The sequence below is a fragment of the Amphiura filiformis genome, chromosome 10 (genome assembly GCF_039555335.1).
Source record: "Amphiura filiformis chromosome 10, Afil_fr2py, whole genome shotgun sequence".
NCBI lineage: Eukaryota > Metazoa > Echinodermata > Ophiuroidea > Amphilepidida > Amphiuridae > Amphiura > Amphiura filiformis.
The window spans coordinates 39,649,189-39,793,367 of NC_092637.1; the positions used below are offsets into that span (position 1 = coordinate 39,649,189).

General features: G+C 37.6%; 3 protein-coding genes across 4 annotated transcripts in view; 2 read left to right on the forward strand and 1 right to left on the reverse strand.

Moving 5' to 3' along the window:
* Positions 1-6,282: 6,282 nt before the first annotated feature.
* Positions 6,283-107,484, forward strand: LOC140162837 (hyalin-like). 2 transcript variants are annotated; one of them, XM_072186149.1, is made up of 31 exons: positions 6,283-6,326; positions 17,116-17,222; positions 21,969-22,101; positions 24,225-24,424; positions 29,885-30,037; positions 31,093-31,290; positions 31,828-31,949; positions 32,581-32,788; positions 33,749-33,937; positions 34,776-34,913; positions 35,831-35,952; positions 36,821-37,019; positions 37,894-38,130; positions 38,381-38,626; positions 40,010-40,261; positions 40,923-41,171; positions 41,506-41,787; positions 42,716-42,967; positions 43,734-43,997; positions 44,343-44,591; positions 45,477-45,725; positions 46,243-46,494; positions 47,215-47,466; positions 48,300-48,542; positions 50,052-50,297; positions 51,565-51,816; positions 103,611-103,862; positions 104,211-104,462; positions 105,278-105,520; positions 105,694-105,814; positions 106,874-107,484. In XM_072186149.1, the coding sequence occupies exons 2-31, from the start codon at positions 17,147-17,149 to the stop codon at positions 106,989-106,991; spliced, it is 6,249 nt and encodes a 2,082-aa protein (XP_072042250.1). In that variant the 5' UTR covers positions 6,283-6,326; positions 17,116-17,146; the 3' UTR covers positions 106,992-107,484. The 2 variants fall into 2 exon arrangements, with proteins under 2 accessions (XP_072042250.1, XP_072042249.1); XM_072186148.1 differs by lacking the exon at positions 24,225-24,424 and adding an exon at positions 24,471-24,670.
* LOC140161848 (uncharacterized) lies at positions 8,378-14,923 on the reverse strand. The gene is made up of 4 exons (XM_072185143.1): positions 14,869-14,923; positions 9,574-10,224; positions 9,155-9,364; positions 8,378-8,901 (listed from the first exon to the last, which is right to left on the reverse strand). Exons 1-4 carry the CDS (start codon positions 14,921-14,923, stop codon positions 8,378-8,380), a joined length of 1,440 nt encoding a protein of 479 aa, XP_072041244.1.
* Positions 107,485-115,975: 8,491 nt separating the features above from the next.
* The window catches only part of LOC140161849 (scavenger receptor cysteine-rich domain superfamily protein-like), a 42,646-nt gene continuing 14,442 nt past the window's right edge, over positions 115,976-144,179 (forward strand). The window contains exons 1-17 of the mRNA XM_072185144.1: positions 115,976-116,131; positions 117,489-117,606; positions 118,308-118,391; positions 118,503-118,586; positions 119,277-119,360; positions 119,638-119,718; positions 120,460-120,543; positions 120,663-120,746; positions 122,350-122,433; positions 122,862-122,924; positions 123,587-123,649; positions 126,420-126,584; positions 131,146-131,259; positions 132,841-132,973; positions 140,707-140,903; positions 142,623-142,766; positions 144,015-144,179. The exon at positions 144,015-144,179 is cut by the window's right edge and continues 33 nt beyond it. Of these exons, the coding sequence (XP_072041245.1) occupies positions 117,522-117,606; positions 118,308-118,391; positions 118,503-118,586; positions 119,277-119,360; positions 119,638-119,718; positions 120,460-120,543; positions 120,663-120,746; positions 122,350-122,433; positions 122,862-122,924; positions 123,587-123,649; positions 126,420-126,584; positions 131,146-131,259; positions 132,841-132,973; positions 140,707-140,903; positions 142,623-142,766; positions 144,015-144,179 (1,714 nt within the window). The 5' untranslated portion in view covers positions 115,976-116,131; positions 117,489-117,521. The remainder of the gene's footprint in view (positions 116,132-117,488; positions 117,607-118,307; positions 118,392-118,502; positions 118,587-119,276; positions 119,361-119,637; positions 119,719-120,459; positions 120,544-120,662; positions 120,747-122,349; positions 122,434-122,861; positions 122,925-123,586; positions 123,650-126,419; positions 126,585-131,145; positions 131,260-132,840; positions 132,974-140,706; positions 140,904-142,622; positions 142,767-144,014) is intronic.

Sequence of the window (144,179 nt, forward strand, 5' to 3'; positions counted from 1 at the left end):
GGCTGACAAGTAAGTTTTAAAATAATTAAGTGAATCATGGAATAAGGGACAAAGGAAAACACCCCTTTTTCTAGCATAGCAAATCAAGCTATTTTAGACTATAAGCATGTATCCACGCGGATCAGCGTTTTGCTTTTCAAAGCCACCCATATGCCTAATCCGCGCTTTTATTCACGTGGATGACTATTATAATTGGTCTAGGTATTTTTTGAGTGGCCGCTGGGTTCTGTGACGTGAACATACCCAGAGTACACGGTGTAAGTGTACATTGCTGTGTAAATTGTAAAAATGTTTCTGTGAGGACACCCATATTACAGTAAGTGTACTTTGCTATGCAAATTGCAAACGTGTTTCTGTGAGGACACCCAGATTACGGTAAGTGTACATTGCTGTGTAAATTGCAAACGTGTTTCTGTGAGGACACCCATATTACGGTAAGTGTACATTGCTGTGTAAATTGTAAAAATGTTTCTGTGAGGACACCCATATTACAGTAAGTGTACTTTGCTATGCAAATTGCAAACGTGTTTCTGTGAGGACACCCAGATTACGGTAAGTGTACATTGCTGTGTAAATTGCAAACGTGTTTCTGTGAGGACACCCATATTACGGTAAGTGTACATTGCTGTGTAAATTGTAAAAATGTTTTTGTGAGGACACCCATATTACAGTAAGTGTACATTGCTGTGTAAATTGCAAACGTGTTTCTGTGAGGACACCCATATTACGGTAAGTGTACATTGCTGTGTAAATTGCAAACGTGTTTCTGTGAGGACACCCCTATTACGGTAAGTGTACATTGCTGTGTAAATTGCAAACGTGTTTCTGTGAGGACACCCATATTACGGTAAGTGTACATTGCTGTGTAAATTGCAAACGTGTTTATGTGGGGACACCCATATTGCTGTAAGTGTACATTGCTGTGTAAATTGCAAATGTGTTTATGTGAGGACACCCATATTACAGTAAGTGTACATTGCTGTAAATTGCAAATGTGTTTCTGCAAGGACACCCATATTATTACAGCAAGTGTAGGCCTACATTGCTGTGTAAATAGCAAATGTGTTTATGCGAGGACACCCATATTAAGGTAAGTGTACATTGCTATGTAAATTGCAAAAATGTTTTTGTGAGGACACACAGATTACGGTAAATGTAAATTGGTGTGTAATTGTAAAAATGCAGTGGCATTAAAATTTAGGGGGAAGGGATATATTTGGTTCCAGTTTTACTGGGACATTTGCGTATGGAGCGCGGGAAAAAATTGGTCAATTGCAGATTATTTTCCGGACTATTTTAGCTCAATTGATGGTGAGTGTTGCTATTTTTGGGCCAGTGTGCGCAGTTTTGCCCTATTTTGGCCCCAAACACGGTGTTTTTTTCGAACTAAAAAGGAAGATGCACAGGCCAATTATTGCTTTATTTTTCTTCTATTAAGAGTTTTAGGGGGAGCTGGGAAACTTCCCCCATGGAAAATATTAGGTGGGGGGAGGACGTGTCCCCTGGCCCCTCCGACCGCTTCCGCCGCCTATATATGCAAAAATGATTTTGTGAGGATACTCAGATAACCGTAAGTGTAGATTTACATTGCTGTGTAAATTACAAACATGTTTTTGTGAAGACACCTATTTATTATGGTAAGGGTACATTGCTGTGTAAATTGCAAACATGTTTCTGTGATGACGCCATGCAAATTATACGGTCAGTGCACATTGCTATGTAAGGATACCCAGATTACATGTATGTGAGGACCCAGATTACAGTAAGGATACACAGATTACACTAAGGATACCCAGATTACATGTATGTGAGGACATCCAGATTACGGGGTACATTGCATTGCTGTGTAAATTGCAAAGGTGTTTCTGTGAGGACATCCAAATTACGGTAAGTGCACATTGCTATGTAAATTTTAAACATGCATATTTAAGGTTACCCATATCAAAGTCATGACACCCGGATTACAGTATGGGTACCCAGATTACAGTAAGGACCCAGCTTACTGTAAGGGTATCCAGATTGCAGTAAGGGTGCCCCCAGATTACAGCAAGGGTACTTAGATTACAGTAAGGGTACCCAGATTACAATAAGGGTAGCCGATTACAGTAAGTGTAGGCCTATCCAGCTTACTGATAAGGGTACAAATTATTACAGTAATGGTATCCATATAGTAAGGGTACTCAGATTACAGTAAGGGTAGCCGATTACAGTACATGTAAGTGTATCCAGCTTACTGATAAGGGTATACACAGATTACAGTAAGGGAACACAGATTACAGTAAGGGAACCCAGATTACAGTAAGGAAACACAGATTACAGTAAGGGTACCCAGATTACAGTAAGGGTACCCAGATTACAGTAAGGGTATCCAGATTACAGTAAGGGTACCCAGATTACAGTAAGGGTACCCAGATTACAGTAAGGCTACCCAGATTACAGTGAGGGTAGCCGATTACAGTAAGGGTGCCCAGATTACAATAATGGTACCCAGATTACAGTAAGGGTACCCAGATTACAGTAAGGGAACCCAGATTACAGTAAGGGTACCCAGATTACAGTAAGGGAACACAGATTACAGTAAGGGAACACAGATTACAGTAAGGGAACCCAGATTACAGTAAGGGAACCCATATTACAGTAAGGGAACCCAGATTACAGTAAGGGAATCCATATTACAGTAAGGGAACCCAGATTACATAAGGGAACACAGATTACAGTAAGGGAACCCAGATTACAGTAAGGGAACACAGATTACAGTAAGGGAATCCATATTACAGTAAGGGAACCCAGATTACAGTAAGGGAACCCAGATTACAGTAAGGGAACCCAGATTACAGTAAGGGAACACAGATTACAGTAAGGGAACCCAGATTACAGTAAGGGAACTCAGATTACAGTAAGGGAACCCAGATTACAGTAAGGGAACCCAGATTACAGTAAGGGAACACAGATTACAGTAAGGGAACCCAGATTACAGTAAGGGAACTCAGATTACAGTAAGGGAACCCAGATTACAGTAAGGGTACCCAGATTACAGTAAGGGTACCCAGAATACAGTAAGGGAACCCAGATTACAGTAAGGGTACCCAGAATACTGAGTATTACAATACTGCTAAAAATAGAAATTCAAACAAAAATTGTGGACGTCCTTGTGAGTAAATCAAATATTGCTTTGATTGGAATCAGTCAAACGTGTTGTATTGCAGGGCAGCAGTGAAATTTTGTGCATCCAATAGAACTCCACATAACAGTTAAAGGAGTATTTCGTGATCCTAGCATCCTCTTTTTATGACATTTTTCCGTACATATCCACGAAAAAAGCATATTCCCAAAATTTCAGTTGATTCCGATATTGCGTTTACAGTAAGGGAACCCAGATTACAGTAAGGGAACACAGATTACAGTAAGGGAACCCAGATTACAGTAAGGGAACCCATATTACAGTAAGGGTACCCAGATTACAATAATGGTACCCAGATTACAGTAAGGGTACCCATATTACAGTAAGGGAACCCAGATTACAGTAAGGGTACCCAGATTACAGTAAGGGAACACAGATTACAGTAAGGGAACCCAGATTACAGTAAGGGAACCCATAATACAGTAAGGGAACCCATATTACAGTAAGGGAACCCAGATTACAGTAAGGGAATCCATATTACAGTAAGGGAATCCATATTACAGTAAGGGAACCCAGATTACAGTAAGGGAACCCAGATTACAGTAAGGGAACCCAGATTACAGTAAGGGTACCCATCAGATTACAGTAAGGGAAACCAGATTACAGTATGGGTACTCAAATTACAGTAAGGGAACCCAGATTACAGTAAGGGAACCCAGATTACAGTAAGGGTACCCATCAGATTACAGTAAGGGAAACCAGATTACAGTATGGGTACTCAAATTACAGTAAGGGTACCCAGAATACTGAGTATTACAATACTGCAAAAAATAGAAATTCAAACAAAAATTGAGGACGTTCTTGTGAGTAAACCACATTGCTTTGATTGGAATTAGTCAAATTTATTTGCAGGGCAGCAGATACATTTTGTGCATCCCCAATAGCACTCCACAGTTAATTGGTCACGATAGTAAGTAAAATAGACAAATAGCGCCAACTAAGTATTGAGCGATTCTTTATTCCTTATTAAAAGTGGTGCTATATCTGACAGCTTAATCAGTTCGCTATAATTATTGACAGTAATAAAATTAGTATTCCTGAATTGGGGAATTGACCCCGGGAATTGACAGACCGACATACTAGTACTTACTAGGAATATGAACGCATGCATGCATAATGCTTACAACAATGGTGTATTTTTACCAAGTTTAGCGTGAACTTCACGTAGACTTGGCACTTGCTAGCACCCAAACAAACTGACACAAAAGCTATTGAGCTTGAGAAGTCGAGCGCGAAGAAACAGAATAACGAATTTATGACTTGCCATTTTCGTTTGTTTTGGGGCAAACAAAACTTCCTTAAAGACTTAAAGTCGTATCTACTTTAGTTGCCTTAATCATTTCTTGTACATGCTCCAAGAAGCCATATTAATGATACTGCCGTTGCCTCCCCTCCAATCCATGCCATGAATGAGTATCATCATAATAGTTCATTATCTGTATTTTGTTTAAAATGTATTAACTAACTGCATGGAATTTTCGATTAAAAATATATAATAAAAACGTCGATTTTATACTGCTATATGGGCAATATTGAAAGGCCCAAAATTATCAACACTTTCCGAACTATTAAATACTAATAGTCCTATGTATACTGCGCCAATTTTGGTGTTTTCAGCATAGGCCTACTATGTACGATTTTAGCCCTATCTTAAACTAAACTCTAATATTGGACTACCATTTTAAATGCATCATGTATGGGGAGAGAGTCAGACGTTTTAGCAAATCGCCGGGTAATTAAGCCCGATATCTTTTGCGCAAGCTATATAGACAGATAGAGGCGAATACCTTTATCCACTGCGCATAATCCTGAACTTCTTGCTAAACTCAACATAGCTCAACATCAAGATATCAAGATATCTGAATCATATTATTCAACCCTAACCATAACCATGATAACTATATGAATAATCGCTCAGTGGCGCATGCCATGAAACCATGTTGACAAGTATCGTTGAATTATATAACTCAAACGTAACATAGGGCAGCCACCGATAGGCATAATGCTCATTTCCTATGGAGGTAAAAGCCAATAGCTGCTTCGTGTTAAAGTTTGCTTACATAATTTTTAAACACAGTCATGAATATCTGTAATATCTGTAGTTTTTGCATAATGTATTAGTAAGTTTAGTTCTCTGTTCAGCGCATTGAGGCCTGGCATAATGCGCTTTATAAATTACTTTATTTATTTATTTATTTAATGAAATGGCTACATTAAATAAAGTATATTACTATTAAACTCTGCCAATTCAACTAAACATCTCAAAAAAAGTAAATAACCCCCTTAAATAATGACCATTATTCAAAAACGGGTGATTGTATTACAAATCTGTAAATTGTGTTGGAAACATTATTTATTTCTGCACATTTTGACACGTCATTTGCAGCAATTGACTAAATATTGACGTCACAGCGTACATTTAAATCAATGTAACCCAAGATTTGAAAGTTGCAGTAAATTTTGTATTCAGTGTAATGGAAGGAAATCTGTGTAATGATATCCGAGTGTTTTTGTATTGTAAAAATTTGTATGTAAGTGCAACTTTCAAATCTGGACCTCACTTCATTAAATTGACCGGTGTTTTATTGTTTTCTGGGCTATCGTATCAAATGAGGTGTCAAAATGCGCAGAAATAAATTCTGCTTCCAACTCATTTTACAGATTTGTAATACAATAGCCCCTTTTGAATAATGACCATTATTTAAGGGGGGTTAGTTACTTTTTTGAGATGTTTATGACGGTTTTCAAAGGATTGTTAACTTGTAAGCTAACAACCTTTAAAGAGCATCGAGCAGCTATTCAATAAAAATAGTTTTGGAAACAAAGTTTATATGGTTACCGATAGGTTCATATCATTTGTGTGTGCTAAGAAGGCATGTCTGGGAATCAATGGTTAAGGAATATTTGTGTTCGTTTGTTGTGAAATCACACCATCGGTACTTAATTGTGACGTTGTTTCTATTTTCGTACAAGCCAAGGGAAATTTTATGGTACCAGTAAAATAATTTTAAGGAGATTGTGCAGTGAAAATAGGCCTTTGCAGGTCTCAAAACTGTTTTCTTGGCACACTATTCTAGCAGTAGAAATTCCCTACGGCAGAACTAGTGCAACTGGTCACACATACCTGGACAGGAGGTAGTAGAAGGTAAGAGAATACCTGAAAACCGTACCCGGGATTCGAGCAATAATGGTCGATTCCTGCATATCGTAGTCATTCAGTTTCCTTATAGCACATGCGAGCACAGCAGCCGTTCCTTACCCACACTGTTTGCCGCCACTAGACTCCATTTGAGGAAGTGGGCTCAAAATTTGGATAATGTCTCATTTAAGACGAATTTGGCATCGTGGTCATAGATAATGAAGCATTTATGGTTAGGGCCTATTTTGAATTGGGTGACATGTGACACAATTATTTTGACATAGGCTTGCGATTGGCCTGAATTACAAGAAGCTACAAGATATGGAGACTTCTTTCAAAACAATTGATTGCGAACAATACGTAGCCTACAAATGGGGGATGTCCCCGGCACTATAGCCTATACTATTTGTTTAATGAGGTCTATAATACGGAGGCTGCCTCGCATATTTATTATGGCTAACAATTTCGGTTCTCTGTTGTGTCAATGTTCCGTTACTTTATGCTATATTCTGCAGCTACAACTACGGTCGCATTACACACACTACACAAACGTATTGTAACATTGCTGAAAAAAGAAGAATTCTGCAAACTGTAGTTGAACGTTGATCCAATATCCTGTCGATTTTACATGACGTACTTGATGGAAATGTTCTTTGCATAAAATAAGTAAGATTAGGCTAATAGATTAGATGGAAGGTGTCACTGTCTTGTGGTGACATCATGAGACTATTTTGGTGCTTCCAGTGGCTGAAAACGGGAGTTCGTTTGAACGCACAGACAAAGAAACTTAAGTAGTCCACAAAATGTCCAGATGCCTTTAGAATGGTCGCCAAATGGTTTAATCGGTTTCTGTAAGGTATCAGGAAAATGGTTACGGAGGAAAGTTCCACGGAAGTTGTGATTGGACGAAAATAACAGTCAAAGATGGCTGACGTCTTGTAAGGGTTGGAGGTCACGTGGTTACTCCATAAAGATAGATAGATAGATAGATAGATAAATGGTTTATTAATATGCACTCGCAGTAAAAACTGAATTGCCACATATTTACAAAATATAATAAACATATTAACACATTATTCATTAAAATTGACATAAAAGATAGCATTTTATCAACACTCATGTACTCACGCTTCGAACAGTAAACTCACCACACTACTACGACTCAGACTCAGACTCATTCACAGCGCCTGTCTTTACACACACCCAACACACCCCCTTTACAAACACTCACACACCTCACACACCATCGCCAACACCCCGATCCACACCCGCGACACTAAACGCACAACCACCAAACTCACCCCATCACACACCCACTCACACACTCCCACTTAAACCATTTACTCCATAAATTCAAGGTGAAAAACATCAAGATACATATTTGAAACGAGTACCACAAATTGATGAGAACACATTTGCATTAAAATTGTTCATAATATTGCACATGATAATAATGATAAAAGATCACATTAGTTGGTCATTATACAGTTTGGTGAGATAGGGTATTGGACTTTCTTGGTAGCGTTTAGTTCTGCAACGCACAGTGGTCAGATGATCTGAATTACGAAGTAGCCGACTTGTGCTACTGCCGCACAGGAGAGGTAGCCATTCGCGGAATTGATGAGAACTCATCATTGCATTGACGAATGTTACACAGATATGTTTCCTTCTCTCAGTCAATACAGTAAGGTTGCATGTGGTCAAAGCCTCATCATAGGTGGAGTATTTGTTGCCCAGGATGATCTTGCAAGCCCGCTTTTGCACACGTTCAATGGCGGATTGTTGTTTGGTGGTGATGCTTGAATGCCAAACCGGAGCAACGTATTCTGTAAGTGGTCTGACGTAGCCAACGTATATTGTCACAAGATCTTCAATCGGCAAGTCAAACCTTTTCAGCAGCTTAAGCATGTGAAGCCTACCGTTGGCTTTCTTCAGCATTTGATCAATGTGAGTTAACCATGTCAAGTCAGTTGAGATTTGGACGCCAAGGATTTTGGTGACATCCACCTGATTAAGATCAGTGTTACAGAGTTTCAGCACGTGATTTAGCGGTCGCTTTAAGAACGAGATTGACATAATAATGCGCACTTCTCAGGATTGAGCTTCATGTTGTTCTCATTTGACCAGTCTGCGAAAGTGTTCAACTGATCTTGGATGGTGGTAGGCTGCGTTGCCTTAGCTGATTCTATGATGGTCATGTCGTCAACATATTTGAGAACACAGATAGACGATGGTGTGTCGACAAGCGCAGAATTAATCATGACAAGAAATCCATTGAGACCGAATAAGGTGCCTTGGGGTAAACTTCCCTTCAGCGTTATCCACGATGAAATGGCGCCTTTGTACCGAACACATTGTGCTCTTTGCGTAAGGAAGCTGCAAAGCCACGCAACCACAGGGTGGCGGACTCCAAGATTGATTAATTTGCGAATGAGTACATTGTGGTTTATGCGGTCAAACGCTTTGCTGAAGTCAGTGACCACCAGCGTACTGTGGCTTCCTGGTTTGTCTGCATTTTGTGTAGCGTATGCAACAGTTTGACAAGGTAGTGCGTAGTCGCCACTCCTTTCCGGTTTCCAAACTGGTTGGGATCAATATGTTCTTGAATATCGTCCATGAGCCACTGATTCATGAATGATTCGGCTACCTTAGCAAAATGGTCCGTTAAAGATATTGGGCGGAGACTGTTATATGTTGCAGGCTTACTCTTGGGGATAGGGACCACCGTGGCCTTTCTCCACTGGGGGGGGGCACAACACCCTCTGCGTAAGATCTGTTAAGGATGTTGGAGAGTGGTAAGCTCAGTTCATACGAGAATTCGCGGATAATCCTACTTGGTATTCCGTCAGGACCTCCAGCTTTACCGCTCTTTATTTTATTCAGTTTTCTGTACACCTCATGCTGCTGCACCACAAATGCTGAATTGTCAGACGATTCAAAAGATGGAAGATCATCCACATTAAGAGGTGGCTGGTCATTAGCAACTGATGCGAAATGTTCATTGATACTATTTGCCACAGCGACAAAGTCACTTGGGTTGACCCCTGGGGTGGAGCAATGTTTGATTCAGTTTTTGTCATATTAGCCATAACACGAATCTGCTGATACCACTTTGCCGGATTCGCTGATTTTAGTCGCTGTACCCGGTCACGGTAGAAGTCACGCTTTGCTTTGGATATTTCGCGCTGGACTTTGTTGCGCATGATTCTCCAATTGTGAGTGCTACCTTCATGGAAGGATTTCTGTCTCTTACAAATAAGCGATTTAATAGCTGGAGTGATCCAAGGTTTGTCATGTACATGAAGTTTCACTTTGCGACAAGGGAAGTGATGTTGTATTGCCGAGTTCAGAGTTTTGTAGAAGGCACTGGTCTTATCACCTGTATTTGCCGCTTCAGTGACCTCAGTCCATGTATGACTAGTAATCCATCTGCCAAACTCGCGAAGATTAGAGTCTTTCAGGGGTCGTACTTTGCGGATGTGAACGCTGTTGGATCTGATTTCATGATCCTTAGGAGTCCATAATACAGTACGATGATCACTAGTCCCAATTGGGGCGCTGACAATTGGTGTATTGTAAAACGTGGATAAGTTGGTCACTATCTTATCCAAAATGCTGTCACCTCTAGTTGGCTTGTCCCCCGGCTTGTCCACCACTTGGGCAAACTTGTGACTAGCAGCGAGGATCTGGGTGATATCAAGTTGGTTAACGTCACCTATCAGGGAAATACCAGCATCTGGGTGTTTGCTGCTAATTTTGTCAATACTATCAAGCAAATGTTCAATGAGCTCTTGTTCGTGGGGATCGCCCGGGGTATGTATATTACAGCATAGTACAATACAGAGATGGCCCGAGGAAGGCGTTGGGGGCGTGCTTTGAACCACAGTACCTCTACCCTGTACCTCTAGGACATAATACAGGTTATGAACACATAATGACAGTAGTTTTGGTGCGATTCAAGGTCATTCGGCACCTTATGGGTTAGCCGCGTGACCTTTGTATCTTTTAAGTCCTCCTGACCTTGAAAGGACATTGGTCTTCTAAGGCGGGTAATATCTACCACCCGAGACATCCATGTACGGTACCAAAATTTTGATGATTTTTACGATCGTCCGGATGAGCAAATCACTGAATGGGCCTTTAATATTAATAATAGATAAGCTGCCTTTAAAAATATTATTGACAATGTTGAGAGTAGGAATTACCTTGAAAAATGTCTCAAAAATACAAGATGCCAGTTTTATTCCGGTCTGAAACGATCAGACAATATTTTAAACATTAATAACATCATAAACCCAAATCGTGAAAAAATCACCCCGGGTAGATTTTTGGCTATTTCTCCATTTACGATCCTGCCCAAAAGTGTCTGCTTTCGATATACCACGTCACAAATACTACACTGCACTGACTGCAGGTTTTAGTTAAAAGGGCATTTCGTGATCCACAGCATCATCCCCAACTTTTCTCAAAAAAGTTGAAACCTCTGGCTACATAATGTTTATGTACAAAATATTTCTTGCAGATTAATTCGTTTAGCAAAGGAATCGTGAAATTTGAATTTCGTTCTGGTATACCAGAACGAAATTACAACACATTGTCTACACATAATCATGCATAACTCGTAAAGGCAAAATCGGAATCAACTGAAATGTTTTAGAATAAGCTTTTTTGTGGATATCTACTGAAAAATGTCATAAAAAGAGGATGCTAGGATCACGAAATACTACTTTAATTCGCCATATAACATAATATAAACTCACCCGAAATTACAACACATTGTCTACACATAATCATGCATAACTCGTAAAGGCAAAATCGGAATCAACTGAAATTTTTTAGAATAAGCTTTTTTTGTGGATATCTACTAAAAAATGTCATAAAAAGAGGATGCTAGGATCACGAAATACTCCTTTAATTCGCCATATAACATAATATAAACTCACCTTACATGTACATTTTATTTTAAAATAATTTGATATTAATTCGCAATAAAATGGGGTAACTTCGGTCAGCGGGGTAACTTTAGTCGGTCAAATATATTTTTTAAATGGTCATATTTTCGTACAGCAATATTGTTTTTAGTCATATTTGGTATCAATTTGTTAAGAAATATGTTCCTTGAAATTTACGAAAAAAGCGGGATTTTTGACCAAAAATCAGCATTTTTTTACATTTTTTTTTGTAAAAATAAAATCGATATTTGTGAGCAAGGATGTGTGTTTGATTAATTTTGCAAGGTGTCAAATGTCACAAAAACAACAACTTGCCCATATTCAGTGAAGATCAATTTTTTTGATTTTTTTACCTTCATGGAATGTATACTGTGACCAAAGTTGCCCCAAAGGCGGGGTAACTTTGGTCAGGTCATTTTGAACCCCTAGGGCACCCTTACAAAATTATTAAAAAAACTTTTTCAACTTCAAGGTGTAGAAGGAACCCTAATGTCACAAAAAGATTTAATTAGAAATATAATTGGTTTTGTTTGGAAGCAGTGGTTTAAAAACTCTGAAAAGTACCCAAAGTTACCCCATTTTACGGTATAGTTTACTATATGATAGATGGTGGCAAGCACATTTATAAAGGACTGATTACTCACTGCAAAACTGATGTTTATGATAGCAACTATTTCATCAATAGCATTTTGAGTCATTTTTATCCAAAAAACGACACAGGATACGATAGATAATTACTTTGACATCAATATGGTCCATATGATGAAGATTTTGATTCTTAGATCTGTTATCAACATGATATCACGCTGTTCAGTGGTCAAGGACCCCGGATCATAGGCGATTTTCTTCTGCTGACCATATGATGCTGTATATTAACTATTATTGTTACATTTTAGGCCTATACCTAAAACTTTTAAAGTCATATTAATTCAAACATAACTTTGGTAATACTCACTCGTTTTCATTCGTTGAAACGGCAAAACATACTTACTTTTCCTGACAAATCGAATTACAATAATTTTTAAAAATTCCACCGCAAAAAATTAAAAAAGATAAGTCATTCCAATACCAATAAAAGTTAATCTCTTGAGCAAACAGACCCGATCCCAGAAATATATACCAGCCCGCGAATGGGCTGGCGAAAAGAACGCAAGCAGCAGGCCGCGAGAACCCGGAGACACTAGAAAAACACACCAAGTGGTTGAAGCAAAAAATTAAACAATAGAGAGCTTGCGAAATGGCGTTACTTTAACTTTAACGTCTAGAGGATTATAGAGGATTATGTATTCAAAACCACTTTAACGTCTAGAGGATTATAGAGGATTATGTATTCAAAACCACCTTGGTTTTGAATACATAATCCTCTATAATCCTCTAGACGTTAAAGTTAAAGTTAAAGTAACGCCATTTCGCAAGCTCTCTATTAATTCAGGTAACCCGAATTCAGACTCCTTGTGTGGATTTGAAATGAGATCATGCCTTCCATAGGGGTGTATGGATTTCAACTGGAATAGCTCATTGTAGTTCGCAGTGAACTCTAGATTTTCACACAACGAGGAGGAATGTATCTATACAATTGGGTGAAAGTGTCATTAATTTAATGACTATGTGGGAATTATGACTCTAAATGGCCGGTCTAAATGATTTTTATGATATTTATTAAGAGTAGAACAGATTGATCAGACTACTTTGTTCTCAATTCCAAAATGACAGTCGTATGGGGGAAAAGAGAAAAAGGAAAGAGAGGAAAAGGAGAAAATCAAGGAGACTGAAATACAAGACATTAGCAAAATACCGGTTTATACGATGAAGGAAGGTACTCTCGATTAATAAACAATGATATATTCGCTGTACTTTTATGACAAATCTTATTTTTACAAAAAACTGTATTGCTAACGTGAAAATGATATGAATGTAAATCAACAAAACCATGTTCATTAGAAAACATATCAGATATAAATATGACATTAGAAAATATCAGATAAATAAATATGGCAAGACTATTGTCATATATTATTATAGAACAAATGTCAATACCTACCTGCATTCGGCAGATGTGGGGAGCTAAACGTCAAACGTCGGCATTTTGCCGACCAAAGTGCGCGTTCTTTGAAATTAACGATATTATTATTAACCAAACATTATTGATCCAATTATTCTTGGTTTCTTGTTATACAGCCTGTCTCAAAAAAAATTGTGCAAGTGAAAAGCGCCCTCTTTGGCAATTAGAAAATACCGTTGTGACATAATGCTTACATCAACGTCAAGGGCACAGTCTTAGCTCTCAAATACCGTTTGTTCTGTTCAATTTGCTCTTTTAAATCTCGAGATATGTTTAGTTAACAACGAAAGGGTAAAATTACAATTGTGCCACTTTTACTAGGGAATAGGGCTGGTACATGTAAATCAATGATAGCTGATGTCGATGCGTCTAATACCCTCCCTTCGGGATTAGACGCATCAACACCAGCGCGCGTGCATTATTTTGTCTAATTTCATTAATTTGTCTAATTTCATGAACTTGTCAAAGTTCATTAACCTATAAGTGTGCAATATTTGTTTGTCTTTTAACATGTCTTGAATGACAAATGAGAACAGTATACCATGGTAAAATCATTGACATGCAGATGTATTTAATTTTACAGCAGAATGTGAAATATTTATTTATTGTTTAATTTCTCGTAAGTGGAAAAAGAAAACCATTATACCTTTATCATGATAAAACATTAAAAACAATTATGTATTGTTGTGTAATTGATGCATTCTTTTGATTTCACGAAGGAACTCTTGATAAACTTGATGCTATCATTGATTTACATGTACAGCCCTCTTCCCTAGTAAAAGTGGCACAATTGTGATTTTACCCTTTCGTTGTTAAGTAAGCATATCTCAAGATTAAAACAGGCAAATTGAACAGACTAAACGGCATTTGAGAGCTAAGACTATGCCCTTGACGTTGATGTAAGCATTATGTCACAACGGTATTTTCTAATTGTCACAGAGGGCGTTTTTCACTTGCACAATTTTTTTTGAGACAGGCTGTATATTACCGCGCAATCTTATATCCCTATCAGAGTCACGTAATTGCCATAAAGTGCATAATTATTACACAGCAAAAACCATTGATACACATTTCTTTAGCAACGGAAAGTCTTACTGTTAATCAATGTCACGTAATAAATCAACTTACACTCATTAAACCATGAACAGTTACTAGTTTACGTGTTTATTTCAAGCTCCTGTAATCTTAAAAGAAATCATGAATTCTATTGTGGTTTATAGTCAAAATAACAAATTCAGCAAACACAGGTGCAAGTTATTTATATTTTAGGTTAAGAATAATCAGTGACTGATCATGTTAGTAGTAAAACGTAGAAGCAAACTAAAATAATCAGATTTTGGTACTTGGATGCTCTACATACAGGTGCGGATCCAGAGGGGGCGGAGGGGGCGCGCGCCCCCCGTAAAAATAGCAAAAGTAGGACAGATGGGGCGCACGCCCCCCGTAAAAACGGAAAAAGGGGAAAGGAGAGAAAGAGAAAAGGAGAAAAAGAGAAGAGAAAAGCGAGAAAAAGAGAAGAGAAAGGTTAAATTACGCATAATTGAGTAGCCTAATGTTTCAGCAAAGAACACTTCTATCCAGTACGTCATGTGAAATCGACAGATATTGGATCAATGGTAAACTACAGTTTTTTCAGCAATGTTGCAATACTTTTGTGTATAATTATCTAGACAATTTAGTGTGTAGAAATTGAGTTCTCAAAGATTTGGCACATGCAATCGAGGGGGCAAGGATTGTTTGGTACTGCCAAGAGAGGGAGGGGCGGCAACATGTTTGGCATACCGAGAGTGAGAGGAAGGTTTTTACGCGCGCATGTCGAGAGGGGGGAGGCGTGAAGCATCTTTTGGCAGGTCATTTGAAATTCGCCCACCCCGGTGGGAACGATAATTATTGCACAACCTCTGATATCATTGACAATGACGTGTAAACAGATCCAATAATATTAACATAATAAAAAATAAAAAATAATAATGATACATATTATATTCCGACCCCAAATAATTTGGAAACGTTTTGCTTGCATATTATAAATGCTTGGATACTCTGCAAATTTTACGAGCGGGCTTTCCAGATTTTGGGTCCAATTGTAAATGTTGATTGGCAGAATTAGAATAAAATTAGTAAATTATAATAATAAATTATATCCTTACCACAAACATACATAATTATATAAACTGGGATATAAATAAGACAATCGGAGAAACAGTTGTGCAAGTAAATTTAATATCTGGGCACTGGGTAACCATAATAAGATGCTATTGCTAACTCGACAGATCTAATTAATACAACATAATTATTCAATTAGAATATGTTTAGGAGCAGGAGATCATCCTCTCTGATTGGCCCACTTCATGTCTATTATTATGACACTAGACAGCAAACATGGCCTGCGAACATGTGATGTCAATGATGCTCAGATAACACATTGTGTTTTGACACTTCTGAGAAATCATCATCTCTTGGAATCAAACAATAGCGCTATTCGGTCGATTCACAATACGATGCGCCTCCGATGGGAAAATGTCGACATCCAAAGCCCGCGTAATATGAATGTAATTGTAACACAGGAACATAATGTCATTGTGTGTTTAAATGTCAATATTATTATCACACTCGCGTTAGCAAATTTTATGAGCGGTCTTTCAACATTATTATCACACTCGCGGGACAATCCAATGGTGGCTAGAACGGCGATGTCGACCCTGAAGGTCCAAAATTGGACTAGCAAGAGCAACCGCTGGCGGCGCACCGTATTATGAGTCGCCAGAATTGTACAGCAATATTCAGTTAACCTACTCTTAAATCAAGGACAGCATTGATAAAATCTTGAATAATTATTCTATAATAAACCATTGCCGTCATCAGGGTAGAGTCTTACACTATACTATTAAATTATACGTGATATAATTATATAGTGTCTTGTTTTTGTCGAAGTCCACGTACACAGTTATTTTCCGAGCTCCTCCACGGGACTCATCATGCAGTTATTGTTAACTACATGTATTCACACAACACAGGGGCACTCACAATAGGCAATTGAACCCTACTGGTAGCGCTGTGTTGTAGCTATACGGGATGAACTAGTTAGCATCTAATATCAAAAAGTATAAAAGCTATGATTTTAGTACTTGCTCTATGTTTCAATTACTTATTCTTTTCCAAATATCTGAATCTTCAACCCGGTACAAGCTTTAATAACGGGGGAACATACATTTTTATTAAAAAGAAATCCTACCATCTATCCAAACTCGCCGTGTTATTCCAATGCACATTTTGCTTCACCGGGCAGCCCTGGCTTGGTCATATTTGGAAGATTGGTGTCATAAAACCAGCATAGGTACAAATTTAGTACTTTCTGTCAATCAAGTATGGCTTATTCTCTACATGTCAATCTTTAAATAATTGGCATAGTCCTTATAATAACGGTGGTCCGCCTTGATGAGTAAATGACAGCAAACAGCTGCCTTTCAGTGAAAAATAACCCTAAACTCGGTCAGTGGAGTCCGCTCGTACATGTCAATAGCATCATTATCGATTGGATTAGTCGTCCGTAGCGGACAATTCGGTAGCTCATTGGATTAATATTATCAGGTGGTAATAAATTTGCATTGGACAATAGATTACTATATAATGGTTTAGTACTGCATATATCGGTTTAATCTTTAATAAGCGGGTTTATGGCTGGAAAGGTCACGGTGATTTTGCCGTGGACGAAACTGCACTATGTTTGCCGTCCGGATGATATACCCATATTATTTTTATTCGTAAATTTTGTCTTTAGGTACATGTAACTACGTGTTGTGAGTATCAGCATGATGGCAGGCTCGTTTGGAGCTGTAACCGTGTTGATATTGTCGTTATTGTACATCGTGGAAATTAACTGTCAAGGTAGGCATACTCATGGAGCTATTATAAGATGGAGAGGAAATAGATTACGTAACGCATTGAAACCTTGTGCCGATTTGAAATCTGACAAGCTATTCATCGAAAAGTACCTTTTGTTTGGGACAAAGGGCTTCCACCATTAAATCGGTAAGCTGACCCGACAGTGTATTAACGCTTTACCTGGCAGGCTACTGTCATTAAGTGATCAAATGCAAGTCGCGTGAAAGCGCTTAATGGAATGAAAAGTACCTATTGTTATACATAAACCCAAGGGTGTGATTGAGTAGCCGTAAGCACAAAAGGCACACATTAGCCGCTAATGCATAGTTCGTTGTCACCCCACTGACATTAGGTGCTTCATTTAAATAAATTGAATGCGCCTGCTGAATCATTACACATCATGGCTGCCATGTCTATAATGGTATTAAATAGCTACGTCCCGGGAGCTACGTATACATGTAACATATAATAAGTATAATACCGGTATAGGCCTATATAAAAGTTGTTTTACAAATTGAGATTTTATTTTATTTTATTTAAGAAGGAGAATGTCATCAGTGGCGTACTGAAGGGGGGGCAGCTCTTCTGTGAGAGGTCTTGGGAGGGGATGAGGGAGGAGGAGGGATATGAAGAATGAGAGGGGTCTGGAGGAAGAGAGAAAGAGGAAGAAATAAAGAGAAATAAATAAATAGACGTAAATAAATAGAAAGGTAAGGAAAATGATAGGAATGAGAGGGGACAAAACGTAAGAGGGGATGGAGAAGGGAAGGGAGATAAGAAGAGGGAGTGATACTTTAGCAAGTACAGAGAAAGGAAAAGAAATGAATGACAAATAAATGTAGGCCTTATAATAATTATTATAGAAACAAAACACAGCCCCCCCCCCCCCCCCCACACACACACACACACACATAGGCCTAACACTAACAGCACTATAGGCAGCCATTCGATGATGCCAATGCCTTTATGCGTTACGTATTTAAAACGCCCAGTCAGATGTATTTTACACCTGCCAAGCACAAGTCATCCAATTTCGAAAATTGGACGTTGAATGTACACTCTCATGAATATTGATTGGCATCATTTTCCAATATGTCCATATAGGGTATAATCTTCTTCCACGGTAAACCAAACAGCTTCCGTGGTAAACCTTATAGCGCCATCACTTGATGAAAGTACGTTATTAGTAGGCGTGAGTTAAAAGCTATCTGGGCTAGAACTATTGCGACTGTAGGGGTGAGCTTGCCTACAGGTAAAAAAATACTCGTGGCGGTTATATTACACGTCTAGTTTAGGGCAACGGGGGTGGAAAGGAGGGTATGCCTACTACGGGGATGTGCGACAGATTCGGGTGCATTTTGGTTTATTTCATGAAAATTTGGTTTAAGAAAGATTTTTTTTATTTTATTTTTTTAAAATTAATTTGTTTCCCAAATTTTATATCGGAAAGTGTGCCATTTTTTTTTATTGTTACCATGGCGTGCGATAATAAATAGGCCTATTAATATAATTTTTAAATGCTATTTTATTATTTTGTTATTTTTTAATTGAAAATCTAAAATAGTATAAAATCGTATATGATGCCTTAAATTAAAGTTTAAAACGTTCTTCCAATATTAATAACTATTATTAAATAATTCCTAACATCTCGGACAACACGCCCCCCTCCCCCAATACACACACCCCACATCCCACACCCCTACACCAACAACCACATGCCAAGTCTTGGCGAAAGTCTACCTTGCACATCGTGCACGCGGCGTGCACCATCCAGCATTGTCCCGCTAAAATACACTACCCTATTACGAGCAATGGAATAGCCCGTCAATCATGCACAGTGGTTGCTCCTGGAAGGAAGATTATACCCGATGTGACGCGGTTGCTCATGGAAGACAAGAAGGATTATACCCCTTTTCAATATGTCAGCGCTCAAATCGGACACAATAGAACAATAGACCATTCAGTGCGTTGGGCATACTATTGTGTACAGTGCATATCAAAATGAAGTAAACAGTTTGAAAAATGCCACTAGATTAAAAAGTATGATGTAATTGGTCAAAATGCTTTATTTAATAGCTGAATCAATAACTTGTCCTCCCACAACTGTAAAAACAACTGACGTGTGAACAATGAGGACTCAGTGGCTATTTTTGTGACGTGTGTAAAAATGCAGTTGCGCAAAGTCAATTAAAATAACAGTAATTGACAGAACGCCTTGCAGAATTGTTAATGTTTGGCAATCGTGTGATTGCTTTGAAGCACCAAGAGGAATGTCCCCTGAGCTATTCTGATCTTACACCTCTGGATTTCTTCGTGTGGGACTATCTGAAATAAAAGACTTTCACAAGTCCTCCTGCTCACCTTGATCCTCAGGCAGGACAGACCTCTCATAAGGCGTGGTGTGAATGCCATATTGAGGAGAGCATACACAGGGAAAATGGTGGAAGACTACGTACTGTAAAGTGTCAATTACTGTAAAGAAAGTGGTCAAACATGTGACTTTTATGTTCTTTGCGCAACCATGGCAACTGCATTTGTTGCTCGGCTCACAAAAAAAGCTACTGAGTCCTTATTAATTGTCACACGCCACTAATTTTACAGTTGTTGGGGGATAAGATGTTGATTCAGCTATCAATATCAGTTTGACCAAATACCTTGTACTTTTTAAATTAGTGGCATGGCATTCTTTAAACTGTTTACTTTACTTTGGTACACCCTGTATAGGCCTAATTCACGTTGAAAATGCAATGGAAGTGACTGTTTTTTGTTTTTTTTTTCTGTTTTTTTTTTCTTTTTTGCTTTGGGTGTTTGGGGATTTTTATTTTAACACGGGTCCAGAACCCAAATGACTATGGCGTTTTAGTTTCGTCTATAACACTGTGCGTGTTTCTACTGGGGAACGGTTGGCGGGTAATGTGGTTTAGTTTAGAGTGTTACCGGTTAATGTGCTCAGTGGAAACAGATCGGTTCAAAGTGATGCGGCGTGGACACCCGGCAATCGTGATCCACCTCATCTGAGGTAGACCATGTGGTGTGACACCCAGTATTTCTGTCAGTGGAAACACAACGGTTAACGTTCGCTGGGTGTTGAACTTCTTTTATATACATTTTATGTATCACATCGCAGCTTGGGGTCAGGAAAATATTTTCAGTACTTCCGGTACACACCACAACCCTTATTTTAAGCATCAGTAGAAACGTGCTGGTTGTTGCCTGAACAGTCCTGTACAATGATTTTATATACTTATAGTCGATAATATATTATCGAGTAGAGCTCATGGAGGCAGCCATTAGCAGACCACCCATTGTCAGATGGCTGGATGATTTGCAGCTGCACACAAAAATGAATAGGAGAATTTTAAAAATGAATCATGACTTTTTGATAAATCGCTTACGGCAAAAATTCTGAGCACTGGGTGATTCTAAATTTCACATACAATGCACAATACAATATTTGTAAAATCTTTGTCGAGAGATTTAAAAAGTTATGGAGAGAATTTTCTGTAATATTGATTTAAATTAGCACAAAATACAATTTTCTAAGCAGAAAAATGGCCACAGTTCCTATCTTGCCATTGAAAGCTACAGGAAGACCACCCGCAGAGCTTCAAGCCACATGCCAGACGACCTGGCACCAACTGCAAATGGCTGCGCCCGTGTGATGTAAGTCGATAATATATTATCGACTTTATAAAATCATTGTACAGGACTGCTGAATCGGATTGTGGGTTAACAGGTAATACCGGGTAAAAATACAGAGTGCTCAGTGTAAACACGCAGATTGTGAACACATAATAACTGAAGGGTTTGAGCGATATCAGGCTAAAGTTTGCATATGTGTTGAATAAAAATTCCTTGCAATTTTGATTATCAACAACGTTAATTTAAACTCCGACTTTATACAACGGCCGATATACATGCTATTTTCCATAGCGATAGTAAAATGTGCTTCTGTTTCATTCGCAATATCACATCGTCATGCGATTTTCTGCGATTTTCTAGAAAACATTTCGCAACCTAAATCTGAAATTTGGAAGGGCACAATTGAACAAAAGGCGAATTTTGAGCGTTGTCTTAGCCACTGTGTTTGTGCCGAATGGAACACGGTTTTGTATAAGACCCAGAAATGATTTTCACTGATTTCACTTTCAACAAGATGTGTGTATTTTGGAAAAATCATTCAAAGAAATCTCTAATAACTCACAAAGTATCAGAAAGAAAACAATTCCACACATTCAGTTCTGTTTCGTTCCCAACACTGAACGTCATCGAATTTTCTGTAAATTTCTAGAAAATATGTCTTAACCTAAATCTGACATCTAGAGGTGTAGAATTAAAGACAAAGTGATTTTTGAGCGTTGTTTTCTGTGCCGAATTGAACAAGTTTGTGTACAAAACGTATTCAAATGCATCTCGCCGTTGTTTGGCCTACAGTGTAGTGTGGTCCAATTTCACTAGGCGAGATTTTCAGAAGCGATAATAAAAATAAGGGGGGGGGGGGGGTTTTGTTCACAAACACTGATGGTCATCCAATTTTCTGTGAATTTCTAGAAAACATGTCTCAACCCATTTCTGAAATCTGGAGGTGTTAAATTAAAGACAGATTATTCTAGATGCTCTAGATAACGGTTGGGGCGGCGATCTTTGAACAAAAGAAAGGATAATCTGTGAATAGAAAATGGCTAGAGGTATATTTAAATACATTAAAGAGATCAATAAAACAATCATATTTATTTCCCATCATTTCAGCACATGAAGGTGATTTACGTCTTTTTGATAGTACCAACTATTACAGTGGTCGAGTAGAAATATATCATGATAGGCAATGGGGCACGATTTGTGACGATGGATGGAGCAGCTATGACGCTCGTGTAGCATGCAGGTATAGTTTTCTGACTCTCGTATAATCATGATAATTAAGAAGTTAAGGTATAGGTCGGAGGGAGTCCCGACACAGGGATATTTTGGCTCATTTTGTGAAACATTGTGGGCAAACTATCGTGATAAATTATATCACGTTGTAGCTTAGAAAATGCTCTTCCTTATTCAACAGGGTATGATCATCCAAATACTAGCTTATTCGGAGAGGGCATTCATGAAAGAATGTCAAAGTTCGACGTGTTTAACGGACGCTTCCAAAGCTTCCAAATTGTATTTTCCGAGATCTGCTTTGATCTAACTTGTGCACAATGAGAGATATATAAATGCAGCAATTAACTATTGGCTATGAACTTTCCTCCGATTTATCCTACAGAGTTACCGCGAGAGATCCGAGTTTGCTGTCATTATGGTGCAAAGCCAGTAGACTACCAGAAGGGGCACGCCAATAAATAACCGTCCCATTTCAATATACGCTAAAAATCTTTCTTTTTTTTTTTCAAGAAAGATTAGAATAAATATAGGGTTTCTTCCCCCTTTACCCTGTTATTTCGGTTTAAAATGGACAGATTTGACGGAAATCGTACATTATGGCTTTAACATATTTGCTTTAATGCCTTTGCTAGCCTAAAGGCCTCAGTCAGTACATCTATAGGTCATGAGCTATCTGAACACCGTAGCGGGCCGCCCGCACAGCGACAACGCCAGGTAAATAATTATATTGTACAGGCGGGGAAACAAAACCAATACACGTATATGCTATCACGCCGCCGATATTCGCTTCGCTCCTTATCAATGATAACCACCCTATTGTTATTGACGACCAAGCAGAATAAAAATCCTACATTGTTGAGGGACAATAAAGTAAACAGTGTCTCGTTCCCGTTATTTTTTATTTCTATGGAAGCCAATTGTAAGGGTTGCACTTGAATTATATGTGTTGAAAGAACATGATAATCGTAAGTGTGCGTATTGACAACCAACCGTGCGTTTTGAAATCAAAAGCTGACAAAAACTCGGATTTTATATGTGCAGAACAAAACAAAAATGACTCCTGCCCTCATTCGTCGACCCTGCAGGGTTACGGAACATAACACGGTACTAGGGCAGTGTAGCCCACTGCGTGGAAGTAGTCTAAAGGAGATGACGTACCAGGCTCACTTACATCTACAGAGGTCAGTGACCAGGCTATTGTCAATACTTAGTCGGAGGTCCGTCGGCCCATAGTCTCAACACTATTAAACAGTTCGGAAGAAAATGGCCATGTGGGACTGTTGAAGAACTAGTGGATTCGACCTACCGTTATGGGGATTTCTGCCATGAAGATATCGGGGCGATGACACTGTGGCCCGCAGCTCGGCACAGATAGATCAGCTTGAAAATGAAGCAAGACAGGGATGGGGAAATTCAAAAAGGGGAAAATCGCACTTATTTTGCAGGAGTTCCACTAATACTGCTAGCAGAGTTTAGCACATTTTTCTGCGATCACTACAATCTAGCAATTAAACGTAGTTATCAGAATTCAGTCATGTACCGGGGAGGGGGTACTCAAATAATAGATGTTATTTGCTTGAAGCGCAAATGTGAAGATTGGGCTATTTGGAGAACAATTGGCCAAATGGGGGCTCTAAAATGAGTAAAAATGGGAAAAGAGTTCTAAAAAAATGGTCTGCGACTCATTCCCATGGTGCAAGGTATAATGCGGAGAACCTCCTTCCCCAGCAATTCAGCACGATTTGTCGTGATTTTGTATAATTTAGATACACTTTTCGTCCGATTCTCCACATCAACTTTTCAGCATTATATAGTCCAACATAATTATACCGAGGTTTAATGTGCATCACCAGGACTCTACACCAAACCTACATTCACGATGTTAACAAACACTTAGGCCATATTCAAAGTCAAAGGTCAACACAGTGTTCAAATTTCAAAGTTGCTCAGAAAAAGTATAGTTTGACCTACCTGTGACATGCCGTTCTTGAGTTATAAGAAAAGGTGAAATCTTGGCGATCTCCCATTTTCCCTCAATGACATAGGGCTTGCCTGTCATCGCACATTGCAGGAAGCAAAATGAAATTATAAATACAAAGCAGACTGCATTTATGTCATTTCTATTCGTTTCAGGCAACTGGGGTTTACGGGCACAAGCACCGCCCGGTGTTGTGCTGCATACGGGCAGGGCAGTACGTCATCGTCAATATGGCTGACATACTTGGCCTGTGATAGCACTGAAGATCTGTTAATCGACTGCTCGGCCAGCCGTGGATGGGGTCCTCATTATTCGTGTAGTCATTACGAAGATGCGGGGTTGCAATGCTCAGGAGGTAAATTTAAATTTGAGCCAAAGTATCATTTATAAATTTGTTTCAGGCAACTGGGGTTTACAGGCACAAGCAGCGCCCGGTGTTGTGCCACATACGGGCAGGGCAGTCCGTCATCGCCAATATGGCTGAATTACCTGAGCTGTGATGGCACTCAAGATCTGATACTCGACTGCGGCAGAAGGGATGAATGGGGTCCTCATTATGGATGTGGTCATTACGAGGATGCTGGCCTGCAGTGCTCAGGAGGTAAATTTCACTTTTCATTTCAAATGGCTCCCATAGCTCCCATTCAATACTTCATGATTCGCATGGTTAGTACAAATTTTGTTCAAACTATTATTCAAAGATAATTGTACAAATGTGACCACCTCCAACAAATCCCGGAACAAGTCGCAGGCATGATTTTGAGTTATAGGCCTTTATAGATGACATTCCCATAAAAAAATGGAATTCTTAATTTCATCGTATTTGACCTTGGGACTAAGTGGAATTTCAAATCCTTTAAGGTGGTACTACACCCCTTGATAAAATTTGTGTCTATTTTTGTATTTTTCTCAAAAACTAATAAAACAATGGTAATAAAAGTTATATATATTATAGGGGCAAGGAACCCAATTACTACACTGGAATTTCAGTGACCCAAGACAAGCAGTTTGTTATTTATAATAAGAAATAAGGTACAGCTAGGATGTACCTCGTTTCCTATCATATATACTGAACTGCTTGTCTTGAATCACTGAAATTTCTGTGTAGTATTTGGATTCCTTGCCCCAATAATATACATAACTTTTGTTACCTGTGTAATATTATTTTTTGAGAAAAATGCAAAAATAGTCACAAATTTACCACAGGGGTTTAGTACCCCCTTAAAGTACTTATTAAAAGGGGGTTTATTTAATCAATAATTGACAGTTGAACTATAATAATTCCTATTCAATCGTGTGTATGGCAGGAAACAAATTAACACAATAATCAGACTAGCAATTTTGCAAAAATATCAAGGTATCATTTACAAAAATTATCCATATTTTGAAAAGTATTGACGATATAATTTTGGTATCATTTTGAAGCTTATTGTCCCGTGCTTACATTTGTATTCAAATCATAAAATGTCAAAATGCGACTTGTTCCTGGTTTTGTTGGAACGGGTCACAAAATGTGACATAATGGGACTAAAGAATTCTGTCTTAAAAGAGGAGCATGTTTACGATCTTTCACATTTTCTGGCGTATTATTCTGTTTTATGGTTTTGATAATTCAACCCTTTAAACGTGTCGCCTAGCTGTAGGCCAGAGGATTCATCACAAGCTCGTGGGTTCGATTCCTGGCGCTGCCGTGCGTGCTGTATTTTAAGCACAACATTTAACTTCGATTGCTCCCTCCACCCAAGTGTATAAATCGGTACCGGCCTATGATGGCAAGGCAAACATATACACACCATCAATAGCATTAAGGTTGGTCCAAATGTTTATTATGAGAAGGGTGAAGTGGGGTGTCATGGACAAAACAGGACAATACAGTCAACCGTCATCCATGGGTCATTTATTTGTTTGAAAAATATCATGAAATGGCTCTGATTGGGCAAATACTTTAAACTGGGGGTAAATTTGGGAGGTGTTGGAGATATGTTAAAACTAGAGAGGTTCATAATTTGCGAATATTTTTATGTACAAAACCTCAATGACGTTTCGTACTACACCGTAGTACTGTTTCGTACTACACCGTATAGTACTGTTTCGTACTACACCGTAGTACTATTTCGTACTACACCGTAGTACTTTCTCAAATTAACTAATCAACTCTCACACTCCTCGACTGTTTCCTGTTGGAACTTGACGTTGGTGGCGTTTTGGAGTGGAGTAATTGGTCATAGATGTGGGATAGGAAGTGGTTGCCCTCGTCACGGTTGAAAGTGTTGGCCCCCTTTTGCCGGATCCTACCCCACATTTATGACAAATTACTCCACTCCAAAACGTCATTGAGGTATATTTAATATCTTTATACCGAAATACTTTTGGATTTGTACACAAGAACATTTGCAAGTTATGAATATGAACAATCATGATGAATTTATTTACCAACCAGGGGTTCTCCAAGGTCAAAGGTTATCTAAAGATCAAATAGTAAATTGTTCCGATTTCACTGAAACTTGGTGAAAATAACCATATGAGGTGAACATCATCTTTTTTGCTCCGAATCGGTCTCATCGGTATAAAATTCTTTACATTTCCAGGAATATTAGTAGTTATGAGTGGCTTGAAATTATGGGGTTTGCAATCGCTTGTTCAAAGCAAATAATGCATTCCTGAGAATACTCAATTCAGGGCTTTTTTTTTAGGCGAGGCTAATTAACAATGCTCTTGTCATTTAATTCAACTGGTACCGGTACATCCACAAAACAAGGATACAACGCAGTAAACCTAGTGTCAAATTTATTTGTTTTCAGACCTTGCAGTGTGTGGACATAATTCAGAAAACGCTAAAAAATCATCCTTTTTTTCCCTAAGATATCCCTCAAGTTTTCAAAAACGTCATCCATAATATTTGATTTCTGTCCAATTGTGTAATTATTTCACAAAAATGATAAAATGATATTTAAAAAAAACCGCAGTAATTTATAGTGCGCTACGCACAGGCACAACGCCTAGACGTTGATCCACAAGCCTCAGCACACTTTACAGGTTGTCGCTGACCACTACGGCTCACATCATTCCATAAACCATTTAACAACAATTCAGGGACTTTGCTGGTTCAAGAGCGTACACCCTAGACATTCAACAAATAACCTTCGCAACCAGGATCAGCTCCCTGAGTTTTGTATGGTTTACAACAAGACAAATTAGCAGTGACTTCCTTGTCCAGGGGAATTTCAAGCTCGAACGCCTTATCGATTGATATTAATAATAACTGTGAGGAATTGAGCTGTAGCTCAATTATCAAGCACTGAGTCACAGAGCATACCTTGAGAGGACACTTGGCTCATTTGCATGGCAGTCGGACTCTCCATTGTATTTGTTCATTTGTGTATGGAGAGCAATGGCGTCCCTTCATTGTATTTGTTCATTTGTGTATGGAGAGCCATTTTTGGAGCCCATGGGACTTAGGCTAGGTCCTCAGCTAGAGTCAGACGCTGTATGTACTAGAAACGCCTATTCTTAATTCCGCGTTTAGCCTAAATTTGTATTGCCCGGCGGCCCGCGCAATGGAAAAACCTGAATTTGTTACATAAAAAGAAATGAAAATTTAAAAAAGCCGGGTTCCAAATGAGTACATATTAAATGGGTGTAGAAATAGTTCTCAAAATATTAATTAATTTAGACAAACATACGGGATATAATGAACCTTTGACATGACGCCATGATGACATGATTTTATTAGTCGTTTTATATATCACCTATACCGTGTGTCATAATACCAATATTTTGTAATTTTATATAAGAACTAATATTTTGCATCATAAATGCGCAGTCCATATGCACAAACGAATACTAATCTTCAAGATATTAAGCTTTAGAAGACTTCAAAATAACATGTCACTAAGCAGGTCATAGGTGCTGGCCTTGTCCTATTGTACTTGCTCATTTGTGTATGGAGAGCTCACTGACCTGTATAGAGGTCAATGGGCCAGCTTCTTTGTGGGGCACAACTCCATCGGTTTCAGGGCGTAGTTCATTGAACTCAACGGGCTGTTATTTGAAGTGCTTTAATGTTATTGCAAAACGGATCGTGGCGAAAGCTAATAAATAATTCATACCAGGGTTTAATTGATCCAGGGATGCGGACATTTCATTATTCGCAAACCACCGGGATTCAATATAGGTTTGCGTTGTAAATGAACATGTGAATAAGAGTGTCATCTCCCTGACTGAGTATTCAGTATAGGCCTGAGGGGTTCAATGTACATTATTAAAAACCAGTACTTACATTTTATGGAGCTATGAGTGTTTCTAGCAGTGCTCTGGATAATGTAGTCACGCCGATAACCCTATGACCACAATACAGTAAGCCAAAAAATTAAGGTACCAGTTATGTTCACTCCTTGTATATCCTAAACAAAGACCGATATGCCATAATTGGAACCAGCAGCCAATAGCTGCATCTTTTAGCTCGAATTTAAGACCTCATTTGTTGCAATTATTAAAGAAATAAAGATATGACGATCCAAAAACCAAAGGAAGATGCCAAATTAAAAGTTGCAGTTTGCTTCATTGCGTGCCCTATTAATTTGCACACAATGCGTTAACGAATAAGACAACCAGCGCTGTGCTTCCATTGAATAGCACGTTAAAACTAACGTCTTGCTTTCATTGATTAGAACACAAAAGTGCAACTTTTGATTTTGTTTCTTTATTAGGTTTTAGACCACCGTTTCTTTAATTCTCAACCAATTTTAACAAATGAGGTCTTAAATGAGAGCTAAAGAATACAGGTATTAGCTGCTTGTTTTAATTTTGACAGATTTTTCTTTATTTAGGATACACAGGGGTAAACACAGCTTGTACCTTAATTTTTTGGCTTACTGTAGTCCCCCTGTGCATCAGAAAATGTTGCAAATAATGCGGACAAATCGTCACTGTATTCTGAACAGGTTTTTCTATTTTCTTTTTTCCCGTTTTTTACTTTTTTTTTCCTGGCTAGAGAACGCCCCCTCTGGATCCGTCTCTGGTCGCACTTACTGTGTGGAGAAGATTTGCATTTGTCCAGCGCTCATTATGAATATACTTTCAAAAATGCTTTCGATCTTCGAACGCATGGTTTAATCAATCAAATTGATTCACTTAAGGGATCTGGAATGAGCGTTTCGACAGTATTTTTTATGAGACATGAGAGCACCTCAGACGTATCGAATTGCATTCTGAATACGAAGCATGTCTTTCTGATATCAAATAATTTTCATTTTTGAAAATCACGATATAATAAAATTTTATGACAAATTATAAAAATTGGATATTTTTCAAATTTTTGATATATAACAGTCCTCGAAGTAAATTTAATAAATCTAATGATATATTCTTAACATGTATGTAGCTGAGAGGAAAACCCGACGATCAATTGAAAATTTTTACCTTTCATATTGAAGATATGGATTTTTTTCCCAAAAAGACCTAATTTTTTGGTGTTTTGGGAACAAAAATCCATATCTGCAATACGAAAGGTCAAAATTTTCAATTGATCGTCGGCTTTTCATCCCACCTACACACACTTTAAGTATAAATCATCAGATTTATAAATTTTACTTCAAGTACTGTTAAATATCAAAAATATCAATTTTTAATGATTTGCCATAAAATGTGTATTACATTGCGAATTTCAAAAAATCACAATTATTTGATATCAGAAGGACATTCTTCGTATTCAGAATGCAATTCGATATGTCTAACGTGCTCTAATGTCCCACAATAAATACTGTCCAAACGTTCATACCCCACCCTTAACCAATGCAACTATGTTTTTTCGTAGCTACAAATCCAGTCAGATTGTGGCCAAACGCCACTCAAGACGACTACGAAGGAGTGGTTGAAGTCTTTGTCAATGGTAGATGGGGCTCCGTGTGTGCCGATGACTGGGACAGCATTGATGCTAATGTTCTCTGTCGTCAAATGAAATATACCGGTAAGTATATCAAACTGAACTGCTAAAACTCATTCTTCCCTATCCTTAGCCATAACCCATACCTCAGCCGTTCTAACTGTGCATGTAGTATGGAGGACAATATTAATCAAAACATAACGATTTGCGAAATAAAATCGGCAGTGAGTGTCATCGAATGCGTCAGTGAGCATGGTGAGAAAAGGCCTCTTTTCAGCCACAATTGGTCTGTAGAAATTGGGGGGGTACTTGGATTCTGGCGGGGTACCCATGCTCGATCCGAAAAATGGTGAGACTCGGCGCTAGTCTTAGGACTCCCACTAGGGCATCACATCCAAAAATGACTCTTGCTAGGAATATCATATATCAGTCTCTTCTAGTCCAGCTAGGGATATCAAATCTGTAATCACAGTGCCCTGGCTACTAGACGGCTCAATATTTATACAATATTCCATGTTAAAAAAAAAAAACAACATATTTAGGGTGATTTGAGGGCGCTGAATTCAAATACATGGTTCATCATCGTTGTTGACCCTAAAATGAAATTCAAAATGGCCGATTATATCGGTTCTATGGTAAAAGATTCAACCTGCTTCGATTTCACTCAAAATCAAATCAAATTATTCCTCTGCTCATAATAAGGAATGCATTAACATTTGACCTATATTTTAGGACTTATGGGGTCAAAGGTTGCTCCGATCTTCATACAATTTGCATCAAATTGTTCCTCTGCCTTCAGAGATTAATCTTTACTTAAAAACATAGTCCCGGTAGTGGTTACATTCAGGAACCCTGGATTAGCATGGGTACCCAGAAACACCGGACTTGTGCTTAATGCTGATAGACCTGTGACTGGACATAAACGTTTATGATCATAGTGTAGCAAACACGTGTACTATTATACATTATAGTCTACGCTATTTTAATCGGATACGGTCGATATTTTATTCATTTGTAGCAGGAACAAGGAACTAGTTCAGTAATCGTTTTGCTCGAGAACATTAATGGCTGCGCCCTTTTAATGTCAGACGAATCGCACATTTCGCATTTTTTCATTCTATCCAACTGTCTGTTTACAGATGCCGAATTGGTTTACAACACCTCGATCTCAAATTCTAGATCAGGAGAGACACCAGTGATGGGCAATGTTGCGTGTTCTGGCAACGAGGAATCTTTGACGGAGTGCAGTCACGCCGGATGGGGGTACTTCTGGGATCATCCAACAGAGTCTTCTGGAACATGTAATAATGGCATTGCCGCAGTAAAATGCAGATTAAGTAGGTGAAAGTATAATAGGACCAAAGATAAAATAATCCATGTTTCTTCTATTCTATCGGTAACGTGGTTCCTGTACGCGGCCACAATCGCCCTAAATAATTTTGATAAGATAATTTACCAAATGTTTCCCAAATGTCAAACAACGTTGAAATGGGTTTATAATTATTTAGTTCGAAAGCAGGATAAAAAGTGACCATAGAAATTTTATCTGCTCTTTTAACACGTGTGTAATTTTTCTTACTCACACCAGGATTTTAACTCTGCATAAGGGTTAAACTTTTAACTTTCTCTTTATACACTCTCATGATTCACTTCATGCATACTATTCACTATCTCACATATCCCGTAAGCATCATGTTTAATATAAATATTAAGAGGAGGAAATGCTCGGTTGGGCGCGTTGCCGACGGAAGGTGCTTCTGGTAAGAATCGAAGCATACATTCTCTAGACGCCGCCGCACGCCATGTTTTAGGGAATGATGAATCGTACTGAAGGTCTACTATATATTATATATGTTTTGTTGTTGTGAATTTAGTTTTCGGAGCCGCACAGATTCGTCTCATCGGCGGAGGTTCCAACGAAGGAACAGTAGAAGTTTATTTTGACGGTGAATGGGGAGGCATTTGCCACGACCATTGGGATATAGCGGAAGGCAAGGTAAGGATGGTATTCATTGCAGGCCACTTTTGAAAATAATTCACGGGCAGATTGGCTTTTACCTTCTTCCAGACCGGTTCTAGGGTTGGGAATCACGGTTGTTTGATGGTATGTAAAACTGAGTCATTTAAAAAAAAAGTTGAACAATGATCTAAAATTTTGTTTGCATCTTTACAAGGGGTAGACACTTGTAAAATGATATTAGAATATCAGTAAATAGACTAACAAATGACAAGGGAATTTAAAAAAAAAAATATCATGAAATGTAAGGTATAACTCATATTATTTAGCTAATTTAAATTTAAAATATATGTAAATAGCGCCCTCAATTTGCACACAAATGTAAAGTTTATAGAATTGAAATTACCACAAAAAAATAGAGAAAGATGACTAATTTGATATAGAAACAAAATATATGTGTATATACCGTTTATTAGTGTGACAGCTTTTGGTATTATTCAAGTCTAGAACTGAACATTATAATGTTTTGTTAAAAAACTAATAAATGGTCACATCAAACAATAGGGTTAGGATTAGTTTAAGGGGGTTTAACTTGTAGCTAAATTATGAATGATCTGATGGTATGTAAAGTCTTCAGCTAACATCTTCCTTGATATTCTACATTTTCCAGGTTGCCTGTCGGCAAAAGGGATTCCCAGGGGCTCTTAACGTAACAAAAGATTCTAGCTATGGTCAAGGTAGTCGAACTGGAAGAATATGGTTGGACGATATGGACTGTAGAGGCAATGAAAAAACTCTTGCAGAATGCGATCACGACGGATGGGGTGTCGTTGGCACTTGTAAGCAGTCTGAGCTTGCTGGTGTTATTTGTCTTCTAAGTAAGTTTACGTACTGAAAGGTATGCTTCTAGTTTCTCTTAATGTTTGGAAGAACGATGCTTGCGATAATTTAAGTAGACCTGTGTACCGTTAAAGACACCATTAGGCACCCCGTCATATAGCTCTATCGGTGCCCAGTGAAGTACCGATGGTTCCTTCCATCATAACCTGGTGATGTAATATTGCAACAAGCGTTATAATTGATATTGGCAGAGTGTTATAGTTCAAATGAAAACGCTATGCAAATGTTCAGGGTACGAAAGAAAGAGCCATCGGGGCACCGATAGCACTATAGGACTAAATAAGACGTTATGCCTTATAAAGAAAATAATGTAGGTTCTTCTGTTAATGATATCTGCGATATTATAATAATTATTATGTGCTTTCAAATCATCATTTTGATTGGGGAAAAGTACGTAGGGATTGTGTCTCGTTACACATGTTACGGGGAGTCCCCGGCAATCATAACATTATGCCTTTTATGTTATAAAAATAATAATCAAGCACGAATCACATGGTTTTATTTCAAACAAACTCATATTGTGACCATAAAAAGGAATAAAAACTGTCGGCTCTCAACACGCAATATTCAAAATTCCCGCGCTGAAATTGTCTAAATGCAATGACGTATTAGTTATTTGTGCTCAATTTTCGTCAGCCTTCATTGTATTAATGGGACGTCGTTCCACTGGACAATTTAGCGCGCGAAAATGTTGAATATCGCGTGTTGAGAGCCGACTGTTTTATTCATTTTTTTGTCACTATGAGTTTGTTTTAAATAAAACCACGTGATTCGTGCTTGATACTTATCTTTCTAAGGCATACTGATGTGATTGCCGAAGACTTCCTTTAAGGGTGATATTTGTTCATACATTAAAACATATTTACTAAAACTCGACGAGCAAAGAAGACACATGCAAAATCACGTGCGTTGAATTTACCTATTTTTCCTCCAAATAGCACATGATGGTGATATTCGTCTTGTGGGTGGAACCAGTGACACACATTCTGATGGTCGCCTAGAAATATTTCACAATGGCCAATGGGGTAGCGTGTGTAGCGATGGATGGAGTGACGTAGACACATTAATTGCCTGTAGACATCTTGGATATAATTCTGTTGGACTCGAATCTGGAGCACCGGCGCCAGGTTGGTAGTAATATTATGCATCCACCCACCCCACGCACAACCCCCATCACAGATACGATTTACCCCCGTACACACCCTACCCATGTCACCCATATATCTCCTCCCATAATCCCCCACCCCACGCACAACCCCATCACAGATACAATTTACCCCCGTACACACCCCTACCCATGTCACACCCATATATCTCCCCCATAATCCCCCACCCCACGCACAACCCCACCACAGATACAATTTACCCCCGTACACACCCTACCCATGTCACACCCATATATCTCCTCCCATAATCCCCCACCCCACGCACAACCCCATCACAGATACGATTTACCCCCCGTACACACCCTACCCATGTCACACCCATATATCTCCCCATAATCCCCACCCCACGCACAACCCCATCACAGATACAATTTACCCCTGCACACACCCTACCCATGTCACACCCATATATCTCCCCTCATAAGCCCCCACCCCACGCACAACCCCATCACAGATACCCCCGTACACACACCCTACGAGACCCTACCGATCTCACACCCATCCCCCCCCCGCATACTAAATTCCAATATCAGAGAGAGTATACACGTGTCATTAGGCTGGCATTCACCCAAAAAATATTTAGTAAAACCTTTTGACTTAGCTTTTCTGCCGGTCTCCTAATTAGCAAAAAAAATAGGACTCGCGTACTACATGTGAGTATATCACTTATATAGATTTAATAGAATGTTAAGGAAAAGAAAGTAGGCGGAATTGGAAGCAATTTACCACAAAAGGGAACATTTTTTTTCCAAATAGTTTAAATGGTAGTATACAATGTTTATCATATCTGTAACTATAGACGGTGCGTCTGGAGCATGGTTTAGCAGTCCTAGCTGTACCGGTAATGAAATTAATCTTGGAGAATGTAATGTGAACTACTGGGCTCAGACTAGACAGTGTAACAATGGCAATTACGTGGCTCTTGGTTGTTTAGAAGGTAAGAAAATTAGACTGAGGTTATTTAGACGTTGAAGATATTGACTATAATTACTTTTTCTGTATTGTGTGCATATTGATCACCTGTCTTTTGTTAGGGATTGAAAAAGTGGTCTTGCAACCACAACTTTAAAACATCCCTCGTGTCGTGGAGCTTAATTTGTTTACTGAAAAAAAAGGAAAGAATGTCATATGTGATTCGATCAAGCAAAATCAGCCAAACAAAGGCAATATTTTCTTATGTTTCCTATTGTTTTGGAAACTCTTTAATTGCTCATATATTTGGAACTGGTTGTTCAATTTCAATGTGCTTTTCTGCCAAATACAGCTTTATTAATGCTCTTTACTATCTCATATTAAACTGAGTTTCTTTTTTTCCGAGTTCTGACTGATTTTGCTTTATCGCATCACATACATAGCTTTTTTGCTAAATGTTCGAGAGACAAACCTTTGAATTGTCATGGGCTTACTTTGGTGAAAGTTTCATATTGATGAAGACTAATTACGTCTGAATAACAGCAATTACGGACTTAAAACAAGTGTTGATATATTGTATCAAATAAACAAATACTTCACGTCAAATAACCGTTTAAAAATGTCTGCATGTGAGAACACCAAAAATGGACGCTAGATCACATCGTAGAAAACGATGTCTACTTTGTATGCACAATGATTTACTTAAATAATATTCAAATGGTCGGAGACATTACCTGAAATATTGCGATATCATACAGGAAATGGCGCTAACGACGGTTAAATCAGTTCAATTCACTCTCCTGTGACTGTTTTTAATTTATTTACTTGGCGTACACGCGGGCGTACACGTAGACGTATACAATTCATTGGCTTAGAAATCGCTACATTTCAAGTTTTGAAGAATTATTTTTATTTTGTTTTTCCCTCTCTCCCTTTTCTCAGCTTCCAACAAATTACGTCTGGCAGGAGGCCCAACTAACCGCGAGGGAAATGTTGAGATATATCATAACGGAAGATGGGGAAGTATATGTCCTAATAATTGGGATATCAACGAAGTCAGTGTGGTATGTATAATAATTGTTAGGGTTTTGGAATATGTGCAGTGTTTGTGAGGGCGAGTTTCTGTAACAAACATGAACAAGTGGTGTTTTTTTGTAAATAAATTTACTATTTGTGTACTAACCTTGGTCATAGCGAAGATCGTCCCGGTGATTTCCTTCCAGAACGATCCGCGAAATTTACATTTTGTACACTAATTTGCTCACATTCATGGAGAATTTTAAGGTGCAAATTACTAATAAACTGTAATTATTCTGTCCATCGGTAGTATGTTTTTTGTTTTGTTTTTAATGTCTTGAGATTTTGAACTACTGGTTATTTTTCTTTTCTTTTTTTTTTCATTAGAAGTAATATCACTGAAGTGGAAAGATATTAAGAGCATATCCATGCCTGCATATATCAAGTATATAATTACCAAACCTTTGTCACAATGTCTATAGTGGACCTTTTTTCCTAAATATATTCGTGTCCATGCGAAAGGTGTCCCTACCCTCGACCCCCCCACCGCCCTTAAAATGATCTTTTCGGGATCATTTGAATGGTGGTATAGTTTGATCAGCTCGTAATCGGCTGGCCTTGTAACATCGCGGATTAATATCAATATTTGGAGAATTGTCTTGTGACATCTCGCCAGAAGTATGACAATCATTAATTGGAGTGCTATAATTCGTCTACTTTCTTTAACACGCAAAACATACACCAGCAGATCAACTATATCACTCATAACGTCGGTCTACTTTTTGGCGTAGTGGTAAAAGCCTAATAATTCCCGCCGATTACGGGGTGATCTGATCAAAGTATACATTGTTGCATTTTTCACTGAAAAGTTTATCCTTTTTGTCAAATTTTGACAATTTTAATTCTTACCTCCAGGTGTGCAAGTACCTTGGATTCTCAGGTGAAGGTGAAGTTCGAAACAGAGCCAGAATACATGAATCTATCAACGGTCCACTTTGGTTAGGTGGACTGAACTGCACTGGATCGGAAAGCAACCTAGCGGAGTGCCCTCACCCGGGATGGGAAAAGAATGGTTGTAATTATCCAGTACAAGCTGGTGTATTATGTCATGTTGGTAGGTTTTAAGGATAACATGTTTTTATGAAAGCCTTACCAGTCCAGTCCGATTGCCTGATCAGGATATACTGCCGAGTCAGGCAGCAACAGGGTGTCCCACAATACAATGCTCAAAGAGAGCATCTTTTAATATACCATTATTTCTTGGTTTAGAGTAAAGAAGTAGGTAAAATATATAAAATTATCAATGCATGTACAACCAGTAGCATTTTTTCATCAATTTTAGTTAAAATAAAGGTAATTTGCATATTTGAATCAAATTTTTAAAAATCCGTGAGAATTTTTTTTGTTATTTAAATTATTTTCCTCACGGTGGAATTTGTTTTCGCCCGGTGAAAAATTGTCAACTTGTGTGTCAAAGTGAAATTTCCACCGATCTTTTATAAAATCACCATGAACAATTTAGTCCTTAGTCTGTCAAATTCGGAAGGGTTACCAAAGCCTGTGTTGCCAGCGCAGGCAACATGCTGCTTGACTCGGCAGTATTTCCTGATCAGGCAGTCGAACCGAACTGCTTACAATCCAAAAAGTTTGAGATGAGCAGAATTCTCTTCCTCTTCCTACTCAACTTTCCGAATCTTTTTTCCTCAGTCGGTATCTTTTAATAGCAAAGAGATAAAATCATAATGATGGGACCGTCCACGATGAACCAGCTGTAAAGTTGCATTCCAGCTAGCTGACGATGATCTTCCTGTAGGAACACGGCAACGTGGCATTATTATTAGGATTAAGTTCGGTTTTAGGATTGACGCCCGGGGGGGATTGACGATGGGGTAATTTTTTGTCTAAAGCTTTAAAACACAAGGTAATCTTTCACTAAGATGACCCGGATGTATTAAATTTACATTTTCTTTTCCATTGATTTTCAACAGCAAGAGAAGGTGACCTTAGACTCGTCAACGACGGCTTGCGACGCAAAGATATTACATTTGTAACCAGAGGGCGTGTAGAAGTCTACCATAGAGGAGCGTGGGGCTTAATCTGTGGCAGAGGATGGGATGTTTTCGACGGGGGCGTTGTTTGTCGTCAGCTCGGTTTTGCCAGACTTATCGAAACAGGCACAGGTGTCCCGGGACGGGTCCCGGCAACAGGTGCACCAGGAATTACAGGTTTGTAATGGAAACATTCCGTTCGTAGTTTGGAGAACGTATGAACAGCAGCTTAAGTGCATAAATATCGGGTCGAAAATAATGTGACTGCATGTTTTCTTGGGGTCGATCGAGTTAAAACGGCAACCACACAAATTATTTTTTCTGCTTTTTTTGTCTTTGTCTTAGTCTCGCTTTTGCTTCTTTTTGGCTTCTATATCCTTACTAGTGAATGCTATCGCTCCTATTAGTAACAATCGTTTCGTTACAGAGAGGCCTAATTATTACGGCCGTGGCAGTTATTACTACAGCTCTTATGACTATGACAGTACTGGCCCTGGCCCAAGCCCGGACCCGAATTCTGGAGATCGGTATGGCCCAGGTTCTGGAGAGTTCGTTCTAGCTGATGTAGACTGTACTGGTTCAGAATCGTCGATATTGAAATGTGGATTGAATGGATGGCGAGTTGAAGGTTGCAACAGCACACAGCCACCCGTTTATGCCATTTGTTCGGAAAGTAAGAACCTTATTAATTTTGACTATTGTCCTTTTTTGGGAAAATAATTAGATATTCCTTTTAATGGAAACTGAAAATATATCACCATGTATCAGTTTCAATGTTATTACTTAGATATAGAAACCGTTAATAAGGAAACCCTTCAATTAAATCTTGCAAGTAATGGTTTCTAGTAAAAGAATGGAATGTCTTATTGTCTTTTATGAACAATAACAATCATGGCATAGGCATATATTCTTTATATTCTTGTTAAAAAATAAAACATAAATAAGAAACATGAAGTACAAGTATGTAAAAGCCGCACTGGGACTTGATTCGAGTTTTGAGTGGCTACAATAAACGTATATCGCGTATCGCGCCTTATCACAATGACTTTTGTATTCAGGCAATTCACTTTTCGGTAAATCCCATAAGCCTTTGCGAGTACACCTGATAATTCGTCATTTGACGTCACACCGACTTGCAATGCGCAGTAACGATGTTCGATAAACTATGCGCGCATCGGCGCAGATCGGCGTGACGTCAAATGACGAGGTCTCAGGTGTACTCGCAAAGGCTTATGGGATTTACCGAAAAGGTGAATGACGGTATCGATAGATCACCTGTTAATATGGCTATTAGTTTTTGTATCAAATATTCAAATGTCATTCTATGCAGAAACGTACCGCCTGCGAGTGCTTGATAAAGGCCCGTTCATACTACGTCACAATTGCTTTGCGTTGCGTTGCCGCACTGTATCGTACAGCAAAATACTGCGTGCGGTATCGCAATAGAGTTAAACGCATATTTTAATTTGGAAATGCGACGAGTTGCGCAATTGCGGAGTAAGATGAATTAAGGATTCAATCATGTTTCACTGTTGTTCATGACCGTTTAACAACGATGCGGCCTCGTCGTCTGCGTGGTTTACTTCGCGAGGACATCTTTATCTGCCCGAGCGAGGTAAAACCACACAGACGCGCCGGACGCGAGTTGTTAATCGGTGATGAACAACGGTGAAACATGATTGAATCCCTTTCAACAAACAAGCTGCTAAAGATCGTATAGTTCACATGATTTATGAGGAATGTCAGTTAGCCATTGCCACTCAACCTTACAAAAACTTCGATGATTTCTCTGTTGATATCAGCAATAAGAATAAAACGGCAATGTTTAGCCGCTACTGCAAAATACTGAATTCAGCTTGTAAGCTTGCATACACACATAGGTTCCAGGCATCTCGTATACGCTACAGTAATGGCGATGCTCAATTCAGCAGATGAAGATATGGGCCGATTGCCTTCGCAACTTTAAATAATATGTCGACACAAAACAATTAGCTAACAATATGATCAAGAGATAGAGAAAAACTTTAATATTCAATAACATGTTTGTTTATTTTAGTTGATGTTACACCTCCAGTAATCTATACCTGTCCACGTGACATGAACGTGACAGTAGAAGTTGGTAGTATGAGCAAGCCTGTGTTTTGGATGGAACCTTGGGCTGTGGATGATACAGGAATCACTACGCTACTTACCAGTAGCCACTCCCCAGGGATCTCGATCAATGAGGGCACAACACGTGTGACGTACCTGTTTATTAATGCGGCAAATTTGATTGCAGGATGCACTTTTGACATCAACGGTATACCAGGTGAGGCTTTGTACTGATAAAGCTATTATCAGTACGACTCCTACATTGGTTCTTACCCAGGGCTCCTAAATTAGGCTACTAATTGACCCTATCGAGTACTACGTCTCTCATTCTCATTTAAATAAAATTCTGTTCACCATGTTCACAAGGAGGCCTCCACGGGGCAATTCGTACAATAATACAATGAAACAGGTGACAGGTATGAATGGTTGTGGAATCGAACCAAAGACCTGTCCCTCTGACGACTAGAAATTTCCACCCACATGGCTGCCATTTCACTTGTTATACCGTTCCGGATAGTTTACTTGATATTGTTTATATGTGATATACCAATTTACGTCAATTTTCATTTTTACTGTGAATATTTTACACATGTGAATGTTAATAATGTCAACCTATTCAATATAGTTGTCACTTGCTACGGCTTGCCGTATCGATTACTGAGACAACCTTGAACCTTGACCTTGATTTTCACTCATATATTGTTACACTATTCATGATACAAATCAACCAATAATATTCCGCTAGGTCAGTTTTCATACAGGCTTTTCATCAACAGGGTCGTGCAGTTTTTGATATCTATTCAGGATTTTATTACAAAGATATACCATTTTCCATCATCAATAACATGGTATTTACTGATTTTCTTGATGATTCATAGTCGACTCTACTCCACCGACCATCACCCGATGCCCATACGATATCTACTTTCCCGTGAATAACGCAGCCGCGACAGTCCCCGTGTCTTGGAATGAACCGTCTGCCTCTGACATATCTAATGTGACCTTAGTCAGCAGCACCGCAACACCAGGGACCTCGTTTAGCGTAGGATCGACACAGGTTGTGTATGATTATATGGATGGGTATTCCAACCATGCTTATTGCAACTTTACTGTCAACGTGATTGTAGGTATGCTTCTTTTCCAGACTTTGCTGATTAAGTATAGCTATCATGTCTGTGCAGGTCAAAATGGTGTCTTTGTTTAGAGGATCTGTTTAACTCTATCTTGTCTACAAGCGTACAAGCACTATATTATTATACTGAACATTCAGACGTACTCATTTACTCATTTAAAATAACTACTCTTTTTAACGGATATTGACTACAAAAGAGATGTAAAAATATTCATATTAAAAACTAAAAATATAAAATTAATGCTGTGGTTAACATGTAAGTTATCCTGGGCATGATAGATGGAGGTAAGAAGATAATGTCCAAACTGATAAGTTCCTTCTTACTTCAGGTGGCTCAGGACAAAGCAACGTTCCACCAGCTTCAGGAGATCAATCAGCGGTTATGAACTGCCCAAATAACATCCCAACAAATGTGGAGCTTGGAACCAAGGGAACTCCTGTCAATTGGTTAGAACCATGGGTAACTAGTCCTACTGGAAATGGTACACTTCTTGCACAGACGCACACATCTGGATATTCGTTCCCTGTTGGCAGGACTACTGTTACCTATATATTCGCTGATGTCTATAGACAACTTTTGACTTGCTCGTTCGACGTGATTGGAACATCAGGTACTGGTATTATTTTCTTTCTATCCGTCCTATTGAGTACAACCAATCAAAATAATGTTTTAAAACATGCAAAATGTCTTGCGAAAATAACACATAATCAATATTCTTACACAAAAACACCCTGGGCAAAATGTTGTCTTTTAAAATTTATATCTACTCCTCTTTGGATTTCGTTTGCGTATAACACTGTATTAGGTCCATCGAATATACTGCCCACAAAAAATAAATAAATAAATAAATGTAGATATTTATATAGCGCTTTATGCCGTAAACAGCCTCAAAGCGCTTTACATTTATTCCGCCGTCATTAGAATATGTCGGAACCACGTTTGCAGCCTACAATGGCGCAGGGTCCATCAGTAAAACGACTGTGACTACCCCTAACAGCTTCCCATTGCACCTGGGTGGGGTGAGGCAAGCGAGGCAAAGCGCCTTGCCCAAGGGCGCAACACGGTGGTGGGACGGAGAATCGAACCCACGCACGTCGAGCAAGCTCTCGGATTATGAGTCCAAGGCTGTAACCACTGAGCCACCGTGCCCTCCAAAAAGTTCATTTATGTTTTAATGTATGCAGTATTTTATTCTTCGCAGAAGATCCACTGCAGAAGAGGTGTAAAATGTTCTGAATACGATATTGCCATTATCATGATCATTGAAACATACAACAGAATACCCTATTATTGCTTATACTGTATAAAGATGTCTTATTGAAAATTCTGTGTTTTACATACATATTAAATTAGGTTCTACTTATTGTTTTCTTTAGTGTAGTAGTGTAGTTTTCATGATATAATCTTCAGCTGAAGTTATAAATTATAAATAAAAGTGATCGAATGTAACGGTTTATAGCATACGGTCTTATGCTGGGGCACTGTTTGGTAGAACGAGTTTATCATTTAAACAATATGGTCCTATCATTGTTTTCCAGTGGACACTATGCCACCAGTGGTATACCAATGTCATTCCAATATCACCCAAGACGCTGCAGGTCGTGGATCTGGATCCCTTTTTACCGTATACTGGATTGAACCTTTTGCGATCGATGCCGGTGGCACGGTGAATGTCATTCAGTCACACCATCCCCGTACGGTATTTCCGCTCGGCACTACGACAGTGACGTATGAGTTTAGAGATGGGAGTGACAACATTGCATCATGTGTGTTTACTGTGACTCTTTCAGGTATTTATCTGTGCTATTGACTCAACAAATATACGATAGTGTGTCCGTTTGGGAGAGGAGGGTGGGATCACATGGGTTGTTTTGTTATCAACATAATGCAACAAGACCCACAAGTTCATCAGGATTGTCAATAAACAGATAATTGAAAGATTCTTGTAAACAAATCCAAAATTTTGGTTGATGTTACGTACCTCTATGACAGTTTCATGCTAAATTTAACACTTTCTCATGGGGTCCCCGGTCAGCCCTGTAGTAGCCAATCTCTACATGTAATGGCTGGAGCAATTATTGCTCCAGCCATGAAAGAAAAAAGTGCCCACCTGACAAAAATATGAAAGAGGCAATCGGAAGAGCCTGTTTTCCACCAAAACTGACCCCGATCATGATCATGGATGAAAGCTTGAAGACTTGACATGTACAGTCTTTCTACAAATGTATTATATTCCACAGATAATACCGGATAAAAATGATGCAATTGGAAACTATTTTTCGTATTTGCGCCGATTTTTTTAAATTTAAATTTTGCCCCCCCCCCCCCCCACCAAGAAAACGGGCTACGCCCTTGACACAGGGCCCCTCAAATGCGCATAAGCAGTGTCAGCGAACTCCACATTCTTGCTTGTGGTATGTACACAAATAAGGAAATACGGGTTTGCTGTAACTTTAATGAATGGCATCCTTCCACGCGAAACAATTAAAATTATAATTTGTTTTCTCCATCTACCACCTTTCTATTCATTCTAACATTTTACCATGGCTACACCAGATACCACCACTGCACCAACGCAAGGCTTACACGTTTCCAATTGCCCGGCAAACATAAATGTCAGTGTTGAAATTGGAACATACGGCACCAGAGTGACGTGGCCCGAACTTGTTGCTAATAGCGGGTCTGGAAACGTATCCATCGCATGGCAGTCGCATTTTTCAGGAGATATTTTTGGAGTTGGTCAATCAAATGTGGTGAATGCCTTTGTTGATGGGGCTGGCCAGGTAGCTTATTGCCGATTCACAGTTACTGGAACACCAGGTATATTATTAGTTCATTTCAACCATCTGTAAATCAGTTGACGCGTGTACGTCCTATAAAGTGATAAAAATTTGTCTATTAGTACACGTTCACTTTCATTCATTATGTCCATGAGCTAGGGGAAATATAGAACCCTTCAGATAGACAGCGTCTTGCCAGAGCAATGCGCACAGGCCGTAGTGTCCATCTCTGTTGCCGTGGCGTTTGGATTAGACTCCCCTGAATGAACCTGTTTTGAGGGTACGCCACTCTTTGTTGGAAAAAGAAATGTTGCGTGAATAGGGCTGCGACATCATCATTTATCAAGGGTTGTAACAGACTTATTTTATTGTTTTTCTTTTGAAGAGGATACAAAACCACCAGAAGTTAGTTTATGCCCAAAAAATCAGACCGTCGAAATCGAATTGGGTAATAATTCGACTACTTGTGAGTGGATAGAACCAGTTGCATTCGATGTCTTAGGCGGGATTAAAACAACAAGGAGTCACATACCTGGAGCGGAATTCTTGATTGGCTTAACACGAGTATACTATCTATTTACTGACGTTGCAGGAAATAACAGCACGTGTGAATTTTACGTTAATGCAACGGAAGGTAATAATCTCATCTATAGTTTTCTGTTTATGCAGCTCTTTGATCCCTAATCAATCATCTACTTTATTGTTGTCTATTGGTTAATACCAAAGAAACGAATATATGTGACACTTTTGGGCAGGTTATCAATTTTGAGGTTTTTACATAATATCTTAATTATAGAGATATTTTGCTCCACAACGCCGTTTTCCCCAATGAAACATTCCTAAGTGAAGATATTGAGTTCGTAAGTTATGGTATTATAAAAGTGCATTTTGAGATATCGGCCTTTAAAAATATTATTAACAATGGTGGGAGTAGGAGTTACATTGAAAAATGTCTCAAAAAATACAAGATGACATTTATATTCCGGTTTGACACTATCAGACAGTATTTTTAACATCAATAACATCACAAATTCGCAACAAACCCAAATTGTGAAAATATCATCCCCGGACAGATTTTTGGCGATTTCTCCATTTATGATCCTGCCCAAAAGTGTCTCCTTTTGACATGACACGTCACATAGTGGTAACAAGAATCCCAAATGGGATATACTTTAATACCCCTTAGACTACTACATAATTCTGTTCAAAAGCTACAAAGATTTCCAGCGCCATGAAAAACGAATTTACGTACTTCTTTTTAAGGCAATGGTTGTTTTTGTTGTTTATTGTAAATAACTTTCAAATGGCATCGTATTTCCTCTCACTACTAATGTCCTCTCACTACTAAATTTAGTAGTAGTATTGACATAGATATACAATAGAATGATATTCTATAATGATGACTGCAATGAACATTTTCAGTCCCGATCTAAGTATTATATAACATCCTCGATACCGGCGTACGCGTGCCAACAATTCAACAAGTTTCTGACTTTCTTCTTTCCTTATGCAATTGTAGTCGACACAACTCCTCCAACGGTGCATAATTGCCCAAGTCCCATCTTTGAAGAACACGAGCTAGATGATCCATTGCCATCTGTGACCTGGTTGGCTCCGACAGCTTCAGATCTATCAGGACAGGTAACAATGACATCGTCGCACTCACCGGGCACAGTTTTCCAGGTTAACACGACTGTGGTTACGTACACATTTGTAGACGCTGCTCATACTGCAGCTACGTGTCGATTTGAGGTCAACGTACAGGAAGGTAATGTAACGTGGTCCAATTATTTTGGGAAGGGTGGATGTGACGTGTATGGGGTGGGTACATGGATGTAAGGGTGTGTTTTGTGTATTGGTAACAGTAGAGAGAGAGAGTCTGTTTTAGTATAGGGGTGCGTGGGGTGCGTATGGTATGCTGTGTTTGGTGGTAACATAAGAGAAAACTTAAAATAATGTCTTTACATTTTCTTTTTAATAATACACTAGCAGATTCCTATTGCTGCCCAGCTACTTCATGGCTACTCTAGAGTACCAGTACAATCCAGTAGTGTGAATGCGTGTACTCTAGAGTACCCACACAGGTACTGCAGAGTACCAATGAAGTAGCTGGGCAGCAGTGTACCTCTGGGGCGGCAACAACTAGGAATCGGTATTGTATGTTAAGAAATCTTTTATACACTTTAAGGAACCCAGTGTTCCCTTGTTTGTAGAGGAATGTCGCAAGGAATGTAATGGTAATGTTTTATTCTTCTACTTTCTGCTATTTCGTTTGTGTTTCTCAGTGGATACCCGTCCACCAAAGATAGACAACTGCCCATCTAACATCACCACACGCGTCGAACTAGGATCACCGGGTACGCCAATACAGTGGACAGAGCCTAATGCTTCAGACCCATCTAATGTGGTGAATAGGGTGCTACGAACTCATAAGCCTGGCGATACATTTATTAGCGGAACTCATGTCGTGACGTACTTGTATATTGATGCATCTCGCAATATGGCCAAATGTGAATTTAGCATTCGTATCGATACAGGTAGTTAATCGTTTACTATTCTTATATCCAAATGTGACCGTCCACGTCGAAACGCTCGTAAAGTCGGCCCTGGTCAATTTTGTTTTCTCCCGTGTTTAGAAAATATATGTCATAAGCTTTACAAGTTATGGCTTGTTAAACTTTGCTCCTTCAGTAAAAGGAGTACATTATTTTGGTGTTACATTATTTCTTTATTTCCACATCGCTGGTATTACATATCAAATTGTCATAATTGGCGGTCACTTAAAATTATTCCCAAGTCAACGAGGTTCAGGAATGTCCTCTCATTGTTGATTGTTAGTTCACCCACCACTTGAACAGGATTTGGCAAAAGCAAACAAAGACTAGAGCTATTTACTAACTATATACATAAGTATAAGCTTATTATCCTCTTCAACAATAAGATTAAAGATTGGCGTTTGACTGACACTAAAATGACAAACATGTAGGACAAACATTAGGTAAATATGAATACAACCTTCATGCACATTTTCACTGTAACTCGAAATCAAATTTGCCGACTTTACGAACGGTTTGAGATGGATGGTCACAAATACTTAAAAACTGGAGGTAAATATCTGTACAGAGCTACCATGGTTTATGACACTGCTCATACTGCTCTTTTAAATGCGTGCTTGACATTATTTCACTTTTAGTTGAGAAAACACCGTCGACACGTTCTTGTATAAATCCAAATATCTGTTATTGTTTCATTTTTAGTTGACACGACACCACCAATTATATCACAATGCCCAAACCACATAAATACAACGGCTCCGCGAAACGGCAAGATGATTTCGTGGCACGTGCCCACAGCTTGGGATATGTCCGGTAATGTCACTACCACAGTTACCGGTGCCCGCGGAGGTCCAGGATCTAGATTCCCTCTGGGACAATCCACAGTGCGGTATCAGTTTACTGACCCGGCTGGAAACATGGCTGAATGTTCATTTAATGTTAAGATAACTGGACGTAAGTACCAACAGAAAGTAAAAATTAAAATAGTCTTATTTTAAAATAATTAGTAGTGAATTGTGAATATTAATCATAATTCGAGTATGTTACACAGATCCGTGCATGGATGTACATTTTGCTTGGTATACTACATAATTATTATCGATCTGGAAAAAGTGAAAAAAGGAGGCCCCTGAGTTGTCATGCTAGCTGATGCCAGACATCCATGTCCATGACCCCAGGTTGTGACGGTCTGTGAGATCCCACGACCTAGCAGTGGAAGTCCCAAGATCAAACCTTGTCAGCCATGAAAGATCATTTCTTCCATCTACAGCCCAGTTATGGACTTCTCTACCTGCCCAAATTCCAGCCATTAGATCGAGGGCCAGCTCTAGCAGGGAGGTTAATCGCTTTTTTGGTGCATCCTCGTCAGCAGCTTCTAAATGATTTATTTGTCTCTGCTGTTAATACCCAGTTATGCCATGTCGTAAAAAAGCGTATAAATCAGGTGCTTTTTGTCAAGACCACGGTCATGACAGTGCCGTAACCAGGGAAACCAGAGGTCCATTTTCCTCAGACAAGTCTAATACTAACATGTACACCACTTGCCATCATGGACCATCCTCCAGTACGTTTATGGCAAATGTAAAAGGCTCATTTTTTGTTTAAGCAGGGGTCGCTTCCACCAGATACTGAATTGCGCTTTCTCCTTATGTGTCTCATTAATGAAAGTTGCAGAGCATTCCAAATAACTCACGGACTCTCTTCTTATTATCGCTGTCACCATTAGCCCATCGGTTGATCTGTTTATGAAACCGATTCTCTTACAAACTCTTATCTTTTTTATTCAGCCCCAGTTGTACAAAATTGTCCGACAAACAAAAGACGAACGATAGAACTCGGAGACTACGGCACAAAGGTAAAATGGACTGAACCAACATTAAATCCTGACTTTAGTTCAGCACGTCTTCTGCACCAATCTCATTCCCCGGGAGCCTACTTTTCAGCAGGAAAAACGGTGGTGTCGTACGTTTACTTCGACACGTCAACCTACGCTGTGGCTAGCTGCTCCTTTAATGTTACAATATTAACTGGTAAGATATCAGAATTCTATTAACCGACAAGTTTCAGGGGAAAGTTGACCCCACCCCTTCTCGGCTGTGATGGAGAGGACGAGGCCATTATAAGGTGCGATAAAACACACTGTGCTAGAAGGCACATGTTAATAAATGTAGATATTTAAATGTAGATATTTATATAGCGCTTTATGCCGTAAAAAGCCTCAAGGCGCTTTACATTTATTCCGCCGTCATTAGAATACGTCGGAACCATGTTTGCCGCCTACAAGTGACGCAGGGTCCATCAGTACAACGACTGTGACTACCCCTAACAGCTTCCCATTGCACCTAGGTGGGGTGAGGCAAGCGAGGCAAAGCGCCTTTGCCTCGCATTGCTGGTAAGGAAGGAAATCAGAAGGAAAGGGTCTTATAATAGAAGCTTAGGGTGTGATCCATTGTTCAATAATTATTCTAAACCCATAGATGTTGATGGCTGAAAGTGTTTTGCGAAGAAAAATTGCCTGATGTGAATGTTCACTCAAAAAATACCAGCGTCATTATGGATCTCGGCATCCTATTACATGAATCTGGGCTATGTGTCCCAAAACATAATTGCGAAGTCTAAGAGAATAACGGTGCCTTTATATATAAATTTCTAAGAAAAGGAAACGTCAAAAATGCTCCTTATACTGGAAATAGATCAACCAGAATTGCATCTTCCCTTTTGCGTGCGCACTGGCCCGGTAAATACCAATACCAAAATTCACCTTAATTTGGGGCTGAAATTGTCTGAAATTGAAAATTAGGATGTAAATCCTATATAGTTTTGCCCATGATACGCACTTTGTGGGAGCGTGCGTATACTGTATTTCATATGGCTAGGAACCAATGAAATCGCATTAATTATTTTAGTATTTAACATTATTATAAATTACACGTCAACTTCAGTCACTTCATAGTTCCTAAGTTGAATTCAGTAGTACAAATGGAATTGACCTATGTCATCACCACAGATGCTTTCACTTGGATCTGCTTTGCAGACTGTTATCAGGAATATTCCAAGGCCAATCGGAAACATCTGCTTTATGATGTGTGGTCATTCGTTGTCACATTCACAACAATAAGGGGTGCTACACCCCTGCCCAATTTTGTGCCTATTTTTGCATTTTTCTCAAAAATTATAGCATTGGTGACAAGTAAGATATGTATGTTATAGGGGCAAGGACTACAACTACTGCACTGGATATTTAATTTCAACACAGACAAAAGATGTGGAGTTACAGTCAAATATGAGGGAAAACCAATATTTGATCAATAAATCAACTACATGCCTTGAGTTGCTGAATTTTTAGTGCAGTCGTTGCAGTCCTTGCCCCTATAACATACATAGTACATATCTTACTTGTCACCAATGCGCAATAATTTTTGAGAAAAATGCAAAAATAGGCACAAAATTGGCCAGTTTTAAAACAGCAAAGCATTTTCTGGTCTTATGGGGACACACCCAATTTTTTAATAACATTATATACCCATCTCATTTAACAGAGGACACGAAACCTCCTGCCATATTCCAATGTCCGTCTGATATAGAGCGCATAGCAACATCGCACACAGCAGGTACTATCGTGACTTGGTCTGAACCAACAGCGACTGATTACTCCAACTACACCCAAACCCAATCTCATACGCCGGGATCTCGGTTTTCTATTGGTGGGACTGGAGTGAACTATGCATTTACTGATGTCAACAATAATAGGGCAGTTTGTAGGTTTACTATCACTATTATACGAGGTGAGATAAAAAAAAATGTGTTGTGCTCAGGACTTCATTATAAGTTTAGGTGTATGTATGAGGGTGTGGGTGGGTGCGTATGACCTGCTGTGATGTGCCCTGAGTAATTCAAATTGATTATTTATCTTTGTTTACAAGTAACATCTATTTCATGATACATTTTAGGACATTCCCTCTCATTTATCAAGTTGATCAAAAACAAACTGAATCATTTCTAATTTTGGATTGTTTGGAATTCCCTTTTCAAGAATGTTCATTGTGTTGCACAATTGGGAAAACCCCCAGGATTGTAAAGTGAATATGACATCATGTTGCCCCACAGGAAGTAATGTAATGAGAAAGGTTAATGTTTATAATTATTCTTGGGAATTTCCCAGATTACATCATATGTTGTAAAGATGTGAATGAAGTAATTGACTATTGATAGAATGGGATTTTACAATGCTTGGTGTATAAGGAGGGCCCTAAATAAGGAGTTCGCTCACCCCTACTACATACAAGGTTTGACACAATTGGTAGTTAGTATGGACGCACCAAAACATGTCAAGGTCAATGGGTTTCTATGGTCATTGACCTATTTTGATGCGAAATCTAGGCATCGAAACATCCTACATATTGCTAAGTAGCAATATTTAAGATCATTTATTAAAACGAAGATTTTGACACCATTTTCATCCAATTCGGAGCAAGTTTAAAATGTTGACCTTTTAGAGGTTAACAGTTGACCTTTGACCTTTCTGGTAATAACTCAAGAACGGTACATCCTAAATAGGTAAAACTATACATTTTCTGAATACATTAGTAATGTTTTCGACACAATTTGATAACGTTTGAGATTTGACCCCATGTAAAGTTCAATGACCTTTCCCCCACTCATGGGACAATATTTTGTTTTGGGAACAACAAAATTTGTGTACTAGGGACTTAAGGACTGCGAAGAAATAGGATAGAAAAATAAAACATCTGGGTGCATGGTAAAACCACCTGATGACTCGGCTAAATGGTTTAAAAAAATTTAGCTTAAAATAATACTAGAAGGTTAGAGCAATCAGTTTAGCTACATATTGGTACCAACAAGAATTCATTAGTATGAGTAAAAGTTGACTTATGTTGGTTTATTTTTCCTGTATCCCTTATGTTTTACATCGTTAGCATGGAAAATTAACATTTTTCTCACATAACTCCATAGTCTCGTGCGATTATCTTGACTAATGCACTGTACTCAGCGACTTTCCTCATCTTTATTTTGTATTTTTCACAACACTAGTGAACATATCATCTATCGAAATTACCAGTTGTCCAAATGACATCACGGATACTGTAGAATTAGGAACCGCTAACAAGCCAGTGACGTGGATAGAACCGACCGCGTATGATCCTCTTGGAGATGTGACCCTCTTCTCACAATCCCATCATTCAGGCCAGGCATTCCAAGTTGGCACACATCCAGTGACCTACGAATTCACGAACGGGGCTGGCCATGAGGCAGTTTGTACCTTTACCGTTGCCATTGATACAGGTAATTTAAATTGACTCAAATTAAAGGAGCATGTTTGGATTTTATTACATGCTGTATTCACATTGGCCACATTGGCTGTCTTCACATGAAGACCTGAGCGCAAGAAGACCGTAAGTCCACTTGGCCCCTCAACATGTATACACTAAAGTTACGTATGGTTTCATACGAGCACATGTGAAGACCTGAGCGAAAGAAGATCGTAAGTCCACTTGGCCCCTCAACATGTATACACTAAAGTTGCGTATAGTTTCGTATAGTTTTGTAATGTTTAATACATGTTCCAGGGTGAAAACTTCATGAAAGGTGGTGAAAGATTTGTTTTGGCCCCTGAACATGTATAAAACATTACCAAACTATACGAAACTATACGCAACTTTAGTGTATACATGTAGAGGGGCCAGGTGGACTTACGGTCTTCTTGTGCTCAGGTCTTCACATGTGCTCGTATTATCAAGAGTATTGGAATTCTAAGTCTTTTTGATATGTGACCCAAAATGTGCATTATAAGACTCTAGTAGAAAACAAACTGGGTTAACCCACTATAAACACTTGACTTACTTGACTTGACTTATATGCGCAGGCAGGTGTGGCCCTTTGCGCTCTGCCACGTAAATAAGTTCTCCATTCAGTTATGTCTGTTGCTTGTGTCTTTGCTTCATGTGGGGTCATTCCCAAGTCCCTCTGAATTTGGTCCTTCCATCTGGTTGGTGGACGACCTGGTGGTCTTTTCTTGCTGAAGTCATTAATGTAAGCTTCATGGGGAAGCCGATGTAGAGGCATCCTGAAGATGTGCTCAGCCCATTTCAAACGTCTCCGGCAGATAACATCATTGATGGAGCTAGTGATGTTGAGACTCTGTCTGATGGAATTGTTGCGGATTTTGTCAAGTAGGTATAAACACTTAGACAAATTAAAATTCGTTCAGCCCCAATAATTATATGATAGGTTAAATGAGTAAAATACAGGATACAAAAACTCCAGTTTTGGGTAAAAGTGGGGTGATTTAGGGACATGTCTGTTGACCGGACTATTCTCCTTTGATCAAATATCTGATCGCCATATTGATCGAGAAAAAGTTACAGTCATCATAAATCCGGAATGAATAACCATAAACTTATAACACAATGGCCCAATTCAAATGTTTTTGGTTTTGTTGTTGTTGTTGTTGTTGTGGTTGTTGTTTTGGGGTGTATAAATGCATTCAGCTTGTTGACCTGGTATGATTTAAATGCAAAAGCCTGTTAGTCATCAGTCCGGGTCATCAGTCCACTTGTAATTACGCGCTATTCGGAATGGTCAAATATTTCACCGTTATTCCTTAAATTATGTATACATGTATAATGTCGATTTACTGTTCAAGTGAGAGATTTGGTGAGATAAAAGCGTGCAATGAATGGGCTATTCCAGAAATTAACGGCACCTACCCTAAAGAAGACATGGGATTCCCAATAAGTTTGCGTTTTCCCATGTCTTCTTTAGAAAAACTTCGTCCTCAGCAATTGCTAGCACCAACATGCGAGGGGGGTATACACCCCCAAACCCACACACACACACATTTGAACATGAGAGTCCGTGATCATTATTTTTAGAATCCAATTAAATATTCATAGCTGATTGATCATTGATTATCGGTTATCGACTATCGATTAACACCATCTCAAACGCTGCTTACCAGCGTGCTAAGGTAAGACTGTGATGAAATCCGTAGGCATGATACTCTATGCACTACTGCTGGCTATGATCTGACCTCATTGTTTACGAGGTCAGATCTTAAAAAGATTAAGATTTTCCCATGTCTTCTTTAGGGGTGGGCCAAAAATATCTGGATGCGCCCATATAAGGCAGGGTCACGTGACACAAAAGTTCGGACGCTCTGAGAGGCTGTATATCAATCTTCTGTCACAGTTCCATAACAGGGATTAAAGAGTGAAGTGAAAGCAGCAGGCGGAGTTGGGTGTATGAGGCTATTATTGTCAAAGTGTCCAATATTCCAATATAGTTTGTTTATTTCTTTATCATGTAGGCCTACTTGTACACGAAATTAGGGTCAGGGTTAGGATTAGGGTTATGAGTAGCATTAGGGTTAGGGTTTGGGTTCGGGGGAATCATTTACATGGAGTATCAGCTTTGAATTTTTTTTTTTTTTTTTTTTTTTTTTTTTTTAAGTTATTAAGCATATATAAAGATCTTATAAAACGATTTTGAAGAAAATTTATTTTCGAGTCCCAATTTTTTTCTTGAGAAAAAGGCAGTTTTGTGATTTTTCTTCCATAGATGACAATGTTAAAACTATTTTTGCTGTTATCCGTTTGTCAAAATGGAAACTCGGATGGCTTTCAAAATACAGTACCACGTGCCCACGGATATGATGATTGATATAAAAAGTTTGAAATTTACCATCAAAATCCGTAATAGTTTTCATTTTATACCAAGAGAGATTTTCCAATTCAGAACAAAATATTTGAGCCTCATTTTACGAAAAATGTCATTTTTAAGTTGTTGAAATTCAAAACGGAAACAAATTTCGTTCCTTCAGGTTGCAAGAGATACGATGTGCATAGAAATGATCAAAGAGTGTGCTTTTATAGCACTTTGGAGAAAATCATTTTTCCAAATTAATGCAGATATCCCGTTTTGGCGTTTGTGTAGGCCTATACATTTTCAAACATTGAAAATGGATAAACTATTGATTGATTATCAATAATCGATAATTGATTATCGGTAATCGATAATCAATAATCAATTATCGATTATCAATTCCCCCCCCCCACCCCCCCCAGGAGATCATCCTTAGCAATTCCTAGTTTTGTCGGTTGCGGAGGCCTATACATTTTTCAACAATGAATATGGATAAATTAATGATTGATTATCGATAAATGATAATTGGTTATCGATAATCGATAATCAATAATCAATTATCGATTATCAATTCCCATTCACCCCCCATGCCCAGAAGGAGATCATCCTTAGCGATTCCTAGTTTTGTCGGTTGCGGAGGCCTATACATGTTTCAACAATGAATATGGATAAATTAATGATTGATTATCGATAAATGATAATTGATTATCGATAATTGATAATCAATAATCAATTATCGATTATCAATCTCCCCCTCACCTCCCCCCATGCCCAGAAGGAGATCATCCTTAGCGATTCCTAGTTTTGTCGGTTGCGGAGGCCTATACATTTTTCAACAATGAATATGAATAAACTAATGATTGATTATGGATAATTAATCATCGATAATCGATAATCGATAGTCAATAATCTATTATCGACTATCGATTCCGCCTCACCCACCTACCCCTTCCCCCCACTACCCAGAAGCAAATCATCCTTAGCGATTCCTTGATCATCATTTGCGTGTTTGGGTTTAACTGAACGTTTTTAACTGATTGATCATTGATTATCGGTTATCGACTATCTGTAATTATTTATTCTCCCCCACCGCACCAACTCTAGCACTACTTTACAATGGCATCTACTAGCGTGGTGGGAAAAGCTTCTGATTATGAAGTTGGGGGTGGGGGCAGACCGTCGGCTATTCCAGAAATTAACGGCACCTACCCTAAAGAAGACATGGGATTCCCAATAAGTTTGCGTTTTCCCATGTCTTCTTTAGGGTAATAAAAGCCGTCCTCAGCAATTGCTAGCACCAACATGCGAGGGGGGGTATACACCCCCCCCAAACCCACACACACACATTTGAACATGAGAGTCCGTGATCATTATTTTTAGAATCCAATTAAATATTCATAGCTGATTGATCATTGATTATCGGTTATCGACTATCGATTAACACCATCTCAAACGCTGCTTACCAGCGTGCTAAGGTAAGACTGTGATGAAATCCGTAGGCATGATACTCTATGCACTACTGCTGGCTATGATCTGACCTCATTGTTTACGAGGTCAGATCTTAAAAAAGATTAAGATTTTCCCATGTCTTCTTTAGGGGGTGGGCCAAAAATATCTGGATGCGCCCATATAAGGCAGGGTCACGTGACACAAAAGTTCGGACGCTCTGAGAGGCTGTATATCAATCTTCTGTCACAGTTCCATAACAGGGATTAAAGAGTGAAGTGAAAGCAGCAGGCGGAGTTGGGTGTATGAGGCTATTATTGTCAAAGTGTCCAATATTCCAATATAGTTTGTTTATTTCTTTATCATGTAGGCCTACTTGTACACGAAATTAGGGTCAGGGTTAGGATTAGGGTTATGAGTAGCATTAGGGTTAGGGTTTGGGTTCGGGGGAATCATTTACATGGAGTATCAGCTTTGAATTTTTTTTTTTTTTTTTTTTTTTTTTTAAGTTATTAAGCATATATAAAGATCTTATAAAACGATTTTGAAGAAAATTTATTTTCGAGTCCCAATTTTTTTTCTTGAGAAAAAGGCAGTTTTGTGATTTTTCTTCCATAGATGACAATGTTAAAACTATTTTTGCTGTTATCCGTTTGTCAAAATGGAAACTCGGATGGCTTTCAAAATACAGTACCACGTGCCCACGGATATGATGATTGATATAAAAAAGTTTGAAATTTACCATCAAAATCCGTAATAGTTTTCATTTTATACCAAGAGAGATTTTCCAATTCAGAACAAAATATTTGAGCCTCATTTTACGAAAAATGTCATTTTTAAGTTGTTGAAATTCAAAACGGAAACAAATTTCGTTCCTTCAGGTTGCAAGAGATACGATGTGCATAGAAATGATCAAAGAGTGTGCTTTTATAGCACTTTGGAGAAAATCATTTTTCAAATTAATGCAGATATCCCGTTTTGGCGTTTGTGAGGCCTAGGCCTATACATTTTCAAACATTGAAAATGGATAAACTATTGATTGATTATCAATAATCGATAATTGATTATCGGTAATCGATAATCAATAATCAATTATCGATTATCAATTCCCTCACCCAACCCCCCCCAGGAGATCATCCTTAGCAATTCCTAGTTTTGTCGGTTGCGGAGGCCTATACATTTTTCAACAATGAATATGGATAAATTAATGATTGATTATCGATAAATGATAATTGGTTATCGATAATCGATAATCAATAATCAATTATCGATTATCAATTCCCATTCACCCCCCATGCCCAGAAGGAGATCATCCTTAGCGATTCCTAGTTTTGTCGGTTGCGGAGGCCTATACATTTTTCAACAATGAATATGGATAAATTAATGATTGATTATCGATAAATGATAATTGATTATCGATAATTGATAATCAATAATCAATTATCGATTATCAATTCCCCTCCCCCCCATGCCCAGAAGGAGATCATCCTTAGCGATTCCTAGTTTTGTCGGTTGCGGAGGCCTATACATTTTTCAACAATGAATATGAATAAACTAATGATTGATTATGGATAATTAATCATCGATAATCGATAATCGATAGTCAATAATCTATTATCGACTATCGATTCCGCCTCACCCACCTACCCCTTCCCCCCCCCCACCACCCAGAAGCAAATCATCCTTAGCGATTCCTTGATCATCATTTGCGTGTTTGGGTTTAACTGAACGTTTTAACTGATTGATCATTGATTATCGGTTATCGACTATCTGTAATTATTTATTCTCCCCACCGCACCAACTCTAGCACTACTTTACAATGGCATCTACTAGCGTGGTGGGAAAAGCTTCTGATTATGAAGTTGGGGGTGGGGGCAGACCGTGGGCTATCCAGAAATTAACGGCACCTACCTAAAGAAGACATGGGATTCCCAATAAGTTTGCGTTTTCCCATGTCTTCTTTAGGGGTAAAAAGCCGTCCTCAGCAATTGCTAGCACCAACATGCGAGGGGGGTATACCCCCCCCCCCCCCAAACCCACACACACACATTTGAACATGAGAGTCCGTGATCATTATTTTTAGAATCCAATTAAATATTCATAGCTGATTGATCATTGATTATCGGTTATCGACTATCGATTAACACCATCTCAAACGCTGCTTACCAGCGTGCTAAGGTAAGACTGTGATGAAATCCGTAGGCATGATACTCTATGCACTACTGCTGGCTATGATCTGACCTCATTGTTTACGAGGTCAGATCTTAAAAAGATTAAGATTTTCCCATGTCTTCTTTAGGGGTGGGCCAAAAATATCTGGATGCGCCCATATAAGGCAGGGTCACGTGACACAAAAGTTCGGACGCTCTGAGAGGCTGTATATCAATCTTCTGTCACAGTTCCATAACAGGGATTAAAGAGTGAAGTGAAAGCAGCAGGCGGAGTTGGGTGTATGAGGCTATTATTGTCAAAGTGTCCAATATTCCAATATAGTTTGTTTATTTCTTTATCATGTAGGCCTACTTGTACACGAAATTAGGGTCAGGGTTAGGATTAGGGTTATGAGTAGCATTAGGGTTAGGGTTTGGGTTCGGGGGAATCATTTACATGGAGTATCAGCTTTGAATTTTTTTTTTCGTTTTTTTTTTTTTTTTTTTTTTTAAGTTATTAAGCATATATAAAGATCTTATAAAACGATTTTGAAGAAAATTTATTTTCGAGTCCCAATTTTTTCTTGAGAAAAAGGCAGTTTTGTGATTTTTCTTCCATAGATGACAATGTTAAAACTATTTTTGCTGTTATCCGTTTGTCAAAATGGAAACTCGGATGGCTTTCAAAATACAGTACCACGTGCCCACGGATATGATGATTGATATAAAAAGTTTGAAATTTACCATCAAAATCCGTAATAGTTTTCATTTTATACCAAGAGAGATTTTCCAATTCAGAACAAAATATTTGAGCCTCATTTTACGAAAAATGTCATTTTTAAGTTGTTGAAATTCAAAACGGAAACAAATTTCGTTCCTTCAGGTTGCAAGAGATACGATGTGCATAGAAATGATCAAAGAGTGTGCTTTTATAGCACTTTGGAGAAAATCATTTTTCAAATTAATGCAGATATCCCGTTTTGGCGTTTGTGTAGGCCTATACATTTTCAAACATTGAAAATGGATAAACTATTGATTGATTATCAATAATCGATAATTGATTATCGGTAATCGATAATCAATAATCAATTATCGATTATCAATTCCCTCACCCAACCCCCCCAGGAGATCATCCTTAGCAATTCCTAGTTTTGTCGGTTGCGGAGGCCTATACATTTTCCAACAATGAATATGGATAAATTAATGATTGATTATCGATAAATGATAATTGGTTATCGATAATCGATAATCAATAATCAATTATCGAATCAATCCCATTCACCCCCCCATGCCCAGAAGGAGATCATCCTTAGCGATTCCTAGTTTTGTCGGTTGCGGAGGCCTATACATTTTCAACAATGAATATGGATAAATTAATGATTGATTATCGATAAATGATAATTGATTATCGATAATTGATAATCAATAATCAATTATCGATTATCAATTCCCCTCCCCCCATGCCCAGAAGGAGATCATCCTTAGCGATTCCTAGTTTTGTCGGTTGCGGAGGCCTATACATTTTTCAACAATGAATATGAATAAACTAATGATTGATTATGGATAATTAATCATCGATAATCGATAATCGATAGTCAATAATCTATTATCGACTATCGATTCCGCCTCACCCACCTACCCCTTCCCCCCACTACCCAGAAGCAAATCATCCTTAGCGATTCCTTGATCATCATTTGCGTGTTTGGGTTTAACTGAACGTTTTTAACTGATTGATCATTGATTATCGGTTATCGACTATCTGTAATTATTTATTCTCCCCCACCGCACCAACTCTAGCACTACTTTACAATGGCATCTACTAGCGTGGTGGGAAAAGCTTCTGATTATGAAGTTGGGGGTGGGGGCAGACCGTGGGCTATTCCAGAAATTAACGGCACCTACCTAAAGAAGACATGGGATTCCCAATAAGTTTGCGTTTTCCCATGTCTTCTTTAGGGTAAAAGCCGTCCTCAGCAATTGCTAGCACCAACATGCGAGGGGGGGGTATACACCCCCAAACCCACACACACACATTTGAACATGAGAGTCCGTGATCATTATTTTAGAATCCAATTAAATATTCATAGCTGATTGATCATTGATTATCGGTTATCGACTATCGATTAACACCATCTCAAACGCTGCTTACCAGCGTGCTAAGGTAAGACTGTGATGAAATCCGTAGGCATGATACTCTATGCACTACTGCTGGCTATGATCTGACCTCATTGTTTACGAGGTCAGATCTTAAAAAGATTAAGATTTTCCCATGTCTTCTTTAGGGGTGGGCCAAAAATATCTGGATGCGCCCATATAAGGCAGGGTCACGTGACACAAAAGTTCGGACGCTCTGAGAGGCTGTATATCAATCTTCTGTCACAGTTCCATAACAGGGATTAAAGAGTGAAGTGAAAGCAGCAGGCGGAGTTGGGTGTATGAGGCTATTATTGTCAAAGTGTCCAATATTCCAATATAGTTTGTTTATTTCTTTATCATGTAGGCCTACTTGTACACGAAATTAGGGTCAGGGTTAGGATTAGGGTTATGAGTAGCATTAGGGTTAGGGTTTGGGTTCGGGGGAATCATTTACATGGAGTATCAGCTTTGAATTTTTTTCGTTTTTTTTTTTTTTTTTTTTTTTTAAGTTATTAAGCATATATAAAGATCTTATAAAACGATTTTGAAGAAAATTTATTTTCGAGTCCCAATTTTTTTTCTTGAGAAAAAGGCAGTTTTGTGATTTTTCTTCCATAGATGACAATGTTAAAACTATTTTTGCTGTTATCCGTTTGTCAAAATGGAAACTCGGATGGCTTTCAAAATACAGTACCACGTGCCCACGGATATGATGATTGATATAAAAAAGTTTGAAATTTACCATCAAAATCCGTAATAGTTTTCATTTTATACCAAGAGAGATTTTCCAATTCAGAACAAAATATTTGAGCCTCATTTTACGAAAATGTCATTTTTAAGTTGTTGAAATTCAAAACGGAAACAAATTTCGTTCCTTCAGGTTGCAAGAGATACGATGTGCATAGAAATGATCAAAGAGTGTGCTTTTATAGCACTTTGGAGAAAATCATTTTTCAAATTAATGCAGATATCCCGTTTTGGCGTTTGTGTAGGCCTATACATTTTCAAACATTGAAAATGGATAAACTATTGATTGATTATCAATAATCGATAATTGATTATCGGTAATCGATAATCAATAATCAATTATCGATTATCAATTCCCCTCACCCAACCCCCCCAGGAGATCATCCTTAGCAATTCCTAGTTTTGTCGGTTGCGGAGGCCTATACATTTTTCAACAATGAATATGGATAAATTAATGATTGATTATCGATAAATGATAATTGGTTATCGATAATCGATAATCAATAATCAATTATCGATTATCAATTCCCATTCACCCCCCCATGCCCAGAAGGAGATCATCCTTAGCGATTCCTAGTTTTGTCGGTTGCGGAGGCCTATACATTTTTCAACAATGAATATGGATAAATTAATGATTGATTATCGATAAATGATAATTGATTATCGATAATTGATAATCAATAATCAATTATCGATTATCAATTCCCCTCCCCCCCCATGCCCAGAAGGAGATCATCCTTAGCGATTCCTAGTTTTGTCGGTTGCGGAGGCCTATACATTTTTCAACAATGAATATGAATAAACTAATGATTGATTATGGATAATTAATCATCGATAATCGATAATCGATAGTCAATAATCTATTATCGACTATCGATTCCGCCTCACCCACCTACCCCTTCCCCCCACTACCCAGAAGCAAATCATCCTTAGCGATTCCTTGATCATCATTTGCGTGTTTGGGTTTAACTGAACGTTTTTAACTGATTGATCATTGATTATCGGTTATCGACTATCTGTAATTATTTATTCTCCCCCACCGCACCAACTCTAGCACTACTTTACAATGGCATCTACTAGCGTGGTGGGAAAAGCTTCTGATTATGAAGTTGGGGGTGGGGGCAGACCGTGGGCTATTCCAGAAATTAACGGCACCTACCTAAAGAAGACATGGGATTCCCAATAAGTTTGCGTTTTCCCATGTCTTCTTTAGGGGTAAAAAGCCGTCCTCAGCAATTGCTAGCACCAACATGCGAGGGGGGTATACACCCCCCCCCCCCAACCCACACACACACATTTGAACATGAGAGTCCGTGATCATTATTTTTAGAATCCAATTAAATATTCATAGCTGATTGATCATTGATTATCGGTTATCGACTATCGATTAACACCATCTCAAACGCTGCTTACCAGCGTGCTAAGGTAAGACTGTGATGAAATCCGTAGGCATGATACTCTATGCACTACTGCTGGCTATGATCTGACCTCATTGTTTACGAGGTCAGATCTTAAAAAGATTAAGATTTTCCCATGTCTTCTTTAGGGGTGGGCCAAAAATATCTGGATGCGCCCATATAAGGCAGGGTCACGTGACACAAAAGTTCGGACGCTCTGAGAGGCTGTATATCAATCTTCTGTCACAGTTCCATAACAGGGATTAAAGAGTGAAGTGAAAGCAGCAGGCGGAGTTGGGTGTATGAGGCTATTATTGTCAAAGTGTCCAATATTCCAATATAGTTTGTTTATTTCTTTATCATGTAGGCCTACTTGTACACGAAATTAGGGTCAGGGTTAGGATTAGGGTTATGAGTAGCATTAGGGTTAGGGTTTGGGTTCGGGGGAATCATTTACATGGAGTATCAGCTTTGAATTTTTTTCGTTTTTTTTTTTATTTTATTTTTTTTTAAGTTATTAAGCATATATAAAGATCTTATAAAACGATTTTGAAGAAAATTTATTTTCGAGTCCCAATTTTTTTCTTGAGAAAAAGGCAGTTTTGTGATTTTTCTTCCATAGATGACAATGTTAAAACTATTTTTGCTGTTATCCGTTTGTCAAAATGGAAACTCGGATGGCTTTCAAAATACAGTACCACGTGCCCACGGATATGATGATTGATATACAAAAGTTTGAAATTTACCATCAAAATCCGTAATAGTTTTCATTTTATACCAAGAGAGATTTTCCAATTCAGAACAAAATATTTGAGCCTCATTTTACGAAAAATGTCATTTTAAGTTGTTGAAATTCAAAACGGAAACAAATTTCGTTCCTTCAGGTTGCAAGAGATACGATGTGCATAGAAATGATCAAAGAGTGTGCTTTTATAGCACTTTGGAGAAAATCATTTTTTCAAATTAATGCAGATATCCCGTTTTGGCGTTTGTGTAGGCCTATACATTTTCAAACATTGAAAATGGATAAACTATTGATTGATTATCAATAATCGATAATTGATTATCGGTAATCGATAATCAATAATCAATTATCGATTATCAATTCCCCCCCCCCACCCCCCCAGGAGATCATCCTTAGCAATTCCTAGTTTTGTCGGTTGCGGAGGCCTATACATTTTCAATCATTGCATATGGATAAATTAATGATTGATTATCGATAAATGATAATTGGTTATCGATAATCGATAATCAATAATCAATTATCGATTATCAATTCCCATTCACCCCCCCATGCCCAGAAGGAGATCATCCTTAGCGATTCCTAGTTTTGTCGGTTGCGGAGGCCTATACATTTTTCAACAATGAATATGGATAAATTAATGATTGATTATCGATAAATGATAATTGATTATCGATAATTGATAATCAATAATCAATTATCGATTATCAATTCCCCTCCCCCATGCCCAGAAGGAGATCATCCTTAGCGATTCCTAGTTTTGTCGGTTGCGGAGGCCTATACATTTTTCAACAATGAATATGAATAAACTAATGATTGATTATGGATAATTAATCATCGATAATCGATAATCGATAGTCAATAATCTATTATCGACTATCGATTCCGCCTCACCCACCTACCCCTTCCCCCCACTACCCAGAAGCAAATCATCCTTAGCGATTCCTTGATCATCATTTGCGTGTTTGGGTTTAACTGAACGTTTTTAACTGATTGATCATTGATTATCGGTTATCGACTATCTGTAATTATTTATTCTCCCCCACCGCACCAACTCTAGCACTACTTTACAATGGCATCTACTAGCGTGGTGGGAAAAGCTTCTGATTATGAAGTTGGGGGTGGGGGCAGACCGTGGGCTATTCCAGAAATTAACGGCACCTACCTAAAGAAGACATGGGATTCCCAATAAGTTTGCGTTTTCCCATGTCTTCTTTAGGGTAAATAAGCCGTCCTCAGCAATTGCTAGCACCAACATGCGAGGGGGGGGTATACACCCCAAACCCACACACACACACAGTTGAACATGAGCGTCCGTGATCATTATTTTTAGAATCCAATTAAATATTCATAGCTGATTGATCATTGATTATCGGTTATCGACTATCGATTAACACCATCTCAAACGCTGCTTACCAGCGTGCTAAGGTAAGACTGTGATGAAATCCGTAGGCATGATACTCTATGCACTACTGCTGGCTATGATCTGACCTCATTGTTTACGAGGTCAGATCTTAAAAAAGATTAAGATTTTCCCATGTCTTCTTTAGGGGGTGGGCCAAAAATATCTGGATGCGCCCATATAAGGCAGGGTCACGTGACACAAACGTTCGGACGCTCTGAGAGGCTGTATATCAATCTTCTGTCACAGTTCCATAACAGGGATTAAAGAGTGAAGTGAAAGCAGCAGGCGGAGTTGGGTGTATGAGGCTATTATTGTCAAAGTGTCCAATATTCCAATATAGTTTGTTTATTTCTTTATCATGTAGGCCTACTTGTACACGAAATTAGGGTCAGGGTTAGGATTAGGGTTATGAGTAGCATTAGGGTTAGGGTTTGGGTTCGGGGGAATCATTTACATGGAGTATCAGCTTTGAATTTTTTTCGTTTTTTTTTTTTTTTTTTTAAGTTATTAAGCATATATAAAGATCTTATAAAACGATTTTGAAGAAAATTTATTTTCGAGTCCCAATTTTTTCTTGAGAAAAAGGCAGTTTTGTGATTTTTCTTCCATAGATGACAATGTTAAAACTATTTTTGCTGTTATCCGTTTGTCAAAATGGAAACTCGGATGGCTTTCAAAATACAGTACCACGTGCCCACGGATATGATGATTGATATAAAAAAGTTTGAAATTTACCATCAAAATCCGTAATAGTTTTCATTTTATACCAAGAGAGATTTTCCAATTCAGAACAAAATATTTGAGCCTCATTTTACGAAAAATGTCATTTTAAGTTGTTGAAATTCAAAACGGAAACAAATTTCGTTCCTTCAGGTTGCAAGAGATACGATGTGCATAGAAATGATCAAAGAGTGTGCTTTTATAGCACTTTGGAGAAAATCATTTTTCAAATTAATGCAGATATCCCGTTTTGGCGTTTGTGTAGGCCTATACATTTTCAAACATTGAAAATGGATAAACTATTGATTGATTATCAATAATCGATAATTGATTATCGGTAATCGATAATCAATAATCAATTATCGATTATCAATTCCCCTCACCCAACCCCCCCCCCCCCAGGAGATCATCCTTAGCAATTCCTAGTTTTGTCGGTTGCGGAGGCCTATACATTTTTCAACAATGAATATGGATAAATTAATGATTGATTATCGATAAATGATAATTGGTTATCGATAATCGATAATCAATAATCAATTATCGATTATCAATTCCCATTCACCCCCCCATGCCCAGAAGGAGATCATCCTTAGCGATTCCTAGTTTTGTCGGTTGCGGAGGCCTATACATTTTTCAACAATGAATATGGATAAATTAATGATTGATTATCGATAAATGATAATTGATTATCGATAATTGATAATCAATAATCAATTATCGATTATCAATTCCCCTCCCCCCATGCCCAGAAGGAGATCATCCTTAGCGATTCCTAGTTTTGTCGGTTGCGGAGGCCTATACATTTTCAACAATGAATATGAATAAACTAATGATTGATTATGGATAATTAATCATCGATAATCGATAATCGATAGTCAATAATCTATTATCGACTATCGATTCCGCCTCACCCACCTACCCCTTCCCCCCCCCACTACCCAGAAGCAAATCATCCTTAGCGATTCCTTGATCATCATTTGCGTGTTTGGGTTTAACTGAACGTTTTTAACTGATTGATCATTGATTATCGGTTATCGACTATCTGTAATTATTTATTCTCCCCCACCGCACCAACTCTAGCACTACTTTACAATGGCATCTACTAGCGTGGTGGGAAAAGCTTCTGATTATGAAGTTGGGGGTGGGGGCAGACCGTGGGCTATTCCAGAAATTAACGGCACCTACCTAAAGAAGACATGGATTCCCAATAAGTTTGCGTTTTCCCATGTCTTCTTTAAGGGTAAAGAGCGGGCCTCCGCAACTGCTAGCACCAACATGCGAGGGGGGGTATACACCCCCCCCCCCCAAACCCACACACACACACATTTGAACATGAGAGTCCGTGATCATTATTTTTAGAATCCAATTAAATATTCATAGCTGATTGATCATTGATTATCGGTTATCGACTATCGATTAACACCATCTCAAACGCTGCTTACCAGCGTGCTAAGGTAAGACTGTGATGAAATCCGTAGGCATGATACTCTATGCACTACTGCTGGCTATGATCTGACCTCATTGTTTACGAGGTCAGATCTTAAAAAAAGATTAAGATTTTCCCATGTCTTCTTTAGGGGGTGGGCCAAAAATATCTGGATGCGCCCATATAAGGCAGGGTCACGTGACACAAAAGTTCGGACGCTCTGAGAGGCTGTATATCAATCTTCTGTCACAGTTCCATAACAGGGATTAAAGAGTGAAGTGAAAGCAGCAGGCGGAGTTGGGTGTATGAGGCTATTATTGTCAAAGTGTCCAATATTCCAATATAGTTTGTTTATTTCTTTATCATGTAGGCCTACTTGTACACGAAATTAGGGTCAGGGTTAGGATTAGGGTTATGAGTAGCATTAGGGTTAGGGTTTGGGTTCGGGGGAATCATTTACATGGAGTATCAGCTTTGAATTTTTTTTCGTTTTTTTTTTTTTTTTTTTTTTAAGTTATTAAGCATATATAAAGATCTTATAAAACGATTTTGAAGAAAATTTATTTTCGAGTCCCAATTTTTTCTTGAGAAAAAGGCAGTTTTGTGATTTTTCTTCCATAGATGACAATGTTAAAACTATTTTTGCTGTTATCCGTTTGTCAAAATGGAAACTCGGATGGCTTTCAAAATACAGTACCACGTGCCCACGGATATGATGATTGATATAAAAAGTTTGAAATTTACCATCAAAATCCGTAATAGTTTTCATTTTATACCAAGAGATTTTCCAATTCAGAACAAAATATTTGAGCCTCATTTTACGAAAAATGTCATTTTTAAGTTGTTGAAATTCAAAACGGAAACAAATTTCGTTCCTTCAGGTTGCAAGAGATACGATGTGCATAGAAATGATCAAAGAGTGTGCTTTTATAGCACTTTGGAGAAAATCATTTTTCAAATTAATGCAGATATCCCGTTTTGGCGTTTGTGTAGGCCTATACATTTTCAAACATTGAAAATGGATAAACTATTGATTGATTATCAATAATCGATAATTGATTATCGGTAATCGATAATCAATAATCAATTATCGATTATCAATTCCCCTCACCCAACCCCCCCAGGAGATCATCCTTAGCAATTCCTAGTTTTGTCGGTTGCGGAGGCCTATACATTTTCAACAATGAATATGGATAAATTAATGATTGATTATCGATAAATGATAATTGGTTATCGATAATCGATAATCAATAATCAATTATCGATTATCAATTCCCATTCACCCCCCATGCCCAGAAGGAGATCATCCTTAGCGATTCCTAGTTTTGTCGGTTGCGGAGGCCTATACATTTTTCAACAATGAATATGGATAAATTAATGATTGATTATCGATAAATGATAATTGATTATCGGTAATTGATAATCAATAATCAATTATCGATTATCAATTCCCCTCCCCCATGCCCAGAAGGAGATCATCCTTAGCGATTCCTAGTTTTGTCGGTTGCGGAGGCCTATACATTTTTCAACAATGAATATGAATAAACTAATGATTGATTATGGATAATTAATCATCGATAATCGATAATCGATAGTCAATAATCTATTATCGACTATCGATTCCGCCTCACCCACCTACCCCTTCCCCCACTACCCAGAAGCAAATCATCCTTAGCGATTCCTTGATCATCATTTGCGTGTTTGGGTTTAACTGAACGTTTTTAACTGATTGATCATTGATTATCGGTTATCGACTATCTGTAATTATTTATTCTCCCCCACCGCACCAACTCTAGCACTACTTTACAATGGCATCTACTAGCGTGGTGGGAAAAGCTTCTGATTATGAAGTTGGGGGTGGGGGTGACCGTGGGCTATTCAGAAATTAACGGCACCTACCTAAAGAAGACATGGGATTCCCAATAAGTTTGCGTTTTCCCATGTCTTCTTTAGGGGTAAAAAGCCGTCCTCAGCAATTGCTAGCACCAACATGCGAGGGGGGGGGGGGTATACACCCCCCAAACCCACACACACACACATTTGAACATGAGAGTCCGTGATCATTATTTTTAGAATCCAATTAAATATTCATAGCTGATTGATCATTGATTATCGGTTATCGACTATCGATTAACACCATCTCAAACGCTGCTTACCAGCGTGCTAAGGTAAGACTGTGATGAAATCCGTAGGCATGATACTCTATGCACTACTGCTGGCTATGATCTGACCTCATTGTTTACGAGGTCAGATCTTAAAAAAGATTAAGATTTTCCCATGTCTTCTTTAGGGGGTGGGCCAAAAATATCTGGATGCGCCCATATAAGGCAGGGTCACGTGACACAAAAGTTCGGACGCTCTGACAGGCTGTATATCAATCTTCTGTCACAGTTCCATAACAGGGATTAAAGAGTGAAGTGAAAGCAGCAGGCGGAGTTGGGTGTATGAGGCTATTATTGTCAAAGTGTCCAATATTCCAATATAGTTTGTTTATTTCTTTATCATGTAGGCCTACTTGTACACGAAATTAGGGTCAGGGTTAGGATTAGGGTTATGAGTAGCATTAGGGTTAGGGTTTGGGTTCGGGGGAATCATTTACATGGAGTATCAGCTTTGAATTTTTTTCGTTTTTTTTTTTTTTTTTTTTTTTAAGTTATTAAGCATATATAAAGATCTTATAAAACGATTTTGAAGAAAATTTATTTTCGAGTCCCAATTTTTTCTTGAGAAAAAGGCAGTTTTGTGATTTTTCTTCCATAGATGACAATGTTAAAACTATTTTTGCTGTTATCCGTTTGTCAAAATGGAAACTCGGATGGCTTTCAAAATACAGTACCACGTGCCCACGGATATGATGATTGATATAAAAAAGTTTGAAATTTACCATCAAAATCCGTAATAGTTTTCATTTTATACCAAGAGAGATTTTCCAATTCAGAACAAAATATTTGAGCCTCATTTTACGAAAAATGTCATTTTTTAAGTTGTTGAAATTCAAAACGGAAACAAATTTCGTTCCTTCAGGTTGCAAGAGATACGATGTGCATAGAAATGATCAAAGAGTGTGCTTTTATAGCACTTTGGAGAAAATCATTTTTTCAAATTAATGCAGATATCCCGTTTTGGCGTTTGTGTAGGCCTATACATTTTCAAACATTGAAAATGGATAAACTATTGATTGATTATCAATAATCGATAATTGATTATCGGTAATCGATAATCAATAATCAATTATCGATTATCAATTCCCTCACCCAACCCCCCCCAGGAGATCATCCTTAGCAATTCCTAGTTTTGTCGGTTGCGGAGGCCTATACATTTTCAACAATGAATATGGATAAATTAATGATTGATTATCGATAAATGATAATTGGTTATCGATAATCGATAATCAATAATCAATTATCGATTATCAATTCCCATTCACCCCCCCCCATGCCCAGAAGGAGATCATCCTTAGCGATTCCTAGTTTTGTCGGTTGCGGAGGCCTATACATTTTCAACAATGAATATGGATAAATTAATGATTGATTATCGATAAATGATAATTGATTATCGATAATCGATAATCAATAATCAATTATCGATTATCAATTCCCCCCCCCCCCATGCCCAGAAGGAGATCATCCTTAGCGATTCCTAGTTTTGTCGGTTGCGGAGGCCTATACATTTTTCAACAATGAATATGAATAAACTAATGATTGATTATGGATAATTAATCATCGATAATCGATAATCGATAGTCAATAATCTATTATCGACTATCGATTCCGCCTCACCCACCTACCCCTTCCCCCCCCCCCCTACCCAGAAGCAAATCATCCTTAGCGATTCCTTGATCATCATTTGCGTGTTTGGGTTTAACTGAACGTTTTAACTGATTGATCATTGATTATCGGTTATCGACTATCTGTCATTATTTATTCTCTCCCTCCGCACCAACTCTAGCACTACTTTACAATGGCATCTACTAGCGTGGTGGGAAAAGCTTCTGATTATGAAGTTGGGGGGGTGGGGCAGACCGTGGGCTATTCAGAAATTAACGGCACCTACCTAAAGAAGACATGGGATTCCCAATAAGTTTGCGTTTTCCCATGTCTTCTTTAGGGGTAAAAAGGCGTCCTCAGCAATTGCTAGCACCAACATGCGAGGGGGGTATACACCCCCCCCCCCCAAACCCACACAAACACATTTGAACATGAGAGTCCGTGATCATTATTTTTAGAATCCAATTAAATATTCATAGCTGATTGATCATTGATTATCGGTTATCGACTATCGATTAACACCATCTCAAACGCTGCTTCCCAGCGTGCTAAGCTACGACTGTGATGAAATCCGTAGGCATGATACTCTATGCACTACTGCTGGCTATGATCTGACCTCATTGTTTACGAGGTCAGATCTTAAAAAAGATTAAGATTTTCCCATGTCTTCTTTAGGGGTGGGCCAAAATATCTGGATGCGCCCATATAAGGCAGGGTCACGTGACACAAAAGTTCGGACGCTCTGAGAGGCTGTATATCAATCTTCTGTCACAGTTCCATAACAGGGATTAAAGAGTGAAGTGAAAGCAGCAGGCGGAGTTGGGTGTATGAGGCTATTATTGTCAAAGTGTCCAATATTCCAATATAGTTTGTTTATTTCTTTATCATGTAGGCCTACTTGTACACGAAATTAGGGTCAGGGTTAGGATTAGGGTTATGAGTAGCATTAGGGTTAGGGTTTGGGTTCGGGGGGAATCATTTACATGGAGTATCAGCTTTGAATTTTTTTCGTTTTTTTTTTTTTTTTTTTTTTTTTTAAGTTATTAAGCATATATAAAGATCTTATAAAACGATTTTGAAGAAAATTTATTTTCGAGTCCCAATTTTTTTCTTGAGAAAAAGGCAGTTTTGTGATTTTTCTTCCATAGATGACAATGTTAAAACTATTTTTGCTGTTATCCGTTTGTCAAAATGGAAACTCGGATGGCTTTCAAAATACAGTACCACGTGCCCACGGATATGATGATTGATATAAAAAAGTTTGAAATTTACCATCAAAATCCGTAATAGTTTTCATTTATACCAAGAGATTTTCCAATTCAGAACAAAATATTTGAGCCTCATTTTACGAAAAATGTCATTTTTAAGTTGTTGAAATTCAAAACGGAAACAAATTTCGTTCCTTCAGGTTGCAAGAGATACGATGTGCATAGAAATGATCAAAGAGTGTGCTTTTATAGCACTTTGGAGAAAATCATTTTTCAAATTAATGCAGATATCCCGTTTTGTCGGTTGTGTAGGCCTATACATTTTCAAACATTGAAAATGGATAAACTATTGATTGATTATCAATAATCGATAATTGATTATCGGTAATCGATAATCAATAATCAATTATCGATTATCAATTCCCCTCACCCAACCCCCCAGGAGATCATCCTTAGCAATTCCTAGTTTTGTCGGTTGCGGAGGCCTATACATTTTTCAACAATGAATATGGATAAATTAATGATTGATTATCGATAAATGATAATTGGTTATCGATAATCGATAATCAATAATCAATTATCGATTATCAATTCCCATTCACCCCCCATGCCCAGAAGGAGATCATCCTTAGCGATTCCTAGTTTTGTCGGTTGCGGAGGCCTATACATTTTCAACAATGAATATGGATAAATTAATGATTGATTATCGATAAATGATAATTGATTATCGATAATTGATAATCAATAATCAATTATCGATTATCAATTCCCCCCCCCCATGCCCAGAAGGAGATCATCCTTAGCGATTCCTAGTTTTGTCGGTTGCGGAGGCCTATACATTTTCAACAATGAATATGAATAAACTAATGATTGATTATGGATAATTAATCATCGATAATCGATAATCGATAGTCAATAATCTATTATCGACTATCGATTCCGCCTCACCCACCTACCCTTCCCCCCCACTACCCAGAAGCAAATCATCCTTAGCGATTCCTTGATCATCATTTGCGTGTTTGGGTTTAACTGAACGTTTTTAACTGATTGATCATTGATTATCGGTTATCGACTATCTGTAATTATTTATTCTCCCCCACCGCACCAACTCTAGCACTACTTTACAATGGCATCTACTAGCGTGGTGGGAAAAGCTTCTGATTATGAAGTTGGGGGGGGGGCAGACCGTGGGCTATTCCAGAAATGAACGGCACCTATCCTAAAGAAGACATGGGATTCCCAATAAGTTTGCGTTTTCCCATGTCTTCTTTGAGGGTAATTTCCGTCCTCAGCAATTACTAGCACATCAACATGCGAGGGGGGTATACACCCCCAAACCCACACACACACATTTGAACATGAGAGTCCGTGATCATTATTTTTAGAATCCAATTAAATATTCATAGCTGATTGATCATTGATTATCGGTTATCGACTATCGATTAACACCATCTCAAACGCTGCTTACCAGCGTGCTAAGGTAAGACTGTGATGAAATCCGTAGGCATGATACTCTATGCACTACTGCTGGCTATGATCTGACCTCATTGTTTACGAGGTCAAAAAAAAAAAAAGATTAAGATTTTCCCATGTCTTCTTTAGGGGGTGGGCCAAAAATATCTGGATGCGCCCATATAAGGCAGGGTCACGTGACACAAAAGTTCGGACGCTCTGAGAGGCTGTATATCAATCTTCTGTCACAGTTCCATAACAGGGATTAAAGAGTGAAGTGAAAGCAGCAGGCGGAGTTGGGTGTATGAGGCTATTATTGTCAAAGTGTCCAATATTCCAATATAGTTTGTTTATTTCTTTATCATGTAGGCCTACTTGTACACGAAATTAGGGTCAGGGTTAGGATTAGGGTTATGAGTAGCATTAGGGTTAGGGTTTGGGTTCGGGGGAATCATTTACATGGAGTATCAGCTTTGAATTTTTTTTTCGTTTTTTTTTTTTTTTTAAGTTATTAAGCATATATAAAGATCTTATAAAACGATTTTGAAGAAAATTTATTTTCGAGTCCCAATTTTTTTTCTTGAGAAAAAGGCAGTTTTGTGATTTTTCTTCCATAGATGACAATGTTAAAACTATTTTGCTGTTATCCGTTTGTCAAAATGGAAACTCGGATGGCTTTCAAAATACAGTACCACGTGCCCACGGATATGATGATTGATATAAAAAGTTTGAAATTTACCATCAAAATCCGTAATAGTTTTCATTTTATACCAAGAGATTTTCCAATTCAGAACAAAATATTTGAGCCTCATTTTACGAAAAATGTCATTTTTAAGTTGTTGAAATTCAAAACGGAAACAAATTTCGTTCCTTCAGGTTGCAAGAGATACGATGTGCATAGAAATGATCAAAGAGTGTGCTTTTATAGCACTTTGGAGAAAATCATTTTTTCAAATTAATGCAGATATCCCGTTTTGGCGTTTGTGTAGGCCTATACATTTTCAAACATTGAAAATGGATAAACTATTGATTGATTATCAATAATCGATAATTGATTATCGGTAATCGATAATCAATAATCAATTATCGATTATCAATTCCCTCACCCAACCCCCAGGAGATCATCCTTAGCAATTCCTAGTTTTGTCGGTTGCGGAGGCCTATACATTTTTCAACAATGAATATGGATAAATTAATGATTGATTATCGATAAATGATAATTGGTTATCGATAATCGATAATCAATAATCAATTATCGATTATCAATTCCCATTCACCCCCCCATGCCCAGAAGGAGATCATCCTTAGCGATTCCTAGTTTTGTCGGTTGCGGAGGCCTATACATTTTTCAACAATGAATATGGATAAATTAATGATTGATTATCGATAAATGATAATTGATTATCGATAATTGATAATCAATAATCAATTATCGATTATCAATTCCCCCCCCCCCCATGCCCAGAAGGAGATCATCCTTAGCGATTCCTAGTTTTGTCGGTTGCGGAGGCCTATACATTTTCAACAATGAATATGAATAAACTAATGATTGATTATGGATAATTAATCATCGATAATCGATAATCGATAGTCAATAATCTATTATCGACTATCGATTCCGCCTCACCCACCTACCCCTTCCCCCACTACCCAGAAGCAAATCATCCTTAGCGATTCCTTGATCATCATTTGCGTGTTTGGGTTTAACTGAACGTTTTTAACTGATTGATCATTGATTATCGGTTATCGACTATCTGTAATTATTTATTCTCCCCCACCGCACCAACTCTAGCACTACTTTACAATGGCATCTACTAGCGTGGTGGGAAAAGCTTCTGATTATGAAGTTGGGGTGGGGGCAGACCGTGGGCTATTCCAGAAATTAACGGCACCTACCTAAAGAAGACATGGGATTCCCAATAAGTTTGCGTTTTCCCATGTCTTCTTTAGGGTAAAAAAATCCTCAGCAATTGCTAGCACCAACATGCGAGGGGGGTATACACCCCCCCCCCCAAACCCACACACACACATTTGAACATGAGAGTCGGTGATCATTATTTTTAGAATCCAATTAAATATTCATAGCTGATTGATCATTGATTATCGGTTATCGACTATCGATTAACACCATCTCAAACGCTGCTTACCAGCGTGCTAAGGTAAGACTGTGATGAAATCCGTAGGCATGATACTCTATGCACTACTGCTGGCTATGATCTGACCTCATTGTTTACGAGGTCAGATCTTAAAAAGATTAAGATTTTCCCATGTCTTCTTTATGGGGTGGGCCAAAAATATCTGGATGCGCCCATATAAGGCAGGGTCACGTGACACAAAAGTTCGGACGCTCTGAGAGGCTGTATATCAATCTTCTGTCACAGTTCCATAACAGGGATTAAAGAGTGAAGTGAAAGCAGCAGGCGGAGTTGGGTGTATGAGGCTATTATTGTCAAAGTGTCCAATATTCCAATATAGTTTGTTTATTTCTTTATCATGTAGGCCTACTTGTACACGAAATTAGGGTCAGGGTTAGGATTAGGGTTATGAGTAGCATTAGGGTTAGGGTTTGGGTTCGGGGAATCATTTACATGGAGTATCAGCTTTGAATTTTTTCGTTTTTTTTTTTTTTTTTTTTAAGTTATTAAGCATATATAAAGATCTTATAAAACGATTTTGAAGAAAATTTATTTTCGAGTCCCAATTTTTTTCTTGAGAAAAAGGCAGTTTTGTGATTTTTCTTCCATAGATGACAATGTTAAAACTATTTTTGCTGTTATCCGTTTGTCAAAATGGAAACTCGGATGGCTTTCAAAATACAGTACCACGTGCCCACGGATATGATGATTGATATAAAAAGTTTGAAATTTACCATCAAAATCCGTAATAGTTTTCATTTTATACCAAGAGAGATTTTCCAATTCAGAACAAAATATTTGAGCCTCATTTTACGAAAATGTCATTTTTAAGTTGTTGAAATTCAAAACGGAAACAAATTTCGTTCCTTCAGGTTGCAAGAGATACGATGTGCATAGAAATGATCAAAGAGTGTGCTTTTATAGCACTTTGGAGAAAATCATTTTTCAAATTAATGCAGATATCCCGTTTTGGCGTTTGTGTAGGCCTATACATTTTCAAACATTGAAAATGGATAAACTATTGATTGATTATCAATAATCGATAATTGATTATCGGTAATCGATAATCAATAATCAATTATCGATTATCAATTCCCCTCACCCAACCCCCCAGGAGATCATCCTTAGCAATTCCTAGTTTTGTCGGTTGCGGAGGCCTATACATTTTTCAACAATGAATATGGATAAATTAATGATTGATTATCGATAAATGATAATTGGTTATCGATAATCGATAATCAATAATCAATTATCGATTATCAATTCCCATTCACCCCCCCCATGCCCAGAAGGAGATCATCCTTAGCGATTCCTAGTTTTGTCGGTTGCGGAGGCCTATACATTTTCAACAATGAATATGGATAAATTAATGATTGATTATCGATAAATGATAATTGATTATCGATAATTGATAATCAATAATCAATTATCGATTATCAATTCCCCTCCCCCCATGCCCAGAAGGAGATCATCCTTAGCGATTCCTAGTTTTGTCGGTTGCGGAGGCCTATACATTTTTCAACAATGAATATGAATAAACTAATGATTGATTATGGATAATTAATCATCGATAATCGATAATCGATAGTCAATAATCTATTATCGACTATCGATTCCGCCTCACCCACCTACCCCTTCCCCCCCCCACTACCCAGAAGCAAATCATCCTTAGCGATTCCTTGATCATCATTTGCGTGTTTGGGTTTAACTGAACGTTTTTAACTGATTGATCATTGATTATCGGTTATCGACTATCTGTAATTATTTATTCTCCCCCACCGCACCAACTCTAGCACTACTTTACAATGGCATCTACTAGCGTGGTGGGAAAAGCTTCTGATTATGAAGTTGGGGGTGGGGGCAGACCGTGGGCTATTCCAGAAATTAACGGCACCTACCTAAAGAAGACATGGGATTCCCAATAAGTTTGCGTTTTCCCATGTCTTCTTTAGGGTAAATAGCCGTCCTCAGCAATTGCTAGCACCAACATGCGAGGGGGGGGTATACACCCCCAAACCCACACACACACATTTGAACATGAGAGTCCGTGATCATTATTTTTAGAATCCAATTAAATATTCATAGCTGATTGATCATTGATTATCGGTTATCGACTATCGATTAACACCATCTCAAACGCTGCTTACCAGCGTGCTAAGGTAAGACTGTGATGAAATCCGTAGGCATGATACTCTATGCACTACTGCTGGCTATGATCTGACCTCATTGTTTACGAGGTCAGATCTTAAAAAAGATTAAGATTTTCCCATGTCTTCTTTAGGGGGTGGGCCAAAAATATCTGGATGCGCCCATATAAGGCAGGGTCACGTGACACAAAAGTTCGGACGCTCTGAGAGGCTGTATATCAATCTTCTGTCACAGTTCCATAACAGGGATTAAAGAGTGAAGTGAAAGCAGCAGGCGGAGTTGGGTGTATGAGGCTATTATTGTCAAAGTGTCCAATATTCCAATATAGTTTGTTTATTTCTTTATCATGTAGGCCTACTTGTACACGAAATTAGGGTCAGGGTTAGGATTAGGGTTATGAGTAGCATTAGGGTTAGGGTTTGGGTTCGGGGGAATCATTTACATGGAGTATCAGCTTTGAATTTTTTTTCGTTTTTTTTTTTTTTTTTTTTTTAAGTTATTAAGCATATATAAAGATCTTATAAAACGATTTTGAAGAAAATTTATTTTCGAGTCCCAATTTTTTTCTTGAGAAAAAGGCAGTTTTGTGATTTTTCTTCCATAGATGACAATGTTAAAACTATTTTTGCTGTTATCCGTTTGTCAAAATGGAAACTCGGATGGCTTTCAAAATACAGTACCACGTGCCCACGGATATGATGATTGATATAAAAAAGTTTGAAATTTACCATCAAAATCCGTAATAGTTTTCATTTTATACCAAGAGAGATTTTCCAATTCAGAACAAAATATTTGAGCCTCATTTTACGAAAAATGTCATTTTTAAGTTGTTGAAATTCAAAACGGAAACAAATTTCGTTCCTTCAGGTTGCAAGAGATACGATGTGCATAGAAATGATCAAAGAGTGTGCTTTTATAGCACTTTGGAGAAAATCATTTTTCAAATTAATGCAGATATCCCGTTTTGGCGTTTGTGTAGGCCTATACATTTTCAAACATTGAAAATGGATAAACTATTGATTGATTATCAATAATCGATAATTGATTATCGGTAATCGATAATCAATAATCAATTATCGATTATCAATTCCCCTCACCCAACCCCCCCAGGAGATCATCCTTAGCGATTCCTAGTTTTGTCGGTTGCGGAGGCCTATACATTTTCCAACATTGAAAATGGATAAATTAATGATTGATTATCGATAAATGATAATTGGTTATCGATAATCGATAATCAATAATCAATTATCGATTATCAATTCCCATTCACCCCCCCATGCCCAGAAGGAGATCATCCTTAGCGATTCCTAGTTTTGTCGGTTGCGGAGGCCTATACATTTTCAACAATGAATATGGATAAATTAATGATTGATTATCGATAAATGATAATTGATTATCGATAATTGATAATCAATAATCAATTATCGATTATCAATTCCCCCCCCCCCATGCCCAGAAGGAGATCATCCTTAGCGATTCCTAGTTTTGTCGGTTGCGGAGGCCTATACATTTTTCAACAATGAATATGAATAAACTAATGATTGATTATGGATAATTAATCATCGATAATCGATAATCGATAGTCAATAATCTATTATCGACTATCGATTCCGCCTCACCCACCTACCCCTTCCCCCCCCCACTACCCAGAAGCAAATCATCCTTAGCGATTCCTTGATCATCATTTGCGTGTTTGGGTTTAACTGAACGTTTTTAACTGATTGATCATTGATTATCGGTTATCGACTATCTGTAATTATTTATTCTCTCCCACCGCACCAACTCTAGCACTACTTTACAATGGCATCTACTAGCGTGGTGGGAAAAGCTTCTGATTATGAAGTTGGGGGTGGGGCAGACCGTGGGCTATTCAGAAATTAACGGCACCTACCTAAAGAAGACATGGGATTCCCAATAAGTTTGCGTTTTCCCATGTCTTCTTTAGGGTAAAAAGCCGTCCTCAGCAATTGCTAGCACCAACATGCGAGGGGGGGTATACACCCCACCCCCCCCCCCAAACCCACACACACACATTTGAACATGAGAGTCCGTGATCATTATTTTTAGAATCCAATTAAATATTCATAGCTGATTGATCATTGATTATCGGTTATCGACTATCGATTAACACCATCTCAAACGCTGCTTACCAGCGTGCTAAGGTAAGACTGTGATGAAATCCGTAGGCATGATACTCTATGCACTACTGCTGGCTATGATCTGACCTCATTGTTTACGAGGTCAGATCTTAAAAAGATTAAGATTTTCCCATGTCTTCTTTAGGGGTGGGCCAAAATATCTGGATGCGCCCATATAAGGCAGGGTCACGTGACACAAAAGTTCGGACGCTCTGAGAGGCTGTATATCAATCTTCTGTCACAGTTCCATAACAGGGATTAAAGAGTGAAGTGAAAGCAGCAGGCGGAGTTGGGTGTATGAGGCTATTATTGTCAAAGTGTCCAATATTCCAATATAGTTTGTTTATTTCTTTATCATGTAGGCCTACTTGTACACGAAATTAGGGTCAGGGTTAGGATTAGGGTTATGAGTAGCATTAGGGTTAGGGTTTGGGTTCGGGGGAATCATTTACATGGAGTATCAGCTTTGAATTTTTTTTCGTTTTTTTTTTTTTTTTTTTTTTTGTTATTAAGCATATATAAAGATCTTATAAAACGATTTTGAAGAAAATTTATTTTCGAGTCCCAATTTTTTCTTGAGAAAAAGGCAGTTTTGTGATTTTTCTTCCATAGATGACAATGTTAAAACTATTTTTGCTGTTATCCGTTTGTCAAAATGGAAACTCGGATGGCTTTCAAAATACAGTACCACGTGCCCACGGATATGATGATTGATATAAAAAAGTTTGAAATTTACCATCAAAATCCGTAATAGTTTTCATTTTATACCAAGAGATTTTCCAATTCAGAACAAAATATTTGAGCCTCATTTTACGAAAAATGTCATTTTTAAGTTGTTGAAATTCAAAACGGAAACAAATTTCGTTCCTTCAGGTTGCAAGAGATACGATGTGCATAGAAATGATCAAAGAGTGTGCTTTTATAGCACTTTGGAGAAAATCATTTTTCAAATTAATGCAGATATCCCGTTTTGGCGTTTGTGTAGGCCTATACATTTTCAAACATTGAAAATGGATAAACTATTGATTGATTATCAATAATCGATAATTGATTATCGGTAATCGATAATCAATAATCAATTATCGATTATCAATTCCCTCACCCAACCCCCCAGGAGATCATCCTTAGCAATTCCTAGTTTTGTCGGTTGCGGAGGCCTATACATTTTTCAACAATGAATATGGATAAATTAATGATTGATTATCGATAAATGATAATTGGTTATCGATAATCGATAATCAATAATCAATTATCGATTATCAATTCCCATTCACCCCCCCATGCCCAGAAGGAGATCATCCTTAGCGATTCCTAGTTTTGTCGGTTGCGGAGGCCTATACATTTTTCAACAATGAATATGGATAAATTAATGATTGATTATCGATAAATGATAATTGATTATCGATAATTGATAATCAATAATCAATTATCGATTATCAATTCCCCTCCCCCCCATGCCCAGAAGGAGATCATCCTTAGCGATTCCTAGTTTTGTCGGTTGCGGAGGCCTATACATTTTTCAACAATGAATATGAATAAACTAATGATTGATTATGGATAATTAATCATCGATAATCGATAATCGATAGTCAATAATCTATTATCGACTATCGATTCCGCCTCACCCACCTACCCCTTCCCCCCCCCACTACCCAGAAGCAAATCATCCTTAGCGATTCCTTGATCATCATTTGCGTGTTTGGGTTTAACTGAGCGTTTTTAACTGATTGATCATTGATTATCGGTTATCGACTATCTGTAATTATTTATTCACAACCACCGCACCAACTCTAGCACTACTTTACAATGGCATCTACTAGCGTGGTGGGAAAAGCTTCTGATTATGAAGTTGGGGGTGGGGGCAGACCGTGGGCTATTCCAGAAATTAACGGCACCTACCCTAAAGAAGACATGGGATTCCCAATAAGTTTGCGTTTTCCCATGTCTTCTTTAGGGTAAAAGCCGTCCTCAGCAATTGCTAGCACCAACATGCGAGGGGGGTATACACCCCCAAACCCACACACACACATTTGAACATGAGAGTCCGTGATCATTATTTTTAGAATCCAATTAAATATTCATAGCTGATTGATCATTGATTATCGGTTATCGACTATCGATTAACACCATCTCAAACGCTGCTTACCAGCGTGCTAAGGTAAGACTGTGATGAAATCCGTAGGCATGATACTCTATGCACTACTGCTGGCTATGATCTGACCTCATTGTTTACGAGGTCAGATCTTAAAAAGATTAAGATTTTCCCATGTCTTCTTTAGGGGTGGGCCAAAAATATCTGGATGCGCCCATATAAGGCAGGGTCACGTGACACAAAAGTTCGGACGCTCTGAGAGGCTGTATATCAATCTTCTGTCACAGTTCCATAACAGGGATTAAAGAGTGAAGTGAAAGCAGCAGGCGGAGTTGGGTGTATGAGGCTATTATTGTCAAAGTGTCCAATATTCCAATATAGTTTGTTTATTTCTTTATCATGTAGGCCTACTTGTACACGAAATTAGGGTCAGGGTTAGGATTAGGGTTATGAGTAGCATTAGGGTTAGGGTTTGGGTTCGGGGGAATCATTTACATGGAGTATCAGCTTTGAATTTTTTTTCGTTTTTTTTTTTTTTTTTTTTTTTTAAGTTATTAAGCATATATAAAGATCTTATAAAACGATTTTGAAGAAAATTTATTTTCGAGTCCCAATTTTTCTTGAGAAAAAGGCAGTTTTGTGATTTTTCTTCCATAGATGACAATGTTAAAACTATTTTTGCTGTTATCCGTTTGTCAAAATGGAAACTCGGATGGCTTTCAAAATACAGTACCACGTGCCCACGGATATGATGATTGATAGAAAAAAGTTTGATAGTTACCGTCAAAATCCGTAATAGTTTTCATTTTATACCAAGAGAGATTTTCCAATTCAGAACAAAATATTTGAGCCTCATTTTACGAAAAATGTCATTTTTAAGTTGTTGAAATTCAAAACGGAAACAAATTTCGTTCCTTCAGGTTGCAAGAGATACGATGTGCATAGAAATGATCAAAGAGTGTGCTTTTATAGCACTTTGGAGAAAATCATATTATCAGATTAATGCAGATATCCCGTTTTGGCGTTTGTGTAGGCCTATACATTTTCAAACATTGAAAATGGATAAACTATTGATTGATTATCAATAATCGATAATTGATTATCGGTAATCGATAATCAATAATCAATTATCGATTATCAATTCCCTCACCCAACCCCCAGGAGATCATCCTTAGCAATTCCTAGTTTTGTCGGTTGCGGAGGCCTATACATTTTTCAACAATGAATATGGATAAATTAATGATTGATTATCGATAAATGATAATTGGTTATCGATAATCGATAATCAATAATCAATTATCGATTATCAATTCCCATTCACCCCCCCCCCCCATGCCCCGCAGGAGATCATCCTTACCGATTCCTAGTTTTGTCGGTTGCGGAGGCCTATACATTTTCAAACATTGAATATGGATAAATTAATGATTGATTATCGATAAATGATAATTGATTATCGATAATTGATAATCAATAATCAATTATCGATTATCAATTCCCCTCCCCCCCATGCCCAGAAGGAGATCATCCTTAGCGATTCCTAGTTTTGTCGGTTGCGGAGGCCTATACATTTTCAACAATGAATATGAATAAACTAATGATTGATTATGGATAATTAATCATCGATAATCGATAATCGATAGTCAATAATCTATTATCGACTATCGATTCCGCCTCACCCACCTACCCCTTCCCCCACTACCCAGAAGCAAATCATCCTTAGCGATTCCTTGATCATCATTTGCGTGTTTGGGTTTAACTGAACGTTTTTAACTGATTGATCATTGATTATCGGTTATCGACTATCTGTAATTATTTATTCTCCCCCACCGCACCAACTCTAGCACTACTTTACAATGGCATCTACTAGCGTGGTGGGAAAAGCTTCTGATTATGAAGTTGGGGGTGGGGGCAGACCGTGGGCTATTCCAGAAATTAACGGCACCTACCCTAAAGAAGACATGGGATTCCCAATAAGTTTGCGTTTTCCCATGTCTTCTTTAGGGGTAAAAAGCCGTCCTCAGCAATTGCTAGCACCAACATGCGAGGGGGGGTATACACCCCCCCCCCCCCAAACCCACACACACCCATTTTAACACTAGCGGCCCTGATCATTCTTTTTAGAATCCAATTAAATATTCATAGCTGATTGATCATTGATTATCGGTTATCGACTATCGATTAACACCATCTCAAACGCTGCTTACCAGCGTGCTAAGGTAAGACTGTGATGAAATCCGTAGGCATGATACTCTATGCACTACTGCTGGCTATGATCTGACCTCATTGTTTACGAGGTCAGATCTTAAAAAGATTAAGATTTTCCCATGTCTTCTTTAGGGGGTGGGCCAAAAATATCTGGATGCGCCCATATAAGGCAGGGTCACGTGACACAAAAGTTCGGACGCTCTGAGAGGCTGTATATCAATCTTCTGTCACAGTTCCATAACAGGGATTAAAGAGTGAAGTGAAAGCAGCAGGCGGAGTTGGGTGTATGAGGCTATTATTGTCAAAGTGTCCAATATTCCAATATAGTTTGTTTATTTCTTTATCATGTAGGCCTACTTGTACACGAAATTAGGGTCAGGGTTAGGATTAGGGTTATGAGTAGCATTAGGGTTAGGGTTTGGGTTCGGGGGGAATCATTTACATGGAGTATCAGCTTTGAATTTTTTTTTTTTTTTTTTTTTTTTTTTTTTTTATTAAGCATATATAAAGATCTTATAAAACGATTTTGAAGAAAATTTATTTTCGAGTCCCAATTTTTTTTCTTGAGAAAAAGGCAGTTTTGTGATTTTTCTTCCATAGATGACAATGTTAAAACTATTTTTGCTGTTATCCGTTTGTCAAAATGGAAACTCGGATGGCTTTCAAAATACAGTACCACGTGCCCACGGATATGATGATTGATATAACAAAGTTTGAAATTTACCATCAAAATCCGTAATAGTTTTCATTTTATACCAAGAGAGATTTTCCAATTCAGAACAAAATATTTGAGCCTCATTTTACGAAAAATGTCATTTTTAAGTTGTTGAAATTCAAAACGGAAACAAATTTCGTTCCTTCAGGTTGCAAGAGATACGATGTGCATAGAAATGATCAAAGAGTGTGCTTTTATAGCACTTTGGAGAAAATCATTTTTCAAATTAATGCAGATATCCCGTTTTGGCGTTTGTGTAGGCCTATACATTTTCAAACATTGAAAATGGATAAACTATTGATTGATTATCAATAATCGATAATTGATTATCGGTAATCGATAATCAATAATCAATTATCGATTATCAATTCCCTCACCCAACCCCCCCCAGGAGATCATCCTTAGCAATTCCTAGTTTTGTCGGTTGCGGAGGCCTATACATTTTTCAACAATGAATATGGATAAATTAATGATTGATTATCGATAAATGATAATTGGTTATCGATAATCGATAATCAATAATCAATTATCGATTATCAATTCCCATTCACCCCCCCATGCCCAGAAGGAGATCATCCTTAGCGATTCCTAGTTTTGTCGGTTGCGGAGGCCTATACATTTTCAAACATTGAATATGGATAAATTAATGATTGATTATCGATAAATGATAATTGATTATCGATAATTGATAATCAATAATCAATTATCGATTATCAATTCCCCCCCCCCATGCCCAGAAGGAGATCATCCTTAGCGATTCCTAGTTTTGTCGGTTGCGGAGGCCTATACATTTTCAACAATGAATATGAATAAACTAATGATTGATTATGGATAATTAATCATCGATAATCGATAATCGATAGTCAATAATCTATTATCGACTATCGATTCCGCCTCACCCACCTACCCCTTCCCCCCCCCCACTACCCAGAAGCAAATCCTCCTTAGCGATTCCTTGATCATCATTTGCGTGTTTGGGTTTAACTGAACGTTTTTAACTGATTGATCATTGATTATCGGTTATCGACTATCTGTAATTATTTATTCTCCCCCACCGCACCAACTCTAGCACTACTTTACAATGGCATCTACTAGCGTGGTGGGAAAAGCTTCTGATTATGAAGTTGGGGGTGGGGGCAGACCGTGGGCTATTCAGAAATTAACGGCACCTACCTAAAGAAGACATGGGATTCCCAATAAGTTTGCGTTTTCCCATGTCTTCTTTAGGGGTAAAAAGCCGTCCTCAGCAATTGCTAGCACCAACATGCGAGGGGGGGGGGGGTATACACCCCCCAAACCCACACACACACACATTTGAACATGAGAGTCCGTGATCATTATTTTTAGAATCCAATTAAATATTCATAGCTGATTGATCATTGATTATCGGTTATCGACTATCGATTAACACCATCTCAAACGCTGCTTACCAGCGTGCTAAGGTAAGACTGTGATGAAATCCGTAGGCATGATACTCTATGCACTACTGCTGGCTATGATCTGACCTCATTGTTTACGAGGTCAGATCTTAAAAAGATTAAGATTTTCCCATGTCTTCTTTAGGGGTGGGCCAAAAATATCTGGATGCGCCCATATAAGGCAGGGTCACGTGACACAAAAGTTCGGACGCTCTGAGAGGCTGTATATCAATCTTCTGTCACAGTTCCATAACAGGGATTAAAGAGTGAAGTGAAAGCAGCAGGCGGAGTTGGGTGTATGAGGCTATTATTGTCAAAGTGTCCAATATTCCAATATAGTTTGTTTATTTCTTTATCATGTAGGCCTACTTGTACACGAAATTAGGGTCAGGGTTAGGATTAGGGTTATGAGTAGCATTAGGGTTAGGGTTTGGGTTCGGGGGGAATCATTTACATGGAGTATCAGCTTTGAATTTTTTTCGTTTTTTTTTTTTTTTTTTTTTTAAGTTATTAAGCATATATAAAGATCTTATAAAACGATTTTGAAGAAAATTTATTTTCGAGTCCCAATTTTTTTCTTGAGAAAAAGGCAGTTTTGTGATTTTTCTTCCATAGATGACAATGTTAAAACTATTTTTGCTGTTATCCGTTTGTCAAAATGGAAACTCGGATGGCTTTCAAAATACAGTACCACGTGCCCACGGATATGATGATTGATATAAAAAAGTTTGAAATTTACCATCAAAATCCGTAATAGTTTTCATTTTATACCAAGAGAGATTTTCCAATTCAGAACAAAATATTTGAGCCTCATTTTACGAAAAATGTCATTTTTAAGTTGTTGAAATTCAAAACGGAAACAAATTTCGTTCCTTCAGGTTGCAAGAGATACGATGTGCATAGAAATGATCAAAGAGTGTGCTTTTATAGCACTTTGGAGAAAATCATTTTTCAAATTAATGCAGATATCCTGTTTTGGCGTTTGTGTAGGCCTATACATTTTCAAACATTGAAAATGGATAAACTATTGATTGATTATCAATAATCGATAATTGATTATCGGTAATCGATAATCAATAATCAATTATCGATTATCAATTCCCCTCACCCAACCCCCCCAGGAGATCATCCTTAGCAATTCCTAGTTTTGTCGGTTGCGGAGGCCTATACATTTTTCAACAATGAATATGGATAAATTAATGATTGATTATCGATAAATGATAATTGGTTATCGATAATCGATAATCAATAATCAATTATCGATTATCAATTCCCATTCACCCCCCCATGCCCAGAAGGAGATCATCCTTAGCGATTCCTAGTTTTGTCGGTTGCGGAGGCCTATACATTTTTCAACAATGAATATGGATAAATTAATGATTGATTATCGATAAATGATAATTGATTATCGATAATTGATAATCAATAATCAATTATCGATTATCAATTCCCCTCCCCCCATGCCCAGAAGGAGATCATCCTTAGCGATTCCTAGTTTTGTCGGTTGCGGAGGCCTATACATTTTTCAACAATGAATATGAATAAACTAATGATTGATTATGGATAATTAATCATCGATAATCGATAATCGATAGTCAATAATCTATTATCGACTATCGATTCCGCCTCACCCACCTACCCTTCCCCCCACTACCCAGAAGCAAATCATCCTTAGCGATTCCTTGATCATCATTTGCGTGTTTGGGTTTAACTGAACGTTTTAAACTGATTGATCATTGATTATCGGTTATCGACTATCTGTAATTATTTATTCTCCCCCGCCGCACCAACTCTAGCACTACTTTACAATGGCATCTACTAGCGTGGTGGGAAAAGCTTCTGATTATGAAGTTGGGGGTGGGGGCAGACCGTGGGCTATTCCAGAAATTAACGGCACCTACCTAAAGAAGACATGGGATTCCCAATAAGTTTGCGTTTTCCATGTCTTCTTTAGGGTAAAAGCCGTCCTCAGCAATTGCTAGCACCAACATGCGAGGGGGGGGTATGCACCCCAAACCCACACACACACACATTTGAACATGAGAGTCCGTGATCATTATTTTTAGAATCCAATTAAATATTCATAGCTGATTGATCATTGATTATCGGTTATCGACTATCGATTAACACCATCTCAAACGCTGCTTACCAGCGTGCTAAGGTAAGACTGTGATGAAATCCGTAGGCATGATACTCTATGCACTACTGCTGGCTATGATCTGACCTCATTGTTTACGAGGTCAGATCTTAAAAAGATTAAGATTTTCCCATGTCTTCTTTAGGGGTGGGCCAAAATATCTGGATGCGCCCATATAAGGCAGGGTCACGTGACACAAAAGTTCGGACGCTCTGAGAGGCTGTATATCAATCTTCTGTCACAGTTCCATAACAGGGATTAAAGAGTGAAGTGAAAGCAGCAGGCGGAGTTGGGTGTATGAGGCTATTATTGTCAAAGTGTCCAATATTCCAATATAGTTTGTTTATTTCTTTATCATGTAGGCCTACTTGTACACGAAATTAGGGTCAGGGTTAGGATTAGGGTTATGAGTAGCATTAGGGTTAGGGTTTGGGTTCGGGGGAATCATTTACATGGAGTATCAGCTTTGAATTTTTTTTCGTTTTTTTTTTTTTTTTTTTTTAAGTTATTAAGCATATATAAAGATCTTATAAAACGATTTTGAAGAAAATTTATTTTCGAGTCCCAATTTTTTTTCTTGAGAAAAAGGCAGTTTTGTGATTTTTCTTCCATAGATGACAATGTTAAAACTATTTTTGCTGTTATCCGTTTGTCAAAATGGAAACTCGGATGGCTTTCAAAATACAGTACCACGTGCCCACGGATATGATGATTGATATAAAAAGTTTGAAATTTACCATCAAAATCCGTAATAGTTTTCATTTTATACCAAGAGAGATTTTCCAATTCAGAACAAAATATTTGAGCCTCATTTTACGAAAAATGTCATTTTTAAGTTGTTGAAATTCAAAACGGAAACAAATTTCGTTCCTTCAGGTTGCAAGAGATACGATGTGCATAGAAATGATCAAAGAGTGTGCTTTTATAGCACTTTGGAGAAAATCATTTTTTCAAATTAATGCAGATATCCCGTTTTGGCGTTTGTGTAGGCCTATACATTTTCAAACATTGAAAATGGATAAACTATTGATTGATTATCAATAATCGATAATTGATTATCGGTAATCGATAATCAATAATCAATTATCGATTATCAATTCCCTCACCCAACCCCCCAGGAGATCATCCTTAGCAATTCCTAGTTTTGTCGGTTGCGGAGGCCTATACATTTTTCAACAACCAATATGGATAAATTAATGATTGATTATCGATAAATGATAATTGGTTATCGATAATCGATAATCAATAATCAATTATCGATTATCAATTCCCATTCACCCCCCCATGCCCAGAAGGAGATCATCCTTAGCGATTCCTAGTTTTGTCGGTTGCGGAGGCCTATACATTTTTCAACAATGAATATGGATAAATTAATGATTGATTATCGATAAATGATAATTGATTATCGATAATTGATAATCAATAATCAATTATCGATTATCAATTCCCCCTCCCCCCCCCCCCCCCATGCCCAGAAGGAGATCATCCTTAGCGATTCCTAGTTTTGTCGGTTGCGGAGGCCTATACATTTTCAACAATGAATATGAATAAACTAATGATTGATTATGGATAATTAATCATCGATAATCGATAATCGATAGTCAATAATCTATTATCGACTATCGATTCCGCCTCACCCACCTACCCCTTCCCCCCCCCCACTACCCAGAAGCAAATCATCCTTAGCGATTCCTTGATCATCATTTGCGTGTTTGGGTTTAACTGAACGTTTTTAACTGATTGATCATTGATTATCGGTTATCGACTATCTGTAATTATTTATTCTCCCCCACCGCACCAACTCTAGCACTACTTTACAATGGCATCTACTAGCGTGGTGGGAAAAGCTTCTGATTATGAAGTTGGGGGTGGGGGCAGACCGTGGGCTATTCCAGAAATTAACGGCACCTACCCTAAAGAAGACATGGGATTCCCAATAAGTTTGCGTTTTCCCATGTCTTCTTTAGGGTAAAAGCCGTCCTCAGCAATTGCTAGCACCAACATGCGAGGGGGGGGGTATACACCCCAAACCCACACACACACACATTTGAACATGAGAGTCCGTGATCATTATTTTTAGAATCCAATTAAATATTCATAGCTGATTGATCATTGATTATCGGTTATCGACTATCGATTAACACCATCTCAAACGCTGCTTACCAGCGTGCTAAGGTAAACTGTGATGAAATCCGTAGGCATGATACTCTATGCACTACTGCTGGCTATGATCTGACCTCATTGTTTACGAGGTCAGATCTTAAAAAGATTAAGATTTTCCCATGTCTTCTTTAGGGGTGGGCCAAAAATATCTGGATGCGCCCATATAAGGCAGGGTCACGTGACACAAAAGTTCGGACGCTCTGAGAGGCTGTATATCAATCTTCTGTCACAGTTCCATAACAGGGATTAAAGAGTGAAGTGAAAGCAGCAGGCGGAGTTGGGTGTATGAGGCTATTATTGTCAAAGTGTCCAATATTCCAATATAGTTTGTTTATTTCTTTATCATGTAGGCCTACTTGTACACGAAATTAGGGTCAGGGTTAGGATTAGGGTTATGAGTAGCATTAGGGTTAGGGTTTGGGTTCGGGGGAATCATTTACATGGAGTATCAGCTTTGAATTTTTTTTTCGTTTTTTTTTTTTTTTTTTTTTTATTAAGAATATTAATTAAAGATCTTATAAAACGATTTTGAAGAAAATTTATTTTCGAGTCCCAATTTTTTTTTCTTGAGAAAAAGGCAGTTTTGTGATTTTTCTTCCATAGATGACAATGTTAAAACTATTTTTGCTGTTATCCGTTTGTCAAATGGAAACTCGGATGGCTTTCAAAATACAGTACCACGTGCCCACGGATATGATGATTGATATAAAAAGTTTGAAATTTACCATCAAAATCCGTAATAGTTTTCATTTTATACCAAGAGAGATTTTCCAATTCAGAACAAAATATTTGAGCCTCATTTTACGAAAAATGTCATTTTTAAGTTGTTGAAATTCAAAACGGAAACAAATTTCGTTCCTTCAGGTTGCAAGAGATACGATGTGCATAGAAATGATCAAAGAGTGTGCTTTTATAGCACTTTGGAGAAAATCATTTTTCCAATTTAATGCAGATATCCCGTTTTGGCGTTTGTGTAGGCCTATACATTTTCAAACATTGAAAATGGATAAACTATTGATTGATTATCAATAATCGATAATTGATTATCGGTAATCGATAATCAATAATCAATTATCGATTATCAATTCCCTCACCCAACCCCCCCAGGAGATCATCCTTAGCAATTCCTAGTTTTGTCTGTTGTGGAGGCCTATACATTTTCGAACAATGAATATGGATAAATTAATGATTGATTATCGATAAATGATAATTGGTTATCGATAATCGATAATCAATAATCAATTATCGATTATCAATTCCCATTCACCCCCCCATGCCCAGAAGGAGATCATCCTTAGCGATTCCTAGTTTTGTCGGTTGCGGAGGCCTATACATTTTTCAACAATGAATATGGATAAATTAATGATTGATTATCGATAAATGATAATTGATTATCGATAATTGATAATCAATAATCAATTATCGATTATCAATTCCCCTCCCCCATGCCCAGAAGGAGATCATCCTTAGCGATTCCTAGTTTTGTCGGTTGCGGAGGCCTATACATTTTTCAACAATGAATATGAATAAACTAATGATTGATTATGGATAATTAATCATCGATAATCGATAATCGATAGTCAATAATCTATTATCGACTATCGATTCCGCCTCACCCACCTCCCCCTTCCCCCCCCCACTACCCAGAAGCAAATCATCCTTAGCGATTCCTTGATCATCATTTGCGTGTTTGGGTTTAACTGAACGTTTTTAACTGATTGATCATTGATTATCGGTTATCGACTATCTGTAATTATTTATTCTCCCCCACCGCACCAACTCTAGCACTACTTTACAATGGCATCTACTAGCGTGGTGGGAAAAGCTTCTGATTATGAAGTTGGGGGTGGGGGCAGACCGTGGGCTATTCCAGAAATTAACGGCACCTACCCTAAAGAAGACATGGGATTCCCAATAAGTTTGCGTTTTCCCATGTCTTCTTTAGGGAATAAAAAGCCGTCCTCAGCAATTGCTAGCACCAACATGCGAGGGGGGTATACCCCCCCAAACCCACACACACACACATTTGAACATGAGAGTCCGTGATCATTATTTTTAGAATCCAATTAAATATTCATAGCTGATTGATCATTGATTATCGGTTATCGACTATCGATTAACACCATCTCAAACGCTGCTTACCAGCGTGCTAAGGTAAGACTGTGATGAAATCCGTAGGCATGATACTCTATGCACTACTGCTGGCTATGATCTGACCTCATTGTTTACGAGGTCAGATCTTACAAAAGATTAAGATTTTCCCATGTCTTCTTTAGGTGGTGGGCCAAAAATATCTGGATGCGCCCATATAAGGCAGGGTCACGTGACACAAAAGTTCGGACGCTCTGAGAGGCTGTATATCAATCTTCTGTCACAGTTCCATAACAGGGATTAAAGAGTGAAGTGAAAGCAGCAGGCGGAGTTGGGTGTATGAGGCTATTATTGTCAAAGTGTCCAATATTCCAATATAGTTTGTTTATTTCTTTATCATGTAGGCCTACTTGTACACGAAATTAGGGTCAGGGTTAGGATTAGGGTTATGAGTAGCATTAGGGTTAGGGTTTGGGTTCGGGGGAATCATTTACATGGAGTATCAGCTTTGAATTTTTTTTTTTTTTTTTTTTTTTTTTTTTAAGTTATTAAGCATATATAAAGATCTTATAAAACGATTTTGAAGAAAATTTATTTTCGAGTCCCAATTTTTTTTCTTGAGAAAAAGGCAGTTTTGTGATTTTTCTTCCATAGATGACAATGTTAAAACTATTTTTGCTGTTATCCGTTTGTCAAAATGGAAACTCGGATGGCTTTCAAAATACAGTACCACGTGCCCACGGATATGATGATTGATATAAAAAGTTTGAAATTTACCATCAAAATCCGTAATAGTTTTCATTTTATACCAAGAGAGATTTTCCAATTCAGAACAAAATATTTGAGCCTCATTTTACGAAAAATGTCATTTTTAAGTTGTTGAAATTCAAAACGGAAACAAATTTCGTTCCTTCAGGTTGCAAGAGATACGATGTGCATAGAAATGATCAAAGAGTGTGCTTTTATAGCACTTTGGAGAAAATCATTTTTCAAATTAATGCAGATATCCCGTTTTGGCGTTTGTGTAGGCCTATACATTTTTCAAACATTGAAAATGGATAAACTATTGATTGATTATCAATAATCGATAATTGATTATCGGTAATCGATAATCAATAATCAATTATCGATTATCAATTCCCTCACCCAACCCCCCCAGGAGATCATCCTTAGCAATTCCTAGTTTTGTCGGTTGCGGAGGCCTATACAATTTTCAACAATGAATATGGATAAATTAATGATTGATTATCGATAAATGATAATTGGTTATCGATAATCGATAATCAATAATCAATTATCGATTATCAATTCCCCCCCCCCCCCCCCCATGCCCAGAAGGAGATCATCCTTAGCGATTCCTAGTTTTGTCGGTTGCGGAGGCCTATACATTTTTCAACAATGAATATGGATAAATTAATGATTGATTATCGATAAATGATAATTGATTATCGATAATTGATAATCAATAATCAATTATCGATTATCAATTCCCCCCCCCATGCCCAGAAGGAGATCATCCTTAGCGATTCCTAGTTTTGTCGGTTGCGGAGGCCTATACATTTTTCAACAATGAATATGAATAAACTAATGATTGATTATGGATAATTAATCATCGATAATCGATAATCGATAGTCAATAATCTATTATCGACTATCGATTCCGCCTCACCCACCTACCCCTTCCCCCCACTACCCAGAAGCAAATCATCCTTAGCGATTCCTTGATCATCATTTGCGTGTTTGGGTTTAACTGAACGTTTTTAACTGATTGATCATTGATTATCGGTTATCGACTATCTGTAATTATTTATTCTCCCCCACCGCACCAACTCTAGCACTACTTTACAATGGCATCTACTAGCGTGGTGGGAAAAGCTTCTGATTATGAAGTTGGGGGTGGGGGCAGACCGTGGCTATTCAGAAATTAACGGCACCTACCTAAAGAAGACATGGGATTCCCAATAAGTTTGCGTTTTCCCATGTCTTCTTTAGGGGTAAAAAGCCGTCCTCAGCAATTGCTAGCACCAACATGCGAGGGGGGGTATACACCCCCCCCCCAAACCCACACACACACATTTGAACATGAGAGTCCGTGATCATTATTTTTAGAATCCAATTAAATATTCATAGCTGATTGATCATTGATTATCGGTTATCGACTATCGATTAACACCATCTCAAACGCTGCTTACCAGCGTGCTAAGGTAAGACTGTGATGAAATCCGTAGGCATGATACTCTATGCACTACTGCTGGCTATGATCTGACCTCATTGTTTACGAGGTCAGATCTTAAAAAGGATTAAGATTTTCCCATGTCTTCTTTAGGGGTGGGCCAAAATATCTGGATGCGCCCATATAAGGCAGGGTCACGTGACACAAAAGTTCGGACGCTCTGAGAGGCTGTATATCAATCTTCTGTCACAGTTCCATAACAGGGATTAAAGAGTGAAGTGAAAGCAGGAGGCGGAGTTGGGTGTATGAGGCTATTATTGTCAAAGTGTCCAATATTCCAATATAGTTTGTTTATTTCTTTATCATGTAGGCCTACTTGTACACGAAATTAGGGTCAGGGTTAGGATTAGGGTTATGAGTAGCATTAGGGTTAGGGTTTGGGTTCGGGGGAATCATTTACATGGAGTATCAGCTTTGAATTTTTTTTTTTTTTTTTTTTTTTTTTTTTTTTTTTAAGTTATTAAGCATATATAAAGATCTTATAAAACGATTTTGAAGAAAATTTATTTTCGAGTCCCAATTTTTTTCTTGAGAAAAAGGCAGTTTTGTGATTTTTCTTCCATAGATGACAATGTTAAAACTATTTTTGCTGTTATCCGTTTGTCAAAATGGAAACTCGGATGGCTTTCAAAATACAGTACCACGTGCCCACGGATATGATGATTGATATAAAAAAGTTTGAAATTTACCATCAAAATCCGTAATAGTTTTCATTTTATACCAAGAGAGATTTTCCAATTCAGAACAAAATATTTGAGCCTCATTTTACGAAAAATGTCATTTTAAGTTGTTGAAATTCAAAACGGAAACAAATTTCGTTCCTTCAGGTTGCAAGAGATACGATGTGCATAGAAATGATCAAAGAGTGTGCTTTTATAGCACTTTGGAGAAAATCATTTTTCAAATTAATGCAGATATCCCGTTTTGGCGTTTGTGTAGGCCTATACATTTTCAAACATTGAAAATGGATAAACTATTGATTGATTATCAATAATCGATAATTGATTATCGGTAATCGATAATCAATAATCAATTATCGATTATCAATTCCCTCACCCAACCCCCCAGGAGATCATCCTTAGCAATTCCTAGTTTTGTCGGTTGCGGAGGCCTATACATTTTCAACAATGAATATGGATAAATTAATGATTGATTATCGATAAATGATAATTGGTTATCGATAATCGATAATCAATAATCAATTATCGATTATCAATTCCCATTCACCCCCCCCCCATGCCCAGAAGGAGATCATCCTTAGCGATTCCTAGTTTTGTCGGTTGCGGAGGCCTATACATTTTTCAACAATGAATATGGATAAATTAATGATTGATTATCGATAAATGATAATTGATTATCGATAATTGATAATCAATAATCAATTATCGATTATCAATTCCCCCTCCCCCCATGCCCAGAAGGAGATCATCCTTAGCGATTCCTAGTTTTGTCGGTTGCGGAGGCCTATACATTTTTCAACAATGAATATGAATAAACTAATGATTGATTATGGATAATTAATCATCGATAATCGATAATCGATAGTCAATAATCTATTATCGACTATCGATTCCGCCTCACCCACCTACCCCTTCCCCCCCCCCACTACCCAGAAGCAAATCATCCTTAGCGATTCCTTGATCATCATTTGCGTGTTTGGGTTTAACTGAACGTTTTTAACTGATTGATCATTGATTATCGGTTATCGACTATCTGTAATTATTTATTCTCCCCCACCGCACCAACTCTAGCACTACTTTACAATGGCATCTACTAGCGTGGTGGGAAAAGCTTCTGATTATGAAGTTGGGGGTGGGGGCAGACCGTGGGCTATTCCAGAAATTAACGGCACCTACCCTAAAGAAGACATGGGATTCCCAATAAGTTTGCGTTTTCCCATGTCTTCTTTAGGGGTAAAAAGCCGTCCTCAGCAATTGCTAGCACCAACATGCGAGGGGGGTATACACCCCCCCCCCCAAACCCACACACACACATTTGAACATGAGAGTCCGTGATCATTATTTTTAGAATCCAATTAAATATTCATAGCTGATTGATCATTGATTATCGGTTATCGACTATCGATTAACACCATCTCAAACGCTGCTTACCAGCGTGCTAAGGTAAGACTGTGATGAAATCCGTAGGCATGATACTCTATGCACTACTGCTGGCTATGATCTGACCTCATTGTTTACGAGGTCAGATCTTAAAAAAGATTAAGATTTTCCCATGTCTTCTTTAGGGGGTGGGCCAAAAATATCTGGATGCGCCCATATAAGGCAGGGTCACGTGACACAAAAGTTCGGACGCTCTGAGAGGCTGTATATCAATCTTCTGTCACAGTTCCATAACAGGGATTAAAGAGTGAAGTGAAAGCAGCAGGCGGAGTTGGGTGTATGAGGCTATTATTGTCAAAGTGTCCAATATTCCAATATAGTTTGTTTATTTCTTTATCATGTAGGCCTACTTGTACACGAAATTAGGGTCAGGGTTAGGATTAGGGTTATGAGTAGCATTAGGGTTAGGGTTTGGGTTCGGGGGAATCATTTACATGGAGTATCAGCTTTGAATTTTTTTCGTTTTTTTTTTTTTTTTTTTTTTTTTTAAGTTATTAAGCATATATAAAGATCTTATAAAACGATTTTGAAGAAAATTTATTTTCGAGTCCCAATTTTTATAAAAAAGAAAAAGGCAGTTTTGTGATTTTTCTTCCATAGATGACAATGTTAAAACTATTTTTGCTGTTATCCGTTTGTCAAAATGGAAACTCGGATGGCTTTCAAAATACAGTACCACGTGCCCACGGATATGATGATTGATATAAAAAGTTTGAAATTTACCATCAAAATCCGTAATAGTTTTCATTTTATACCAAGAGATTTTCCAATTCAGAACAAAATATTTGAGCCTCATTTTACGAAAAATGTCATTTTAAGTTGTTGAAATTCAAAACGGAAACAAATTTCGTTCCTTCAGGTTGCAAGAGATACGATGTGCATAGAAATGATCAAAGAGTGTGCTTTTATAGCACTTTGGAGAAAATCATTTTTCAAATTAATGCAGATATCCCGTTTTGGCGTTTGTGTAGGCCTATACATTTTCAAACATTGAAAATGGATAAACTATTGATTGATTATCAATAATCGATAATTGATTATCGGTAATCGATAATCAATAATCAATTATCGATTATCAATTCCCCTCACCCAACCCCCCCAGGAGATCATCCTTAGCAATTCCTAGTTTTGTCGGTTGCGGAGGCCTATACATTTTCAACAATGAATATGGATAAATTAATGATTGATTATCGATAAATGATAATTGGTTATCGATAATCGATAATCAATAATCAATTATCGATTATCAATTCCCATTCACCCCCCCATGCCCAGAAGGAGATCATCCTTAGCGATTCCTAGTTTTGTCGGTTGCGGAGGCCTATACATTTTCAACAATGAATATGGATAAATTAATGATTGATTATCGATAAATGATAATTGATTATCGATAATTGATAATCAATAATCAATTATCGATTATCAATTCCCCTCCCCCATGCCCAGAAGGAGATCATCCTTAGCGATTCCTAGTTTTGTCGGTTGCGGAGGCCTATACATTTTTCAACAATGAATATGAATAAACTAATGATTGATTATGGATAATTAATCATCGATAATCGATAATCGATAGTCAATAATCTATTATCGACTATCGATTCCGCCTCACCCACCTACCCCTTCCCCCCCCCCCCTACCCAGAAGCAAATCATCCTTAGCGATTCCTTGATCATCATTTGCGTGTTTGGGTTTAACTGAACGTTTTTAACTGATTGATCATTGATTATCGGTTATCGACTATCTGTAATTATTTATTCTCCCCCACCGCACCAACTCTAGCACTACTTTACAATGGCATCTACTAGCGTGGTGGGAAAAGCTTCTGATTATGAAGTTGGGGGTGGGGGCAGACCGTGGGCTATTCAGAAATTAACGGCACCTACCTAAAGAAGACATGGGATTCCCAATAAGTTTGCGTTTTCCCATGTCTTCTTTAGGGGTAAAAAGCCGTCCTCAGCAATTGCTAGCACCAACATGCGAGGGGGGGTATACACCCCCCCCCCAAACCCACACACACACATTTGAACATGAGAGTCCGTGATCATTATTTTTAGAATCCAATTAAATATTCATAGCTGATTGATCATTGATTATCGGTTATCGACTATCGATTAACACCATCTCAAACGCTGCTTACCAGCGTGCTAAGGTAAGACTGTGATGAAATCCGTAGGCATGATACTCTATGCACTACTGCTGGCTATGATCTGACCTCATTGTTTACGAGGTCAGATCTTAAAAAAGATTAAGATTTTCCCATGTCTTCTTTAGGGGGTGGGCCAAAAATATCTGGATGCGCCCATATAAGGCAGGGTCACGTGACACAAAAGTTCGGACGCTCTGAGAGGCTGTATATCAATCTTCTGTCACAGTTCCATAACAGGGATTAAAGAGTGAAGTGAAAGCAGCAGGCGGAGTTGGGTGTATGAGGCTATTATTGTCAAAGTGTCCAATATTCCAATATAGTTTGTTTATTTCTTTATCATGTAGGCCTACTTGTACACGAAATTAGGGTCAGGGTTAGGATTAGGGTTATGAGTAGCATTAGGGTTAGGGTTTGGGTTCGGGGGAATCATTTACATGGAGTATCAGCTTTGAATTTTTTTCGTTTTTTTTTTTTTTTTTTTTTTTTTAAGTTATTAAGCATATATAAAGATCTTATAAAACGATTTTGAAGAAAATTTATTTTCGAGTCCCAATTTTTTCTTGAGAAAAAGGCAGTTTTGTGATTTTTCTTCCATAGATGACAATGTTAAAACTATTTTTGCTGTTATCCGTTTGTCAAAATGGAAACTCGGATGGCTTTCAAAATACAGTACCACGTGCCCACGGATATGATGATTGATATAAAAAGTTTGAAATTTACCATCAAAATCCGTAATAGTTTTCATTTTATACCAAGAGAGATTTTCCAATTCAGAACAAAATATTTGAGCCTCATTTTACGAAAATGTCATTTTTAAGTTGTTGAAATTCAAAACGGAAACAAATTTCGTTCCTTCAGGTTGCAAGAGATACGATGTGCATAGAAATGATCAAAGAGTGTGCTTTTATAGCACTTTGGAGAAAATCATTTTTCAAATTAATGCAGATATCCCGTTTTGGCGTTTGTGTAGGCCTATACATTTTCAAACATTGAAAATGGATAAACTATTGATTGATTATCAATAATCGATAATTGATTATCCGTAATCGATAATCAATAATCAATTATCGATTATCAATTCCCTCACCCAACCCCCCCCAGGAGATCATCCTTAGCAATTCCTAGTTTTGTCGGTTGCGGAGGCCTATACATTTTCAACAATGAATATGGATAAATTAATGATTGATTATCGATAAATGATAATTGGTTATCGATAATCGATAATCAATAATCAATTATCGATTATCAATTCCCATTCACCCCCCCATGCCCAGAAGGAGATCATCCTTAGCGATTCCTAGTTTTGTCGGTTGCGGAGGCCTATACATTTTTCAACAATGAATATGGATAAATTAATGATTGATTATCGATAAATGATAATTGATTATCGATAATTGATAATCAATAATCAATTATCGATTATCAATTCCCCCCCCCATGCCCAGAAGGAGATCATCCTTAGCGATTCCTAGTTTTGTCGGTTGCGGAGGCCTATACATTTTCAACAATGAATATGAATAAACTAATGATTGATTATGGATAATTAATCATCGATAATCGATAATCGATAGTCAATAATCTATTATCGACTATCGATTCCGCCTCACCCACCTACCCCTTCCCCCCCCCACTACCCAGAAGCAAATCATCCTTAGCGATTCCTTGATCATCATTTGCGTGTTTGGGTTTAACTGAACGTTTTAACTGATTGATCATTGATTATCGGTTATCGACTATCTGTAATTATTTATTCTCCCCACCGCACCAACTCTAGCACTACTTTACAATGGCATCTACTAGCGGGGTGGGAAAAGCTTCTGATTATGAAGTTGGGGGTGGGGGCAGACCGTGGGCTATTCCAGAAATTAACGGCACCTACCTAAAGAAGACATGGGATTCCCAATAAGTTTGCGTTTTCCCATGTCTTCTTTAGGGGTAAAAAGCCGTCCTCAGCAATTGCTAGCACCAACATGCGAGGGGGGGGTATACACCCCCAAACCCACACACACACACATTTGAACATGAGAGTCCGTGATCATTATTTTTAGAATCCAATTAAATATTCATAGCTGATTGATCATTGATTATCGGTTATCGACTATCGATTAACACCATCTCAAACGCTGCTTACCAGCGTGCTAAGGTAAGAACTGTGATGAAATCCGTAGGCATGATACTCTATGCACTACTGCTGGCTATGATCTGACCTCATTGTTTACGAGGTCAGATCTTAAAAAGATTAAGATTTTCCCATGTCTTCTTTAGGGGTGGGCCAAAAATATCTGGATGCGCCCATATAAGGCAGGGTCACGTGACACAAAAGTTCGGACGCTCTGAGAGGCTGTATATCAATCTTCTGTCACAGTTCCATAACAGGGATTAAAGAGTGAAGTGAAAGCAGCAGGCGGAGTTGGGTGTATGAGGCTATTATTGTCAAAGTGTCCAATATTCCAATATAGTTTGTTTATTTCTTTATCATGTAGGCCTACTTGTACACGAAATTAGGGTCAGGGTTAGGATTAGGGTTATGAGTAGCACATTAGGGTTAGGGTTTGGGTTCGGGGGAATCATTTACATGGAGTATCAGCTTTGAATTTTTTTTTTTTTTTTTTTTTTTTTTTTTTTTTTAAGTTATTAAGCATATATAAAGATCTTATAAAACGATTTTGAAGAAAATTTATTTTCGAGTCCCAATTTTTTCTTGAGAAAAAGGCAGTTTTGTGATTTTTCTTCCATAGATGACAATGTTAAAACTATTTTTGCTGTTATCCGTTTGTCAAAATGGAAACTCGGATGGCTTTCAAAATACAGTACCACGTGCCCACGGATATGATGATTGATATAAACACAGTTTGAAATTTACCATCAAAATCCGTAATAGTTTTCATTTTATACCAAGAGAGATTTTCCAATTCAGAACAAAATATTTGAGCCTCATTTTACGAAAAATGTCATTTTTAAGTTGTTGAAATTCAAAACGGAAACAAATTTCGTTCCTTCAGGTTGCAAGAGATACGATGTGCATAGAAATGATCAAAGAGTGTGCTTTTATAGCACTTTGGAGAAAATCATTTTTCAAATTAATGCAGATATCCCGTTTTGGCGTTTGTGTAGGCCTATACATTTTCAAACATTGAAAATGGATAAACTATTGATTGATTATCAATAATCGATAATTGATTATCGGTAATCGATAATCAATAATCAATTATCGATTATCAATTCCCTCACCCAACCCCCCCAGGAGATCATCCTTAGCAATTCCTAGTTTTGTCGGTTGCGGAGGCCTATACATTTTTCAACAATGAATATGGATAAATTAATGATTGATTATCGATAAATGATAATTGGTTATCGATAATCGATAATCAATAATCAATTATCGATTATCAATTCCCATTCACCCCCCATGCCCAGAAGGAGATCATCCTTAGCGATTCCTAGTTTTGTCGGTTGCGGAGGCCTATACATTTTCAACAATGAATATGGATAAATTAATGATTGATTATCGATAAATGATAATTGATTATCGATAATTGATAATCAATAATCAATTATCGATTATCAATTCCCCCCCCCCCCATGCCCAGAAGGAGATCATCCTTAGCGATTCCTAGTTTTGTCGGTTGCGGAGGCCTATACATTTTTCAACAATGAATATGAATAAACTAATGATTGATTATGGATAATTAATCATCGATAATCGATAATCGATAGTCAATAATCTATTATCGACTATCGATTCCGCCTCACCCACCTACCCTTCCCCCACTACCCAGAAGCAAATCATCCTTAGCGATTCCTTGATCATCATTTGCGTGTTTGGGTTTAACTGAACGTTTTTAACTGATTGATCATTGATTATCGGTTATCGACTATCTGTAATTATTTATTCTCCCCCACCGCACCAACTCTAGCACTACTTTACAATGGCATCTACTAGCGTGGTGGGAAAAGCTTCTGATTATGAAGTTGGGGGTGGGGGCAGACCGTGGGCTATTCCAGAAATTAACGGCACCTACCTAAAGAAGACATGGGATTCCCAATAAGTTTGCGTTTTCCCATGTCTTCTTTAGGGGTAAAAAACCGTCCTCAGCAATTGTGAGCACCAACATGCGAGGGGGGTATACACCCCCAAACCCACACACACACATTTGAACATGAGAGTCCGTGATCATTATTTTTAGAATCCAATTAAATATTCATAGCTGATTGATCATTGATTATCGGTTATCGACTATCGATTAACACCATCTCAAACGCTGCTTACCAGCGTGCTAAGGTAAGACTGTGATGAAATCCGTAGGCATGATACTCTATGCACTACTGCTGGCTATGATCTGACCTCATTGTTTACGAGGTCAGATCTTAAAAAAGATTAAGATTTTCCCATGTCTTCTTTAGGGGGTGGGCCAAAAATATCTGGATGCGCCCAATACACACTTTGGTCAAATATTTCGCCGGTATCCCTTCTTAAATGCTTTTAAATTATGTATAATGTCGGTTTACTTTTCAAAAGAGGGATTTGGTGAGATAAAAGGGTGCAATATTTATACACACTTACAATAATGATTAAAAAAGAGTAATACCTCAATATACACATAATCAATGATGTAGCTAATTTATACTGATATTTTGTTTGAAACTTGACTTTTATTAATTTACGAATACATTATTTGCCGCTCAAACAAACGATTTCTAGTCTTTCAAAACCACCATTACAGTATTAATGGCGCTCTTGAGATACTAGTCTAAAAATCAATTTAACGTTGCAATTTAACGTTGTCATGCAAAATGATTGACAGACGTCGGTTACACAACCTTTGACCTTGTAATAAATTATCTCAATATCCCATAATATACTTTAGTTGGATTAAAACTACGCCATAAATCACCATTGCGCAGTAAGCACGTGCTTGAATGACAGCAAACTTAATGGCATGTTGTTTGGCATTTGGCTCTGTTTATGACGTACATTAAATTCGCTAACAATTAGGGATGAATGATGGGGGATTACTAGATTAGTGATTTCCTTACATTTCGTCGACGGATATCTGAATGTAGCTTTAACCGTATTATACATTATTGATTGTTTTCAGTTGATACGACGCCGCCAGAGATCGTCAGTTGCCCCCGTGATATGGTTATTGAGATTGAAAAGGGAGCGTGGGGAAAATCAGTGACGTGGCCAGAACCAAGAGCTACTGATGTATCTGGGAATGTTAAGCTCTTATATAGAACACATGTCCCTGGTTCTTTGTTTTATCCTGGCCAGTCCCTTGTGACGTATACCTATACAGACCCGTCGCACAATCTGGCTGCCTGCAGCTTCAATATCAACACAAGATCGGGTATAATGTTTTGGTTTCTTTAATTTCATAGGCTCAGTACTGATCAATAACGTAGACTCTCAATCCTTCGGACATCTACGAAAATAATATGTCGTTAATAACACTGCACTAAGGACATTCACGTTGGTTCTTATAATTTTGTTAACATGATATCTACCTTGAAACTAAACTTATACCTTCAAATCTCTCCTACATGTGGTTGTCATGTTAATACTCTTGCAATGAAAACAATTGATGAACGTTGCGAATAGTTGAGATATATGATTATTATAAATATACACGATTTATAAATATGTTATTTTACAAATTATAGACAAGCATATTAATAATACTGTCATTTATTCACAGTGGACACTTCAACACCTTTAGTAACCTTATGTCCATACAACATCACCAGTATAGTCCAAGGCACTGAAACATCAGCTAAAATATACTGGAAAACACCGGAAGCTATTGACTTATCAGGGGACGTGCTGGCTATGGTCGCGTCTCATAATCCGGGAGACGGGTTTTCCGTTGGCACTACCGAAGTCGTCTATAAGTTTGCCGATTCAGCGCAGAATTCAGCAACTTGTAGTTTCACCGTAACCATTGAAACAGGTAATAATGACATATTAAGATAAATTTGTTATTTAAAAAGTATCACAATTAACTTGTTTTGCAAGAACCTATGTTACGTTAAAGATTGCATCGAAAAGTGTCCATAGGAAAGGAGCAGTTTAATGTTGCCGAAGTAACTCTATTCGGTAATATTCGGTAACCTGTACATGCACGAATAAACGGATACGGATTTCTTATGCCATAAAATAGAAGATTTTGTTTTTTAGTTGGTCCAAGGGAAAAGACCTTATGGCATCACGTCGTGTGGGGTGTGGCCGTCAGGGGTGTGGGGTGTGTGGTGTGTGTGTGTGGGGGGGGGGTGTGTGTGTGTGTGTCAGTCAGAACATGTTTAGAATGGTACTATTGTGGCCGAGAGGATCAGGCGCTCGGCTCATAATCCATAGGCTGCGAGTTCGAACCCAACTTGTGTCAACGTGCTGTGTCCTTGGGCACGGCACTTTATCCTCATTGCCTATGGGGTTGGGGTATGGTGGGGATGGATGTTTGTATAGTTGTTTGTATAGTTGTCTGTTTCGATGTTGCAATATTGGCGCTGATTAAGCTGCTGCCTTCAAATTGCACTGTTTATGTTTAGGTGTGTTTAATGTAAATTTTAGCAATTTGACCTGCGGGTCACCATCAGAGTTTGAAATAAAACCTTACTTTTACTATTAAATTAAATATTGTTCACGTGCAAAAGACATATGACGGTGCATTGAAACGATCACCATTAATACTCTTTTATCTATACCATTTTACTTCATATGAACATAACTGTGCCTTTTATCGTAGTTGGTCTATGCTTTTATCAACAGATACAATCTTCCCACCAGAATTCAACAATTGTCCGAAGGTAATAGACTCAACACCATTAAAATCTGAGCAAGAATGCCAAGCAACGTGGGATGAACCAAAGGCGTCAGATGGTACACAATTGTTATTTCAGACACACGCACCAGGAGTAACTGTTCCCAGCGGTTCATCTGTCATGGTAACTTACGTCTTCAAGAAGAACAGTCATCTGGCTCCGTGTACATTTACCGTAAAGTGCTCAAAAGGTTAGTGTGATTTACGTGATTGTTAATAATCTGCACTATCAAAAGCCTTGTCATAATCGGAAACCAATTAACGTTGATGATAGCCTCTCTCCTCTATCTATAACGTTGATAACACTTGATTGTTCTTGTTCGTTTGTATGTATGTTTATATTTATTCGTGTGTTTGTTTGCAGTTGAGCAATCTAAACAGACTCAACAGAAAGTGGTCTTCTCCCTTTCTATTGCCGGTATAGTTACTGCTGTGGTTATCGCTATTTGTCTTCTTATAGCTTTACTGTTCGTGTGTGTCAGAAGGTATGCATGTTATGTTATGTTATGTTATAAGTTTAACTAATACGGTATATCAGACTTCTGTGCGTCTACCTCTACCCAGGTCATCGATCAATAACGCTTCATTGTTAATAAAGCTTATTGAAATTTACACGTGTTTGCAACCTGTGTTTGAGTTCTGTCAGTATAAAGTCAGGTGTTTTATGCTCGTTTTCCATAATTGCAACAAACACTCCTTCTTCTTCCAATATAGTACAGTCCGCACATAGCGTATATTCGTACTGCAATATACCGCACTGCGATTTTCGATCCGCGCAAATGATCAGCCAATCGTTGATTGATTTGTTCTTCTTTTAGACGTTTTATCGTTGCAGTACCTTTTGGTCGCAGCTGAAAACGCTGCGGCAATCTAGTCGTTGTAATGCTCAGAACGATAGTTGTCGTGCCCATGAGCAAATGAATCCGAAGGCCGCTCGATCTACTGCGCCATTGTAACCACGTTATGCGCGCAACTCAAAAATGATGCATTACCTTAACGAACGAGGGTAGGCAATTTCACATAACGATCTGAGAACAGTGACGGAAAAGTTTTACTATAAGTCTTTATAGCAATACGCTTTCTAAGCCTTTATCTTTGATATAATTGGATAGCGTATCGTTATTCTGTCATACTCTTTGAAGATTGTATAGAGCTAATAAAATCTTAAAAACATCCGTGATTTTACGTAGCCTCCGGGTGCTGCTTAATATTGTGATTGGTTAAGTCTTTACAGCAATACGCATAACTTTATGTAGCCTGCCCCGTGGCTGTGTCATTTTTCACCTTCTTGTACATGTTGTATTGCGTTGGTATATGTGTTTCCACGGCCAGACCCAATCTGCATTCAGAATCAACATGTGCCGATAACGTTCCGTGCACACTTAGCTTACACAGCTCTACGTGATTTTCTAATTTTTTTTCTCGGGAAGGAGCACATACACGATACCCGCAAGATGGCGACCGAACTTTCATAAATATGTTATGACGTTATGCTGATGACCTCTATTGTACGTCTAATATATATGTCTATCTTTTTTTTCCAGGAGATACAGGACGGAATTTGCAAACGAATTCACCTCACCCACTTTCACTGAAAACCCATTCGTTTACGACAATAAAGATATGATGCCACGTCCAGATATAGACACAGATGCTTTGTAAACAATGATGGAATAGGTACCGTGAAGGCGCCGGACCTATATGACATAAAACGCTCAATGTTACCTAAACCGTTGGTTCCTATATAGACAAATATATCGTTCCAAGAGCAGAATGTCAATATTCATGGGATATATTTAGTCTACAGAAAGCCAAAAAATTAAGGTACCAGTTGTGTTCACCCCTGTATATCCTAAATAAAGGAAAAATGTGTCAAAATTAAAACAAGCAGCGAATACCTGTATAGACTATGGGACATGGGCATTTATCTTTCACTTCCGTAGTCCACTCTTGGGCAGAACATAAAAACATAACAAATCAAGAGTAAATATATGTCTGAATTAATATCCAAAAAGTTCCCACGTTTTACTTTACTCATTTAGGAGTTATTTGGGGTTAAAAATGTGTTTTTCGTGATTTTTTTCCATTTTTGCCCAAAAATGTCAAATATTAAAATAGCTGTAACTTTAAAAATAAATTGAGTAGAAATTTAATTTCTATTGTAGATGTTACATGTCATATGGATTTCCAACACTGGTGAATAAAAATGTCAAAGCACAACTCTAAAATATAAAAAAAATGGCAAAAACCATATTTTTGTGCTATTTTGGCCATTTTTGACCTAAAAATGTAATTTTTGCATGGGAAAAAAAATAAATATATATTTTCTTGATTTTGAAAGGGCCATAGATCAAAAACTATAGGTCACAGACATTCACCATCATTAACTTTTTTGTTCAGAATAACTAGGTTGACATAATGACATATTTTTTAAATCAATAAAATTTATATTTATTTTTTTCCCCATGCAAACATTACATTTTAGCTCAAAAATGGCCGAAATAGCACAAAAATATGGTTTTTGCCATTTTTTTTATATTTTAGAGTTGTGCTGTGACATTTTTATTCACCAGTGTTAGACATCCATGTAATATGTAACATCTACAATAGAAATGAAATTTCTACTCAATTTATTTTGAAAGTTACAGCTATTTTAATATTTGACATTTTTGGGCAAAAAAGGAAAAAAATCACGAAAAACACATTTTTAACGCCAAATAACTCCTAAATTACACAGTAACGTGCAACTTTTGAAAGTGGGAAATGTTATATTATTGATCAGTGATATAATAGCTATATTTTCATGTATAAACCATCCTCTACCCAGAAAGGGAGAACGAAAACTACTTTCTGAAGCACTTAGCAAGCCTTGTCCCATGGTCTAGTACTCTTTAGCTCTGATTTAAGACCTCATTTGTTGAAATTGGTTGAGAATTAAAGAAACGGCGGCCTAAAACCTAATAAAGAAACAATATTAAAAGTTGCACTTTTGTGTTCTAATCAATGAAAGCACGACGCTAATTTAACCTGTTAATCAATGGAAGCACGGCGCTTGGCAAATCAATGGGGCACGGAATGGAGCTAACTGCAACTTTTAAATTGGCATCTTCCTTGGGTTTTTGGATCGTCATATCTTTATTTCTTGAACAATTTCACCAAATGAGGTCTTGAATTCTAGATAAAAGATGCAGCTGTTGGCTGCTGGTTCCAATTATGACATATCTGTCTTAGTGTAGGATATACAAGGGGTGAACATAACTGGTACCTTAATTTTTTGGCTTACAGTATATTAAATACTAAGTAGCATAGTTTACGATTTTCAGAAGTCGTGCGATTTTTGTGATTGAGGTTTCAACTCTCAATCTGAAGACCATAAGTATCAGAAAAAGTTGGTGGCAAAAATGCACCTTGTCCTTTTTAGGTCATATAGGTGTCAAGTTTCCAAATTGAGCAAATCGGATAAAACACCACACCTCATCGAGTAGAAAAAATAAAGTATGGCTTGGCCAATATACTATATATGGTTCTTGACTTATAGCACTCAGTACGCCAGTAACCGCCTTCTATTGTATAGTCGGAATTGAAAAATGGTGCAATCAAAACCGAAATTCTGACAAAACTATGATATATAGCCCGATATGATGTGCTTTAGAAAGTTGGAAAATATCTTTCATTAGCGAATCATTAGCCTAAATTTAGGATTTTGACCTTTTTGCTTATAGCGCAAGAACCATATATTCCAGATAGGTAAACCTATAATTTTTCAGGTAAATGCTAAATAAAATGTCTGCAGTTTTTAAATTTGATCCTTGTAAGACTCTTGATCCTTTTCTGGGCATGGTGCATTTTGCTACCAACATTTGAAGACCTGAGCGCAAGAAGACCGTAAGTCCACTTGGCCCCACAACATGTATACACACAAGTTGCGTATAGTTTCGTATAGTTTGGTAATGTTTTATACATGTTCAGGGGCCAAAACAAATCATTCACAACCTTTCATGATGTTTTCACCCTGGAACATGTATTACACATTATAAAACCCTAAGAAACTATACGTAACTTTAGTGTATACATGTTGAGGGGCCAAGTTTACTTACGGTCTTCTTGCGCTCAGGTCTTCATTTTTCCTGTTATATTGAGGTCAGTTTATGATATCAAACCTTAATCACAAACATCACACATAAATGTGTTGCTGTTTGACTTCAAGTTTATTATAACTATAAATATGCCTATTACTGGCAAGACGGGCAATATATTAATCAGAATCTAATGTGCAAGGCTTACTTATGATTTTTATATGTCTGTATGCAGAGTATTAGACGAACAATATTGTATGTAACATATCTACGTTATTTAATCTATTGCCATTCTATTTCCAGTAATGTGTTTAGTTCTAACGAATGTTTGATGACGTAAAATCGGTTATGTTACGTATAATATCTGGTAGAAATATATTATCGATTTTACGTCATCAAACATTCGTTAAACTTAAACATTACTGGAAATAGAATGGCAATAGATTAAATAACGTAGATATGTTACATACAATATTGTACGTCTAATAAAAAGTCTGCATACTGCTTAAATGTATATTTGTTTCTGTATCTTCAAAAGAAATTAAGTAGAGGTGTGAGAAACTTTGTCTGTGTTGTGGGGGATCGTACTCGCGCGTATTACTTCCGAGAGTATGGGCAGAATTGAAATTCTCTGAATATGCGATATTCTCCGGATTGTCTTCTAAGTATAAAAGATCATGATTAACTACCGAGTGAAAAGTCGAGATCTTTGGATTTTACTGCAGAAACCTATGGTGGTCCTCACCAACAACCAGTGGCGTAGCCAGGATTGCGAAACCGGAGGGGCACAACTTGTAAATGTACCGACGGAAATATTTTTTACCGACGAATGTTCAGATTTGTAGACCCAAACAATTTTTGGGATAGTTTGAAATTTTGGCCTTTTTTTTGATAAGCACGGTACAAAATAGTCAATTTCGTCATCCAAAGCCTTCCGTCTACCGACGGCCTTACATGAACCGACGGCCATCCTGAGCGGGGGGCACCGGCCCCCTGCCACCCCCCTGGCTACACCGCTGCCAACAACCCCCTCTATAGCCATATTTTTGATGACTGGGCCCCCACCCGGGTAAGCATGGTAAGGTACGTGCTGGGGTAAAATCTTATCACTAAAATGAGCGGAAAGGGTGGAGCTACGATTACCTTGATACAATCATCGATGGTAGGATGAGGGTTTTAACTTTCCATGCCCTCGGAAATAATACGTAATGCAAGCGGGTGTTTACATGTGTGTTTGCTTTGCATCCGTAAAAGCACTATACCTGATGCAATGAAATAAAAGTGAATGTTAATAGCTATTGCTAAACGGGCGAGGTGTGTGAGGGGGTGGGTGGGTGTGAGGGGGGGTGTGTGTGTTACATTTATTTGAAATGATTTTACGAGATGAGGCAGAAATATTATCAAAAATAATATAATGAAAGTATATATTTTGAATACAATCTATGTTAGTTAACAATAATTTTGACCAACATCTTAGCCATGTTATTAGTATAGAAAGTGTATAATGTGTGTTTATAATTTGTTACTCTTGGACAATTTTGTGTTACACTTAAATTGCTGTTTAATATAGATTATTGCTTTTTGTTTGTTCTTTGAAATAAAATTTGCCCTTGAAGGGTCAAAAGAGAAGAAAGTTTTTGATACGTCCATAGGACATTTTGTGATAATGCATTGTAGTCAGGTGGTATTAAAACCACTACTTAAAACCACTATCTTTATACTGTATATAAAATTGTTTCTTTGAAACGGTCTGGAACTGTTTGTCTAGATAATAACAATTGTAATAAAGAATAGTTTGCACTACTTAAGTTGACTCGTTATCTTGATAAGCTATTGAGCCTCATCACTTGACCTATTTTACTGCCTTATCTACACTCTTAAAAAATGTCTAGTCGGACTAGAAAAATAAGGACAGAAATCGTGTCAAATTAGACTAAATTCGTGTCAAATTAGACACTATTCGGGTTAAATTAGACAATTTTCGGGTTAAATTAGACTCAATTCGTGTCAAATTAGACTCAATTCGTGTCAAATTAGACACTATTCAGATTAAATTTCTATACAGATTGATTATTAATATTGTGAGATCTTATTTGACCTGATTGACCCTAGAATATTGTCTATATTGCCTAGTTTAACGAAGACACAATGAGGTCTTCCCACGTCCCTCCTCCCCAATATTTGCAAGCGGGGACGTCCCCCATAAAAATCATAAGAGAAGAACAAATAAAGCAATCCAGGGAAAGCAATAATTGCCCTGTATGAAAAACATCGTCTTTTGAGCCCAAATACGGTAAACGTGCATTATTTTGAATTTTGCGAATCGGCAGGGCCACAAAATAGAAAAACACACCTCATTTCCTTATTTGGGGCTAAAATGGATGAATGGTCTTCGAGCACGCGAAAACGCCTAATAAAACTAGAACAAAAATGCTCGTCCCCAGACCCTCACCCTCCCATTTTTTTAATGCTTCAGCCGCCACTAAATGAAACTGAAATAAATGAAAGGGGAAAACTTTTAGTCCAAATTAATTCCTTGCCAAGATTGGAAAGGGTCATCAAAGTTTGCTCATTGCAAAATTGCTCCTATTAAGACAAAATTGCCCATTTTTGTTGAAACCCACATCAAAGTATTCCTAAGGATTTACAAAAAGTATAATTTTGCTATATTGGATCCACCAGGGGTCAACATCATAAAAGTGCTCTAATTTTCTGATTGTCATAACCAAATACTTGACTTTATTCTGCACCACTACCTTGTCAAATACTAATAAAATGATCAAAATATCAATTTCGAGGATTTTACATTACAAATGAATGGTTGGTTTTGGTAAAACATTGCATTTTCAACCCCATGGGCTCCAACGCTACAGGTAAGAAATTTATTTTTGAATTCTACAGAAGATATACCCTAATAGAATTTGGAACAAGACACCGATTGAATCGATGACGGCTGACGGACTAGCCCCCTCAACCACCGTCGGTAAAATACATGTAATCATTGCAGAAAAATTTCTACTTTTCTATGTTTACCTCCAACCGGTCACACCGCCCATCCCCACAAAAAAAAATCATCTCTTATCGATATGTACCTAAAGCCAATGCATGATAAAATTATATATTGATATTAGTAATTTAAAGGACCATTCAGTGATTTGCTCATCCGGACGATCGTAATGAAAATTATAATAATTCAGATTTTGGTACCTTTGTCATTGTTATAGATGTGCTAACATTGCCTGCTAGTGGTTCTGCAGAACGCCGTGTATTTAAGGCAAAATTAAGGCATTTTACATAAATCTGTAATTTATATGCTGACAGTACAGGGTGTCCCAGAAAAAAATTACCGAGTGAATAAAATTGAACGTAAGTTGAGAAATAGACATCACAATCAAAAAATTTAAAATATAGCCTATTTTATTGTCCATCAAATACGAAAATTCTATTTTATTCGGTTGACTGGTTGCGAACGATTACATAATGCGCGTACCAATGCAGTTCATTCCAAGTTTGATCAACAGACGCTTTTTTCATACTCGCTGACCGCTTCCTAAAGTTTGTGTATCTCATTAAATTTAGTCCACATTATCTATTTTGTAATCCGACGATGTTATGTTATTCATGCTTGCACTGAAGATGAATAACAGTTTGTCCGAGAAAATTTAAATTTCTGCATTTGGAAGCTTTCCAACTTTAATTCTCTAGGTAGTGCAAATGTGTTATATTTTGACCTTCCAAAGTAACTAATTAGTGGATAATTAAATCTGGTCAACCAGAAAAACTCACTTTTTTGGTCAGATGGAATCACCGACGTTTCGGCCAAAACCTTTGGCCTTCAGCTGGGTGGATGATTTAGGGTCATCCGAGGTCAATCGATGAGGAAGTTGCTTGATGACCCGATCCCAACCATGTGACAGATTCACTCTAACGCCCCCGCTCCTGTTGAGTGACGGTTGTTCGGCTCGTACCCACACTGCTTCTTCTCAAGAGAAACGTCGGTGATTCCATCTGACCAAAAAGTGAGTTTTTCTGGTTGACCAGATTTAATTATCCACTAATTGATCAAATCCCAGATGACTGAAAGTATACACAGTGTTTTCCAAAGTAACAATGATCAAGTGCTTACAGCTTTACATGTAATTTGTGATGCCATGCAACATTAATGTTGACGTTTTAATTTTGCATTAGAATTTCTTGGGAATATTCCAAAAACATTAATAATAATCAGTGATAATATGTGTGAGAAATTCTGAAGTTCTTTATGCAATAATTTTTATGCAACATTTATATCAACATTAACGAAAAAAGATATTTACAAGTACCGAGCATCATCTTACATGCAAACTTTCATTTTCAATATCGTGCAGATTTTCAAATTTGAACACAACCTAAAATGTTTTGCAAGAAATAGATTGTTTAAAAAGAACGAACAAAATATGAAGCCCATTGACAGTTAACCACTAGTGCGCATTGTGTTGAATGATCTTTCTTTCAAACTTGGAATGAAGTAAATTGACGCATGCGTTATGTAATCTCTCATTTCTTCGCAATCAGTCAACCGATTACAGTAAAATTAGCATATAAGATGTTGAATAAAATGGGCTATACGCTGAATTTGTGATTATTGGATTCTAATGTCTATTTTTGGACTTACGTCCAAATTCATTCGCCCGGTAATTTTTTATGGGACACCCTGTATATAAATTAGCTTCGTGTACTTGAACTGGGGTTTAACTTCATCAATACTGCTGTTTTCTTTGTTTTTGCCTAATTTTTCAGTTCAAAAATACCAAATGATAACTTGAATGACTTATCCTTCACTTTTAAGCAATTTATAAACAATTTTAATTTTTTACAGTTTCGCTGGGATCACCGAAAGAGACTTTAAGTGAATCGTGTCAACCTTCCATGTATGCATATACAGAAACTTAAGAGAAGAAACTTAATTGTTTGGCATCTTAACGCCACAAATAAACATAACTAAGCAACTGGTGTGGTTGAGGAATAATTCAGCTACATACTTTTTGAATTTCGACAAATGACCACACCGTTCTTTAAATATAAGAATTTTACGAAACTCCCTCATTTTCAAGCCTTTCCACGGATTCAAATATCAATCAATGATGTATATTCGGAGTGCTAATCACTGCCCGTCATCAACGAATGAGGCGTCTGTTGTCATTGACAGATATATGACTCCGTCGAACGGATTGAAAATGAGGTAGTTTCGTAAAATTCTTTTATTTCAAAAACGGTGCGGTCAATTGTTAAAATTCAAAAAGAATGTGATAGCTGATATATCCCTCAATCACATCGGTTATTTATTTATGTTTGGTTTATGCGTTAAAATACCCAAACAATTCAGTTCCAGACGATACAGTTCTTTCAGGGACACCCTGTATACATGTATGCATGATGAAGCATGCAAGCATAAAGGTAACAATGGTATAATTTTGCCAAATTTAGTTGAGTTCGTTGGAAATAGTACTTGCCAGCTCCCAAACAAACTTACACAAAACCTATTTAAGTCTTATTGAACTTGAGAGGTCGAGCGCAGAATAAGAACAATTCAATGGTATGACCTTTGCAATATTTTGTTTGGGTGCAAACTTAGCTTTCTGGTACGATTAATTGTCATACGTCTAAAGGTCGTATCTACATAAGTTGCCTTCATTATATTTAGCACATTGTCTTAGTATTGGTTTATAGACGGAAATATTTTGTAGCTCAATGTCCACTCCAATGGACGGTGTACTAACATGGAATCATGGCTGATCAACCCAGCATGCCCAGTTAAATATTACAATGCACCTGGGCAAAAGTCGGACTATTCCTGAGCCAATCAGTGGCATAGCCATAGGGGCGAGTTGTCCATCCCCTAGCCCTGTCAGGTTGCGCCACCGTGATCTTATAAAGATGTTTGCACAAGTTGCACATTCGTCATATCTTATCAAATTCCCCCAGGTTGTCTTGCCTCCCTCCCCCTCTAGAGAATCTGGAAAATCTTGACTATGCCACTGAAGCCAAAAATTGACCAATTCACTGTCTACCGCAGTGTTTTGAACCCGCTATCAAGCTCTTACACAAAATGCAAATACCGCCATAATCATGAGCTTTTCTAGATATAAAGCTAATTTTAACATTTCCCTAAAATAAAATGAGCCGAATAGTGCATGTCATTAAAAAGTGTTAAATTGAGAAGTTTGATTACAGTTCAAAGTAATATAAGATGCCAGCCATGTCACTGTGTGCATGTGAAGCGTTCATTTCCAAAAGGTGCAAAATGCAATAGCTGCTTCGTGTGGTATTCTGTTTAATTAGTCACAGTCATATTATGACAAACGAAAATGAATGGTTACAGATAATAAACACCATACACTTAACATGACAATTCAACTTTTTAAAGTAGTCGATTTAATATAACCACTTTCTGAAACAAACTATTTTCTATTTATTGTTACCATACAAAAATAAAATATAAGCACAAAGTTCATATTATTGTACTCGTCTGTTGTGTAACAACTTATTGTGACGTAATGTCTATTTTCGTATGTATTGAACCGAAGGGAATGTTTGACAAGTTTAAGTTAAGGAACTTGTTATCGTGAAAATATAGTTACCATGTTACAGAGCTATATTCGCAATATCGTTTTGTTCCTAACTATGCTAGCAGTAGAAACCTAAGGTAGAACTGGTGCAATTATTATTACCTGAACAAGTAAAAAGGTAAGATTATTTTGTTGTTGATTACTTGAATACCCGTACCCAGGACTTGTGTCGATTCATAATACTAAGTATCCTTCATTGCAAAATCTACATGTGAATATGGGTAGTCGCAACCATGTGGGGTAGTTGAGTTGGCTGAAACATTGGGCACGCGGTTTAGAGATAATGAAGCATTATGGTAAAATTATGTTGTGACATGTGACACAATTCTGTCATGGGGTTCACCTTGGTCTGGGCCGGACATTAAAAGTAATGGAATTTGTAGAGCGCAGACGTTATCACTTCCATGTCAGTAAGGCTGCGTTCACATAGAAGTATACTATTCGGGTATACGGTGCACGTTTTGCAGGTTCACGCGTATAGCTTAAATTGAGCAAGGCAATTTCATAGTACCGGGTCACATAAGGCTACGATCGCATAGAAGTATACTATTCGGGTATACGATGCACGTTTTGCAGCTGGACGCGTATAGCTTAAATCGAGCAAGGTAATTTCATAGTACCGGGTCACATAAGAGCTATTCGAAAAGGCCGTATACCTGCGTTTAGTATAGTATAGTGAGAATCGCGCGTGTTCGATTTTTAGTGCAGCGTATACCGTCCAAATTTTAAAAACCTAAACCATATGTGGGTAAATTCATTTTTTTAATAGATGCACTATCTAATTCTGCACATTATGACACCTCATTGAATGCAATGTGACCTCAAGAAGTAAAGTTACAAGCATTTGATAAGACGAAGAAAATGGGTAAACTGACATACTCGCTGTTCGCTATACGAAATACGCTCATTCGATCAGGCTGAGTTCACATAGTATACTCCTATATGAACTCAGCCTAAAAGAATAGTCAACAATTACCTTTATTCGACCATAATGTTTTAATGAGAATTGTTTTATTATTGATATTAAAATCAATATATGCCCCTCGGGTCATCATCAGCTACCATTATACCCAGAAAATTATGCATGACGTATTACATTGTTGCTGAAACAGATAATAGCAGTTCTGGAAGAAATTTGACAGTAACAAACTTTGGATGCCGAATACCTGTTGATGCCAAAAACATTTTGACAAAACTTTATCGATAAAAATCGATCGCAAGGCGAGTTGAAGATTGAACACCTTCTATATACAATTTTATTAATGATAACAGAAAACCTTATGATACTGCTACTTGGTTGGTATTTAATGTGCTTTCGAATTCTTTTTGACGTCACCAAAATTTCGACTATCGCTGGCAATGCCGTGTGAACAGGGCTTTATTATTATTTGATATAACTAGTCTCTGTTTTTCCCGTCCACTTTCATTGTTACTTGACTTCTCCATATGCCTTTGTAAATTTGTGTGTTATATAGGTACATGTAGAACTACGAGTTCTGAGTATCAGCATGATGGCAAGCTCGTATGCTGCTGTAATCTTGTTGATATTTTCATTATTATACATCGTGGAAATTGACTCGCAAACGGGGCAAGGTAGGTATACTTGTATATTTCAAGTTTCTAAAAAGCATTGTAAATGGCTGTTTTGTTGGGGTTTTTTTTCCTTTTTCTTTGTTTTAACACGAATGCATCCAAATGTTGCTGAATAAACCACTGATGTTTGCCAAACGTGAAATTTACGTGTAATTCATGAATTTATGATTTTTTGGCCAATAGCATGATTTTTTTAAATCTTTCCCAAAAATGTTATTTTTGGTAAAGAAATGTGTTTTTTGGTGAAAATGTGATCTTTTTGTTTAAAATGTGATTTTTGGTTAAACAATTGATTTTCGTTCGGATCGTCCGGATGCACAAATCACTGAATGGACCTTTACCTTTAAGATATTTGAAATTTGCGGATATTACTCAAAAAGCTACTGACCAGCATCTATATGTTATGCCGCAGTATTTAATGACTTGATTGAGTTGATCGACATACTGAAATCGGAGACTCATCTTCTCTGCTGAAAATTAATAAAATTGAATTACGCCTACTTACTATAAAATCTATTTTCGCAAATGAATGAAAAACGAACATTTTCAATTTCTCATGAATGTAACAACAAACACCTCAATAGTATTGGGAATTATTTGATAAAACAATTTGTGCAATTTTATTTTACAATTTGTAAAACAGTTTGTATATGTTTTTTAAGCATCCTGAACTTTTGTTTCCTTCTTTCCTCCAATTAAAGGTCCTACCACTATGATGCCTACAACAGAATCACCCAGCACAAGGAAACTACCGAGTACACATAGGGCAACAACAACTGAATCAGGTATATCGTTTTAATTCTTCCATCCTATATTACAATGCTCAATAGTATCTCATTTTTTAAGTATTTTGAACTTTTAATTTATTTTAGTTTCCTTCTTCCTCTAATTATAAGGTGCTACCACTATGATACCTACAACAGAATCACCCAGCACAAGGAGACTGCCGAGTACACGTAGGGCAACAACAACTGAATCAGGTACATCGTTTCAATCCTTCCACCATTATTACAATGCTCAATAGTATCTCATTGAACGTGATAAATTTATCCAATAATACCCCCCCCCCCCAAACGCTGTTGTTTCACAAACCTAATCTGACTATCTGTAATTTCTTCTATTCTTCCTTTTATTTAAAGGCCCATTCAGTGATCCCAGCGCAAGTTTAATACAATTGTTTATAAATTGCCTAAAATTGAAGAAAAGGTCATTCAAATTGTCATGCGGTATTTTGTTAATTAACAATTTGGCAAAAAAAAACGAAGAAAATAGTAGTATTGATGACGTTGAAGCCCCATTCAAATACATGTAGCTGATTTATACTGTCAGTATATAAATTACATACTCATAAAATGCCTTATTTTGTCTTAAATACACGGCTTTCGGCGGAACTACTAGAAAGCTATGTTAGTACATCTATGACAATAACAAAGGTACCCAAATCTGAATTTAGATGATTTTTACGATCGTCCGGATGCACAAATCACTGAATGAACCTTTACCTTTAAGACATTTGCGATTTTTGGAATTACTCAAAAAGCTACTGACCAGCACGGTATTTGTGCAATTTTATTTTACAAATTGTAAAACAGTTTGTATAATATGGTTGTTTAAGCATCTTGAAATTTAAATTTATTTTTGTTTGCTTCTTTCCACCAATTACGTATAAGGTCCTACCACTATGCTACCTACAACAGAATCACCCAGCACAAGGAGACTACCGAGTACACCTAGGGCAACAACAACTGAATCAGGTACATCGTTTCCATTCTTCCATCCTATATTACAATGCTCAATAGTATCTCATTGAACGTGATAAATTTGTCCAATAATACCCAAAAATAAGCCAAATTTTCAAAATGCGCCGATTCGATCGAAATAAGTCTGAAATTACTCCTCTCGGCAAAATTTGGGGAAAAAACCAATTTGTGCCATTTTATTTCACAATTTGTAAAACAGTTTGTATAATATGGTTCTTTAAGCATCTTGAACTTTTTATTTTTTTATTTTTTTATTTCCACCAATTATAAGGTCCTACCACTATGATGCCTACAACAGAATCACCCAGCACAGAGAAACTACCGAGTACACCTAGGGCAACAACTGAATCAGGTACATCGTACATCTCATTTCTTTAAGGGATGGGGTATGAACGTTTGGACAGTATTGTGGGACATTAGAGCACATCAGGCATATCGCATTGCATTCTGAACACGAAGAATGGCCTTCTGATATCAAATAATTTTGATTTTTTGAAATTCGCAATGTAATACACATTTTATGGCAAATCATTAAAATTGATATTTTGATATTTAACAGTACTCGAAGTTAACTTTATAAATCTGATGATTTCTACCTAAAGTGTATGTAGGTGGGATGAAAAGCCGACGATCAATTGAAAATTTTGACCTTTCATATTGAAGATATGGATTTTTTTCCCAAAAAGACCTAATTTTTTTTTTTGGTCTTTTGGGAAAAAAATCCATATCTTCAATATGAAAGGTCAAAATTTTCAATTGATCATCGGCTTTTCCTCCCAGCTACATACACTTTAAGACTATATCATTGAATTTATAAAATTTACTTCGAGGAATGTTACATCTCCAAAATGTGAAAAATATCAAATTTTAATAATTTGTCATAAAATTTGTATTATATCGTGAATTTCATAAAATGAAAATTATTTGATATCAGAAAGACATTCTTTGTATTCAGAATGCAATTCGATAGGTCTGATGTGCTCTCATGTCCCACAAAAAATGCTGTCGAAACGCTCAAAACACTCATTCCAGATCCCTTAAGCATCTTGAACTTTTAATTTATTTTTGTTTCCTTCTGTCCTCCCATTATTAGGTCCTACCACTATGATGCCTACAACAGAATCACCCAGCACAAGGAGACTACCGAGTACACCTAGAGCAACAACAACTGAATCAGGTACAGCGATATCGTTTTAATTCTTCCATCCTATATTACAATGCGCAATAGTATCTCATTTCTTTAAGCATCTTGAACTTTTAATTTATTTTTGTTTGCTTCTTTTCTCCAATAATAAGGTGCTACCACTATGATGCCTACAACAGAATCACCCAGCACAAGGAAACTACCGAGTACACCTAGGGCAACAACAACTGAATCAGGTACATCGTTTCAATCCTTCCATCCTATATTACAATGCGCAATACTATCTCATTTCTTTAAGCATCTTGAACTTTTAATTTATTTTTGTTTCCTTCTTTCCTCCAATTATATGGTGCTACCACTATGATGCCTACAACATTTTTTAGGAATGTCAAAATAAATAAATAAATAAATAAATAAAATCAATAGTACAGGGCGCTATTTGGTGATTTTTGAGTTAGCATCTAGTTTTCCTACATTAGTGGAACCAACGTGTTTTGGCATCCTTACACCTCAAAGGATAAAGCTAGAATCAATTCCATTAATTTTTATGCCCCCTATGCTTCCCACAAGTGGTTGAAGGTCATAATGCGGGCCAAAAGTCTGTTCTATCATGCTTTCATATACTCCTAGATGGTGAGAACCAATAAGAGCAAACGTTAGTAAATTACTAGCCGTGCATAAATGTTGTACAATTGCACGGGCGCGCACTCCGCGTAGTACGCACAGTGCTTTTCATTTTGGACGCGCGTCTAATGCACTCCCCCTTCGGGGCTCGTGCATTAGACGCATCAACATCTTAGTACGTGTGCATTATTTTGTAGGTTGTGATTTCACTCTCAACAAGTGAAACGCATTTATTAACCTATAAGAAATACATCTTAAATTGTTCCTCTCATTGCTATAAATATTTAAAAAATCAATTGTCATACTGCACTAAGGTGCTTAGTTAAGGATTTATAGAGTAAATAAGGTCAAATGTCTAATATCTCATGCACAGAAGCCAAATTTTCAAAATGCACCGATTTGATCGAAATATGTTTAAATTAAATTAATCCCCTCGGCATGTTTTTTAATTTGTTCAATTTTATTTTACAATTTGTAATGCAGTTTGAATAATATGGTTTTTTAAGCATCTTGAACTTTTAATTTATTATTGTTTGCTTCAATCCTTCCATCATATATTACAATGCTCAATAGTATCTTACTAGACGTGATCAATTTGTCCAATAATACCTCAAAACGTTGTTGTTTCAGAAACCTCATCTGACTATCTGTTATCTTTCATTTAAGGGTATACGATGTATTGTTGGTCGAAGTAGCCAAAAAAATTGATTTTCATTATCAATAGTACATTGGTTGATTTTTGAGTTAGCATCTAGTTTTCCTACATTAGTGGGACCAATGTGTTTTGGCATCCTTACACCTCAAAGGATAAAGCTAGAATCAATTCCATTTATTTTTATGCCCCTATACTTCCCACAAGTGTTCGAAGGTCATAAGGGGGGGGGGCTAAAAGTTCTATCATGTTATAATACACCTTAACGTGTTCCTCTCATTGCTAGAAATTAAAAAATCAATTGTCATACTGCACTAGGGTGGTTAGTTAAAGAGTTATAGAGTAAATAAGGTCAAATGTCTAATATCTCATGCACAGAAGCCAAATTTTCAAAATGCACCGATTCGATTGGAATATGTCTTAATTAAATTACTCCTCTCGGCAATTTTTTTTAATTTGTGAAATTTTATTTTACAATTTGTAAAACAGTTTGAATAATATGGTTTTTTAAGCATCTTGAACTTTTAATTTATTTTTATATGCTTCTTTTCTCCAATTATAAGGTCCGACCACTATGATGCCTACAACAGAATCACCCAGTACAAGGAAACTACCGAGTACACCTCGGGCAACAACAACTGAATCAGGTACATCGTTTCAATCCTTTCATCTATATTACAATGCTCAATAGTATCACATTTTTTAAGCACCTTGAACTTTTAATCAATAGTATCTCATTTTTTGAAGCATCTTGAACTTTTAATTTATTTTTGTTTCCTTCTTTCCTCCAATTATCCAAGTATCAGAGTGGTAGGAACTTATAATTGGAGGAAAGAAGCAAACAAAAATAATATCCATCCAGCCATTTACACCATGTGATGTCATCCGAGGTATTTCAACATCCCTAGCAACAACGCTGTTGAAAGCGCTCGGGTGAAATCGGTGGCACCAGAAAATAGTGATCGTAGTTAAATCTAAAATTGCTTCCTTTCAACTATCTTTTATACACTTTGCATATCAATAATACTAGTTAAAAACACATAACCGTGTTTTGTACCCCATTATATTTAATTAGGTCCACCGGTTCTAACGACAGAACCGTCCAGTACGACCGAATCAGTCACTACAATAGGTCAAGGTAAATTACCATGCTTCGAGGTAAATTTCATATTATATTCGCATCTTACGTGTTGCAGCAGGACATTTGGGCACCACCGATTTATTCAGATGATAAATGGACATATATAATTTGGGGCAGATGGGTGGGTTCTTTGCTTTTCCAGAATCTTTCGAAAGAATCATTTGCTCCATGCCTAACACATTTACACTTTACAATTTGCGCTTCCAAGCTGGTGTCATATGCTCCTTTTTAATCGCTGATCTGGAAATGGCCGCTTTGGATTTATGTTCTTCTCCAGATTCGGCAATGTAAAGGGAGTCACATTCTTTACGATAGACGTTATACATAACCCCAGATTGATTTTCTTGTTCAGTTTTGTTTCTTGGGAAGTCAAGTGACGTGCTAATCCCTCGGAATTGAATGCCCACCGAAGATCTTGACCCTACATTTTACCCCCCCAAAAAAAATCCCATCTTCTGGGATGACATGTGATGTCATCCGAGGTATCTCAACATCACTAGCAACAACACATCTTTATGTACAATAACATCCGGCGAAGACGCCGGTTGCGCTGTTGAAAGCAATCGGGTGAATGGCGCCAAAAAATAGTAAGCGTAAAATTTAATATTGCTTCCTTTTACTTTAAATACAATGCATATCAACTACTTTATGTTTAATAGGTCCACCGGTTGTAACGACAGAACCGTCCACTACGACCGAATCACTAACTACAACAGGACAAGGTAAATTACCATGTTTCGAGTTAAATTTCCTACTAACTATATTATCATCTTACGTGTTGCAGCAGGACATTTGGGCACCGCCGATTCATTCAGACGATAAATGGTGCGGACGGGCGGGTTCTCTGCTAGGTTACGGTTCGCTATCTCTAAGGTTCGCTATCTCTAAGGTTCGCTATCTCTAAGGTTCGTTATCACTAATTACGAAAAAGGTCCGCTATACCTAAGGTTCGATATCACTAATTTTGAAAAAGGTTCGGTATTTCTAAGGTTCGATATCACTAATTTTAAATAAGGTTCGCTATCTCTAATTTTAAATAAGGTCCGCTATCACTAATTTATTGAAGGTTCGCTATCTCTAAGGTTCGCTATCACTAATTTAAAATAAGGTCCGCTATCTCTAATTTTAACAATCCCGGTATCCCTAAGGTTCGCTATCTCTAATTTTAAATAAGGTCCGCTATCTCTAAGGTTCGCTATCTCTAAGGTTCGCTATCTCTAAGGTTCGCTATCACTAATTTCAAATAAGGTTCGCTATCTCTAATTTTAAATAAGGTTCGCTATCTCTAATTTTAAATAAGGTTCGCTATCTCTAATTTCAGATAAGGTTCGCTATAGCGGTCCTTATTTAAAATTAGAGATAGCGGACCTTATTTGAAATTAGAGATAGCGGACCTTATTCAAAATTAGAGATAGTGGACCTTATTTAAGATTAGTGATAACGAACCTTAGGTATAGCGAACCTTAATCGAAATTAGTGATAACGAACCTTAGAGATAGCGAACCTTAATTAATTAGGGATAGCGAACCTTAAACAAAATTAGTGATAGCGAACCTTAGGTATAGCGGACCTTTATTGGAATTAGTGATAACGAACCTTAGAGATAGCGAACCTTCAATAAATTAGTGATAGCGGACCTTATTCAAAATTAGTGATAGCGAACCTTATTTTAAATTAGTGATAGCGAACCCTATTTAAAATTAGTGATATCGAACCTTAGAACTAGCGAACCTTATTCTAAATTAGTGATATCGAACCTTAGAAGTAGCGGACCTTTTTTTAGGTATAGCGAACCTTTTTCTCAATTAGAGATAGCGGGATTCTGATCTCCATAGACTTTACACGTTAGTGATAGCGAACCTTAGAGATAGCGAACCTTAGAGATAGCGGACCTTAGAGATAGCGGGATGTCACCCTCTGCTATTCAGTATACGGTTATCACACAGATATGCTGAATATATGACCCGGGGTAACGTCACCCTTTGTATAATAAAAAGGGCTACGGATCGTGTGTGTTCTTATTTGTCATTAGTCATGACTTAGTAACATCGCTCCCGTATTCCATTTAATAAAAAGGGGTACGGTTAGGTAAGGTTATCCGCTATGTGTCATTATGTGGCAATCACGATAATATGATGAACGTTCTGTCGCCCTCTGTAGTTCGTATAATACAAAGGGGTGCGGATTTGGTTCACCACTATTCGTCATTATGCGGTTATCAGAACAGTATTATGAATGGATATAACTCAGTAACGTCGGCCTGATTATTTTTCTCTTGTTTAGCTCTTCCTTCTTTTATTTCACTCATTAGCCTTCGCAATCTCTTCTTTAATCATTTAGGCTATTCCATTTAAAATCCACACTACCCCTGTGGAAGATTTAGCTAAAGTCTGTCACATCAGAGGGAGTATCAACTTTGAATAGAATACACAATTGGGTAACTTCAATTTGATATACTTACTCCAGCTGTGGAAGGTATAGGTAAAGCCATAATACAGGGGGAGTATGGGTTTCAAAATGATTTAACTCTGACCAATTACATTTGAAAAACATACTCCCCCTGTTGAAGATATTTCCAAAATCTTCCACAGGGGAAGCGTGGATTTCAACTGGAATAGCGCAATAGTATACAAATATTAACTGGCTATAGTATTAGTGTGATTGTCGAAATATAATCCGGCGAGTGGAATGGAAAAATACATCTTTCACCGAGTGATTATATTTCGACCATTACGCGAATTTAAGACAGTTAATAATTGTAACCCTCGGCACAACTGAGCCCGGATGTCGCCAGTGCCACTATTGAGATATGCTCCATCGAACTTAACAATAAACAATAGGAAACAAAGGATTTATTGACTGTTTTATTGATTTTTCACTACTTAAATGTCAAGTACTATAGACATGATATACATCATTTTAAAGCTAATTTCAAGCAGAATATTTTGGTTGAATATCTCAAAAATGATGATTGGCGACTTCAGGGCTCAGTTGTGCCGAGGGGTCACATATTTGTTTTATATCACTCATGCATAAATTCTGTTACTAAAATACTATTTAAGGTAGGAAATAAATTTTTTCATCAACATAACACCATGTTTTGCCGTGATATACTTCACATTTTGGGGTCCACCCCATAATTAAATCGGCGAGTCCAAGAGTCAGCGCACGGTTTGGCGCAGGCGCACTACGGCAGAGCACTATGGTGGTAAAGACTATCACACGGAGAGGGTGATGGTAAAAATGATAAACGGTAATCAACCAATGAACTGTCTAGAATTTATGTATGAGTGATATAATAGTTCCTAACACATAATACCTAGCTCCTAATTACTACTTTCTTCTGTCTTCTTCTTGTATTTCCTTTAGTTTATTTGTCTTGTTCATTTTATTGTCAATCATTTGCTTTTCTCCTTTTTCATTTCCTTTGGAATATACTATATTTTGTCCATTTCATTTTTAATTGTATCATTTATATTTTCACACTTGAAGCAACTACAAGAAATGAGGTAACACAACCTGTATCCACTACTCGTGTCAGTTCTGCTAGAGTAACAACACCACACATAGTGACAGAGACAGTGACTGAAATAGAGACTGAAACAGTGACTGAAGACTTGACTGAAGAATTGACAACATCTTCATCAACAACGCAAGGTACGTTCATACTTGGTAGTACGTGCTGTTCAGTGGCTGAACCAGTGGGGGTGGGGGTGGTGGTAGGAAGAATACTTGTTATTTTACATTATCATTACTTTTTACACCTTTTGACTGTGATTCTACATGGGTCTCTATTATCTTGTGCAGCATTTGGGCCTATGTTCTTCAATTTAATTAACAAAATACACATTTTAATTATAGTTGGGAAATAGGTTTAATATAATTGCCAAATTATTTTGTTATGTAATTTTTTTGTTCATTACATTTTACACCTATATACATTGGTCTTTATTACTTTGTGCAACATTGGGGCCTATGTTATAAGAATGATAAGAATGGGCAAAATAAACATTTTAACATGGAAACAGGTCCATATAATTTAGGGTTGTCCATATATTAAATTCAATGTTTTATGAATATAATTCTACCACGCAGAGGGGGTCACGTAGCAGAATTTCACACCAACTGACTTAGCTAGATTTCGAAGCTCTGCTCTTCAAATGTAAATTTCAAAGTTTATACACTTTATATATTTAATATGATACTAATTTTTTGTTATAACCAACTGGTACACGAAATATACTAGCTTATTACCTATACAGAAAGGTGATTATCAGCCTTCACTCAGCAATTTGACATGCCCGGCATATGCAACCATTCTCCGTCTGGATAACATGACTGTCGCCCTCAATACGTCTGGGCACAAATTTAAATAACAATACGCTATTTACATATCAATGCGGCCTCATGCTAATTAAAGCTGCCCCATCCAGGAGTTCATCTATGGAACAGACCTTCCAGAATAGGTAGTCGTTACTCTGAGTTTCATGCCTAACAGGCAATCGTCAGATGACACGATGAAATGCTTTGGGTGGACTACCATCTCTTGGGAATGTGAGTGAATATACATTCCATGGTTTCAACACAGCCAAAGTCTATTCAGAGTCAGTCTGCCTATCGGAGATAGTCAGAAAGTGCTCAACTGCAAAAACAGGGGCGTAATAACAACATTTTACTCATAGACTATCTTTTGAATAAAGTGCTCAATCCCAAAAGGGAGAGCGTATAAAAATTCAAAGAACAGACCTTCCAGAATAGGTAGTCGTTACTCTGAGTTTCATGCCTAACAGGCAATCGTCAGACCAGGGGGATGACACTCTATTCACGTGGTTTCTTTTCCAACGCTAAAAGATTACGAATTTTGGTGGTTTGTAAATGAAAAGTGTCCGCACTATCGATTGATTACGTAACTGTTATGAATAATTTATTAGTTTTTCAATGCAATCGCCTCGACCCATTAATACATAATCTGTATTTATCAAAGTACTTGGAATAGCAATCTGGTGAGTTCACTGAACTACGCCCAAATACTGATGGAGGTTTAATGGCGCTAATCCTCTCCATACACAGATGAACAAATACAATAGGAGAAGGTCAACACATATGACCTCCTATATGACATGTTATATGAGATGTACAACAACCTGAATATCATAAAGATCAGTGTTCGTTTGTGCATATGAACTGCATATTTACAATACTAAATATTACTCGTTATATATTATGTCAAATATTGGTATTATGACAACACGGTATATACATTGTATATAAAACGACTAATAGATCCTACTATCATGGCGTCAGGTCATTGGTTCATCATATCCCGTATGTTTCTTAAAATTCATTCATATTTGAGACAAATTTCTGTGCCCATTTTATAGGCGTACAGGTGGATCCGGTTTTTTGTCATTTTCATTTCTTTTTGATGAAAGAATTAAGGTTTTCCACTGCACGGAGGCCACTATGTGATACTAATTTAATGCTATTTGTAAATGAATGCGGATTCCCGGTTGTTGTTTTTCCACAGTGTGACAACTGTCCACCCATCCAGACAACATCATCACATAATAAAACGTCTGTTCACGTAGCGGTTTCGTTGTCCCACTGGCCTACTTACGTAGATTGCCTGGCGATCGGAGTGTTATCGTCAGAGCACCTCGGACTAACTAGGGGCCTACTTATACATGGGGTCATATCCATGGACACAAGTAACGATAATTGACAACACGATACGCGACTGTATTTAGGGAGGCTAACCACTAATAATTAATAATGCCGGGTAGGGCCTACTCCTGGGCGACTCGTGTGGGCAAGGACGCTTAGGACGGTGACCAAATGAGTCTCAAATTTCACCGGGAGGGGCACTCAAGTATGATAATGTAGGCCTATACGCCGTGTGGCCAACTTTTTAAACACCCCTAAAACGAGTTTTACCCTACCAGCAAATTTAGGATCAATAGGCCTAAGCTAACTTAATACACTAAAGGAAGTTTTGGATGAGAAAACGCACATTTTGATGAGAAACGGCCAAAATGGTGAGAATTTAAATAGTCATTCTTTTGGATGAGAAACTTCCTGGTGTGTGTGTCAATCATTATTGTCTTATTAAAATCCGGGACTTTGGTTGACCTGTGCTAGACTCCAGCACATGTTAATGACGCAAAGACAGTTGTGGTAACACCATGGTCGCAGACCTGCAAAAAAGCTCAAAAACAGATAGTAATGAAACCAGTTTTTATTTTCCTTGCTCTAGCGAGTTCACAGAGAAGGTGTTTCTAGTACAATGCAGCGTCGGACTCTAGCTGAGAGCGTAGCCTGAGTCCAAACGGACTCCAAGAAGGGCTCTCCATACACAAATGAACAAACACAAAGGAAAGTAGTCTCCTCCGTGACCAGCTTGATTTCGATGGAGCGAAACCAAATTGGCTGCAGAGGAGACGGGTAATTTTGCCATGCAAATGAGGTGAGTGCCCTCTCAAGAATAACTACTCTCTGGTCAGACGACACGATGAAATGCTTTGGGTGGACTACCATCTCTTAGGAATGTGAGTGAATATACATTCCATGGTGTCAACACAGCCAAAGTCTATTCAGAGTCAGTCTGTCTATCGGAGATAGTCAGAAAGTGCTCAACTGCAAAAACAGGGGCGTAATAACAACATTTTACTCATAGACTATCTTTTGAATAAAGTGCTCAATCCCAAAAGGGAGAGCGTATAAAAATTCAAAGAACAGACCTTCCAGAATAGGTAGTCGTTACCATGGAATAATTGGTAGGAAACGGCACTATCTCATTAGCATGAGCGGCACTGTTATTTAAATAGCGTATTGTTATTTAAATTTGGCCTCAGATGGTATAGATGGCGCTAGTCATGGCATGCAGACGGAGCCTGATCGAACCAGTGGAAGTGTACAGGCATGTTTAATTGATGCATAAATCACCGTTCTGTATATAGTATAAACTGGTATATTTTGTAAACGATTTCTTTATACAACAATGGGGGTGATATTAAATGTATTAAGTTTATAGAATGTGACATTTACGTGCCTTTTTATTGTCTGTACGTGCAGAGCTCCGCCGACTGAAGCAGCTTGAAGCTATAGATGGTGCCAGCGTGGCCGTCCCTGGCTGCATAGGGTAGAATTCAATTCCAATAATATTGAATTATATCAGATTAATTTCAAGCAAACACCATTGGTCTGCTTTTAAAAAGAAATGTTAATTCCCAAAGATATATAATCGAGTATAACAATGTCATTATAGTATGTCAAAACAGCCGTAGCGGCTTAAAATATTCAAGGACACTGGTTACGAAATTTCCACAACGGCGTTTGGTGATAGAAATATGAATAAGGGATGAAGTGGTCTTCATTTCTGATCGGTCAGATGTGGTGTAAAAGATTTTGACTTAAAATACTACTTGTATTTCATACCTTCTCGAATTTCCATCGCATTATTGACAGCAAGTCCTAATTTCGACATTGCCATTGTAAAAAGTCATTCCCTTCTCAAATTAGCAGACTTTCAATAAAAAACATATCTCTGGTGCCTAATGGAAATACCAGTCCGCCATTACGGGTGCAGAGGTCAGTGGTCTCAGACCGTATAGCGGGCGCACTTTCAAGCTTGGTACTCGCATTGAACAGACAAAGTTCGCATACTGAATGGCGGCTTTATTTGTCAACCGTAATTAACATGATCAAGGGGTCGAACATGAATATTCATAACCGATCAATAACTGGACTCATTTTCTACCAAGCAAACCAGCTGGATTTGTCATTGCTTTGCGTGTTTAATAGAACAACCGTGAGTTTAGTGTCACCCCCTTGTCGTTACTCTGAGTTTCATGCCTAGAGGGCAATCGTCAGACGACACGATGAAATGCTTTGGGTGGACTACCATCTCTTAGGAATGTGAGTGAATATACATTCCATGGTGTCAACACAGCCAAAGTCTATTCAGAGTCAGTCTGCCTATCGGAGATTGTCAGAAAGTGCTCAATCTTTTGAATAATGTGCTCAATCCCAAAAGGGAGAGCGTATAAAAATTCAAAGAACAGACCTTCCAGAATAGGTAGTCGTTACTCTGAGATATTTATTTATTTATTTATTTATTTATTTATTTATTTATTTATTTATTTATTTATTTATTTATTTATTTATTTATTTATTTACTTACTTACTTTAAAAATCTTTTTCGTTTTTTATTGTCGATTAGAATATTCAACTACAGAAGAAGCGGTAACGCAGACCCAATCAACTTCTGTCCGCCCTACAACAACACGAGCAGTGACAACTGAAGGCTTGACCACACCTGCGTCACCAACGCAAGGTACGTTCAAACTTTTAGTACACTAGGGCACCTGTTAGGGTACTGTAGCTGCTTGACCACCAATGACCCCATATGACATTGACCCTAGATGACCTTGACTAGATGACCTTTGACTTTGGATGACCTCAGTTTTATTTGATACATCCGTTTTGACCTTTCGTATTGAAGATATGGATTTTTCCCCAAACACAAAAAAAATATTAGGTGTTTTTGGGAACAGAATCCATATCTTACACTGTGCTACATCTTACATATGAAAGGTCAAAATTTTCAATTGATCGTTGGCTTTTCCTCCCAGCTACATACACTTTAAGAATATATCATTTATAGATTTATAAAATTCGAGGACTGTTATATATATCAAAAATGTGAAGAATATCAAATTTTAATAATTTGTCATAACATTTGTAAAATATCGTGAATTTAAAAAAATGAACATTACAGGGTGAGTCAAAAAAAGTGCAATAGAGCAAAGAATCGATATTTATGTAAGAACCAAGTTGAAATTTCCCATCATTGAAAATTTCTATAAATGCCACACTCAATAGCCACCTTCTGTGAAAAAATGCAGTGACTCGCTTTTACCGTTTAATTTTTATGAGTCATTTTGCTGCGATACCAAATTTCATTATTTGTCCACGAAGTACCGTGTATTTTGAATGGGAGCACACATTGCACGATAAATGCACCAGCTCTGAATCTGACTTTAACTTAAATAAGGTTGATTTTTGCATTATTTTTATTTCTTTTTTACTGTTCAAAGAAACTTTCTAACATTACTTTAAGTCCTTCATGTCCCACTCGACTCCAACTCCAGTTTTTTAAATCCCAATATGTCCAACTTACTGGATATTTTGAACTTCACTCCACTTCATTTCATTTTGACATTTGAAAAACCCGCCTACAAATTTATATGGTTTTGATAGAGAATAAACATCTTTAAAATAAAGGGAAAGTGAAAATAACAACAAATAATGTTTCTTCTCCTCAAACAAGACCAAGGGCAATAACACTTTGGGTGCTCCATTTAATTTTAATGCCACTGAGGTTAAGAAAATGGCAGTGGTTCCAAATCTACCTTACACAGAGTGGACTGACATTCAAATTTTAGGTGTCTCTTGGACAAACATTAAAATTGGGTATCGCTATAAAATGTGCCATAAAAACAAAACGGTAAATGCTAATTCCTTGATTTTTTCACACAAGATCACAAATGGATATGTTAACTATAAAATGTTTTAAAACCTAAAAGGTTCAACTCGGTTCGTTAATAAAAATGGATTTTTTTTCTCTGTTGCAGTTTTTTGACTCACCCTGTATTTTATATCAGAAAGACATTCTTCGTATTCATAATGCAATTCGATATGTCTGATGTGCTCTCATATCCCACAAAAAATACTGTCGAAACGCTCAAAACGCTCATTCCAGATCCCTTAAGACCTTCAACTCGTCGTTAGACGCATAGGGGTGATAGAAAAAATTATACTAACCCAAGTTTTATCGTTTGAAAGGGATAAGTTTTGACATCTAGAATTATGATGACACTGAACTCATTCATATTTTTATTTCCCGCCATTTCAGCACATGAAGGTGATTTACGGCTTTTCGGCGGTACCGACCATTACAGTGGTCGAGTTGAAATATATCATGAGAGTCAATGGGGCACGATTTGTGATCATGGTTGGAGCTATTATGACGCTATTGTGGCTTGCAGGTAGGCCTTGTCACTGTGATTAACCCCGCAGATATATTTCTCAATTTAACCCTAACACTCCCAGTTACTACAAAATACTACGCGGTATATCCACTGTGCATGCATGCACGCCATGTGATGCGATGACACAATCAACCTACGAGAAATATTATACGCATGGTTCTTTCGCTTGAAACCGCTATAATTTGGTTCACCTCAAGTTTGGTAGTGACGTCAATGCTTCTTCGCGGTTGCGCTGCAAGCGTGCCAACAAAATGCTCATGTACGCGTGCGTGCACACTTAGGGCGTTAACTTTACGCGCGCAATTTGATACTGCGGCACGGGAAATACGCACATACGTCACTACCAAACTTGAGATGAACCAAATTATAAAAGTGCCCTTCCCCTTGCCATCGAGAGTTTGGTTTGGTGCACGAGGCCCCAATCACGCATGGGACCCTCGTAGTTGTTGGGGGGTATGCTTCCCGCAGTGGAATCCAGCCTCCCTGCGGAACATCTTGTGCTCTGTGGAACATCTCGATTCTCCCCCTCACACCGACATCGCCTGATTAGAGTCACGCGGTAGCCGTGACCAGCAAGTTTTAAAAAAAAGACTGTTAAAGAAGACTAATAAGATGCTCCCGCGAGACTATATTTACACCTAACATTAAAACACTTCTATTGTTCTATGATATTTTTCGCTGGGTACAAAGTGTATCTAAAACCATGTAGAGTCCCAAATATAATATCTTGACGACTGATTAATTCAAAAAGGGACACCAATCCTACAGTCAACCATTGTTTAATAATAAACAAACACTTTTGCTTCATTTCACCCGGTATTTCATAGCGAAAATTAGTGGAAAATAATGCTGATCTACAATTTTTAGACAAGGCTACAGCACTAGCGGACAATCACCTACACAATACTTTTTCAGATTTACTTCCAATTATACCCTAGCATTTTCTGAGATATCCTACATAAAAATTCTGAGCCCCATTCTATTCGCCAAAAAATCAAGTTTTTCACAATTCTTTTGTTCTTTCCGGACGATGCACCCATTCATATAATAAATAATGTACTTCGACACAGCAATTTATATTAGAGTCCCGTAGCTCAATGGTTTCGGCGTTCGACTCCGGACCCGGGGATCCTAATTCGAAACCCGATGACAAACTGTTTTTTCAATATTGTATTAAACAATAATTGTATTGTCATTAATCAAGGATAACACAATTTTAATCATCCAGTGCAATTGTGATATTATTTTTTTTATCAAAGCAAGATGTTTGATTCTCAGGTTTATTATTTATTATATTAAGGGCCTATTTAAAAAAAAACCTATAGTCCAGCCGCTAGCAGAACAAATAATAAAAGAAATCTCTTTATTATTTTCTTTATTTATTTAAATCTGAACAACACAACAATCTGAATAACACAAGAAACTAGATCAGGTTACCAATATTTTCTCATTTCAATAAAGTTCTGTCCTACCACGGGGCGATTCGCATGATAATAGGACAGTAAAACATGTAATATGTATGAATGGTTGATGAATCGATCTAGAGACCTGTCCCTCTGTCATCTTCAGCTATCGTAGAACTGTATTCCTACATGACTGTCATTTCAATTGTTATAACGTTCCGGTTGGTTTATTGCATACACTCTATAGGTGTGAAAAACTGTTCCACTAATATGGAAGGCCAGCAGGGACAAAAACGTATTCAAAAAGAGACAACCAAATATGGAAGGCCATTATAGTCATACGTAAAGACAAATTAGCAAAGCGGCAAAAATGCACAAAGGCCTATTGAAAGGAGGGACTGTCCCCACCACAGACACACAGAACAACTTGGCACAGCCTATAGGAATGTGCAACAAGATTTTCCACAGGGCTGCAAAGAACCACAATCCGCGAAATTTGGATAGCCAACAAGCTTAAACTATAAATTAACCCCGATTGAGGGTAGGGCATGAAGAATGAGGGAAATTAAAACTATAAACCGCGAAAGACCGCCAACAACCGCCGCTTAATAGAGAAATCAAACTAGATTGCCCCGCAGGGCTACAAAGAACTATCAACCGCGAAATTTGGATATCCAACTAGATTGCCCCGCAGGGCTACAAAGAACCACACACCGGGAAGTATAGTTATCCAACGAGCTTAAACTATATATTAACCCCGATAGAGGTAGGGCATGAAGAATAAGGAAATGAAAACTACAAACCGCGAAAGACCGCCAACAACCGCCGCTTAATAGGGAAATCCAACCGCAGGGCTACAAAGAAGTATCAACCGCGAAATTTGGATATCCAGCTAGATTGCCCCACAGGGCTACAAAAACCACAATCATTAAAACATAATTATCTTGCTAAGTCGTGGCACTTATACGCTTCCATAGTATAAGCCGTGCTACATAGTTTTAATTTGAAGTAAATCGGACTGACTCTGTGTCTCGCTGGCATCGTCAACATTGGGTATGTGTTGTTCATATTTATATTTTCTTAGTTGCCTTGAATAACTAAAGTATATTAAAATGTATATGTATCCCTATTAACATTACAGTCACGCGGTAGCAGTGACCAGCAAGTTTTCAAAATAAACGGCTGATAAAGTTTTATTAAATTATTTACTGTCATAAATCAAGGATAACATAATTTCAAACATCTATTTTTCGTTTTATTCGTTTTATGGAGTACTTCGTAACCCGATGACTTTCCAAGATTAGAGCTGCTTGGCTACATTCATAAAAAGAAAGAAAATCCACCAAAAACGTTGACAACGTAAAGAAAGCAGCAAGTTTAAAAAGCCCCACCTCGGCTCACTTTTTGAAACTATGTCCCATTTTGAATATCAACATCAAATCGGTGTTTTTAACGTTTAAACAATAGCATCATTGCCATTTACATGCCTACTTGTTATTCGTTTAATTCAATCATTGGTCATGAACTTAATAATTATTATAAAACAAAACATATATAGGATATTGACCAAGAACAACATAAATAACCTTTCTGATCGTTCCAGAATGCTAACAACTTAATATCGCATCGGCACATTAAAGATACATAACACTTCTGGAAATGTTTTAAGTTGATAATTATAACAAAGATTAAATCAGTATCTTTTACAAATGGGACCAAGTTTCAAAAAGTGAGCCGAGGTGGGGCTTTTTAAACTTGCTGCTTTCTTTACGTTGTCAACGTTTTTTGGTGGATTAATAATTACTTGGAACAGCAGAGATACTAAAATCAATACACGGGATCGATACACGTGAATGTGCTATGCACGATTTGATATTCAGACGATAAATCTTTGGATACTGGGGTAGAAAATGATGCATATCTCCCGTAAGTTTTTTATTATAAAGAAGCCATAATTTTTGCTTGCACTTGAATATATGTGTTGAAAAGATAATAAAAATTTTACTATACCCTAACCCTAACCCTAACCCTAACCTTAACACTTACCCTAACCCTAACCCTGACCCTTTCCTATGTCTTCCTATGGGTTATAAATTTTTTGCGTCCCGTTATTGTTGCAGAAAAAAATTAAGCGTCCGACACAGGACTTAGATCAACGTCAAAAAGAAGCAATACGACGTATATTGAGGCCCCATGTCACTTGGCAAAAATTCGAAAAACGGGAAATCGTACCATTAATTTTTTTTTTTTTGATACGGAATATCACGGATTTCACGGAATGAAAATATTTCAAAAATCTTAGCTTACCGGACCCTGTCTGCGTAATTAGCCATCAGGGTAAAAATTCTAATGAATTGATTGACTGACACAATTTCGATCAATGACCAAAAATCGATCACAAAACAAACGGTTTTTTTTTTAATTCAGCCCTAATTCGTAAATATGGCTCCTCTTGGCCTTTGTTTTGGTCTAGGCTGTTTTTGCGATAAACCATTGAACCATTGTTTTAGCTATTTCACATATGTTCCACATATAGACCATATATTGTTGAGATATCTTTTGTTCATTTCGAATGACAATCCCTCATTTCAAATCTTTAGTTTTGGTTTCTCTTTTGTTCAGAAACCAAAAATCAAGGGATTAAAAAGTAGAGCAGATCTGGTCTGCAATCATAACACTATATTATGCTGGGAGGACACAGTATAGCGTATATAACCAGAAGTATACAATAGTCTATTGTGCTAACATAATTACTATCATGATTGATATCGGAAATCTATCCCGCGGACGACAGTTGATGCTCTCTGTCAAAGGTAGCATATTACACTCACGAGTTCTAGGCCTAGAAATCATATACATGCGCGTATATTGAAGGATGGGGTGGGGTGGGGGCTTTGTTTGTTTGTATGAAACATAAACGATGCATGGAGATGATTTTATTATGAATTAATTTATTATCCCCGGGAAGCACAACCCATACCTCTTTAAGAGGGGGCACCCTCCCTATATAACCACCTCTTCCCTAAGTGACCCCTTTCCCCCTCCTCCTCCCCTACATTCGATATCTTCATCTCGAGCTCCCCTGCCCCTTCTCTTTCACTTCCAAAGCTCTCTGTTTCTCTTTCTCCCGGCCCATACCCGTCTTGCCCCCCCCCCCCACACACACACACACAATCTCTTCTCCCCTCTATCTTATACTTTTTGCAATAAAAATTGCTTCAGTAAAAGTCATTAGGTTATTAGAGGTCATATAATGGCCTTCCATCGATTCTGGTACATGGGATTAAGGACATGAATCGATTTTGTTTATAGCACCTATTATTACCATAGTGGCTCCCTTTTGTAATGTCGAATGCAAATATTTCGATGGTCTATATTTTACACAGGTGAAGTAGCCTAGGCTTATTAGATTTTGTAAACCACGTCTTTCAATGTAGATTACCATGCTCGATTTCTCTCCTCGTGAATATTGCACTGCGAAATTTAAACATTTCTTTTGTATACTTAGAGTAGGTAACTCAAACCAAATAATTTTACAATTCACACCACTTATAAGAAACTGAAACCAAAACCGAAACTGACTGACACAAATGTTCAGTTTTTAACAAAAGGTAGAAAGAATGAGTTCGGTATCTTATGATTCAAGTGGTTAGGCAGGACAATAGGAAACCACGTGACCAAAACCAAAACCAAAACTAAAACTAAACATTTGAAATGAGGCAATGCCTCATTTCAAATATATAGTTTAGTTTTGGTTTTGGTTTTGGTCACGTGGTTTCCTATTGTCCTGCCTAACCACTTGAATCACAAGATATCGATCTTTTGTTTCTACCTTTTTGTTTAAAACTAAACATTTGTGACAGGTAGTTTCGGTTTTGGTTTCAGTTTCTTATAAGTGGTGTGACGAATAAAATTACAGGATTTTCGAGTTACCTGATCTAAGTATACAAAAGAAATGTTTAAATTTCGCAGTGCAATATTCACGAGCAGAGAAGTCGAACAAAACAGTCTACATTTGAAAGCATTGATTTAGTTTGAAAGCATTGGCTTGAGACTACGAAATAGCCTAAGCTGATTTCACTGTGAAAATATATAGACCATCGAAATATTTGCATTCGACATTACAAAAGGGCCACTACTGTAATTGTATAGGTGCTATAAACAAAATCGATTCATGTCCTTAATCCCATGTACCAGAATCGATGGAAGGCCATTATATGACCTCTAATAACCTAATGACTTTTACTGAAGCAATTTTTACTGCAAAAAGTAGAAGATAGAGGGGAGAAGATTGGGGTGTGTGTGGGGGGGGGGGCTGAGGGCAAGGGGGATATGGGCCGGGAGAGAGAGAAACATATGAGAGAGAGCATTGGAAGTGAAAGAGAAGGGGAGGAGAGCTCGAGATGAAGATATCGAATGTAGGGAGGAGGAGGGGGAAAGGGTAATTTAGGAAAGAGGTGGTTATATAGGAGGGGAGCCCCCTCTTAAAGAGGTATGGGTTGTGCTTCCCGGGGATAATAAACTAATTCATAATCAAATCATCTCCATGCATCGTTTATGTTTCATACAAACAAACAAATTCCCCCACCCCACCCCATCATTCAGTATACGCGCATGTATATGATTTCTAGGCCTAGAACTCGTGAGTGTAATATGCCACCTACCTTCGACAGAGAGCATCAACTGTCGTCCGCGGATAGATTTCCGATATCAATCATGATAATAATTATGTTAGCACAATAGGCTATTGTATACTTCTGGTTATATACCCTATACTGTGTCCTCCCAGCATAATAGTGTTATGATTGCAGATCAGATCAGCTCTACTTTTTAATCCCTTGATTTTTGGTTTCTGAACAAAAGAGAAACCAAAACTATATATTTGAAATGAGGGAATGTCTTGAACTGGACATTTTTAGGTCAAATTCCAAACACCAAAGCTTAACATTGCAACGCACCAGATATTCCTTGACTTACACAATATTCCATCATTGTATCAGTGTTTTAATGTTTTGATTGAGACCTCCTTCAAACATCTCCAAACGTTACAAAAATGTGCTGCTTTTATGTAAGCAAAAGGTCAAACACAGCATTATGAGGTTTATGTTTTATATTATACTTCTTTGTTTGTTTGTTTGTTTTATTTCTTCTTTTGCCTGGGTTACTCATTCAGTGGATGTTTTAAGGTATCCTCTGTTCTTCCATGAGGCTCTCTCCGTAGTCTAGCGATATTGCATTCCGAAATTAGGCACTTGTTGGTAAAATCAGGTATCATCTTTAAGTATTATCTATACTGTTAGTGTTAAGGATACGATACATGATTTACCGACAAGTGACTCATTTCGGAATGCGATCATGAAATTTGAAGAAAAAAAAGTTTTTTTAGCCTTTTGTTTACTAAAAAAGAGGCGTTTTGTAAAGATAGATTAGCCGTTTTATGCATAAAGAGCACGAATGTTTGGGAAAGGTTTCAAATAAATAATAAAGACACTGATGTGATGATGAAATTGCGTAAGTCGGGAGATATCTGCGTCGCAATGTTTTGTTTTGGTTTCAGGAATTTGACCTTAAAATTTACGACTTCATGACATTATCATTCGAAATCAGCAAAATATATTTCAACAGTATATGGACTCATTCTTTCTCTAGAATGTTTTGTACATATATGTGAAATAGCTTCAACAATGGTTCGCTGCATAATGGTAAAAACAGCCTTGACCTAAAAAACGGCGAGAGGTACCACATTTACGGATTCAGGCTAAATTTAAAATTGATATAAAACGTTTGTTTTTTGATCGATTACAAAAATTAATTTTTGTCATATAAAGAAATTGTGTCTGGCGTGAATTACACTATAGTTTTTTATTCTTAGGGGTCTTTGACTTCTTCAAATAATTTTTTAAATCATAGAGTGAATCCCCTGGCCCTCTATAGTTACGCACAAAAGATCGAGTCCCCTTAACCATAGTACCAATATCCCATTTCCGCCGGCTGGCCTGTCATGCACATTATAGAAGCATATGAAATTGAAAATAGAAAACACAGAAATATCCATCATTTACAAATTTGTTTTTTCAGACAACTTGGGTTTACAGGCCCAAGCACCTCTAGGTGCTGTGCTGCATACGGGCGCGTCACTACCACTACGCCAATATGGCTGATGCATTTGAGTTGTGATAGGACTGAAGAGAGGATAAGCGACTGCCGCAACATCTATGGATGGGGTTCAACCCATTGTGATCATTACGAGGATGCCGGGTTGATATGCTCAGGAGGTAAATTTCACTTTGAGCCAAAGTATCATTTTTAAATTTCCATTTGTTTCAGACAACTTGGATTTACAGGCACAAGCACCGCCAGGTGCTGTGCTGCATACGGACAGGGCACTACGCCAATATTGCTGATGCATTTGTATTGTGATAGAACTGAAGAGAGGCTAAGTGACTGCCGCAGCTCAGATGGATGGGGTCCTCATTTATACCATTGTGATCATTACGAGGATGCCGGGATGATATGCTCAGGAGGTATATTTCACTTTGAGCCACCATTCCCAATAGCTTAGTTTACATCAATAGCTGCCAATCCAGCGAACACAGCACATTTTCAAAACGTGTCAAAAAGGATATATTTTTGATTTTGTGTCAAAACGTTTTAATAACATTAAAGCCATATTATAACATTTTCATACAAAATAAATTAGCATTTCTTTGTCATAAAATTTTAGGTTTTATTGTCAGATATATGCCCTTTTAGTTTTGAGCCGAACAACCACGGCAAAGCAAAGAAAATTGGAATTTACTACCAGCGCATATGTCGCCAATACGTACCACTCTTTCGGTCATGTTATGGTACGACCCTTTGTTGTGTAGATCACCGTCCCGCACGCCGTGTGCGTACTGTGTGTTATGAACATCGTGTATGCGTTCGACTAATAATTCCATCGTAATAATAAAACGCCGGTTCCGGCTGTTTTATTCAATATCTCGGATTTTGACAAAACTACACCACCTAGAGTGTTGATTTTTGCAGGGTATATTGGTTTAATAAAGTACAATATAATCGTGTAAAAAATGCATTTTAAAAAATCAGTAAATCAGCAAATGTTATAATAGGGCTTTAATTGGCGGGTTTGGTAAATGTTACGAAAACACACAGCAAAAACATTTTTAAATGTCAAAATGTTCATCATGTCAAGGAAAACCCATCTTTACCAGGTTTACCTTAAGGGAATGAGTATGAACGTTTGGACAGTATTTTTTGTGAGACATTAGAGCACATCAGACATATCGAATTGCATTCTGAATACGAAGAATGTCATTCTGATATCAAATAATTTTGATTTTTTGAAATTCGCCATGTAATACGCATTTTATGGCAAATCATTAAAAATCGATATTTTTGATATTTAACAGTACTGGAAGTAAACTTTATAAATCTGATGATTTATACTTAACGTGTATGTAGGTGGGATGAAAAGCCGACGATCAATTGAAAATTTTGACCTTTCGTATTGAAGATACGGATTTTTATCCCCAAAACACACAAAAAAATTAGGTCTTTTGGGGAAAATATGAAAGGTCGAAATTTTCAATTGATCGTTGGCTTTTCCTCCCAGCTACATGCACTTTAAGAATATATTATTAGATTTATAAAATTTACTTCGAGGACTGTTATATATCAAAAATATCAAATTTTTCCAATTTGTCATAAAATTTGTATTATATCGTGATTTTCAAAATTACAATTATTTGATATCAGAAAGACATGCTTCGTATTCAAAATGCAATTCGATACGTCTGAGGTGCTCTCATGTTCCATAAAAATACTGTCGAAACGCTCAGCTCATTCCAGATCCCTTAAATGTGCACTTGTTTTGCAACCTACATATCCTTGTCTCAGCGACTAAATTGGTAGCGCTTAAATACATCTTGTTCCATATTCTCCACTTTGAAAATACTTTCGGAGCATAAACCATTTTTAACTTTTTCGTAAAACAAAATCACTAAATTGCCACAATTCCATGAAAGGGAAGATTTACACTTGGCCAGTGCCCGAAGAGCCACAGATACGTACATACGAAACAATTTAAATCATGGATTGATAAATAAACGAAATTCCTTTCTTCCCTTATCAAAATTATTTTTTACTTTCTCCAAAAATCTTAATCAATGTATCTTATACTTAATACGAATTCAAAATTACACGTTGCTGATTTTACTACTAAAATATGCTTTATTTTGCAGCTACAAATAATGTCAGATTGGTGGCAAACGGCACACAAGAAGGAGTGGTTGAAATCTTCGTCAATAGTCGATGGGGCTCCATCTGTTTCGATAACTGGGACATGCTTGATGCTGATGTTCTCTGTCGTCAAATGAGATATACCGGTCAGTAAATTATCAAACTGAATTATCATCCTCTTTCATAACATTTAACCATATCACATACCCAGGTCCAGGGCCGTAGCAAGCAGGGCGGCCGGGGATGCCATAGCCGCCCCACTTTTTGAGAAATTTATTATGTTTTTCTTTATATCTTTATTTCAATTTGGGCATATATTTGTATTTTGGCCGCCCCACTTGCTACGGCCCTGCCCAGGTCACATACCCAGGTGCGTACCCATGGGGCTGCTTTGGGGGCTGGTGCTCCCCAAGTTTACGCCAAATAGTGGCAAATCAGCCTATATATTCGGGTACCTCAGCAGTTCTAAAACTATGAATAGATATTTGTACACAAATTGCGAAAGGGCTTATCGGCAGTCATCATTGTATAAAAATAAGAAAATAATAGTGGACAAGTCGAAGACACCTGTACCTGCAACCTCATATTTGACTACATGTCTGGCAGTGACAGGTCCTAGGTTCAACCATCTCAAAATTGTACTCACTGATTGCTCTTTGAAAATTTCACTTCCTTCCATTCTTTACTATTAACCCAAGAAGACAAATCGGTCAATAGAAGGGTGGCCTATTCTATTCTATGAATATTCATCAACAGGGCCGGATTTACAATAGGGCCAGATGGGCCCGGGCCCAGGGCCCCAAATTTGTGGGGGCACCAAAATTGCCCTGTGTGCATCTTCCATTTTAGCCGAAAAACACCGCGTTTTTGGCCAAAATTGCAACATTTTTCGCGCTTCGCGCGCAATGGCCTACTATAATAGCAAAATTCAGCTTCAATTTGGGTTAAAATAGTCTAAAATTGAAAATTCTCAAGCGCTTCGCGCGCAAATGTTCTGTTTTGTGAAAAATCTGATTTGATCTTACCTGCTTACCTGACTAATGTTAGACCTGACTTCATGACATGCCACAAAACAAGTACCTTTTTCTTGGTTCTACGCGGTTGAACATAAACATTTTTAATGGTGTAGCACGAGTACTATGCATTACAATTTTTTCATTAGGACCCAGTTTAAATTTTGATGGTGCAGTTGTAACTATCATACATTACGTCTTGCTCAGCCATGGAGTATAATTACAGCAGAAATATAATTACATCATCAAGAACATGGAACTAGCACAGTATAAGTACACCCAGTTATCTTTACTGATCGAGAACATTAATTGGCTGCACCCATTCATATAAGATGAATAAAAAATGTCGTATTTTTATCATCCAAACAACTGACTCTGTAGATGCCGAAATGATTTACAACACGTCGATCTCAGCTTCTTCTCTACAAGAGATACCGGTGATGGGAAGTGTCGCGTGTTCAGGCAGCGAGGACTATTTAGCAGAGTGCAGTCATGCCCGTTGGGGCTACTTCTGGGATCATCCAACAGAGTCATATGGAACATGTG

Bases quoted from the DNA above. Each gene is read 5' to 3' on its own strand.
- LOC140162837 (XM_072186149.1), top strand. From the start codon at position 17,147: ATGATGGCAGGCTCGTTTGGAGCTGTAACCGTGTTGATATTGTCGTTA. The intron at 24,425-29,884 runs GTAAATTTAAAT...GTTTTTTCGTAG, and splicing joins GGGGTTGCAATGCTCAGGAG to CTACAAATCCAGTCAGATTG. The intron at 42,968-43,733 runs GTATTTATCTGT...TGGCTACACCAG, and splicing joins GTTTACTGTGACTCTTTCAG to ATACCACCACTGCACCAACG.
- LOC140161848 (XM_072185143.1), bottom strand. From the start codon at position 14,923: ATGACGTACTGGATAGAAGTGTTCTTTGCTGAAACATTAGGCTACTCA. The intron at 9,365-9,573 runs GTAAGAGACAGA...GCTCCACCCCAG, and splicing joins AGCTATTAAATCGCTTATTT to GGGTCAACCCAAGTGACTTT. The intron at 8,902-9,154 runs GTAGGATTATCC...GATCCCAACCAG, and splicing joins AGGTCCTGACGGAATACCAA to TTTGGAAACCGGAAAGGAGT.